General features: G+C 44.0%; 2 protein-coding genes across 3 annotated transcripts in view; one reads left to right on the top strand and one right to left on the bottom strand.

The window, feature by feature from the left end:
* Positions 1-1,325: 1,325 nt before the first annotated feature.
* On the bottom strand, positions 1,326-51,246 carry fbxo9 (F-box protein 9). Of its 2 annotated transcripts, XM_060925401.1 has the most exons (13): positions 51,058-51,246; positions 44,026-44,103; positions 34,330-34,452; positions 31,806-31,863; positions 30,359-30,458; positions 30,106-30,236; positions 29,874-29,988; positions 27,331-27,449; positions 27,086-27,176; positions 20,309-20,404; positions 14,766-14,859; positions 6,733-6,887; positions 1,326-2,653 (listed from the first exon to the last, which is right to left on the bottom strand). In XM_060925401.1, exons 1-13 carry the CDS (start codon positions 51,100-51,102, stop codon positions 2,545-2,547), a joined length of 1,314 nt encoding a protein of 437 aa, XP_060781384.1. In that variant the 5' UTR covers positions 51,103-51,246; the 3' UTR covers positions 1,326-2,544. The 2 variants fall into 2 exon arrangements, with proteins under 2 accessions (XP_060781384.1, XP_060781385.1); XM_060925402.1 differs by lacking the exon at positions 34,330-34,452.
* Positions 51,247-98,138: 46,892 nt separating this feature from the next.
* The window catches only part of arfgef3 (ARFGEF family member 3), a 93,100-nt gene continuing 69,342 nt past the window's right edge, over positions 98,139-121,896 (top strand). The window contains exons 1-13 of the mRNA XM_060924602.1: positions 98,139-98,303; positions 100,912-100,963; positions 103,782-103,863; positions 104,763-104,894; positions 107,490-107,558; positions 113,143-113,265; positions 115,722-115,767; positions 116,252-116,336; positions 116,582-116,686; positions 117,069-117,396; positions 117,568-117,680; positions 117,779-118,677; positions 120,046-120,212. Of these exons, the coding sequence (XP_060780585.1) occupies positions 98,219-98,303; positions 100,912-100,963; positions 103,782-103,863; positions 104,763-104,894; positions 107,490-107,558; positions 113,143-113,265; positions 115,722-115,767; positions 116,252-116,336; positions 116,582-116,686; positions 117,069-117,396; positions 117,568-117,680; positions 117,779-118,677; positions 120,046-120,212 (2,286 nt within the window). The 5' untranslated portion in view covers positions 98,139-98,218. The remainder of the gene's footprint in view (positions 98,304-100,911; positions 100,964-103,781; positions 103,864-104,762; positions 104,895-107,489; positions 107,559-113,142; positions 113,266-115,721; positions 115,768-116,251; positions 116,337-116,581; positions 116,687-117,068; positions 117,397-117,567; positions 117,681-117,778; positions 118,678-120,045; positions 120,213-121,896) is intronic.

Raw genomic sequence — 121,896 nt, 5'->3', positions numbered from 1 at the left:
TTTGCTAAAGATCACATGGACAAGCCAGAAGGCTATTGGAAAAATGTTTTGTGGACGGCTGAGGCCAAAATAGAACAATTTGGTTTAAATGAGAAGCGTTAAGTTTGGAGAAAGGAAAACACTGCATTCCAGCATAACAACCTTATCCCATCTGTGAAACATGGTGGTGGTAGTATCGTGTTTTGGGCCTGTTTTGCTGCATCTGGGCCAGGACGGCTTGCCATCATTGATGGAGCAATGAATTCTGAATTATACCAGCGAATTCTAAAGGAAAATGTCAGGACATCTGTCCACGAACTGAATTTCAAGAGAAGGTGGGTCATGCAGCAAGACAAAGACCCTAAGCACACAAGTTGTTCTACCAAAGAATGGTTAAAGAAGAATAAAGTTAATGTTTTGGAATGGCCAAGTCAAAGTCCTGACCTTAATCCAATCGAAATGTTGTGGAAGGACCTGAAGCGAGCAGTTCATGTGAGGAAACCCACCAACATCCCAGAGTTGAAGCTGTTCTGTATGGAGGAACGGGCTAAAATTCCTCCAAGCCGGTGTGCAGGACTGATCAACAGATACCGGAAACATTTACTTGCAGTTATTGCTGCACAAGGGGGTTCACATCAGATACTGAAAGCAAAGGTTCACATACTTTTGCCACTCACAGATATGTAATATTGGATCATTTTCCTCAATAAATAAATGACCAAGTATAATATTTTTGTCTCATTTGTTTAACTGGGTTCTGTTTATCTACTTTTAGGACTTGTGTGAAAATCTGATGTTTTGGGTCATATTTTTGCAGAAATATAGAAAATTCTAAAGGGTTCACAAACTTTTAAGCACCACTGTAAAGCTCCACAGTTATGGAACAGCTTTCCAAGCAGTGTTCAGGACTCAGACACAGCCTCAGTTCCCTCATGTCTGTGTTACCTTCTGTCTCTCCCCTTTTAGTTATGCTGTTGTAGTTAGTTTTGCCGGAGTCCCCACATACGCTCAGCACAATAATGTGTCCTGTTCTTACTCATCAGGTGACATTTGGGCATACCTAACAACCTGTGTTCCCCCCGTCTGTCCCTTTGAGTTACATGTCGATCCTGAGATCAAGATGCTGACCTCTTCTGCTCCTCGGACTCGCCTGATCCATCCTGATGCACTGTGTCTGGCTGGAGTCTCATCACATCGCTCCTGTGGAGGACGGCCCCATATGGACAGTTGAAAGATGCACTTGGAACATGGCTCTGGACACTTACAGTAATACATTTATGTCTGAGGACTTCATTGAACTTGCTAACTTTAGGACTACAGTTGTCATGAACAGTTTTGCACTCAAGTTTCCATCAATGAACAGTTTATAACTTCAACAAAACAGACTTCATGTTAAAACTATAATGATTTTCCTGGTTACACAGTTACACTTTGTGACTATATAGGACACAGTTATAGAAGCAAGTTATTTATAAATCACATTGTCTGTTATCACCCAGATGAGGATGGGTTCCCTTTTGAGTCTGGTTCCTTTCGAGGTTTCTTCATGTCATCTGAGGGAGTTTTGAGGGCGGCACGGTGGTGTAGTGGTTAGCACTGGCGCCTCACAGCAAGAAGGTTCCGGGTTCGAACCCAGCGGCCGGCGAGGGCCTTTCTGTGTGGAGTTTGCATGTTCTCCCCGTGTCCGCATGGGTTTCCCCCACAGTCTAAAGACATGCAGTTAGGTTAACGTGGGGCGGCCTTGGGCTGAGGTGCCCTTGAGCGAGGTACCGAACCCCTGACTGCTCCCCGGGCGCTCTGGTGTGGCTGTCCACTGCTTCAGATGGGTTAAATGCAGAGGATGAATTTCACTGTACTTGAAGTGTGCATGTGACGAATAAAGGTTTCTTCTTCTTCTTCCTTGCCACCATCGCCACAGGCTTGCTCATTGGGGATAGATTAGGGATAAAATTAGCTCATGTTTAAAGTCTTTAAATTTCTGTAAAGCTTCTTTGGGACGTCTATTGTTCAAAGCGCTATACAAATAAACTTGACTTGAAACTTAAAATCTAAAAAATGTAAATCTGTGAAAGAAACAAACAAACAAATAAAATCTGAGTTCCTTGCAATTGACTGCATTTACTTTGACAGCTGAAAACAGATGACTGAAAACAAGAAGGACAGGAAAAAAAAACCCACAAGAAATCAAACAGAACAACCTTCAGCTTGTTTATTTGGTTGTTCCAGTCGTCAGTAGACACCCACCAAAATATCTACGTGAAAACATTCAGCATTGGTGAAAAGTAAGGAGAAAACAGCTGCTTTTATGCTTTAAATCTAAGGTAAAACTACAGTTACACCAGGAAGCCAGTGATCAATTCAAATAGACAGTAAACAGTAAACCTCGAAGGTAACGCTTCTACACCGCGATAAGGAATTTTTAGAAATCCTCACGCAACCTTTTTTTTCTTTACATTCATGTAGCTTCATGCTCAAAGCGAGGAGGATTTGGGGTGATATGTTTGTTGGGGATTGAAAAGCGTAAACTGTTACTCATGATGTTCTACATGCAGTTCTGGTGCGGCCCTACAGGGGGCGCTCTGAGAACGCAGTGTAGCTCTTCACTCGCGCAAAATACAGCGGCGTGTACATCTTGTCAAGGTCGAATGCTGTGATGACCGTTTCTCCAGTTGATCTAGAAGAACAAAGGGAATAAAAAATTTTTAAAAAGTCGAAACAAATCTTTGCGATGTACAAAACCAGGTGCATGTTATATAATTCTTCTGGGTGTGAGGAAAAGAAAGTAGCTCATAACACTAAATTTCACACAAGACAACCTATCCATAGATAAAACCTGTCCAGCTTCAGGATAATCACCTGCCCAGCACATCTATCACCACATTATAGATTGTGTAATCCCTTACACTTTAACATTACGGATATAGCTACTTGGAAAAACACTCCCTGGCCACTTTAATAGGAACTTGTTCTTGATTCTAAGATTCCTGTTCTTGGCTGCAGGAGTGGAACCCAATGTGGTCTTCTGCTGTTACATGCTGAGATGCTTTTCTGCTCACCACAGTTGTAAAGAGTTGCTATGAGTTCCTATATCCTGCTCGAACCAATCTGGCTATTTTCCTCTGACCTCTCTCATCAACAAGGCGTTTGTTTCCACCCACAGAACTGTCGCTCACTCACTTAATGTTTTTGTTTTTCGCACCATTCTGTGTAAACTCTAGAGACCATTGTGTGTGAAAACCCCAGGAGATCAGCAGTTTCTGAAATACTCAAACCAGTCCATCTGGCTCAAACCAACACCCATGGCACAAAGTCACACTTTGGCTACGTTCACACTGCAGGCTGAAGTGACTCAAATCCGATCTTTTCGCCCATATGTGACCTGTATCCGATCTTTTATTGACAATATGAACGACACAGATCCGATTTTTTCAAATCTGACCCAGGCCGTTTGGATATGTGGTCCTAATTCCGATTCCTATCCGATCTTTTCATATGTGACTTCAGTCTGAACCGCCAGGTTGCATTCATCCGACTTACACGTCATCAACAAGCCACAAACGTCACTATTCTGCGCTGAAGTAGGCGGCGGGTCTCTCAAAAAAAGTTACAACAACATGGCGCATAATCACGGGCGCAGATAGAGGGGGGGACGGGCGGGATTCGTCCCACCCAGATTTAAATTCACCTCGTTCGGTTCCCCCCACTTATAGGGAGGAAAAACCGTCTATGCTGTCTTTCTTTGCATAAGGCAAACCTCACGGAAAAATCAAAAGACTAATTACCATTCGGTTTATTGAGGTGCACGGCAGTGTATACATAGTTGCAACAACTCACATAAAACAAAGACTGATATTCGGTTGGTTGAGCTGCGCAGACTGCACAGGTTGCGAGCTCGAGCTTGGTTGCTATGGTTACTAACAACAAGTTTGACAGGCATATCGGGGTTGGGGTTGGTTTGCTGGCAGCTTTGTCCCCCCCAGTTCAAAAAACGTATCTGCGCCCCTGCGCATGACATCAATGTGAGGGACGCTTCGGGCTGTGAAGGTTCTGAATCTTCTCAATGGAAGGACACAGAGGTTAGGGAGCTGATTTCCATTTGGGGGGATGCAGCTATTCAAGCTAGATTGGATGGGTCATACCGCAACCGGGCGGTTTTACTTCCGTAAACACTGGCCATGCTCACTGCGTGTGACGTCGTCGTATCCTGCAATGCACATGCGGAACACTTTTAGGTCGCTTTTCGTTCATACTGAGGATCACATACAGGTCGCATATACTTGTTAATGTGAACGACCTCACAAAAAGATCGGATTTCACAAAAAATTCGGAATTGAGCATTAAGCCTTGCAGTGTGAACGTAGCGTTTGAGATCACAATCTTTCCCATTCTGATGTTTGAAGTGAACATTAACTGACGCTCTTGATCTGTCTCTGCATGATTTTATGCATCGTGCTGCTGTCAAGGGACTGGCTGATTAGATAATTGCATAAAACAGCAGGTGTAGGGGTGTCCCTAATAAAGTGGCCGGTGAGTGTATAAAAACTAAAGATTTGTGAGCCTGATTTGGAGTTCTAAATTTGAGTTCAGGCGGCACGGTGGTGTAGTGGTTAGCGCTGTCGCCTCACAGCAAGAAGGTCCGGGTTCGAGCCCCGGGGCCGGCGAGGGCCTTTCTGTGCGGAGTTTGGATGTTCTCCCCGTGTCCGCGTGGGTTTCCTCCGGGTGCTCCGGTTTCCCCCACAGTCCAAAGACATGCAGGTTAGGTTAACTGGCGACTCTAAATTGACCGTAGGTGTGAATGGGAGTGTGAATGGTTGTCTGTGTCTATGTGTCAGCCCTGTGATGACCTGGCGACTTGTCCAGGGTGTACCCCGCCTTTCACCCGTAGTCAGCTGGGATAGGCTCCAGCTTGCCTGCGACCCTGTAGAACAGGATAAAGCGGCTACAGATAATGAGATGAGATGAAAGAAATTTGAGTTCAAATATTATATTAAATAAGACCAATCCAGAAACTTGTGTCCTGACAATCCAAATTAAAACTCAGTGGATGAGGGAATGTGTATAATACAGTAGAGAGAAAACTTTCAGGCTATCAGCTCCAAGATTTCATGACACGGCAAATGAAGTGCGGTATCATTCTGGATCATTCTTCTCAAATAGCATTTGTTTTTGTTTCCAGGGCAACATTAAGTTGTAAAATTAGGAATGTCTGACTTGTACTCAAGTGTATCCCTAATATATGTATCACTTTTCCTGCACCCATTCTTTTGGTTACTTAAAGCTATACAGCCTTTCGATTTTACAAAATCGGTGAAATTTAGTTCTCTCTGAAATGTGGTCATTGTGATACATGTTTATTTCTGTAATATCTCACAAAATATCAGGCCATTCTGTGGCTGGGAAGTTATTTAATTTGAGGGGATTCCAGAGCAAATAATGTGCATGAAATCACTCGCTTTGCGCAGTCAAGCAGACAGAGGAAGTCCGTGTGCGCATGCGCAGGTTTACCACCTTCTTCTTTTGGGTTTTATGGCAGCTGGCATCCACAGTGTTGCATTACTGCCATCTACAGGTTTACCTTGACTGTGCACTGACGGTTACATCATTCTGTCGCTAAAACAAACAGCTGATCACACCGAGGTGCTCGCTGATCGCCGATATTTATTAGTTTGGTCCTGCGTTTCCTTTCCTTCGCAACGTAACATCTTTTCTTCTCTCTTTCCATTACTGTACTTGGTCTTTCACGTTTCATTCGCGTCCTCCATCGTTCTCTCCTGTTTCAAATTTGTATCCCACAATGCTTTGGGCAAACAGGGAAAGCCCACTACGTGATGCATGGCGTAGTATCTTGTATTGGGTCATGGTGAAGCAGGAAGAAATAGCGGAGTATTTAGGGCCATGTGGCCTTAAATTCATTAATTGTTCTATTAGAAAAAAAAAACCCTAATAAAATTAGAAATCTGTCATTCAAATTCATTAGCTTTCAGTCCACTAAACAAAAATGATTGGATGTCAGGGAAAATTCTTTTTATGACCTACACTTGAAAAATCTGAAAGGCAGTACAGCTTTAAAATACAATTCTGCATTGTTTTATTCCTGTACATAAAGTACTGAGGCACGTTTGCACTTGCCATTCTGAAACATAAATGGACCTACTGCCAACGTGCGTTTTATACTCATACTGTTGTTAAATCCATTATGTTAATGGTAGAACATTTATTAGATAATGCGCTCTTAAATAATTTCACCAGTTTCTGTGGCCTGGTTGTGGCATACTAATAACAAAAGGAAGTGCATTATGTTTTATGGATCTATAATAATAATGATAATAATAATAAGTAGCTATTATTAATTTAAATGAATGTACGCAATGTTTTCTCCTACATTCTGTACCCAGTTTCCTGCAATGTAGCTTCTCGCTTTATGAATACTCATTAGGTTTCAATTTTTCTTAATTTTGTCATCTATGGAGAGTTTAATTTGAAATTCTTGCACTCCAGGGGAGATAACGGTTTGCCCTTTGCTTGCAATCTTTAACTGACATTTTGCGATTACCAACATTGTTTATTACGACGTGCATACACTGGAGTATTAATGACTACAGGCAGTATTACCCACTGACATTTTTTTCCAACAGTACTTAATGACCATTATAAATAAACATGACTATTATTTCCATTACGGAGGTTTGTTCAGGTCATTTCAGCCTATATAAATGAAAAGCATAAATATAGGCTAAAAGCAAAACTAAGTACCTGTATGTGATGTGGCAGGAGTGATGGATCCACACAAGCTTGTTGAAGCGCTGGCGCCCTCCAGAGGAAAGCTGCAGCCCCACATGGAAGGAGCGTTCTGACTCGGGGGCTGGGTACCGCCTGCAGAACCGACTCCTCTGGTACTCGGGCACCTTCTACAAGAAACGGGCCGCAAAAGATAGTCATTAAAAACAAAAATATAAAAGAGAAGCATTTCATTCAAATCTTTAACAAATAAATAATAACAGCTGACCTTTTAACAATTTTTCAAGGTAGCTTAATGAATACAATTTTAGGTGTAAACTTGTCTTGTGGGGCGGCACGGTGGTGTAGTGGTTAGCGCTGTCGCCTCACAGCAAGAAGGTCCTGGGTTCGAGCCCCGGGGCCGGCGAGGGCCTTTCTGTGTGGAGTTTGCATGTTCTCCCCGTGTCCGCGTGGGTTTCCTCCGGGTGCTCCGGTTTCCCCCACAGTCCAAAGACATGCAGGTTAGGTTAACTGGTGACTCTAAATTGACCGTAGGTGTGAATGTGAGTGTGAATGGTTGTCTGTGTCTATGTGTCAGCCCTGTGATGACCTGGCGACTTGTCCAGGGTGTACCCCGCCTTTCGCCCGTAGTCAGCTGGGATAGGCTCCAGCTTGCCTGCGACCCTGTAGAAGGATAAAGCGGCTACAGATAATGAGATGAGATGAGACTTGTCTTGTGAGTGTAGTATGTCGAATGGCCTACAATAAGCAATAAAAGTGAGCGTTTACGATGTTTACGATGATGGGAGAGATCAGGTTTCATGATGTAAAGTTCTATAAGCAGGATACATGAGGTCATTACAGTCAGGTGGATTGAAGCACAATAAACAAGCTTATAAAATACATGTGACTTCTCTAGTTTGGCACAAAAAAAAAAAAGCAACTCAAAACTAATCAGAGCATTTTCATCCTGAAAATGCTGGACGACTAAACCCTCACCCTCCTCCTGATCAGCTTAACATTTGTCAGCAGAGAAGCTTTTACCGTTGATCCTGATCTTTAAATAATTTGGCTTCCATTACAGAGTCCAATGATATGCATCTTTAAGCACTGCAGACACAGGCCAAAACTTTACCAGTATGAAATAGGGGAAGGGGTGGGGCTTCAAAAGAGGGTTCAAAACAGCAATGGAAATGTTGACTAGTTCATCTATTGTTTTTATCAGGAACAAAAGATTGGTCTTTTAGCCTATTTTGGAGTACTTCAGTGTTAAAATGTGGAGCTCTGAAATAAAACGCATAACGCTTGGTAGGTCTGATACAGTCTTTTAAACATTTATTTTTGGTATTTTTCATATCACCCTTTACCCCATGCCCCGCAGTGGCATATTTGATCTTTTTTGGGTCCATTTTTTTTTTAGCATTCTAGTTCATATTGGCTGAAATATTTTTGGTGGCATTTTTCTATCCATCCATCCATCCATTATCTATACCACTTATCCATCAGGGTCGAGTGGGCGGGTCACAGGGCTAACACAGAGACACTCCCATTCACCCCATGAGCACTTGAGAGTAGTCAGATGACCTACAGTAACCCACATCACTGGACTGCACCCAGAGGAAATCCAAGCCCACGCAGGCACTGGTAGAACACGCAAACTCCATGCAGAAAAGTCCCAGTTGGGTGCAAGGTTCGAACACAGAACATTCTTTCTATGAGGTGAAGTGGCATCCTTAAGAAATAGGGGGCAGCCATGGCCTGAAGGTTAGAGAAGCAGCCTTGGGCCCAAAAGGCTGCCAGTTCGATTCCTGGGACCAGCAGGAAAACCATGAGGGAAGTTGCGTGAATGAACAACACTCCCCTCCATCTGCATCATGGCTGAAGTGCCCTTGAGCAAGGCACTTAACCCCCAACTGCTCCCTGGGCGCTGTAGCATAGCTGCCCACTGCTCTGGGTACGTGTGTGTGCGCTCATTGCTCACTTGTGTGTTCACCGCTTCAGATGAGTTAAATGCAGAGGAGAAATTGCACTGTGCTTGAGTGTACACGTGACAAATAAAGGCTTAATCTCTTAATAAATATAATTAACTGATGCTAGCTACTGTTAGCTAAGTCAAACTTATTGACAGAACTCAAAATATCCTCCACTTACCTTGACGCAGTGTTGTAGTCGAGTCACTAAACCTCGAGTCCGAGTCCAGTCTCAAGTTCCCGGTGTTCAAAGTCCAAGTCAAGTTCAAGTCATTAAAGAAAATTTCGAGTCGAGTCCACTACTGATCTGAGTCAAGTCAGAGAATAAGGCTACGTTCACACTGCAGGCTGAAGTGACTCAAATCCGATCTTTTCGCCCATATGTGGCCTATATCCGATCTTTTATTGACAATATGAACGACACAGATCCGATTTTTTCAAATCCGACCCAGGCCGTTTGGATATGTGGTCCTAATTCCGATTCCTATCCGCTCTTTTCATATGCGACTTCAGTCTGAACCGCCAGGTCGCATTCATCCGACTTACACGTCATCAACAAGCCACAAACGTCACTATTCTGCGCTGAAGTAGGCGGCGGGTCTCTCAAAAAAAGTTACAACAACATGGCGCATAATCATGGGCGCAGATAGAGGGGGGGACGGGTGGGATTCGTCCCACCCAGATTTAAATTCACTTCGTTCGGTCCCCCCCACTTATAGGGAGGAAAAACCGTCTATGCTGTCTTTCTTTGCATAAGGCAAACCTCACGGAAAAATCAAAAGACTAATTACCATTCGGTTTATTGAGGTGCACAGCAGTGTATACATAGTTGCAACAACTCACATAAAACAAAACAAAGATTGATATTTGGTTGGTTGAGCTGCGCAGACTGCACAGGTTGCGAGCTCGAGCTTGGTTGCTATGGTAACCCACAACAAGTTTGACAGGCATATCGGGGTTGGGGTTGGTTTGCTGGCAGCTTTGTCCCCCCCCAGTGTTTTGTCCCCCCCAGTTCAAAAAACGTATCTGCGCCCCTGCGCATGACATCAATGCGAGGGACACTTCGGGCTGTGAAGGTTCTGAATCTTCTCAATGGAAGGACGCAGAGGTTAGGGAGCTGATTTCCATTTGGGGGGATGCAGCTATTCAAGCTAGATTGGATGGGTCATACCGCAACCGGGCGGTTTTACTTCCGTAAACACTGGCCATGCTCACTGCGTGTGACGTCGTCGTATCCTGCAATGCGCATGCGGAACACTTTTAGGTCGCTTTTCGTTCATACTGAGGATCACATACAAGTCGCATACATTTGTTAATGTGAACGACCTCACAAAAAAATCGGATTTCACAAAAAAATCGGAATTGAGCATTAAGCCTTGCAGTGTGAACGTAGCGCAAGACTCCAACCACACCATTTGACGGTGGCTGTTTTAGCACCATTAACACACTGCAAAAAATAAAAATCTTAGGAAGTTTATTTGTCTATTTTCAAGTCAAAACATCTGGCCACCCTTATTATAAGACATAATTGCCCAACAAGCAAAACCTCATTTAGCTAGAAAGGCTAGTTTTTAGACAGTCCATGTTGAAAATCTTGTATAGACAAAATGTCTTGAAAAAGTCTTATTTGGAGCACCTTTGAAAATAGAACAAGTTTTTTTTTAAACAAGTAAGTACATTTTGGACATTTGTCAAATGCGGTTCATCTTGTTTCAAGAAAAAAACAAAGTATGCTTGTTTTGGGAATAAATGAACTTTACTGAAATCTTTGAATCTTTCATTACAATTCAACTCCACCTTACAGATCCTAAGTTTACTGCGACTGTTTTCTCAGTCATTCAGAGTGAGCTCCTTCTAGATGCCGTACAGACTCTAGACCAGACAAGTGCCTTCAAAGAGGCTATGAGTGAGTGGAGGGCGTTTTAGTGAGGGCTTTTTGGAATGCTGGGAGTTAAGTTCAGTGGGTTTTTTTGTTTGTTTGGGGGTTTTTTTGTGCCTGATCTTGTAAACCCCTCGTACACTGCACTGTTGCTTTGGCGTTGTGTAAGCACCTGCAAGTCAAAATGCGTAGACTTTTTAAAATTTTTTTTGTTTGTTTTTGGTGCCTGAGGTCCTGGGGAAGTGGAATCTTAAGAGATGTTTTAATGTTTGAATGTTGAAATGGGGAAAAAAAATAAACTTGTTGCAATGCTACACGTGTCGTCAGCTTGATTCAAGATAGTCTCTGGTCTCATATCTAGAGTATTTTACTAATTACAGGTCACAAAAGGAGAATCTTTTAAGCTAGCAATGCTTAGTTGTAGAATTTAACAATCCTAATATTAGTATATTTATCTTAAATTCAGTTTTTACTGCTAAGACTTTGTCATGAATTGAAGTGAAATACCCTTAAAATGAAATAAATAAAAATGACTTGAATGGCTAAATCTAAGAAGTACGATCTTGTTATAAGAACTATTTTGATTATTTTGCGTTAATCAGATCTCGCATAATAAGTTCCCCAATCTTATTTTGGAATTATTTCATCTAAAAACAGGTTCGATTTTTCATCTTACTTTAAGAAATCTTACCAAGTCAAATTTGACTAGTTCCATTGGCAGATTTTTTTCACCTGATTCAAGCAAGTATGCTTTGTTTTAATCTTTTATTTCTTATTTTTGAAAGGCCATTTTTTGCAGTGCATTAGTTTGTTCCTGAACATGACGTATGAACAGGTGAATGTGCTTCTCTTTATCAGGGAGTGTGAAGTATTCCGTCAGAGATGGTTGGGAGACGGATGTAAGTGCAGAAGGTGTGTTTATTAATACAAGTGAAGACGGATAAACAACCCAGAACGGCAGGCAAAATCGTAAAACAGGCAACAGGTAAAGTGAGGCACAAGAAAGAAAGAAAGCACAACTTTATTCATCACACACTTGTGAAACTCCTCTCTGCATTTAACCCATCTGAAGCAGTGAACACACACATGCACACACGTGAGCAATGAGCGCACACACACATACCCAGAGCAGCGGGCAGCCATGCTAACAGCGCCCGGGCAGCAATTGGGAGTTAGGTGCCTCGCTCAAGGGCACCTCAGCCCAAGGCTGTCCCATATTAACCTAACCACGTCTTTGAACTGTGGGGGAGAAACCGGAGCACCCGGAGGAAACCCATGCAGACACAGGGAGAACATGCAAAGTCCGCACAGAAAGGCCCCCGCCGGCTGCTGGGCTCGAACCCAGAACCTTCTTGCTGTAAGGCGACCGTGCTAACCACTACACCACCGTGCCACCACAAACAAGCTATCATAGACTCGGCACAATCAAAGACGAGAAACAGGAAATCAGGGATCAGGAAACCAAACCATGGATTAAAGAAAAAAAAATTATTTGACGGAAAATTTATGTGGGGGGGTTATGGGTGGATTTCGATGAAATTCTGAGAATGGTTAACTTAGAACTGATAACTTTATTATCAATTAATTAATGGATTAATATATTCAATTTATTGTTGAGTGATTCTTCACCATTGTTCGGTTTTGAGATAAAAGCACAGACACGTATTTTCTGTGCACAGACACGATCAGCCATAGATGGACTGACCTCCGTTGAGGTGAGACTTGCTCCTGGTAAAGAAGAGGTATACTGAAGACCCCTTACATTGGCCTTGTGGCTGGCTTCCAGTTGATGGCGCGACAGCACTTTCTTTCCATTGCTTCCGTATATTATTTTTTTGTGGCAAACCACACAAATGCAAGCGCCTGGAATGTTTAGTTTTTTGCACCATGAACTAAATGGCTTTCCGTTTTCACCTATTTCGTACAGCCAAGCCCACCTCCACTTGTTTTTTACACCTTTATCGATGGCAGACACATCAGTGCCTTCTTTCATGGAAAGCGCATCCATGCTGCCGAAACCGAAAGCAGAATGACATGCTCCTCTGTGCTCGACGTCAATATAAAAAAAAGTTTGGATCTTCGCTTAAATTAAAATTGGGGTTTGACCTTACTTTGTGTTGAATACGACTTCAAAAACAATTCAAGATTTTATTAAGAGAAATATTGTGGCCAACACGAGTGTTAAGTTACCTAAAAGATCGCGTGAAGTTGGCTGCTATCTACTTTGCGTTCGTTCTCATTTTCCGCCATCATTTGATAGGCCAGAAACAGATGTTTTGACGTAATTTAACTTAGTAGGCTATGATTATTATTTAACCGTAGTCTTCTAGACATTTTGACTGTTTGGGGCATTGAACGCTGGTGTATGATTTTCAGGGAATAAAGTTTAGCGCATGTCGGAGCATCATTGCGCTCGCAGCCTCCTCAAACGTCCTTTAAATTGTGATATAACGTAGGCTATAAGGCACGGTTCTAACATACCTTACACACTGGCCTAACGAAAATAATAATTGTTGGGGCGTCTGCTGATTTGTTAGCTATAAATTTAGGTCTAATTACTTCTGACAGTCTGCAAGCATTGCACCGTCGGGTCTTCAAGTCTGGCTGAAGCAGAGGAGCGGGCTTTCCGGGGTTTATTTTTTCGTTTTTTTTAACATGCTCTATTTCTATATGTCTAAGTTTGAACTAAGTCATTTTGGCAAGATTTAATTTAATACAAAACAGAAATGGTCAGACACGAGCACGCCAAGCACATGGGAATGTATTTTGCCAATTTTGACAGCGCATGTTTTTTTTTAACACCGCACCGTAGACAGCGAACGTTTAAACATGATCAAACATAGGAAATGAACGACACAAAGCATGGCTCAAAAACAAAAAAGTTAAATAAACCCTGCTGATAGTTGATGGTGTTGCAACACATCAGTGTTCTAACCCAATCTCTACCCAACCACCCGTCATTTTTCTTTTTTAAAGATATTTTTTGGGCTTTTTTCACCTTTATTGGATAGGACAGTGTAGAGACAGAACAGGAAATGAGCGGGAGAGAGAGACCGGGAGGGATCGGGAAATGACCTCGGGTTGGAATCGAACCCGGGTCCCCGGATTTATGGTATGGCGCCTTAGCCACGACGCCCCCACCACCTGTCATTTTAATTCTCCTCGGATCAGCACCGACCTCACATTTGGCCTTGGGAGAGTTCAGTTGACGGAAATCCGTCACACAACGGAAAACTTTAATCCATGCCAAACAAGGAAATAAGGCTCGGTAATGTGTCAGCAATGCAGCTCAATACTTCGCAAAATAAGTGTGTTTTCACAGTTTTTATATTGGTGTGCTGATTGCGCCTTAATCCTGTGCAGGTGCAAGTTGTTTATGGCACACGCGCGAGAGTCTGCAGTCCAGAGAGTCTTATCTGATGCACGTACCAAGGTGTGCAGGTGTGACACTCTTGCACGAAATTAGTACAAAAATTAATGTAGATATAAATCTCTTATGCCAAATTATTATAGCATGTTACAAAAAATAAAGAAAAAATCTGAGTCCTCGTCTTCAATTTATTAATGCAGTTAATGCACGAGTCCAAGTCATCAGTGCTCAAGCCTAAGTCAAGTTAAGAGTCCTAAAAATTAGGGCACGAGTTGGACTCAAGTACTACAAGCCTGCCTTGACAAATAGTGAGGGCTCTGCATCAGAGCATCTTTCACAGAAGAAAACTGAGTCGAGACGAAGGATTACTAATGTGAGATGAAGGAAAGGTGGTGTCCAGGAGGTCAGTTAATAATGGAGGGTTCAAAACAAATATACACTTGTCAAGACTTATCTTTTTAAAGAGGCTTTTCATCATTAATATTTATATTTAGATAGCTTCATGAATTTATTTTATTATCATGCTTTTAAACAATTTTTGTCTATGTTTTAGGTTTTCCTTTTAAGTAATTTTGGGGTTAAATTTGTGTAATGTTGTTGTATACATAATTATTATAATGCGCATGTGAACATATTTGTATGAAACATGCGCAATATAAGTAACAATAAAAAAAAAAAAGAAACGATCTAGATTCATATGTCGACTGGCTCATCTTTTTTTACTGATTGTTTTATTGAGGGGAAAAACAAAAGACTGCTCTTTTGGAGCATTTCTCAACTCGTGTTAACATGCGCCGATGTTAAACTGCAGAGCTAACATCCAAAACGTGTGAGGTTTGGCAGGTCTTACCTCGTCTTTTCTCTTGGATACGACAACATAAACTTTGGTTTGATTGTCCGTGTCCTGGGACAGCCGGTAGTGGCCGATCATGATGGAGTCCATCCTGGGCAAAACAGAGACGCATATGTCATCCAGAAAACACAAACTCAACACACAACGGTTTTGCTAAAAGTATCTTTACAATGGTGCGGTCCAATGGCATCGGAGTTTATCTTAAACTTGAACAAAGCTGAGAATCTCAGCGCTTCTGATCATGCGTATTCATAGCGGAGCTCCAGCGGAGCACCATACCTAAGAATAAATGGTAAACCCATCGAGTCGATTTTTTGTGGTTTGTCTGTGTACATGTACCACCAGTCATACACACCGCCTAGTGGTCAGTGTTAGTAATTACCAGTCATACACACCGCCTAGTGGCCAGTGCTAGCCAGTAAAGAAATAAAATAAAAGAGACTGGCTATGATGTAAGAAAATTCTACAACCCAGAAACAGATGGGCGCTCTGCTTTTAGGCAGTGCCTAAATCTATATATTTATAGTCTTTGTGATCTGAATGCTCTCCAGGTCCAAGGCTCTTTCATGACAAGTTTGGGTGGAGAATTTAGCTGAAGAAAATTCGGTTTGAATGCAAAGGCTTAAATGTCACATTCGGTTGGAACTTTCTTTGCTCCTGTTGACATGTACAGAGATTCGCTCACTATTTGTTGCTCTTCTGAAAGGAAGTCAGGAAAGAAAATGTCTATTTAACCATGTTACAGGATTGCTGTATTGAAAAACAAATTTAATCAATGCCTTCTGTAAATTTAAGGCACTAAATAGCATTAAAGGTCTAAAATATGATCAACAAGGCAATTGATATGAAACTTTTTAGTAATTAAACCCTTACTGAACCTGTACAGAGTTGTTTTGTGTGACTAACATGAATTAAACCAGGGGTTCTCAATCTTTCCTGCTTTGAGGCCCGCCTATTCATACTTGTAACAAGTCGGGGTCCATTGAAAAAGATCCCCAATTATTTTGGCTCATCTATTCGATTAGAATCTACGTAATAATCTATTATGAAGTGTATACATGGGATGCAACATCACACCCTGTTACAGATGGGAGCCCAGGAATTAAATACAACCCCGATTCCAAAAAAGTTGGGACAAAGTACAAATTGGAAATAAAACCGGAATGCAATAATTTACTAATCTCAAAAACTGATATTGTACTCACAATAGAACATAGACAACATATCAAATGTCAAAAGTGAGACATTTTGAAATTTCATGCCCAATATTGGCTCATTTGAAATTTCATGACAGCAACACATCTCGAAAAAGTTGGGACAGGGGCAATAAGAGGCTGGAAAAGTTAAAGGTACAAAAAAGGAACAGCTGGAGGACCAAATTGCAACTCATTAGGTCAATTGGCAATAGGTCATTAACATGACTGGGTATAAAAAGAGCATCTTGGAGTGGCAGCGGCTCTCAGAAGTAAGATGGGAAGAGGATCACCAATCCCCCTAAGGTGGTGTTTACATTAGACCGTATCAGCGGATCATCAGATTAACGTTTTTAAAACGATTTGCGTGCACACAGCAACACCAATACACGATTCGCGTGCACACAGCAACGCCAATACACGATTCGCGTGCACACAGCAACGCCAATACACGGATACGCTCGGCTCCACAGGCATCCAGCGCTCCAAATCACTCCGCCCTGAACAGCGAGTGCCCTCTGGAGGGTGCGCACTCCGGCCCTGCGCAGCTCACAGAGCGCGCGAGTGAAGCGCACGAGCAGTGATTCAGGACAAATAGCAGGAAGTGAAAGTCCGCGCCGTTTTTCAGCAGTCGCGTCACATGACCAACGTGGCATGACCAACGCCAGCGAATCAGGGAGGTGGATGTCACAGTGACATTGTCCAATGACGACGTCAGCTAGAGCTCAGCACAGCGTATCCTCATTCCTCAATGTTTACACAGCACCGGATCAGATACGTAATGGATTGAATACGTGGGCCCTGGCGGATTCAAGTTGTTCCGCCTGTGGAGTCGTTTCCCGGCGTTTTAATGTGAACAGACAGTGCATCCGCGACGAAAACGAGACGGATACGGTCTAATGTAAACACCACCTAATTCTGCACCAACAAATAATGGAGCAATATCAGAAAGGAGTTCGACAGTGTAAAATTGCAAAGAGTTTGAACATATCATCATCTACAGTGCATAATATCATCAAAAGATTCAGAGAATCTGGAAGAATCTCTGTGCGTAAGGGTCAAGGCCGGAAAACCATACTGGGTGCCCGTGATCTTTGGGCCCTTAGATGGCACTGCATCACATACAGGCATGCTTCTGTATTGGAAATCACAAAATGGGCTCAGGAATATTTCCAGAGAACATTATCTGTGAACACAATTTACCGTGCCATCCGCCGTTGCCAGCTAAACTCTATAGTTCAAAGAAGACGACGTATCTAAACATGATCCAGAAGCGCAGACGTCTTCTCTGGGCCAAGGCTCATTTAAAATGGACTGTGGCAAAGTGGAAAACTGTTCTGTGGTCAGACGAATCAAAATTTGAAGTTCTTTATGGAAATCAGGGACGCCGTGTCATTCGGACTAAAGAGGAGAAGGACGACCCAAGTTGTTATCAGCGCTCAGTTCAGAAGCCTGTATCTCTGATGGTGTGGGGTTGCATTAGTGCGTGTGGCATGGGCAGCTTACACATCTGGAAAGACACCACCAATGCTGAAAGGTATATCCAGGTTCTAGAGCAACATATGCTCCCATCCAGACGACGTCTCTTTCAGGGAAGACCTTGCATTTTCCAACATGACAATGCCAAACCACATACTGCATCAAGTACAGCATCATGGCTGCGTAGAAGAAGGGTCCGGGTACTGAACCGGCCAGCCTGCAGTCCAGATCTTTCACCCATGGAAAATATTTGGCGCATCATAAAACGGAAGATATGACAAAAAAAGACCTAATACAGTTGAGCAACTAGAATCCTACATTAGACAAGAATGGGTTAACATTCCTATCCCTAAACTTGAGCAACTTGTCTCCTCAGTCCCCAGACGTTTACAGACTGTTGTAAAGAGAAAAGGGGATGTCTCACAGTGGTAAACATGGCCTTGTCCCAACTTTTTTGAGATGTGTTGTTGTCATGAAATTTAAAATAACCTAATTTTTCTCTTTAAATGATACATTTTCTCAGTTTAAACATTTGATATGTCATCTATGTTCTATTCTGAATAAAATATGGAATTTTGAAACTTCCACGTCATTGCATTCCGTTTTTATTTACAATTTGTACTTTGTCCCAACTTTTTTGGAATCGGGGTTGTAAAAATGCAATAAAACAAACTGTTTTTAATTATAGGTATTGTATTTAAAAATGTATGGATGTGCCAGAAGCCAAACCACACACGCAGGGCATTCTCAGTCAAAAGGGATTAATGATCCAAAAGTGGAGTCTGGTCCATTAACACAAGAACTTATTGCCATGTTTGTGTACAGCAAACAAGCAAGTTATTAGAACCAAGAAGTGTACTCAAAAGAAGTGGGTATAGAAACCACTCAATGGGATTAGATCCTTACACGCTAACAAAGAAGGATTTTTCCTACAAGCTGGAAAATTATCCATCTTTTGAGTTCCCTGACATCTCAAACTACCTGGTGCTGCAGACATCGTTCTATACGGACAAACAGATGAAAACCTGGAAGAGCATGGACTTTTTATATGTGGCTGGGTTAAAGATCTGGGGATCAGGACACTACATGATAGACGGGGTGAGACGAATCTAAGTGCAGGGAGAGTTTATTAGCAGGCGTGATATTTACAAAAGCAAATCATAAAGCAGAATCATAAAGCAGAGTATTTAAACAGCATTATAAACATGGCTAGAAACAAACATGACAGTGATAATGATAATACTTCGCAAAGCCTCTGTGAAAACAGCTACCGTATCTGTGTGCCAGACTCAAGCACGCAAAGGCGTGACTGGGTCCCAAACGCGTGACTGGGTCCCAAACGCACGTGCGGCCACTCGAGCAGTGCCAGACTGAAGTGCGCAAAGGCATGACAGTCAAGTCACCTACTGTGTGACCACAACTTTTAGCTCACGTGTATATCACCACCAAAATGCCTTATTTTCATCGATAACCCATCGCAAAGCATCATGAGCTGTAGTGTGACTGTAGCTTAATGAGGCGGATGTGATGTCAGATGCAACCCAGCAATTGCACCCTACTACGAGTAAAAAATTAACTTCAACTTGAAAAAAAATTCACAACCCACGAGATGGCGCTTTGCGGCCCACTAATGGGCTATGGCCCAGTGGTTGAGAAACACTGACTTAATCTCAGTAGAGACGGATATCGCCGGGCTGTGATTATATTGTACTTTCCCATACAAAATTAATTACGAGTTCACAAAATGAGGCTATGATTACATCATCTCAAAGACATCTTGCCAACTGACACAAAACTGCAGGTTTGCTTTATCAGTATTCAGAGTTTGCGAAGATGAAGTTAACCTTTCCTCTTTTTTGTCCATATTGAACTAACGTTAATCACTTTCTTGCGGTTTTCATAAACATTTCCACATCTGTGAATTTTGTACACACTTTGTATCAGCACACCTGAAGGTAGACAGATGTAGAGGCAAAAGAAGAAAATAAAAAGAATAATAATTCATGAATTAGCTATAAATGAGGTAAAAGAAAAGAAAATACAAAAGGGTTGACTATAGATATTTCTCATTCTGCCTCCTCGTTTATAGTCACACTCCAAAACATGGTCAGCTATTTTATTCAGTACACTAGTCTTTTGGCAATACTTTTATAAGCTGCACAAGAAACAGATAAGTACTTGAACTTGGTGGACTTTAACCCGTTAAAACTGCTTGACTGTTATTTTATGTCCCTTTGCTCCAATTTATGTGTGTGTGTATATTTATGTATGTGTATGTATATATACCTGTGAGTGTTTAGTCGATGTCTATTTCTTATCTAGAGTGTTTATATTGTTTATATTGTTTATTTCAGTTATTCTATTTTTATTTATTGCTTTGCTGTGTTTGGAAGGCTGATAATCCTTGCGGTTGATTCTCGCAAGCCATAGATTTCTCCTTTGTATGCCGAGTTTCTTTGTTTGCTTGCCTTCGTGCTCCCGTACAGTGGGAATTCCATAAAAGCTCCGCTTGACGTCATCATCTGACCTATTATGACAGCCGTGAATACAACAGGTGTGCACCATTGCTAGCTTTAAATAGCCTGCTTGGGTTCTTTTGAAGACTTTGTACTCGCGCGTTACAATGTGTGCTCAGTGACCCGTACGGTAAGCTTGACCCACAAGATGGCCGCCACTAGGGAATCCCCGACTCTGTGACGTCATGTGCAAACTATGTACTTGACAATAAAGTTGACTTGACTTGCTTGTTTTTGCATTGCGTCGGTTTAATGTTTACCATTTGAATCGGTTGATGTGGCACTAAAACCTGAAAGTGCTCACACAGAGCTTAGCCCATGACCTCAACTAAAGTATTCAGAGATTAGATACCTTGTGTTCTTGCTGCGAAGACGTGGAACCATGGCCAAAGGTTCCTCGGGCGTGGTCAACATAATTACTTGACCATCAGGGAAGAAGCGTAGGTACCTGGAGCACACAGACGCAGAGTTGGGAGAAAATGTGAGACTTGACATGTGTTATGAAACGATAGTTTTCTTAACATTTTTCCTGCCTGACTTAATTCATCAGATATATATTAAATAATCTGCATGTGTTTCAACTATGAACAGTGGTGTTTGAAAGTTTGTGAACCTGTTAGAATTTTCTACATTTCTGCATAAAGTAACCTAAAACAACATCATATTTTAAGTCCTAAAAGTAGATCAAGAGAACCCAATTGAACAAATGAGACAAAAGTATATTAGTATTCTTGGTCATTTATTTACTAAGGAAAAATGATCCAAATGTTGCATTTCAGTGAGTGGCAAAAGTACAGTTGTGGTCAGAAGTTTACATACAGTGACATGAATGTCATCTTGGATATGAATGTCATGGCAATATTTGGGCTTTCAGTAATTTCTCTGAACTGTTCTTTTTCTGTAGCAGAATGATTGTACAGCATACATTTTTAATTAAAAAAACACTAGGATTTGGTGCACAAGTTTTAATTTTCTTTGGGTTTTCTGAAATCAACACAGGGTCAAAATTATACATCCAGGGCTAAAATTGTACACATGCTCACTTAGATTAATTCAGAGGTGCTGAAACTTCCAAAATGTCTCTTATCTTGCCAAGGCCGAGGTCTCTTAACTTCCTGTTAGTAATCATGGTTGACTACAGCTGGTAGCTTCTCTGTGCCTTCATAAAAATGGTTTGTTTACAGCACTCATTGGATTAACCAACATACAGTAAAATGGGAAAGTCCAAGGAGCTCAGTGCAGATCTGAGAAAGAGGATTGCAGATGTACACAACTCAGGAATGTCTCTTGGAGCCATTTCTAAACAACTGCAGATCTCAAGATCAGTTCAAACAATTGTATGTACATTACTGGGAGGTTAAGTCACTTTGCCAAGCCACTTTGCTTCAAGAAAACCCAAACTGTCATCCTCGGCTGAAAGGAAATTGGTTTGGATGGTCAGGAACAACCCAGAAACCATCATGTCACAGCCCTGCCATGAACTGGAAACTGATGGAGCACTGTCTACAGTTCAGTGAGTTTTATATCACTATGGACTAAGAGGCTGCTATCCAACAAATAACCCCCTGCTCCAAAATTGACACCTTCAAGCTTAACTAAACTTTGAAGCTGACCACATGGACAAAGAAAAAGCATTCTGGAGGATAGCTGTATGGTCAGATGAGACAAAGATTGAGTTGTTTGACCACAATGTACAGAGGGACACTGCACCAGCTGGTAGTGGTGGTAGGATCATCATGTTCTGGGGCTGTTTTACTGCCCATGGAACATGGTTCAAAAGGACCCTGATGAAAGGAAAAACAGGTATCCAAGTACCCTCGCCTGGACCAGGGATACTGGAGCCCTACCCTGGAGCCAGGCCTGGGGAGGGGCTCGCCAGCGAACGCCTGGTGGCCAGGCCTATATCCGTGGGGCCCGGCTAAGCCCAGCCTGAATGAGCAACACGGAACCACTCTCCTGTGGACCCACCACCTGCAGGAGGTTCTGTAAGGGTCCGGTGCACTGTGGATCGGGTGGCAGCCAAAGGCGGAGGCCCTGGCGTACTGATCCCCGGCTGGGAAAACTGGCTTTTGGGACATGGAATGTCACCTCTCTGGTGGGAAAGGAGCCTGAGCTTGTGCGTGAGGTTGAGCGGTACTGACTAGATATAGTTGGGCTCACCTCAACGCATGGCTTGGGCTCTGGAACCAATTTCCTGGAGAGGGGTTGGACTCTCTTCGATGCTGGAGTTGCCAAGGGTGAGTGGTGGTGAGCGGCACTGGGCAGGGGTGGGGCTATTGGTAGCCCCCCAGGTCGGTGCGCTAACTTCGGAGTTCTCCCCAGTGGATGAGAGGGTCATTTCCCTGCGCCTTCGGGTCAGGGAATGGTCTCTGACTGTCATTTGCGCTTATGTGCCAAATTGTAGTTCAGAGTACCCGGCCTTCTTGGAATCCTTGAGTGGGGTGCTAGACAGTGCACCATAAGGGGACCCCATTGTTTTACTGGGGTACTTCAATGCTCACGTGGGCAATGACAGTGAGACCTGGAGGGGTGTGATTGGGAGGAACAGCCTGCCCGAACTGAACCCAAGTGGTGTTCAGTTGTTGGACTTCCGTGCCATGCACGGTTTGGCCATAACGAACACCATGTTTGAATAAAAGGGTGTCCATACCTGCACATGGCACGAGGACACCCTAGGCCATAGATCGATGATTGACTTTGTAGTCGTTTCATCTGGTCTACGACCATACATCTTGGACAGTCGGGTGAAGACGGGAGCAGAGCTGTCAACTGATCACTACCTGGTGGCAAGCTGGATCAGATGGCAGGGGAGGAGGCCGGACAGACTGGGCAGGCCCAAATGAGTAGTGAGGGTATGCTGGGAATGTCTAGCGGAGGCTCCCGTCCATCGGATCTTAATTTCCCTGAGGGAACCCGCCCAAAGGGATCAATAAAGTTTAATCTAATCTAATCTAATCTAATCTAAACTGAGGATGGGGACATTGAGTCCGAGTGGACCATGTTCCACACTTCCACTGCTGAGGCGGCCATGCAGAGCTGCGGCTGCAAGGTTGTTGGTGCCTGTCGTGGTGGTAATCCCCAAACCCAGTGGTGGACACCTGTGGTGAGGGGAGCAGTCAAGCAGAAGAAGGAGTCCTATCAGGCTTGGTTAGCCTGTGGGTCTCCAGAGGCAGCTGACAGATACCAACAGGCCAAGCGGAATGTGGCTCTGGCAGTCACTGAAGCAAAAACTTGGGTGTGGGAGAGTTCAGTGAGGCCATGGAAAGTGACTTTCGGTCGGCCTCGAAGAGATTCTGGCAAACCGTCCGGCGACTCAGGAAGGGAAAACAGTGCAATGTCCCTACTGTTGACAGCGACGATCGAGTGCTATTGACCTCAACTGGGGACATCATCCAACGGTGGAAGGAATACTTTTGAGGATGTCCTCAATCCTATCTTCATGTTGTCCGAGGAGGATGCAGAGTCTGAGGGTGCTTGGGAGGACTTACCCATCACAGGGGCTGAGGTTGCCGAGGTGGTTAAAAAGCTCCTCGGTGGCCGGGCTCTGGGGGTGGATGAGATTCATCCTGAGTTCCTGAAGGCACTGGATGTTGTTGGGCTGTCTTGGCTGACATGGCTCTTCAACATTGCATGGAGGTCAGGGACAGTGCCTCTGGATTGGCAGACTGGGGTGGTGGTCCCCCTTTATAAAAAGGGGGACTGGAGAGTGTGTTCCAACTATAGGGGGAAATATCCTGGGAAAGTCTATGGTGGGGTGCTGGAGAGGAGAGTACGGTCGATAGTTGAACCTTGGATTCAGGAGGAACAATGCGGTTTTCGTCCTGGTCGTGGAACACTGGAGCAGCTCTTTACCCTTGCAAGGGTACTGGAGGGTACATGGGAGTTTGCCCCACATATGTTTTGTGGACCTGAAGAAGGCTTACGATCGTGTCCCTCGTGGTGCCCTGTGGGGGGTGCTTCAGGAGTATGGGGTTCAGGGCCCACTACTGCGGGCCATTCGGATCCTGTATGACCGGAGCAGGAGTTTGGTTCGCATTGCCGGCAGTAAGTCGGACTTGTTCCCAGTGCATGTTGGACTCCACCAGGGCTGTCCTTTGTCACCGGTTCTCTGCTTTTTTGCGGATGATGTGGTCATATTGGCTTCATCAGTTTGTGACTTACAGCATGCGCTGGGACAGTTTGCAGCTGATTGGGAAGCGGCTGGGATGAGGATCAGCACTTCCAAGTCTGTGGCCATGGTGCTCAGCCGGAAACAGGTGGAGTGCCTACTCTGGGTCAGGGAGGAGTTGCTACCTAAAGTGGAGGAGTTTAAGTGTCTCGGGGTTTTGTTCACGAGTGAGGGTAAAGGGGAGTGGGAGTTGGACAGATGGATCGCAGCAGCGGCAGCAGTGATGCAGACGCTAAACCGGTCTGTTGTCGTAAAGAGAGAGCTGAGCCCAAAAGGCAAAGCTCTCAATTTACTGGTCCATCTACACTCCCACTCTCACCTATGGCCACGAGCTATGAGTAGTGACCAAAAGAATGAGATCGCAGATACAAGCGGTAGAAATGAGTTTTCTCTGCAGGGTGGCTGGGCTCTCCCTTAGAGACAGGGTGAGAAGCTTGGTCATTCGGGAGAGACTCAGAGTAGAACTGCTGCTCCTCCACATCGAAAGGAGTCAGTTGAGGTGGTTCGGGCACCTTGTTAGGATGCCCCCTGGATGCCTCCCAAGGGGGGCTTTCTGGGCATGCCCCACCGGGAGGAGACCCCAGGGCAGACCCAGGACACGCTGGAGAGACTACATCTCTCGGCTGGCCTGGGAATGCCTCGGTATTCCCCCGGAAGAGCTGGTGGAGGTGGCTGAGGACAGGGAAATCTGGGCTGCTCTGGTTAGGCTACTACCCCCGCGACCCGGATCCAGATAAGTGGTAGAAGATGGATGGATGGATGGAACTGGTTCATTGCACAAAGTGGATGGAATAATGAAGAAGGAGGACTACCTCAGAATTCTTCACCATAAACCATCAGAAACTTGAACACGACTTGGGACTTACAACAGGACAATGAACCCAAACATGCATCAGAGCTAGTTGTGGAGGGTAAAGCAGGCTAACATTAAGCTTAAAGCAAGTCCTGACTTCAACCCTATTGAAAATATATGGACCATGCTTATAAGTCGAGTCCATGCCAAGAAAAAAACAGCAAAAAAACAAATTTAATTGAACTCTACCAATTCTACCATGAAGAGTCATGAAATATCCAACCTGAATTCTGCCAGAAGCTTGTTCATGATCAACAAAAATGTTTAGTCAAGGTAAAGCTTGCAAAGAGACATTTTACCCAAATATTAGATGTGCTGTATGTATATTTTTGACCCTGTATGTATAATTTTGACCCTGTGTTGATTTCAGAAAACCCAAAGAAAATTAAAACTTTTGCATCAAATTCTAGTGTTTTTTTAATTAATTAAAGATATATGCTGAACATTCTGCTACAGAAAAAGAAAAGTTCAAAGAAATTACTGAAAGCCCAAATATTGCCATGACATTCATGTCACTGTATGTAAACTTCTGACCACAACTGTATGTGGCCCTCTAGGATTAGCAGTTAATTTGAAGGTGAAATTAGACTCAGGTGTTTTCAATCAATGGGATGCAAGTCAGGTGTGAGTGGGTGCCATGTTTTATTTAAAGAACAGGGATCTATCAAAGTCTGATCTTCACAACACGTTTGTGGAAGTGTATCACTGCACAAACAAAGGAGATTTCTGAGGAGCTGTTGATGCTCATCAGGCTGGAAAAAGTTACAAAACAAGCTCTACAGAGTTTGGACTCCACCAGTACACAGACAGACGGATGGAGGAAATTCAAGACCACCGTTACCCTCCTCAGGAGTGGATGACCAACAAAGATCACTCCAAAAGCAAGGTGTGTAGGCCCAAAGGGTTGCTAGTTCGCTTCCCTGGACCGGCAGGAAAAATCCATAGCAGAAGTGCCCTTGAGCAAGGCACCTAATCCCCAATTGCTCCCTAGGTGCTGGGTATGTGTGTGTGCTTGTTGTAGATCGCCCTGGATAACAGCGTCTACTACATGCTTGTAATGTAATGCGTGATAGTCCGCAAGGTCCCAAAAGAAACTGGAGTAACATCTAAGCAACTAAAGGCCTCTCTCACATTGGTGAATGCCAATGTTCATGAGTCCACCATCAGGAGAACACTAAACAACTACGGTGTGCATGGCAGGGTTACAAGGGGAAAGCTACTGCTCTCCAAAAATAACACTGCTGCCCATCTAATTTGCTAACAATCACGTGGACACACCAGAAGGCTATTGGAAACATTCTGTGGTCAGATGAGATGAAATAGAACTTTCTGGTTTAAATGGAAGCATTATATCTGGAGAAAGGAAAACACTGCATTCCTGCATAAGAACCTTCTCTCATCTGTGAAACATGGTGGTGGTAGTATCATGGTTTGGATCTGTTTTGTTGCATCTAGGAGAGGACGGCTTTACATCACTGATGGAACAATGAAATATTTCAGCGAATTCTAAAGGAACATGTCATGGCATCCGTCTGTGAACTGAATCTTCAGAAAAAGTGGGTCATTCAGCAAGACAACGATACTCAGCACACAAGTCACTCTACCAAAGACTGGTTAAAGAACAATAAAGTTAACGTTTTGGAATGAAGTCAAAATCTTGAACTTATGTTGTATAAGCACAGTTCATGTGAGGAAACCCACCAACATCCCAGAGTTGAAGCTGCTCTGTACAGAGGAATGGGCTAAAATTCCTCCAAGCCGATGTGCAGCACTGATCCCCAGTTACTGGAAATGTTTAGTTGCAGTTCTTGCTGTAGGAAGGTCACAACAGATACTGAAACCAAAGGTTCACATACTTTTGCCACTCACTGATATGTATTACTGAATCATTTTCCTCAATAAATAAATGATCAAGTATAAAAGTTTTTGTCTCATTTGTTTAACTGGGTTCTCTTTATCTACTTTTAGGACTTGTGTGAAAATCTGATGATGTTTTAGGTCACATTTATGCAGAAATACAGAAAATTCTAAAGGGTTCAAAACTTTCAGTCAATACTGTACGTTAAAGCAGGACAAACACTTCAACATTCACTACAGTTAAACTCTACCTGTAATAGTCCACCTGGTGCCATGCTCTGTAGAAGCCGTCCAGAGACTCCTCTCCCTGACGGATGTATGACGTTTTACTGATATAAACGCCTATGAATAAACAGAAAACAAATTTATTACTTCATTTAAATCTTCGAAAACACCACTCACTCACCCTTTACAGTGGTACCAAATAAACTGTCTGCAACTACTGAGGATAAACTGCTCAAAGGTATACAAAGAAAGTCACACACATACTGTTTACCATCATAGCGGACACGCGGCCGCTCTAAGAACATGTCCCTCCACGAGCTGAAGGGCAGCAATTTGGTGCAGCTCCGGCCCCATACCCTCAAACAGGCCGAGCGCCAAATCTCAGGGTCCCTGTGTGGGACACGTCAAGGTTAGAAGGAGCATGATCACAAGTTCTGAGGTCAAACCAGGAATTAAAACTTTTGTCCAGGTCTACATGTCTTCTAAATTTTTTATAATGTCACCATGAAAGATAAACATGCACTATATGGCCAAATGGTTGTGGACCCATATGTGGGCCTTTCACCAGACAGTTGCCACAAAGTTGTATATGATGTCTTTGTATGCTGTAAAATTATGATTTGCCTTCACTGGAACTATAAGGCCCAAGCATGTTCCAGCATGACAATGCCCCTGTGCATAAAGCATGGTCTGTGAAGACATGGATTGCCAAAACTGGAATGGAAGAACTCTAGTGACTTGGAAAGAGCTTTGACCTCAACCTCACTGAACACCTTTGGGATAAATGCTGACTAGTGGAAAGCCTTCCCAGAAGAGTGGGAATTATTAGAGCTGTAAACTGGGGGAACTGACTCCATATTAATGCCCATGGTTTAGGAATGGGATATTTAACAGGCACATGCGAGCTGTGATGGTCAGATGTCCACAGTACCTGCAGTGTACATACACAAAGTTGCCAGTTAATTACAACCCCAATTCCAAAAAAGTTGGGATGCTGTGTAAAACATAAATTAAAACAGAATGTGAAAATTTGCAAATCATGGAAACCCTAGATTTCACTGAAAATAGTACAAAGACAAAATATCCAATGTTGAAACTGAAGAATTTTGTTTTTTGAAAAATATATGCTCATTTTGAATTTGATGTCAGCAACAAGTTTCAGAAAAGTTGGGACAGAGGCAACAAAAGAAAAAGTTGTGTAATGCAAAAACAAACAAACAAAACAAAACTTGGTTAATTGGCAACAAGTCAGTAGCATGATTGGGTATAAAAAGAGTATCCCGGAGAAGCAGAGTCTCTCAGAAGTAAAGATGGGGAGGGGTTCACCGTTCTGTGAAAGACTGCGTGGGCAAACAGTGCAACAAATTAAGAATAACATTCCTCAATGTAAAACTGCAAAGAATTTGGGGATCACATCATCTATGGTACATAATATCATTAAAAGATCCAGAGAGTCAGGAGAAATCTCTGTAGGCAAGAGACAAGGCTGAAAACTGACACTGGATGCCTGTGATCTTCAGGCCCTCAGGCGACACTGCATTAAAAGCAGACACGTGTCTGTAGTGGAAATCACTGTATGGGCTCAGGAACACTTCAGAAAACCATCGTCTGTGAAAACAGTTCATTACTGCATCCACAAATGCAAATTAAAACCAGATATAAACAATATCCAGAAACACCGCCACCTTCTCTGGGCCCGAGCTCTTTTACGATGGACTGAGGTGAAGTGGAAAACTGTCCCGAGATCTGATGAATCAAAAGTAGAAATTCTTTTTCGAAATCATGGACACCACGTCCTCCAGGCTAAAGAGGAGAGGGACCATCCCGCTTGTTATCAGTGCACAGTTCAAAAGCCAGCATCTGTGATGGTATGACGGTGCATTAGTGCACATGATATGGGTAGCTTGTACATCTGGGAAGGCATCATTAATGCTGAATGATATATACACGTTTCAGGGCAATATGCTGCCATCCAGACAAAATCTTTTTCAGGGAAGGCCTTCCTTCTTTCAGCAAGACAATGCCAAGCCACTTTCTGCACATATGAAAACTGCATGGCTCCATAGTAAAAGAGTCTGGGTGCTAAACTGGCCTGCCTGCAGTCCAGACCTGTCTCTCACTTAAAACATTTGGCACATTATGAAGCGCAAAATACGACAAAGGAGACCCCGAACTGTTGAGCAACTGAAATTGTATATCAGGCAAGAATGGGACAACATTTCTCTTTCAAAACTACAGCAACTGGTCTCCTCAGTTCTCAAATGTCTACAGAGTGTTGTTAAATGAAGAGGTGATGCAACACAGTGGCCCTGTCCCAACTTTTTTGAAACGTGTTGCTGACACCAAATACAAAATGAGCAAATATTTTTCAAAAAACAATAACATTTCTCAGTTTCAACATGTGATATGTTGTCTTTGTACTATTTTAAATGAAATATCGGGTTTCCATGATTTGCAAATTATCAAATTCTGTTTTTATTTAGCGTTTACACAGCATCCCAACTTTTTTGGAATTGGGGTTGCAGCTACCAGAGTAGCCCAAGTATGAAAAATTGCACATTATCAAAATTTTGCAATTAATCAAAGGTTAACAAAGAAGGCTGAAGCAGCATGCAACAAATTAATATTGAAAAGCTTTTACTGTCTGTTTTTTTTTTCAAGAACAAACGACAGCCTTTACTTGCCAATGCTGTTCAGTTCAGTTTTAATGGCCTCCCACAGATGATAGACAAGCTGCCAAGAGGCTGTGTTAGACATGTTAATGCTCTGCAACACTGGCCCACATTAGCACAACGAAGATAACATGGCCTTCACCTTGCAAGGATGTAGAAACCCCTGCAGACGAGAGAAAGCTGCTCTAACGCACGCATATCCAAATCTGAGCTCACCACCCAGCGGAAGATGTACATCAGCACCTCTAGTGGCAACGCTACAGGCACACACACCAGAAGAAAAAGAAAAAAAATTTAATCAATCTTCAGCAGGAATATCATAATATTCAAACAACTTGGACGTCATATATCTGAGTGGAATTTTTTAATTTTACCTGAAATATGCACCTGCGATGTCTCCACCTCTGGCTGACAAATCTTCTGGGAGGAATGCTCGACAGTTAGCTGGTGTTGAAGGTATGCAAGGAGATCATCAATCTCGCCATCATTTTCATTCTCCTCCAGGCTGGATAGAAAGAGAACAGGGAGTCGATGTCAATCTTTGCAGCACTGTTTAAGGACAGTCAAAGCTACTCACATAGCATTCTGTACACTCAACTACAACTACACGATATATTCAACCCTTACTAGCTCCCACCAACTCGGTCTGGATCGGGGGATCTGCTGTAGTTGATCTTAAACTCAATGTCAGGGACAAGCTGCATTGCACTCTTGTAGTACTTGATGGCTGCAATGGAAAAGGAAACAGTTCCACATCCAGGATACAGTAAGGAAAAAGAGCATTCTGAGAGCACAACATCCCCTGCTGGTAACTATGCCATAACTTTGGTAAAATGCAACTGAATTGAACAAAATTGCACAATGCATATTACTGACATATAACAAAGAATCCTGCCAAGTTCCGTGAAATTCCTCCAAAAATTGTGAGAGGAGTTGATTTCAGAAGGTGAGTACCCTTCCCATGATGGACGGACGGACATCGCCACGACATAATCCCCCTTCGGGCCTTTCAGCCAGTGGGGGATAATAAAAATTGTGAGGGAAGTTGATTTCAGAAAGCAAGCACACCTTGATGAAATTGCCAAAATACAAGTTTGTTAATAATCAAGGGCATAACTCTGGTAAAATTTGCCCAAATTAAACGAAATTTCAATATGCATATAACTGTCATATAACAAAGCCTTTTGCCAAGTTTCATGAAATTCAAATTGTCAGAGGAGTTGATTTCAGAAGAACGTACACCCTCATGAAATTGTCAAAGTTATTTAATCAAGGGTCAAAACTCTGGTAAAATTTTCACAAACGAAATTAAATCGCAATATACGTATTACCGTCATATAACAAGGCCTTTTGCCAAGCTTCGAGAAATTCGTACAAAAATTGTGAGAGGAGTTGATGTCAGAAGGCAAGCACACCATGAAATTGTGAAAGTACGAGGTTGTAAATCAAGAATTTTGTTCAATTCGGTCACATTTTACCACAACTCTGGTAAAATGTGACCGAATTGAACAAAATAACAATATGCGTACTACCGACATAAAATAAGGCCTTTTACCAAGCTTCATGAAATTCCTCCAGAAATTGTAAGGAGTTGATTTCAGAAGGAAAACACACTCATGAAATTGTCAAAGTATAATTTTGTTAATCAAGGGCTGTAACTCTGGGAAAATGTGACCCTATTGAACGAAATTACAATATGCGTATTACCAACATATAACAAAGAATCCTGCCAAGTTTCATGAAATTTCTCCAAAAATTATGAGAGTTGATTTCAAAGGTGAGTAACCTTCCAGGGATGGACGGATGGACAGACATCGCCACGACATAATCCCCCTTCAAGCCTTTTGGCCAGAGGGGGATAATAAAACATAATAAAGCATGCTGTTAGAAGATAAGCAAGGAAAATAATCAAAAATTGCGTGGTGAAATTAATACATTAAATGAAGATGAATTAATCTGGTAAATTAATCCATACATTCTGACCAATCAGATTCAGGAATTCAACAGCATTGTGGGATGATGTACATTTTTTTTCTTCCTGTAATTCACATAATACTTTGCATTTAAATTGTACCTTCGTAAACAGCTCCATTTTGCTCCTCTTCGACAGCCTTCAGGAACAGCTCTCGGGCCTGTGGCAGAATTCAATCCCGGTTGATAAAACCCAAACGATTATCAGAGATTTTTACAGATTGAAAAATAGGGATGGAACAGCATGAAAATTTAATGATCATATGAATAATCATATACCTCAAGCTCATGATTTTCGGTACATCACGTTATAAGTGAAGATAAGGTGGTAAGATTCGTGGAGATAATCGATCGCTTCAACAAAGGCCCTCATTTATTAATCTTTGAGTAAAGTTGTGTGTAAAACTTGTGTGTAAAAGCCAAACCAAACAAGCTGTTCCTGCCGGATTTACAAAAGTTTTGGAACCCTGATTTTCTTCATCCTCACGCGCATATGCTAATCACCTGTAAAGTGCGAAGTATGTTCTTGATAGGATGTTATTTTGACTTACTTCTATACCAATTAAAATGTTTAATGTAATAATAATAAGCGAGTGATAGGCTAAATCTCCCATCAGCCAAGGCGTTTGTTTCCAAGTTATGTCTGTGTACAGACAGACCGGCCCAGCCTCTGTTTATACAGCAACATTTTTGTCATAATTAAATTATTAGTTTTATTTGTCTTAATTTATGCCTTTGTTTTTGGCTCATTTTCTTTTTTTCTTTATTTTTTGATTCATGCCAATAATGTAAAATGACTGGTTTTCAGAAAATTCTCACTGGGATTCTTAGTCTCTGACCTCATGAACTAGTGTGATAGAGACTCCAAAGAACTTCTGTAAGTTGCTCTGGATAAAGGAGCCTGCTAAATGCTGTAAACCAGTGTTTCTCAACCACTGGGCCAATAGGTCGCGACGCGCCATCTAGTGGGCTGCAAATTTTTTTTTCAAGTTGAAGTTAATTTTTTACTCGTAGTAGGGTGCAATGGCTGGGTTGCATCTGACGTCACACCCACCTCATTAAGCTACAGTCACACTACAGCTCGTGATGCTTTGCGATGGGTTATCGATGAAAATGAGGCATTTTGGTGGTGATATACACGTAAGCTAAAAGTCGTGGTCACACAGTAGGTGACTTGACTGTCACGCCTTTGTGCGCTTGAGTCTGGCGCAGCTTGAGCGGTTGGGCGTGCTCAAGGAGCGCGTTGTGTGCGTGCTTGAGACCCAGTCACACTTTTGTGCGCTTGAGTCTGGCGCACAGATACAGAATCAGCACGTGCAGACACGGAAGCTGTTTTCACAGAGGCTTTGCGAAGTATCATTATTATCACTGTCATGTTTGTTTCTATCCATGTTTATAACACTGTTTAAATACTCTGCTTTATGATTCTGCTTTCGGTTTTGTTTTTGTAAATATCACGTCTTCTAATAAACACTCTCCCTGCACTTAGATCCGTCTACCGCTGTCTATCTTATAGTTTCCTGATCCCTAGATCTTTAACCCAGGCACATATAAAAAGTTGTACTCCTCCATGCTCTTCCAGGTTTTCATCTGTGTGTCCGTGTAGAACAATCTCTGCAGCACCAGGTAATATGAGATGTGGGGGAATTCAATGGATGGAAAATTTTCCAACTCGTAGGAAAAATCCTTCTTTGTTGGTGTGTAAGGATCTATCCCATTGAGTGGTTTCTATACCCACTTCTTTTGAGTGTACTTCTTGGTTTTAATAACTTGCTTGTTTGCTGTACACAAATATGGCAATAAGTTCATGTGTTAATGGACCAGACTCCACTTTTGGATCATTAATCTCTTTTGACTGAGAATGCCCTGCGTGCATGGGTTTATGCTGGCTTCTGGCACATCCATACAGTTTTAAATACAATACCTACAATTAAAAACAGTTTGCTTTTATTGCATTTATTTAATTCCTGGGCTCCCATCTGTAACAGGGAGCGATGTTGCATCCCGTTAATACACTTTACAATAGATTATTAGATTCTAATAGAATAGATGAGCCAAAATAATTGGAAATCTTTTTTAATGGACCTCAACTTGTTATAAGTATGAATAGGTGGGGCTGAAAGTAGAAAATGTTGAGAACCCCTGATGTAAACATCATACAAAAATAAGTAATTTAACCTCAACAGTATATTCCATACATATAAGTGTAATAATTCATGCCAAATATTTATGATTTGAAGTCATTAAAGGGAAGGTTTTAATTAGTCTTTTTAGTCAAATTCGTCTGTCTTTTTTTAAGTTACGAATATTTTTAGAACTTCACTGGATTTTCATGAATCCCACATTTCCTGTGTAAACACTCATACAACTGATTTACACATCAATCTGGTCGTATCCAGGTCGATAAATGAGGCCCGATGTAATTATAAAAAGTAATTATAAAGTAATTATAATGAGGATTCACTGGAAATAAAGCTTTTTAGTGACTATATCATCAACATCAGGATAACACAGCTTTAACAATATAACTCTTTCAGATTTAGAGATCGGTTCCAGTCGTAATGAGTAACAGTTTCAGCTTTGAATATTAATGAGTTGTTGTGTCATAACATATCAATGCCACCTACTTTTTCCTCTCGGGCCAGTTCCTGTGTCTTCTTCAGATCAGCAGCTTTGGACAGTCCAGTTTTGATTCCAGAGCCGGGACGCAGCTCTGACATCCACTGAGCCCTAAACACACTAAGCTCCAGCTGAAACAAAAGTAGCTGGAAGATTAGCAAAGAATTTCATAAATCAATGCATCACCATCTAATCACTTAGACCAGGGATTCTCAACCTTTTCTGCTTTAAGGCCCACCTATTCATACTTGTAATGAGTCGAGGTTCATTAAAAAAGATACCCAATTATTTTGGCTCATCTATTCTATTAGAATCTAATAAATCTATTGTGAAGTGTATTAACGGAATGCAACATCACCCTGTTACAGATGGGAGCCCAGGAATTAAATAAATGCAATAAAAACACATTTTTAGATTGTAGGTATTGTATTTAAAACTGTATGGATGTGCCAGAAGCCAACATAAACCCATGCACGCAGGGCATTCTCAGTCAAAAGGGATTAATGATCCAAAAGTGGAGTCTGGTCCATTAACACAAGAACTTATTGCCATGTTTGTGTACAGCAAACAAGCAAGTTATTAAAACCAAGAAGTCCACTCAAACTGGGTATAGTAACACTCAATGGGACAGATCCTTAAACGTTAACAAAGGATTTTTCCTACGAGTTGGAAAATTATCCAACCTCTGAGTTCTTCGACATCTCAAACTATCTAGTGGTGCAGACATCGTTCTACACAGGCACACAGATGAAAACCTGGAAGAGCATGGAGGCGTACAACTTTTTATATGTATAGTTGGGTTAAAGATCAGGACACTACAAGATAAACAGCGGTAAATGGATCTAAGTGCAGGAAGTGTTTATTATTAAGTGTGATATTTACAAAAGCAAAACAGAAAGCAGAATTATAAAGGAGAGTATTTAAGCAGCATTATAAACATGGCTAGAAAAAACGTGACCGTGATGATGATAATACTTTGCAAAGCCTCTGCGAAAACAATTTCCGTATCTACACATGCTGATTGCACTCAAATCAGTATCAGGCGTTTCCCATAACGACTGGGATCCAATGCCGCTTTTCCACTACAAACGCGGCTGAGTTGGGCTGAGCCGTGCCGTGCTGAGTTGGGCTGAGTCGAGCTGAGTGGGGCTGTTGGAGTTGCATTTCGACTACAACCGCGCTGAACCGTGCTGGCTGGAAGTGGGTGGACACATTGGGTGGAGTTAGCGAAAGTGGGTGGACGTCACGTGATGTCGTTAAGCAGCGCAAACAGCGACATCAGTGAGCTTTTAAGCGGTAGTCTCACAACCCGAATAGTAAACAATAAACATGGAGGACATGGAGTCGTTAGTGTTGCTGGTCTTGGTTCTGTGGCTTGTTGTCACCGACAACGGCAACAGATACTGGCAAGAGCGTATAGATGAGGCGAGGCGCATAAGGCTTCAGAAATTCTCATAATTCGTAATTATTCTTCTTCCGGGTTTACGGTGTTTACAGATCCCAGCGTGCTCGCGGGGCGTGTGTGGGCATGTGAGGACACTCCTCCTCACCAATCAGTGCACAGGGGAGTGTCTGCTCACGCCCCCAGCCTCACTCGGCTCGCTTTGGCTCGCTTCAGCCCCACTCCAAAACTGTGCGAGTTTTGGGGGCTGAGCAGGGCTGAAGCGAGCTGAGTCGTGCTGTTCTTTGGTAGTCGAAACGCGAGCCGTGTCGGGCTGAAGTGAGCTGAAGTGAGCTGAAAAAGGGTAGTGGAAAAGGGCCACAAGTGTGTGCACGACGCGCTCTGTGAGCAAGTGCGGCCGCTCGAGTTGTGCCAGGCTCAAGAGCACAAAGGTACGACAGTCAAGTGTTCCCCCGCTATGGGACCACAACTTTTAGCTCACATGTATATTGCCAGGAATCACCACCAAAACGCCTCATTTTCATCGATAACCCATCGCAAAGCATCGCGAGCTATCATGTGACCTCAGCTTAATGAGCCAGATGTGATGTCGGATGCAGCCCAGGAATTGTACCCTATGAGTAAAAATTAGCTTCAACTTGAAAAAAAGTTCACTGCCCACTAGATGGCGCTTCATGCCCCACTAATGGGCCGTGGCCCGGTGGTTGAGAAACACTGACTTAGAAGACAGAACACAGAGCAAAGAGCAATCCCTTTGGGTGAGGAAGAAAATTACACCTAGTTTAGACAAAGGATGAAACCCGACACTGGCAACTGATATTAGATATAAATATGCATTGCTCTGGCTTCCTGTCATTTTTGCTGTATGTCTGACTTCATGTTGCACGATGATAAATCATAGTAGTGTGAGATATGAAAGTAAGATTTAAATAGATTATTTTCCTACCCCAAAGTACCTTATATATCACTTAAACCAGTGTTTCTCAACAAACCACTGGGCCACGTTCCATTAGTGGGCAGCGAAGCGCCATCGAGTGGGCTGCAAATTTTTTTTTTCAAGTTGAAGCTAATTTTTAGTAGCGTACAATTGCTGGGTTGCATCTGATGTCACACCCACCTCATTAGATATGCAAGATATAAAGTGGTGGTCAGCTCAGCTCACTGTTCTTGAAGTGTTACTATAGCTGGGGCGCCTTGCTAGTCATTAAAATGCCCTACGCTTGTGTTACTTTGGGCTGTTCAAATCAAACAAACCGTGAAACCACTTATAATGATCAAACCAACATAGATGAGTATGCCATGTCTGTGTCAGCCTACATCAATAAATGCATGGAGGACGTCAGCAACATAAAGAGCATCACCACCCAGGCCAACCAAAAGCCCTGGATGACTTATGAAGTACGCAAAATGCTAAAGGCACGGAACTTAGCCTTCAAGTCTGGTGACGAGAAGGCACAGAGAACAGCGAGAGTCAATTTGAACCATGCCATCAGATTAGCAAAGCGTGCTCATAGTCAAAAAATCCAGGACTTTTTCCATGACACCACCAACACCAGGGATATGTGGAAAGGCATATGGGCTATCACAAACTACAGGATAGCCCCTCCTAAGTGTGATGATGACATGGACTTCCTAAATAAACTCAATAACTTATTTGGGAGGTTTGAGGCACTAAATAACACTCCTGCAGTGAAAGCTGTTCCCCATCAAGATGAAAAGGCACTCTGTCTTGATACAGAGGAGGTGCGGAGGACTCTGAGGACAGTCAACACACGAAAGGCCCCGGGCCCCGATAATATTCCTGGCCGGGTGCTCAGGGAATGTGCAGACCAGCTGGCTCATGTTCTAATGGACATCTTCAACACCTCACTGAATCAAGACAAAGTCCCATCATGTTTCAAGACTGCCACCATCATCCCAGTGCCAAAAAAACCTCATATCATACCACTCAATGACTACCGGCCTGTCGCACTCACTCCCATTATGATGAAGTGCTTTGAGAGGCTGGTAAAGGAGTACATCACCTCCAGGCTCCCTCCCACATTTGACCCCTTCCAGTTTGCCTATCGGCCAAACCGCTCTACTGAAGACGCTATCTCCTCCGCTCTTCACCTGAGCCTTGCACACCTGGAGGAGAAGAACACTCATGTGCGGATGCTGTTCCTGGACTTCAGTTCAGCGTTCAATACTATCATTCCACAGCATCTGGTGAACAAACTGGGTCCCCTGGGCTTCAGCACCCCCCTATGCAACTGGCTGCTGGACCTCCTCTGTGAAAGACCACAGTCAGTACGGGTCAGACAGAACACCTCCTGTGTCATCACCCTCAGAACAGGCTCCCCTCAGGGCTGTGTCCTGAGCCCTCTGCTGTTCACTCTGATGACACACGGCTGTGTCCCCAGGGCTACCAGCAACCACATTGTGAAGTTTGCAGACGACACAACAGTGGTGGGCCTCATCAGGGACGATAATGACCTGGCCTACAGAGAGGAGGTGGAGCAGCTGGTGGGCTGGTGCAGGGAAAGCAATCTGATCCTGAACGTGGACAAAACTAAAGAGATCATTGTTAACTTCAGGAAAAACCAACCCAGCCATGCTCCACTTCTCATCAACAACATGGCCATGGAGGTGGTCAATAGCACCAAGTTCCTGGGGGTCCACATCACAGACAGCTTCACCTGGTCCGTGAACACCGTGTCACTGGTCAAGAAGGCACAGCAACGTCTGCACTTCCTGCGTAGGATGAGAAGAGCCCACCTGCCCCCGCCCATCCTCACTACATTCTACAGAAGCACCATAGAGAGCGTTCTAACCAGCTGCATCTCTGTGTGGTGTGGAGGCTGCAGTGCCTCTGACTGGAAGAATGTGAGGAGAGTGGTGAGGACAGCAGAGAAAATCATTGGGACTTCTCTTCCCTCCATTCAGGACATTACACCAAGGCGCTGCATGTCTTGAGCCAGAAACATCATCAGTGACCCCTCACACCCTCCCTATAGACTGTTCTCCCCTCTGGCCTCTGGAAAGAGGTTCCGCAGCATTAGGTGCAGGACCACCAGGTTCTGGAACAGCTTTTCCCACCCAGGTCACCAAACTGCTGAACTCCAAACCCAAACTTCTCTTTAAACTTGAACATTCCTAATTCCACAGGTCACTTTATACTATTGCCCTTTATAATATTTTTGCTGCTGTATAATTTAATTTAATACACTTCATATTTATTTCTGTGCTGAACCAAATTGCAACGAAATTTTGTTCGGTGTACACTTGTTGCATACTGAACGACAATAAAGGTTGTCTAAGATGAGCCAAAATAATTGGGGCTCTTTTTTTTTTAATGGGCCTCAATTCATTATAAGCATGAATAGGTGGACCTCAAAGCAGAAAAGGTTGAGAACCCCTGTCTTAAACCACAGCAATTTGCCAATTATTACAATTTCTAATTTATTACAAATGACAAAGGCTTTTTTAAAGCATTTATAGTTACATTTAATGCTGGGAAACATCCGAGAGACAAGTTCGTTCATGTTATCACTTATGTTATAGCAGCTATAACCATCACAAAACTTTTTTTCTCCCTCTCTTGAAGTTAAGACAAAAGCAGAGCTTAGCATGTTATCGATAAACCAGAAACTGCACATTCTATTGAAACTCTTCTGGACTCTTTTTTAGGAGAAATCTTACTGAGAGTTACAAAAACTGAACACCTGAAGCTTCTTCCATAAATGTTAAATCAACATCCATCTCCAACAGAAGAATTCACTATAGAAACTATTACACACATTTTTCTTTGTTAAACATCATATTTTTATCTATTCATTATTAGCTTTGGATTACGTAGATCACCTGCCATACAATTCCATATTATTGATATTGCCATACAATAAATTTCTATTTTATGACTTCTACATTATCGAGTCAATGCTCATTTTCCAGCGCAAAATTAAATGTTACAGAAAAAAAGTTTGCATCTGAGCAGCATATTACATAAAAGACCACTTTTCAGATTAAGAAAAACAAAAAACATAATGAAGGCTACTGGGTTTTGGTGCAAAATTAAGAAGCAAGTGTGACAGTCAAAGTGTCCAGAAGAACTGTGGCTGCTTCTGTAACTTTTTTTTTCTGCACAGCACTGTAAGTGTTGGATCATCCATATTCTGCTTGCTAACTGACCTGTGTTTGTAACACTGCCGACTAATAATACTTAAAAGTAGACTAACTTTCAGAATTTTCCCCGACACCCAATTATTTTTATTTAGTGGACCGAAAGCTACTGAATTTAAATCACAGAATTCCAATTTTATTATTAAAAAAAAAAATAGAACAATTAATGAGTTTAGGGCCAGGTGGCCCTAAATTCTCCACCATTTTTTCCTGCTTCACCATGACCCAATTCAAGATACTACGTCATGCATCACATGGTGGGCTTTCCCTGTTCGCACAAGGCATTGTGGGATACAAATTTGAAATGGGAGAAAAATGGAGGACGCGAATGAAATGTGAAAGACCAACTACAGTAACAGAAAGCAAGAAGAAAAGACGTTATGTTGCGAAGGAAAGGAAACGCAGGGCCAAACTAATAAATATCGGTGGTCAGCGAGCACCTCGGTGTGATCAGCTGTTCATGTAGTGACAGAATGACGTAATTGTCAGTGCACGGTCATACTTGCCAACTTTTCCAAATTCTCATGGGGGAGAAAAGTGCGTGAACGACATTTTCAATTGGATGAGGGTACAGTGGTGCTTGAAAGTTTGTGAACCCTTTAGAATTTTCTATATTTCTGCATAAATATGACCTAAAACATCATCAGATTTTCACACAAGTCTTAAAAGTAGATAAAGAGAACCCAGTTAAACAAATGAGACAAAAATATTATACTTGGTAATTTATTTATTGAGGAAAATGATCCAATATTACATATCTGTGTGTGGCAAAATTATGTGAACCTTTGCTTTCAGTATCTGGTGTGACCCCCTTGTGCAGCAATAACTGCAAATAAACGTTTGCGGTAACTGTTGATCAGTCCTGCACACCGGCTTGGAGGAATTTTAGCCCATTCCTCCGTACAGAACAGCTTCAACTCTGGGATGTTGGTGGGTTTCCTCACATGAACTGCTCACTTCTGGTCCTTCCACAACATTTGATTGGATTAAGGTCAGGACTTTGACTTGGCCATTCCAAAACATTAACTTTATTCTTCTTTAACCATTCTTTGGTAGAACAATTTGTGTGCTTAAGGTCGTTGTCTTGCTGCATGACCCACCTTCTCTTGAGATTCAGTTCATGGACAGATGTCCTACACTTTCCTTTATATTTCGCTGGTATATTTCAGAATTCATTGTTCCATCAATGATGGCAAGCCATCCTGGCCCAGATGCAGCAAAACAGGCCCAAACCATGATACTACCACCACCATGTTTCACAGATGGGATAACGTTATGCGGGAATGCAGTGTTTTCCTTTCTCCAAACTTAACGCTTCTCATTTAAACCAAAAAGTTCTATTTTGGTCTCATCCGTCCACAAAACATTTTTCCAATAGCCTTCTGGCTTGTCCATGTGATCTTTAGCAAACTGCAGATGAGTAGCAATGCTCTTTTTGGAGAGCAGTGGCTTTCTCCTTGCAACCATGCCATGCACACCATTGTTGTTCAGTGTTCTCCTGATGGTGGACTCATGAACATTAACATTAGCCAATGTGAGAGAGGCCTTCAGTTGCTTAGAAGTTACCCTGGGGTCCTTTGTGACCTCGCCAACTATTACATGCCTTGCTCTTGGAGTGATCTTTGTTGGTGGTCTTGACTTTCCTCTATTTGTTCACAATCTGTCTGGCTGTGGATTGGTGGAGTCCAAACTCTTTAGAGATTTTTTTTAACCTTTTCCAGCCTGATGAGCATCAACAACACTTTTTCTGAGGTCCTCAGAAATCTCCTTTGTTTGTGCCATGATACACTTCCACAAACATGTGCTGTGAAGATCAGACTTTGATAGATCCCTGTTCTTTAAATAAAACAGGGAGCCTACTCACACCTGACTGTCATCCCAGTGATTGAAACACTTGACTCTAATTTCACCTTCAAATTAACTGCTAATCCTAGAGGTTCACATACTTTTGTCACTCACAGATATGTAATATTGGATCATTTTCCTCAATAAATAAATGACCAAGTATAATATTTTTGTCTTATTTATTTAACTGGGTTCTCTTTATCTACTTTTAGGACTTGTGTGAAAATCTGATGATGTTTTAGGTCATATTTATGCAGAAATATAGAAAATTCTAAAGGGTTCACAAACTTTCAAGCACCACTGTATAATGCACGGTTGAAACGATAAAAACAGTGGATCCCAATTAATTGTAAACCATTTGAAATTTATACAATTAAAGAGTTTTTGAACTGTTGATACTGTTCTATCAATTACTATAGGTTATGGGATTCATGTATCAGGCATGAGAGAGCTCAGAGTGAAAAATCTGAAATAATACTCGTCTTGAATTTTAATATAACAACAATGAAAGGGAAGTCTTAAATCAGATTTTTAGCTGAAAAATCTCATGTGTGAATATTGTATACATACAGAGACCCACAGAAAATAACACAAGTGATGCTTTAGAAAAATGTTTATAATTTCTTAAAATAGTCACAGTGAATGAAAGTATTATTGGATTGCATCAAATGTGTTTTCTTTCTGTAAGCTCATGTAAAAATACAGAGAACTATAATATCATATATAAATTAAATTTTAATAAGATTTAACCAAAATAGTAACAACTCAATTAAATAAAATACTGCACTGTCTTAGTACTACTAAAATGCATCTCTCTCACTAAACACTTTCTAACAGAATTTTAAAAAAGCACTAGAAATACTATCAAAATCCTATCGGAATGCATCAAAGGAATTTGCTCATTTGCAAACTTTGACTGAAAGTTTTCAAACAAAATTTAAAAATGGCACTATAAATACTACCATACTATCAAAATATACTCCGCAAAGAAATTCACTCGAATGCAAAATTTTAGTCCTACCAAAATACACTCACTAGTAATCTTTCACTTAAAACCTCAAAACTCGATCAAAATCAATCACTTTCCAGATAATTCACTTGTTTTTCACTTAAAACTTTCAAACATAAATTCAAAATAGCACTAAGACACTACCACACTATTCAAATACACTCATCAAACAAATTCTCTGTCATGCAAAATTTCACTAAACACTTTAGAAGTTGTACAGTTTGTTTCTGAAACGGTACGGAAGACTAGTTTAATTTCACACTCAAATGCCCATTATATTCTGACTTAAGGTATCTTTACCTTAAAATGTGTAACTGGCTGGTCGAACACTTGCTTATCCATGGAAATTCATTCTTCCATGCAACTTGATATTTGTATTCATATTTTTGCCGTATGGTATTGGGTTTAATGGCTATGATGAATGACTGCTTGTAAAAAACGTCGGACAGCCTGGGTGAATCCTACATTACGGAAGTGACTGTCGTTCTGTTCGTTGATTGGTTAAAAATCAGTTGACATCAGCAGTGTTTCTCATACGATTCTGATTGGACATAATCGGGAGTATTTTTAACTTGGCAGTAGGGATTTCCCAAAACCGGGTGATTATCCAGTTTTTAACAAATATGATCGGGCGGCGGAAGCTAAAATCGGGAGGCTCCCGCCGAAGTCGGGAGGGTTGGCAAGTATGCACGGTTAAGGTAAACCTGTAGATGGCAGTAATGCAACACTGGATGCCAGCTGCCGTAAAACCCAAAAGAAGAAGAAGGTAAACCTGCGCATGCGCACACAGACTTCCTCTGTCTGCTTGACTATGCAAAGTGAGTGATTTCATGTACATTATTTGCTCGGGAATCCCCTCAAATTAAATGACTTCCCAGCCACAGAATGGCCTGGGTTTTTTTTTTTTTTTGAGATATTCCAGAAATAAACATGTATCACAATGACCAAATTTCAGAAGGAAATAAATTTCACCAATTGTATGAAATTGAAAGGCTGTATAGCTTTAATCTAACTCCTGTGTTTAGTTTCGTTACTCTTTGTGCATCTGTGTGGTGCTGAGTACTGAATATTAAAAAGTACTACAAGTTTGTGTTTTGTTGTTGCTTTTGTTCAGTCTACAACTACCTTGCACTTGCTTCTGACTGATTACTACTTTTTTATTTTGCAGTAACTCTCGTAGTCAGCTCCTTAAATAGCTTTATATTTGAGTTGTACTCTGCTTCATGTGTAAGTACCTCATGTCAAGTGCATAAATGAAAATCTCAGGTTCCTAATGAAACCACTGACCTGCAAATTAGAATCCTCAGAATTATCATCTTCCCCTTCTTCCACGGAACCAGCATCAGCATTTTGGTTGCTTTCAGCCTGTTTATGGATGAAATAATCATGTTATAAATAAGACATGTTAAAGGCTCGGTTTGTGTGAAACATTCTTCTCTTTTACAATGAAGCTGTACAAATAAAATACAAGTTACTGAAAATACCGAGCTTGTGTGGTTAAACACGGACAGATCTCCAGATCTCAGATTTCTTAAGCTTTTCGAAAAGAACAAGTTCACAAAGATATTATATACTGAATACCATAATGATATTTAGGTCCATTACACCTCTGTCACTGGCTCTTTCACGCTTTATAATATGGAAGACGAAAGAGGTCACAACATAATAAACAAACAAAGAAACAACTAAACAAACACAATGTGAGGAATAATTAAATTAATTCACCAATTCATGACCATCCCACTACCACTGGCTGAAAAAGACTCCTCATTCCAAAGAGGTATCTTTTTGAAATAAAAAAAATATATAATTCCTCTTCAAAGTGAAAAAAATAAACACGGTATTTTGGAGGACAGAATTTTATTATAAATCATACATGGAAAAATATAAATATTTTATTCAAGCATTTAAAAATAATCCTATTAATTTATTTCACTTCAATATTCCCTCATTTTCGGTTTTTATATGATAATTTATTTATTATATTTTGACCATCTTCATCCTCCACAGTATAGCAAATGACTACGTTAGGGTTAGGGTGAAGCTAATAATATAATAAAACACATTGACCTTATGAAAAATGGCCATTCACTGATCTTGAACCTGGGAGCAGATTGTCTTTATGTATTATAAATATTATAACGAAAAACGTGTAAATAAATAGCAACATGCCATATCCTTGTCATCTACAAAAAGCCTTAATAATAGCTGTGAGATATTAAAATTGAGTGAGTACCGTGTTACAGGACAGAGGCTCTGTTTCTTTCCAAAAATAACAATAATAAGAACCCTTTAATGAGTGATGTTCTTAACAGAGAATAATGATTCTCTTTCATTATTTGTTATGTCACTATGGCCATCAGAGTTTCTAAGCAACATTACAGTAGTGGTTTCCTGTTGCCTTCTACTAGATTATCATAGAGGTTTTCTCCACTCAACCATCCACACCTATGGGCAATTGAGAGTAGCCAGTGAACCTAACTGCATCTCTTTGGACTGTAGAGGAAACCAGAGCCCTGGAGGAAACCCACGCAGACAAGGGGAGAACATGCAAACTGCACACAGAAAGGCCCCCGTCAACCACTGGGCTCAAACCCAGAACCTTCTCACTGTGAGGCTACAGTGCTAACCATTACACCACCATGCCCCCTGAATAAGGATTACAATAAAATAATGATTCAATATGATGGCATGGCAGTTTATTGGCACATTTGCTGAGAATAAACATTGTGCTTGTTGACGCTTTCACTGTTTGACCAAACATATGTCTGTGGGAAACACTGGTGGAAATGAATGGTTCATGATACTCGGCTTGAATATATTCAGTGATGTAATTCTTGACAAAACCTATCCATCTACAGTGGTGCTTGAAAGTTTATAAACCCTTTCGAATTTTCTATATTTCTGCATAAATATGACCTAAAACATCATCAGATTTTCACACAAGTCTTAAAAGTAGATAAAGAGAACCCAGTTAAACAAATGAGACAAAAATATTATACTTGGTCATTTTTTTATTGAGGAAAATGATCCAATATTACATATCTGTGACAAAAGTATGTGAACCTTTGCTTTCAGTATCTGGTGTGACCCCCTTGTGCAGCAATAACTGCAACTAAACATTTCCGGTAACTGTTGATCAGTCCTGCACACCAGCTTGGAGGAATTTTAGCCCGTTCCTCCGTACAGAACAGCTTCAACTCTGGGATGTCGGTGGGTTTCCTCAAATGAACTGCTCGCTTCAGGTCCTTCCACAACATTTCGATTGGATTAAGGTCAGGACTTCGACTAAGCCATTCCAAAACATTAACTTTATTCTTCTTTAACCATTCTTTGGTCGAACAACGTGTGTGCTTAGGGTCGTTGTCTTGCTGCATGACCCACTTTCTCTTGAGATTCAGTTCATGGACAGATGTCCTGACATTTTCCTGACATAACACTTCTCATTTAAACCAAAAAGGTCTATTTTGGTCTCATCCGTCCACAAAACATTTTTCCAATAGCCTTCTGGCTTGTTCACGTGATCTTTAGCAAACTACAGATGAGCAGCAATGTTCTTTTTGGAGAGCAGTGGCTTTGTCCTTGCAACCCTGCCATGCACACCATTGTTGTTCAGTGTTCTCCTGATGGTAGACTCATGAACATTAACATTAGCCAAAGTGAGAGAGGCCTTCAGTTGCTTAGAAGTTACCCTGGGGTCCTTTGTGACCTCACCGACTATTACACGCCTTGCTCTCAGAGTGATCTTTGTTGGTCGACCACTCCTGGGGAGGGTAACAATGGTCTTGAATTTCCTCCATTTGTACACAATCTGTCTGACTGTGGATTGGTGGAGTCCAAACGCTTTAGAGATGGTTTTGTAACCTTTTCCAGCCTGATGAGCATCAACAATGCTTTTTCTGAGGTCCTCAGAAATCTCCTTTGCTCGTGCCATGATACACTTCCACAAACATGTGTTGTGAAGATCAGACTTTGATAGATCCCTGTTCTTTAAATAAAACAGGGTGCCCACTCACACCTGATTGTCATCCCATTGATTGAAGACACCTGACTCTAATTTCACCTTCAAATTAACTGCTAACCCTAGAGGTTCACATACTTTTGCCACTCACAGATATGTAATATTGGATAATTTTCCTCATTAAAAAAATGACCAAGTATAATATTTTTGTCTCATTTGTTTAACTGGGTTCTCTTTATCTACTTTTAAGACTTGTGTGAAAATCTGATGTTGTTTTAGGTCATATTTATGCAGAAATATAGAAAATTCTAAAGGGTTCACAAACTTTCAAGCACCACTGTAGATGGATAGGTTTTGTCAAGAATTACGTTACTGAATATATTTAAGCCAAGTATCATGAACCATTCATTTCCACCAGTGTATTAGAATTTAGAAAATTCTACAGGGTTCACAAACTTTCAAGCACCACTGTATCTGTCTGTCCAGGTATTTGCTCCACTGTTTGTAGACAATGACAAACTGTTACTTTACACCATCACTGTGAGTGCTTCCAGCTTAGTGACTCTGCCATTAGATTTGGCAACTTTTAAAATCTTAAACAACTTCTTAGTTTAGACTTAATTTTAAAAAAGGCCTAGTAACAAATCTAGCTAGTTTTTGATGTCTGTCTTATCTGTCCTGCATTCATCTCAGCTACTGGTTAAACAAGCTGAGAGAGTACATTTGGCCAACTCATCAACCAATCACTGATCACTACCGTTTCCCCATCATCCAATCACTGATCACCACCATTTCCCATCAACCAGTCCCTAATCACCACCCTTTCCCATCAACCAATAATTAATCACCACCGTTTCCCATCAGCCAATCCCTGATCACCACCGTTTCCCATCAGCCAATCCCTGATCACCACCGTTCCCCATCAGCCAATCGCTGATCACCACCGTTCCCCATCAGCCAATCCCTGATCACCACCGTTCCCCATCAGCCAATCCCTGATCACCACCGTTCCCCATCAGCCAATCCCTGATCACCACCGTTCCCCATCAGCCAATCCCTGATCACCACCGTTCCCCATCAGCCAATCCCTGATCACCACCGTTCCCCATCAGCCAATCCCTGATCACCACCGTTCCCCATCAGCCAATCCCTGATCACCACCGTTCCCCATCAGCCAATCCCTGATCACCACCGTTCCCCATCAGCCAATCCCTGATCACCACCGTTCCCCATCAGCCAATCCCTGATCACCACCGTTCCCCATCAGCCAATCCCTGATCACCACCGTTCCCCATCAGCCAATCCCTGATCACCACCGTTCCCCATCAGCCAATCCCTGATCACCACCGTTCCCCATCAGCCAATCCCTGATCACCACCGTTCCCCATCAGCCAATCCCTGATCACCACCGTTCCCCATCAGCCAATCCCTGATCACCACCGTTTCCCATCAACCAGTCCCTGATCACCACCATTTCCCATCAACCAGTCCCTGATCACCATTTCCCATCAACCAGTCCCTGACCACCACCGTTTCCCATCAACCAGTCCCTGACCACCACCGTTTCCCATCAGTCAATCACTAACCACCACCCTTTCCCATCAAACAATCACTAATCACCACCGGTTCCAATCAGCCAATCACTAGTCACCACCGTTTCCCATCAATCAATAACTAGTCACTACTGTTTCCCAATCAATCAATCAATCAATCAGTCACCACTGTTTCCCATCAAACAATCAATCACTAGTCACCACCGTTTCCGGTCAACCAATCCCTAATCACCACCATTTCCCATCAACCAGTCCCTGAACACCACCATTTCCCATCAACCAGTCACTAATCCTCACCGTTTTCCCATCGACCAGTCACGAATCACCACAATTTCCCATCAACCAGTCACTAATCACCACAATTTCACATCAACAAATCACTCATCACCACTGTTTCTGATCAACACATCACTCATCACCGCTGTTTCCCATCAACCAATCACTGAGCACCACTGTTACCCCATCAACCAATCACAACAATTTCTCATCAACCAATCACTAAATCACCACTGTTTCCTAACAACTAATCACTCATCACCACTGTTTATCCCAGATTAATTTCTTTGCTCATTCCAAACTCTCTTCTTTTACAAGTAATAAAAGCAAGTTGTTCCATCTCTAACCATTTCCTTTGCGTCTATTTACTTCCTACAGCTAATCAATTTTCTCTACATTCTTTATAGAAATAATATTTCACAAATATGTCGTTAGTTTTGTGGTGCCATGACCTCTTCCTTCTTTCTTTCTGTAAGAACTAACAGATAAAGTATTATTTTCGATTTTAATGAAATCTTCCTTCTTCATGCAGAACCATAAGTGCTAAAGAAGGCAATTGGACATGCTTGAAATTCTTGACGATGTTTCACTTCTCATCCGAAAGGCTTCTTCAGTTTGTCTGACTGGTGGGGAGTTCCAGGTATTTATCCTCTAGTGGACCAAAAGCAACCCTATGGAGAGTCGTTGCGGTCACATGGATCATTGACCCTCTCAGGCTACGTTTACATTACGTCGAATCAGCGGATCATCAGATTAACGTTCTTAAAACGATTCGCGTTGACACTAAAACCGTTAGCCGTGCACACAGCAACACCAATACGCGGATACGCTCGGCTCCGCAGGCATCCTGCGCTCCAAATCACTCCGCCCTGAACAGCGAGTGCCCTCTGGAGGGTGCGCACTCCGGCCCTGCGCAGCTCACAGAGCGCGCGAGTGAAGTGAACAAGCCACGATTCGGGACTGAGCCGCTGTGTGTGAGATCCCAGCGCATATCACTTATTACTTGCAAGTGGAAGGATGGCAAGCCTAAAGACAATCATAACTACACAATGGGCAGTATTTGCATCAGTATTTGCAGTATTTTCATACTTTTATACTCTTTAATGAAAGGTGATACAAGGCGGAAGTCTGCGCCGTTTTTCAGCAGTCGCGTCACATGACCAACGCCAGCGAATCAGGAAGGTGGATGTCACAGTGACGTTGTCCAATGAGACGCCAGCTAGAGCTCAGCACAGCGTATTCGCGTATTCTCAATGTTTACACAGCACCGGAGCTGATACGATCTAGATTGAATACGTGGACGCTGGCGGATTCCCGTTTCCCCGCTTTTTCAGGGGGGTTAATGTAAACGGACAGTGCGTCCGCGAAGAAAACGAGACAGATACGGTCTAGTGTAAACGTAGCCTCAGTCATCCTGTAGGTGTTCGGGTCCCTGGAGGCCGGGTGTGAACAGTGTTAGCAACCTAGAGGGTCGTTAGGGTGATCTGTGGGTCGTTGGCTCTCTCTGCCATCATGTGAGTAATTGAAGTCAGCTGAGTCTTGGTGTGGATGTGTATTCAGTTTTCTGGGAAGTGTGCCAAGGACTGCATTGTATGTGGCTGATAAGTGGTGTCTCAGACCACCTCCTCTGCTCAGTGATGGTTGTTCCAGGGTGATAAAGATGACTTCTTTTACTCCCCTTTCAAACCACCGTTCTTCTCTGGCTAAAATGCGTACATTGTAGTCCTGAAACAAGTGTACTTTGTTATTGAGATGAAGATAGAGTGCAGTCCTGATCTCTGAACCAGGAGAACTGGTTGTCCTGTGTTGAGCCATGCGCCTGTGAAGTGGCTGTTTCGTTTCCTCAATGTACAGGTCTGTGCATTCCTCACTGCAATCAACTGCGACTTGAAATTCTTGAAGACGTTTCACCTCTCATCCAAAAGGCTTTCAGATGAGAGGTGAAACGTCTTCCAGAATTTCAAGTAAGTCCAGTTGCCTTCTTTAGCACCTACGCTTTGCTATAACCGAGCTGACTGAGAACCTTCACAGACATACTTCACGCAAAACACTTGCAAATTAGTCCTATATGCAAATTAACCCGTGACGTCACTTGACGACTTCTAAGAACCTTTCTGAACAAGTGCTAGCTACAGTACTTTGCCCTGAAATCAGCTGCCAACTGAACTAAAATACTACGAAACTAAAATAAATACAATAAAGTCGAGCTGAGAATAAAACTCATTCCGCGGTTTAGTGAGCTCTGGTGCTGGACCTCACTGCATGCAAACAAACTCAGCTGATTACTAGCATCTGCAGACGTCTGCGTTATTTCTCCCACCCGTATTCCGATAGCGCACGGTGATTGGTTAGTGCCGCCACGCCCCTGGGTTCGGAGTGCTGATTGGACAAAGCTGTAGCCGAGACTTGCCGGAACACGGGTGGGAAAGGTAACATTACACGTCATACGAGTTGAATTAGCCACTAGCCTCGGTATAAAGCAGATTAGCGAGCTAAGTGTCCAAACTCGGGCTGTTCAAACATATTTACCATGTCGGAGAATCTCTGAGGTTTGGTTGTGGCGCGTGAAACCATGCAATATCGGCGTTTTTGTGTTTGTTTTTTTTTACAGATCACGGTCGGAGAAACGGACAACGCAGCGAGCAAATTTCCGAGCGCGCCACACGGCAGCCATCACGAGTCCGGTCGGGTGGAGACGGAGACGGAACAGGAGACGGAACGGGGCAGGGCGCTCTCAATACAGTTACAGTGCGGTGAAGCCAGCCATCATACTCACCTCCACAAACCACTGTTAGAGCACAAACACACAAAAGTCCGTAACATCCTCCTGTCACTGGGAGCACTACATAATAATAATAATAATAATAACACACAAAAGTCTCTGTAACATCCTCCTGTCACTGGGAGCACTACATAATAATAATAATAATAATAATAACACACAAAAGTCTCTGTAACATCTTCCTGTCACTCGGAGCACTACATAATAATAATAATAATAATAATAATAATAATACACAAAAGTCTCTGTAACATCCTCCTGTCACTGGGAGCACTACATAATAATAATAATAATAATACACAAAAGTCTGTAACATCCTCCTGTCACTGGGAGCACTACATAATAATAATAATAATAATAATAATAATAATAATAATAATAATAATAACACACAAAAGTCTCTGTAACATCTTCCTGTCACTGGGAGCACTACATAATAATAATAATAATAATAATAATAATAATAATACACAAAAGTCTCTGTAACATCCTCCTGTCACTGGGAGCACTACATAATAATAATAATAATAATACACAAAAGTCTGTAACATCCTCCTCTCACTGGGAGCACTACATAATAATAATAATAATAATAATAATAATAATAATACACAGGGGCGGCACGGTGGTGTAGTGGTTAGCGCTGTCGCCTCACAGCAAGAAGGTCCGGGTTCGAGCCCCGTGGCCGGCAAGGGCCTTTCTGTGTGGAGTTTGCATGTTCTCCCCGTGTCCGCGTGGGTTTCCTCCGGGTGCTCCGGTTTCCCCCACAGTCCAAAGACATGCAGGTTAGGTTAACTGGTGACTCTAAATTGACCGTAGGTGTGAATGTGAGTGTGAATGGTTGTCTGTGTCTATGTGTCAGCCCTGCGATGACCTGGCGACTTGTCCAGGGTGTACCCCGCCTTTCGCCCGTAGTCAGCTGGGATAGGCTCCAGCTTGCCTGCGACCCTGTAGAACAGGATAAAGTGGCTAGAGATAATGAGATGAGATGAGATAATAATAATAATAATAATACACAAAAGTCTGTAACATCCTCCTGTCACTGGGAGCACTACATAATAATAATAATAATAATAATAATAATACACAAAAGTCTGTAACATCCTCCTATCACTGGGAGCACTACATAATAATAATAATAATAATAATACACAAAAGTCTGTAACATCCTCCTGTCACTGGGAGCACTACATAATAATAATAATAATAATAATAATAATAATAACACACAAAAATCTGTAACATCCTCCTGTTACAGACTGGGAGCACTACATAATAATAATAATAATAATAATACACAAAAGTCTGTAACATCCTCCTCTCACTGGGAGCACTACATAATAATAATAATAATAATAATAATAATAATAATAATAACACACAAAAATCTGTAACATCCTCCTGTTACAGACTGGGAGCACTACATAATAATAATAATAATATTAATAATAATAATAATAATACACAAAAGTCTGTAACATCCTCCTCTCACTGGGAGCTCTACATCATAATAATAATAATAGGCGGCATGGTGGTGTAGTGGTTAGCGCTGTCGCCTCACAGCAAGAAGGTTCTGGGTTCGAGCCCCATGGCCAGCGAGGGCCTTTCTGTGCGGAGTTTGCATGTTCTCCCCGTGTCCACGTGGGTTTCCTCCGGGTGCTCCGGTTTCCCCCACAGTCCAAAGACATGCAGGTTAGGTTAACTGGTTACTCTAAATTGACCGTAGGTGTGATTGTGAGTGTGAATGGTTGTCTGTGTCTATGTGTCAGCCCTTTGATGACCTGACAACTTGTCCAGGGTGTACCCCGCCTTTCGCCCATAGTCAGCTGGGATAGGCTCCAGCTTGCCTGCGACCCTGTAGAACAGGATAATGCAGCTAGAGATAATGAGATGAGATAATAATAATAATACACAAAAGTCTGTAACATCCTCCTCTCACTGGGAGCACTACATAATAATAATAATAATAATAATAATAATAATAATAATAATACAGGGTTCATGGGAGTTTGCCCAACCAGTCCACATGTGCTTTGTGGATCTGGAGAAGGCATTCGACCATGTCCCTCGTGGTATCCTGTGGGGGGTGCTTCGGGAGTATGGGGTTCAGGGCTCTTTGCTAAGGGCTGTCTGGTCCCTGTACAAACGGAGCAGGAGTCTGGTTCGCATTGCCAGCAGTAAGTCAGACCTGTTCCCAGTGCATGTTGGACTCCGGCAGGGCTGCCCTTTGTCACCGGTTCTGTTCACAATTTTTATGGACAGAATTTCTAGGTGCAGCCAGGGGCCAGAGGGAATCCTGTTTGGGAACCACAGGATTTCATCTCTGCTTTTTGCGGATGATGTTGTCCTGTTGGCTTCTTCAGACCAGGACCTTCAGCATGCACTGGGGCAGTTTGCAGTTGAGTGTGAAGCGGCTGGGATGAGAATCAGCACCTCCAAGTCCGAGGCCATGGTTCTCGACCGGAAAAGGGTGGCTTGCCCTCTTCAGGTTGGTGGAGAAGTCCTGCTTGAAGTGGAGGAGTTTAAGTATCTCGGGATCTTGTTCACGAGTGAGGGAAGGATGGAGTGTGAGATCGACAGGTGGATCGGTGCAGCCTCCGCAGTGATGCGGTCGCTTTACTGGTCCATCATGGTGAAGAAGGAGCTGAGCCAAAAGAGGAAGCTCTTGATTTACTGGTCGACCTACGTTCCGACACTCACCTATGGTCATGAGCTTTGGGTAATGACCGAAAGAACAAGATCGCGGATACAAGCGGCCAAAATGAGTTTCCTTCGCAGGGTGGCTGGGCGCTCCCTTAGAGATAGGGTGAGAAGCACAGTCACTCAGGAGGAGCTCAGAGTAGAGCCGCTGCTCCTCCACATCAAGAGGAATCAGCTGAGGTGGCTCGGGCATCTCTTTCGGATGCCTCCTGGACGCCTCCCTGGGGAGGTGTTCCAGGCATGTCCCCCTGGGAGGAGGCCCCAGGGAAGACCCAGGACATGCTGGAGGGACTATGTCTCTCGGCTGGCCTGGGAACGCCTCGGTGTTCTTCCCAAGGAGCTGGCTGAGGTGTCTGGGGAGAGGGAAGTTTGGGCTTCCATGCTCAGACTGCTGCCTGCACGACCTGGCCCCAGATAAGCGGAAGAAGATGAGATGAGATGAGATGAGATGAGATGATAATAATACACAAAAGTCTGTAACATCCTCCTCTCACTGGGAGCACTACATAATAATAATAATAATAATAATAATAATACACAAAAGTCTGTAACATCCTCCTCTCACTGGGAGCTCTACATAATAATAATAATAATAATAATACACAAAAGTCTATAACATCCTCCTCTCACTCTGAGTGCTACATAATAATAATAATAATAATAATAATAATAATAATACACAAAAGTCTGTAACATCCTCTTTGCCATGCTCTGCCCTGGACTTCCACTCCGGAGATTACTTATCTCCCAGGTCAGCGCTAATCCAGATCCGGGACGGGAATTCCATCTTGCCTGCATTCACTTCCTGGTTTTCTCTGCTGTGCATATAAACGCCATTCTCAGACAGGGACTTCGCCAGAACGTCTCATCAGTTTTTCTCGCCGTTTCTGTGCCCTTTATGCCTTCATGGTTTTTTGCTCTCTAGCCTGCTTGTTTCTTGTCACGTTTTTTGCTCTAATGTTTTGTCTTTTTCAAGTTTTTTTGTGCTAACGTTTTTTTGTCCTTGCCTGCCTCATTTTTTGTCTCAAAGTTTTTGTCTGGACTATTTTTCATGTTCTTTGTGCTAGCGTTTTTTTGTCCTTGCCTGCCTCGCTTTTTGTCCCAAGTTTTGTCTGGACTATTTTTGCTATTTTTCATTTGTTAACTTTTTGCATCAATTAAATCACCTTTTTTTATTGGGATCACTTGTCAGTGTTCTGCTTTTGGATCCTATTGCACCACATCTCACCACCCTTAACAGTACGTTCTGGCCAACATGGATCCAGCAGAACTGACCCAGCTGAGAACAGCTATACAGCAGCAAGGAGCTCTCCTCGGGACCCACCAACAGGAGCTCCAACAGATTACCCAGAACTTCTCCACCCTGTCCAATTTACTCAACCTGCTAGCCATGCAACTCCAGCACTCCCAAGCCATGCCTACCCTTGCCCAGCCACTTCCTCCTTCACCTCCTGCCACCGCCACTCTCCACGAACTGAGACTCCCTTCACCTCAGCCCTACAATGGAGAACCAGGTACCTGCAGGTCTTTTCTGTTTCAATGTTCACTGATCTTGGAGCTACAACCTCTGGCCTTCCCCACAGAACGCTCCCGGATAGCCTATACCATCACGCTCCTCACCAGCAAGGCCAGGGAATGGGGAACAGCGGTCTGGGACAGTGATGCATCCTTTTGTTCCAGCTTCAAAGAATTCTCCGAGGAAATGAGGTGAACATTTGACTGTTGTCTGTCCGGCCGGGAGGCGGCTAGGGAGCTCATGGAGCTGCAGCAGGGGTCCCAATCTACCTTGGATTATGCCATCGAGTTCCGGACATTGGCGGCGTCATGCGGTTGGAACAAAAGTGCCCAGGTCGACGCGTTCCTACATGGCCTGTCCGACACCATTAAGGATGAACTAGTCTCTCAGGAACTGCCATCAGATCTCTCCAGCCTCATGGACTTTGCCAATCGCAGCGATGCTCAGATTCAACAATGGAGGAGAGAGAAGAACCGCCCCAGCTTCACCTCCTCTCCACCTTCCGCCTCGTCTGTCAAACCCATGCAGGTAGATCGGGTATGGGTGTCAGCAGAGGAACGACTGCGCCGGCGGAGCACGGGGGCCTGCTTTTACTGCGGTCAGCAAGGACACATCTGACAAGCCCACCAGTGAATCGAGGGGTCCTGGTGGGCAATGCTTGGAACCAGTTCCCTGCTGACCGACCATTGCTCCCTGCTATCACTACCCACAACAACCGGAATCACCATCTTCAGGCAGTCATCGACTCAGGGGCGGACAGGAACCCGATCTCCTCCACCACCGCCAAGGATCTCGGAATCCCATTACTTGCCCTCGAGGTCCCTCTCACCGTCCTGACACTCAGTGGCACTGGCTTGACCACCATCACTCACCTTACCACCCCACTCACCTTAAGGATTTCAGGCAATCACTCCGAAACTATTCAATTTCACGTCATGAACGACCCTCACATTCCCATCATTCTAGGACTACCTTGGCTGACACAGCACAACCCTAACTTAAATTGGACTAATAACACCATCCTAGGCTGGAGTCCTTCCTGCCTGGCCTCCTGCCCGAACTCCGCTCTGCCTCCCGCCAAACCACCACAGCCCTCAGTCAGCGAGTTTCCGGACCTCTCTCATGTGCCGCCGGAATATCTGGGCCTTAAGCTAGTTTTCAGTAAGACCCGAGCAGTGTCCCTCCCTCCTCACAGACCCTACGACTGTGGTATCGACCTCCTGCCTGGGACAGCGCCACCCAAGGGATGCCTCTACGCTCTTTCTCCTGCCTGTTACAAGCTGGTCTAGGTCAGCCAGCAACAATGGTGGTGAACAACCCCGAAAATACACAAGGCGATTTAAAGTGAAAAAGTGAGGGATTCATTATTTACAAGTGCTAACAAAATAACAATGATAAAATAGTAATTTTTGCAAAGTCCAAAGGTCTGAATATTTAAGGTTGGCAGTCCCAGAATCCAACCCTCACGAGAAGCACTGACGGACGCAAGTGGCAAGGCAGCAACGGTGTATGAGTGTGTAAAACCCCAAGCCCTCTCCTCTATCTGGCAGGTAAAACTCCAGGTTTTATATAGGCACTCCTTGATTGGCAGCAGGTGGGGGAGGAGGAGCCAATTAGCCCAGGCTGCAATACACCTGGGAAAGGGAGAGACACACGACAGGAGGAGAAAAACACACACATACAAACAGCCCTAACACTGCCGAAAGACAAGCCATGGAAAAATGCATCACCGAGTCCCTGGCAGCTGGGATCATCTGCCCTTCCTCCTCCCCAGCAGAGGCAGGTTCTTCTTCGTTGAAAAGGACATCACTCCTCCCCTGCATTGAGTATCAGGGTCTCAACGCTATCACAATCAAGAATCGTTATCCACTACCACTCATGGCCACGATCTTCGAACTACTCCAGGGAGCCAAAGTGTTTACTAAACTGGACTTACGCAATGCCTACTATCTCGTTAGGATCAGGGAAGGGGACGAGTGGAAGACAGCCTTTAACACCACCACAGGCCACTATGAGTACCTCGTGGTCCCTTTCGGCCTGACCAACGCGCCCGCGGTCTTCCAGGCACTAGTTAATGATGTCTTGAGGGACTTCCTTAACACCTTTGTCTTTGTGCACCTGGATGACATCCTGATTTTCTCTCGCTCCCTGGAGGAACATCGGGGTCACGTCCAGCAGGTCCTCCAACGCCTGCTAGAAAACAAGCTGTTCATCAAGGCAGAGAAAAGCGAGTTCCACCAAAGCTCTGTCTCATTTCTGGGGTTCATCATCTCTCTGGCAAAGATTCAGATGGACCCCCTCAGGCCGGAGGCAGTCGCTGACTGGCCCACCCCATCTTCGAGACGAGAGCTCCAGCGCTTCCTGGGGTTCACCAACTTCTACAGGTGCTTCATCCATGAGTACAGCACAGTGGCCAGACCTCTCTCAGCCCTGACCTTGACCAAGACCCAGTTCAAGTGGGGGGAGGAAGCAGAGAAAGCCTTTTCCATGCTCAAGCGCAGGTTTACCACAGCACCCATTCTCACCATACCCAATCCAACCAAGCAGTTTATCGTCGAGGTCGATGCTTCCCAGTCAGGGATTGGATCCATTCTCTCCCAGAAAGCCAGTGACAACAAGGTCCACCCATGCTCCTTCTTCTCCCACCAGCTGTCCCCAGCCGAACGTAACTATGACATTGGCGACAGAGAGCTACTGGCTGTGAAACTAGCCTTGGAGGAGTGGAGGCACTGGCTCGAGGGGTCTGATCTCCCCTTCCTAGTCTGGACCAACCATAAAAACCTGGAGTACTTCAATTCCGCCAAACGCCTCAATTCTCAACAAGCCAGATGGTCTCTTTTCTTCTCCCGGTTCAAATTCACGCTATCCTACTGCCCAGGCTCCAAGAACAGCAAACCCGACGCCCTGTCTAGGATGTTCTCTTCCCGCCAGGAGGAGTCCAAAACGCCCGTAACCATCTTCCCTCCACGCTACCTGGTGGGGGCCGCCATACTTGAGGTTGAGACACTAGTGTAGAAGGCCCTGGAGCAGGACCCCAGAGAAGGTAATTCCAACAACATTCCACGTAATCATCTGTTTGTTCCCTGTCCTGTGCGAACCCAGGTGCTGCAATGGGGTCATGGCTCCAAGCTGGCCTGTCATCCGGGAGCTGCCCGAACCCTGGCACTCATCCAGCAACGCTTCTGGTGGCCATCCATCAAGGAAGACGTTCAGGAGTTCATGGCAGCCTGCGACACATGCTCCCAGAACAAGACAGCCAATCGACCCCCTGCCGGCTTGCTAAGACCCTTCCTGACTCCCCATCGACCTTGGTCTCACATCGCCCTGGACTTCGTCACAGGACTCCCCAACTCAAGTGGTAATACATGCATCCTCACTGTTATTGACTGTTTCTCCAAGACCGTTCATTTCATCCCTCTGCCCAAGCTCCCCTCAGCCAAAGAAACTGCTGAACTACTCATCCAGCACATTTTCCGTCTACATGGACTGCCCACTGCCATCGTTTCTGACCGGGGTCCTCAGTTCACTGCGCAATTCTGGAGGGCCTTCTGCAAACTCATCGGGGCCACCTGTAGTCTCTCCTCAGGCTTCCACCCACAAACCAACGGCCAGGCAGAACAGGCGAACCAAGCTTTGGAGGTAGCACTCAGGTGCATGGCATCCAGGGATGCTAGTTCTTGGAGTAAGTACCTACCTTGGATCGAATATGCTCATAACACTCTCCCTTCCTCTGACACAGGTCTCTCTCCATTCCAGTGCTCCCTAGGTTACCAACCACCACTGTTCCCCAGCCAAGAGGAGGAGGTTGCCATACCCTCAGACCAGCTCTTTATACGTCACTGTAGGAGGATGTGGGCATTGGCCCAGAGAAGACTCATTTGCTCCGCCCTCACATCCAAGAGGCAGGCCGACAAATGCCGCTCTAAGGCACCCACCTACCGAGTAGGACAACGAGTCATGCTGTCCACGTGCCACCTGCCACTTAGAACCATCTCCCGCAAGCTAGCACCCAGGTTCCTAGGGGCCTTTTCTCATCAAGAAGGTAATCAACCCATGTTCTGTTAGACTGGCATTACCAATCACCATACGACATGTTCACCCCACCTTTCACGTATCACAGCTCAAACCCCTGGTCTCCAGTCCTTTGACAAAAGTCTGTAACATCCTCCTTGCACTGTGAGCACATAATAATAATGATAATAATAATAATAATAATAATAATAATAACACACAAAAGTCTGTAACATCCTCCTCTCACTCTGAGTGCTACATAATAATAATAATAATAATAATAATAATAATAATAATAAACACAAAAGTCTACTACTACCACCTATAATAATAATAATAATAATAATAATAATAATAATAAACACAAAAATCTACTACTCCATCCATTATCCATAACTTCTTATTCTGTGCAGGGTCATGGGCAAGCTGGAGCCTATCCCAGCTGACTATGGATGAGAGGCGGGGTACACTCTGGACAAGTCACCAGGTCATCACAGGGCTGACACAGAGGGACAAACAACCATTCACATTCACGCCTACGGTCAATTTAGAGCCACAAATTAGCCTAACCTGCATGTGTTTGGACTGTGGAGGAAACCAGAGCACCCAGAGGAAACCCATGCAGACATGAGGAGAACATGCAAACTCTACACAGAAAGGCCCCTGTTGGCCACTGGGCTCAAAACCAGAACCTTCTTGCTGTGAGGTGACAGTGCTAACCACTACACCACTGTGCCCCCAAGTCTACTACTACCACCACCAATAATAATAATAATAATAATAATAATAATAATAATCAGAAGAAGAAGAACACTATGGCAGTGGGGGCATGGCCTAGCATCAGTTTGTGAATGGAGGGTGGGGCCAGGGAAGGTGAGTGGCAAAGTCAATGCACCTGTGGTTAATTAATGTTGTGTGTCTGTGTTGTTGCAGTGACAGAGGATAGAAAAGGAGGGAGAGAGCAGAGAGAGGGAAGCTCTACCGACCAGAACACTTGTGTAACTCTGTGTGAGCAGTGAGTGAGTAAAGCTGAAAAGCAGGAAAATAAGGAAAATAAAGCGTGTGTGTGAACATCAGCTTCTGCCTGCTGTGCTTCTGTACTCCACCCTCATCAGGGACATATTACAATGGTGCCAAAACCCAGGAGTACGGAAGGGAACCCCCACATGGAGTCCTCCCCATTCAAGGAGCTCATCCATGCCCTCGCTACCGCCCTGCAGAACCAGCATCAAGCGCTGACTTCCCTCCAGAAGGAGCAAGAGCAACGCTTTAAAGCCTTGATGCTGGCCCAGCAAGAAGATTGCCAGGCGTTCCAGTATCTGCTTGTGTCGGCAGGGGCTTCGACCACCACCACAGCAGACCCTCCTCATGTCACTGTCACGAAGATGGGCCTGCATGATGAGCCGGAAGCTTTCCTTGCTCTCTTTGAGCAAGCAGCCGAAACGTGAGGGTGGTCACTCGAGCAGCGCGCGATGTGCCTCCTCCTGATCCTGACTGGCGAGGCACAGCTCACAGCGCAGCTGCCAACAGCCGGCTCATGTACACTGACCTAAAGAAAGCCATCCTGCATCGTGTTAGCCGCTCCCCGGAACAACATCGCCAGCACTTCTGGACGCTGACATTGGAGGAGGTTGGCCGGCCATTTGGATTTGGCCAACAACTCTGGGACGCCTGCCGGCAGTGGCTGAGGGCAGAAGACCGTGATGCCGATGGGATCACCAATCTGGTGGCACGGGAACAGTTCATCTCTCGAATTCCAGAAAAAACGACGGAATGGGTCCAGTGTCATCTCCCGGCATCGCTAGAATGAACCATCGAGTTGGTGGAAGACCATCTGGAGGTGATTCCGATGGCAGCCGGACGAGGCGCCTCTCCTTGTTTCCTTTCTCTCTCTCCTTTTTCCCCTCTCTCTCTTTCTTTCCCTTCCCCACCCTGTTCCCCCACTGCGGAGGCAGGGGCCGGCCCCTCCCCAGCTGGTCAATCGCACCCATGGTGTCCTCCTATCTCCCTCTTCCGTGTCTTTGCCTTCTCCCCCTCAGGTGAGTGATGCCCATAACGCCGGTGCAGAGGGAAAGCCTTGGCTGGTGTGCTGGCGCAGCGGGGAGCCAGAGCATCTCCAGAGTCAGGGCTCTGCGATGGAGGTGGGAGCTGTGATCTGGATCCCTGATGCACCAGAGACTGCCCCCGATCAGGCCGGAATGTATCACATACCGGTAAGTGTTCAAGGGGATACATATCATGCGTTGGTGGATTCCGGTTGTAATCAGACCTCAATTCACCAAAGTCTGGTGCAAGGTGAGGCACTGGGGAGAGCACAAGTGGTGAAAGTGTTGTGTGTGCACGAGGATGTTCACAACTATCCTCTAGTGTCTGTCCATATTCTATTCCTAGGCCAAAAGTATAGAATCAAGGTGGCAGTTAACCCTTGTCTCACCCACTTGCTGATTTTGGGAACTGATTGGCTGGGGTTTCAAACCTTAATGGAATATGTAGTAGGGAGTGGGTCCTGCAATAAAATGTTGCGGGGGGGAACCTGGTGTGACATTGACTGGAGAAGCTATCACAGAGCCATCCACGTCATCACCACGTCAGGACGATACGAGGAGCAGTTCACCCCTCCTCCCGCTCTCTGGGATTCCCTCGAAGATTTCCCTTTAGAGCAGTCACGAGACAAGTCTCTGTGGCATGCGTTTGACCAAGTGAAAGTAATCAATGGTCAAACTCTCCAGCCAAATGCGGCACCCGTTTTCCTGTACTTCATGATTATTAAAGATAGACTGTATTGAGTGATGCAGGACACTCAAACCGGTGAACAAATAACCCAGTTGTTAATCCCTAAGAGCCCTAGGGAACTCGTGTTCCATGCGGCTCACTTTAATCCCGTGGGCGGACACTTAGGGCAGGATAAAACACGAGCCCGAATAATGGCCTAGTTCTATTGGCCAGAGATTCGCAGGGACGTTCATCGGTGGTGTGTGGCTGCCGCGAATGCCAATTAGCAAATCCCCCGGCCACTCCAAAAGCACCTTTGCACCCTCTCCCTCTAATCGAGACCCCCTTCGAGAGAATTGGTATGGATCTCATCGGGCCATTAGATAGGTCAGCACGAGGATATCACTTTATTTTAGTTCTGGTGGACTATGTAACTCGATATCCAGAAGCGGTGCCTTTCCGCAATATCTCAGCACGCAGTATTGTGGTAGTGCTCTTCCGTATTATCACGAGTTGGGATTCTGAAAGAAATCCTGACAGACCAAGGCACTTCGTTTATGTCACGCATACTGTGCAAACTGTATGAGTTGTTGGGAATTAAATTTATCCCCACCAGTGTTTATCACCCACAAATGGATTGTTTGATAGAGAAGTTTTTTTTAAACAATATGTTTGTGGCAGCGGGGGCATGGTCAAGCGTCAGTCTGTGACCGGAGGGCGGAGTCAGGGAAGGTACGTGGCAGAATCACTGCACCTGATGTTGATTAACATGCGTTTGTGTGTCTTCCCCAGTGACTGCGCCCTATTTAAGGAGAGAGCGAGAGCAGAGGAGGAGCTCTCTCCCCAACCAGACACCTGATGTGTGTGCATGTGTCTGTGTGTGTACAAGAGTGTGCAAGAGACAACTGAAAAGTGTCAAAATAAAAAAAAGAGTTACGAAACTCAGTACTGGCCTGCCATCTTCTGTGCTCCTCCCACTCCTACAAACTGCCACAGTGGTGCCAAAACCCGGAAACTGGAGCGCAGAAGAAGAACAGCCCCATGGAGTCCTCCCCTTTCGCCGACCTGGTCCACGCCCTCGCCACGGCCCAGCAGAGCCAGCACCAGGCGCTAGTCGCCCTCCAGAAGGAGCAAGAGCAGCGGTTCGAGGCCCTGGTGTTGGCACAGCAGGAAGATCGACAGGCGTTCCGACACCTCCTCGCATCGGTGGGGTCCACCACCTCCACGGGCCCTTCCCCCCTCACCCTAACGAAGATGGGCCCGCATGATGACCCCGAGGCCTTCCTCATGCTCTTCGAGCAGGTAGCAGAGGCCTCAGGCTGACTGGTGGAACAGCGCGCGGCGCGCCTTCTCCCCCTGCTAACGGGCGAGGCGCAGCTGGCCACGCTACAGCTCCCCGCCAACCACCAGCTGGTCTACGCGGACCTCCGCCGGGCCGTCCTCCAGCGTGTGGGGTGCACCCCTGAACAGCAGCGACAGCACTTCCGCGCTCTGCGCTTGGAGGAAGTCGGTTGGCCATTCGCGTTTGGCCAACAACTCCGGGACGCCTGCTGGCGGTGGTTGAGGGCCGACAACCGCGACACAGAGGGAATCATCGATCAGGTGGTACTGGAGCAGTTCATCGCTCGCCTACCAGCAGGAACCGCAGAGTGGGTCCAGTGCCACCGCCCGGCGTCGCTGGATCAGGCCATCGAGCTGGTGGAGGACCATTTGGCGGCTGTCCTGACAGCAGGACAGCAGACAACCTCTTCTTCCCTCTCCTCTCTCTCTCTCTTTCTCTCTCCCCTCCTGTGTCTTGTCCTCGCCCCGTTCCCCCACTGCGGAGGCGGGGGCCGGTGCCACTCCAGCCGGCCTGCCACACCCGCAGTGCCCTCCCGTTTCTCCCTTCTGTGTTTGTCTCTCCCCCCCTCCTCAGGTGAGTGAGCCCCAGGGTGGCAGTGCAGAGAGGAAGCCCAGGCCGGTTTGCTGGCACTGCGGGGAGCCGGGCCACCTCCAACAGCAGTGCTCGGCAATGGAGGTGGGCACAGTGGTTTGGATCCCCGACGCGCCAGAAGCCGCCCTCGATCGGGCCGGAGCGTATTGCATACCGGTGAGTGTCCAAGGGGATACATATCAGGTGTTGGTGGACTCCGGCTGTAATCAGACCTCAATCCACCAAAGCCTGGTGCAAAACGAGGCATTGGGGGGAACATAATTGGTGAAGGTGTTGTGTGTGCACGGGAATGTTCACAACTACCCTTTAGTGTCGGTCCACATTCTTTTTTGAGGGGAAAAATTTAGAGTAAAGGTGGCGATTAATCCTCGCCTTACCCACTCGATAATTTTGGGGACTGATTGGCCAGGATTTGGGGAATTAATGAGTCATTTAGTGAAGAGTGGGTCCTGCCGTAGTTCCGTAGGGGGAGGTCCCGGTGTCGCATTGGCAGGAGCAGCTGTCACAGAGCCGTCTACGTCATCTCTGCGTCAGAGTGAGAAGCCGCAGGCTCCTCCTCCTCCTATTGGGGAATCCCTTGCGGATTTCCCATTAGAGCAGTCGCGAGACGAGACTCTGCGACATGCGTTTGGCCAAGTGAGAGTAATCGATGGTCAAACGCTCCAGCCAAACGCCACCCCGTCCTTCCTCTACTTCTCAATTATGAAGGCTAGATTATACCGAGTGACACAGGACACTCAGACTAAAGAACAAATCACGCAGCTTTTGATTCCAAAAAGCCGCTGGGAATTGGTATTCCAGGCGGCTCACTTTAATCCCATGGCTGGACACTTAGGGCAAGATAAAACAATAGCCCACATAATGGCCCAGTTCTATTGGCCAGGAATTTGTGGCGATGTCCATAAGTGGTGTATGGCGTGCCGCGAATGCCAGTTAGTAAATCCAGCGGCCATTCCAAAAGCGCCTTTGCGCCCTCTCCCATTAATCGAGACCCCGTTCGAAGGGATTGGGATGGATCTCATTAGGCCATTAGATCGGTCAACATGAGGGTATCGCTTTATATTAGTTCTAGTGGACTATGCAATGCGATACCCGGAAGCAGTGCCTCTTCGCAATATCTTAGCACGCAGTATTGCGGAAGCGCTCTTCCGCGTCATCTCCCGAGTTGGAATCCCCAAAGAGATTCTGACTGATCAAGGCACCTCGTTTATGTCACGAACACTGAACGAACTGTATGGGTTATTAGGAATTAAGCCGATCCACACCAGCGTTTATCACCCACAAACGGACGGTTTAGTCGAATGATTCAATCGCACCCTCAAAAAATATAATTAAGAAATTCGTAAGCGAGGACGCATGTAATTGGGATAAATGGGTCGAACCCTTGTTATTTGCAGTGCGAGAGGTCCCACAAGCCTCCACGGGGTTCTCCCCATTCAAATTGTTATATGGGCGTAAGCCGCGCGGCATTTTAGACGTGCTGCAAGAAAATTGGGAGGAGGGACCTTCACCAAGTAAAAATGAGATTCAATACGTTATTGACCTGCACACAAAACTCCACACACTCACCCACCTAACCCAGGAGAATTTGCGGCAGGCTCAAGAACGGCAAACCCACCTGTACGACAAGGGTACGCACCTTAGGGAGTTTGCACCAAGAGATAAAGTACTCGTATTGTTGCCCACACTGAGCTCCAAATTAATCGCCAAGTGGCAAGGACCCTTTGAGGTCACACGGCGAGTTGGGGACGTCGACTATGAGGTGAAGCGAACGGACAGGGGTGGGGCGCTACAGATTTACCACCTCAATCTACTCAAACTCTGGAACGAGGAGGTCCCCATGGCGTTGGTGTCAGTGGTTCCGGAGAAGGCGGAGCTGGGGCTGGAGGTTCAAAAGGGAACATTGGCATCGCGTACCTCTCCGGTCCCCTGTGGAGACCACCTCTCCCCAACCCAACTCGCGGAGGTTGCCCAGTTGCAGACCGAATTTTCGGACGTGTTCTCGCCCCTGCCCAGCCGCACCGACCTCATAGAAAACCACATTGAGACGCCCCCGGGGATGGTAGTGCACAGCCGCCCTTACCGGCTACCCGAACACAAGAAAAAAGTGGTTCGGGAAGAACTCGAGGCCATGCTCGAAATAGGCATCATCAAGGAGTCCCACAGTGACTGGAGCAGCCCGGTGGTCTTGGTACCCAAGGCCGACGGGTCGGTCCGGTTCTGTGTAGACTATAGAAAAGTCAACGCGGTGTCTAAATTTGACGCATACCCAATGCCTCGTATTGATGAGTTGCTTGATCGACTAGGCACGGCTCACTTTTACTCGACACTGGATTTGACAAAGGGTTATTGGCAGATCACCTTGACTCCATTATCCCGAGAAAAAACGGCCTTTTCCACACCGTTTGGCTTACACCAATTTGTCACACTTCCTTTTGGGCTGTTTGGGGCGCCCGCTACGTTCCAGTGGCTGATGGATAGGGTCCTCCACCCCTATGCCACCTACGCAGCCGCATACTTAGATGACATCATTATCTATAGTAATGACTGGCCACGGCACCTACAATATCTGAGGGCTGTCCTGAGGTCGCTGAGGCGAGCGGGTCTCACAGCCAACCCGAAGAAGTGTGCGATTGGGTGGGTGGAAGTACGGTATCTGGGCTTCCACTTAGGCAACGGGCAGGTGCGTCCCCAAATTAACTAGACAGCAGCAATTGCGGCCTGCCCGAGACCCAAGACCAAAAAGGGGGTGAGACAGTTCCTGGGGCTGGTTGGCTACTATCGTAGGTTTATACCTAATTATTCGGACGTCACCAGCCTGCTGACTGATCTCACTAAAAAGGGGGCACCAGATCTGGTCCAGTGGACGGAGCAATGCCAGCGGGCTTTCTCTGAGGTGAAGGCTGCACTGTGTGGGGGGCCACTGTTACACTCCCCTGACTTTTCTGTCCCCTTTATGTTACAGACGGATGCGTCGGACAGAGGGCTGGGGGCTGTTTTGTCCCAGGAGGTGGAGGGGGAGAACTGCCCAGTGCTGTACATCAGTAGGAAGCTGTCAGTGTGTGAGGGGCGCTACAGCACCATTGAAAAAGAGTGCCTGGCGATCAAGTGGGCGGTCCTCACCCTCCGTTACTACCTGCTGGGACGCCCTTTCACCCTCTGTTCGGACCATGCGCCCCTCCAGTGGCTCCACCGCATGAAGGATGCCAATGCGCGGATCACCCGTTGGTATCTGGCACTCCAACCCTTTAACTTCAAGGTGATCCACAGGCCGGGGGCGCAGATGGTCATGGCGGACTTCCTCTCCCATCAAGGAGAGTGTGCAAGAGACAACTGAAAAGTGTCAAAATAAAAAAAGAGTTACAAAACTCAGTACTGGCCTGCCGTCTTCTGTGCTCCTCCCACTCCTACAAACTGCCACAATGTTTATTAATTTCTTTAACAACACACAGAAAAACAAACAACCACACACAAAAATAAGAAAACACACTAAGCTAGACTACAACTCGGCTCACAGACACAAAAGAGAAAAAAAACCCGACAGATGGTCCAAAAATTATATAGATACAAAGATAAATGACAGGTAGTTAAACACCCCACACATTCCAGTCCTATGTAAATCCTCGTGTAAATATGGTTGAAATATTCAGCCCAATGTATAACATAAAAGGCTCCCATATTCTATGAAAGATGTCATCCTTATCATGCAGCATACATGTCAAGTAGTCAAGGAATATATATTCTATTTTAACATTATGCCATTGTGTTTTAGAGGGAGCTTTATCTGTTATCCAGTTTAAAAGGATACATTTTCTAGCACAGAAAGTTAACATATTGTACAATTTCTTCCCATATTTATCAACAATTAAGCCATTTGATATTCCAAGCAACATGTACAGTGGCTCACATAGCAAATTCTCAGATAAAATCTTACTTATCGGGGGCGTCGTGGCTCAGGTGGATAAGGCGCTATACCATAAATCCGGGGACCCGGGTTTGGTTCCGGCCTGAGGTCATTTCCCGATCCCTCCCCCTCTCTCGCTCATTTCCTGTCTCTACACTGTCCTATCTAATAAAGGTGAAAAAAGCCCCCCCAAAAAATCTTACTTATCTCCTGCCCCACCATGTGCCAGAACTTTTGTATTTTCCTGCAGGACCATAAGCAATGAGTTAGACTGCCTATCTCTACTTTGCATTTAGGGCATAAAGGAGAAAGATCAGCATTAAATTTGTGTCATTGGGATGAAGATGTATGAACTCTGTGTAAAATTTTCAGCTGCATTGCTTTGACTCTGTTACAAATATTCAAGGTTCTCACATTTTCCCATGCCTCGTCCCATTCGTCATCTGAAATCTCTTGATTCAGTTCCCATTCCCATGTTTCCTTTAAATGCAATGTGCCTGCAGTATTGTACTCTTTCAGCAGTCCATAGACGAAACCTATTGAATGGCCTATTCGTAGTGAGAAAAGATACTGTTCTGTGCATGAAATGCTTTGGTTAGAGAGAATTGTGGTATCTTTTTTTATGAAGTCCCTTATTTGTAGGTAACGAAAAAACTCCCGTTTATGAATACCATATTTCTCAGACAACTGACTGAAGGACATCAAAGTAGGTCCGTCCATCAAATCACATAACCTGGAAAGCCCTTTATTGGCCCAAAACTGGAAAGCAGGATCTAATGTCCCTTGCAAAAAATCAGAGTTGTCACATATTATCGTGAACATGGATGTAAATTTACTTTTACCCTCTAATTTTCTAACAATGTGCCATGCCTTAACAGTACAAACCGTAATAGGATTTTGGCATATATTCATTAAAGATTTTGGCTCTCTTATAAATAATAGGTTAACTAGAGGTAGCTTGGACATGGAGCCTTCTATGTCTAACCACAGGGATGTGGGGTCCTTGTGGACCCAGTCTGTAATGAAGCGGAGGAGTTGGTATTTTCGAATATCGGGGAGGTCAAGACCACCCTTTAGGGATGGAAGGCAAAGTGTTGCTAGCCTAATGCGGGGTTTCTTCCTAGCCCATATGAAGGAGCTGAACCAGCTATTCAAACTTTTTATGGTTTTATGTGGAAAAATAACTGGAACCATCTGATTTGGATAAAGCAGCCTGGGGAGGATATTCATTTTTAAAAGAGCCACATGGCCAAGCCAAGAAATAGGGAGGGAATTCCATCTCTCCAAATCTAATCTAATGTGCTCAAGTAATGGAACAAATTTTGTTTTATACATTCTGTTGAATTTAGGTGTGATGTGTATTCCTAGGTAGACAAATCCTGTTGGGGACTACCTAAATGGAAAAGGACAGGAGGTTTTAGGCTGGTCCTTTAAGGCACCCAGGGGCATGGCCTCAGACTTCTCATCTCATCTCATTATCTCTAGCCGCTTTATCCTTCTACAGGGTCGCAGGCAAGCTGGAGCCTATCTCAGCTGACTACGGGTAAAAGGCAGGGTACACCCTGGACAAGTCGCCAGGTCATCACAGGGCTGACACATAGACACAGACAACCATTCACACTCACGGTCAATTTAGAGTCACCAGTTAACCTAACCTGCATGTCTTTGGACTGTGGGGGAAACCGGAGCACCAGGAGGAAACCCATGCGGACACGGGGAGAACATGCAAACTCCGCACAGAAAGGCCCTCGCCGGCCACGGGGCTTGAACCCGGACCTTCTTGCTGTGAGGCGACAGCACTAACCACTATACCACCGTGCCGCCCGGCCTCATACTTATTAAAATTAATTTTATAACCTGAAAAAGCGCTAAACTTACTGATAGTATCAATAAGGTTAGCGGTGGATATCTCAGGTTTAGTCATAAAGATCAAAACATCATCAGCATACAGTGTTACTTGTGCTGTCTATGTGAAGTTACTAAGCCATGTATGTTAGGATTTGTCCTGACTGCCTCAGCTAGCGGTTCTATTGCCAAAGCAAACAAAAGAGGGGAAAGGGGGCAGCCCTGCCTTGTGCCTCTCTTGATGTAAAAATTGAAAGATCTCAGCCCATTAGTAAGTACAGAACTAAGAGGAGTACTATAAAGCAATTTAACCTAACTGATGAACTGTTGTCCAAGTCCAAACCTTGTTAAGGTGTGAAAAAGATAAGGCCATTCGACACGGTCGAATGCCTTCTCGGCATCTAATGAGATAACTAGACCATCTGTTTGCTGATGGAACATTTGTATTGTGTTCAACAATCAGAATCAGAATCAGAAACACTTTTATTGCCAGGTATGTGAACACACATGAGGAATTTGACTCCGGTACCACTTTGCTTTCATAGTACAACACAGATAAAAGCATATACACAAAACAAACAAACAAACAAACAAACAAACAAACAAAACAAAGGAATGGTGCAATAGTAGGGAATAATAGGGAATACAGAGAGAGAGTCTAACTGCAGTAATCTTCAGGGGAAGATTGTTGCTCCAGCAACGACCTTGACCAAGGCAGTGCTGGCTGAGAGAGCTGAAGATCTCATCTCATCTCATCTCATTATCTCTAGCCACTTTATCCTGTTCTACAGGGTCGCAGGCAAGCTGGAGCCTATCCCAGCTGACTACGGGTGAAAGGCGGGGTACACCCTGGACAAGTCGCCAGGTCATCACAGGGCTGACACATAGACACAGACAACCATTCACACTCACATTCACACATACGGTCAATTTAGAGTCACCAGTTAACCTAACCTGCATGTCTTTGGACTGTGGGGGAAACCGGAGCACCCGGAGGAAACCCACGCGGACACGGGGAGAACATGCAAACTCCGCACAGAAAGGCCCTCGCCGGCCACGGGGCTCGTACCCGGACCTTCTTGCTGTGAGGGGACAGCGCTAACCACTACACCACCATGCCGCCCCAGAGCTGAAGATAAGATTGGAATTTGTTTAAGCTTGAAATGGGTAGATGTGGCAGACTACCCTGCTCGTCCATTCTGGTCACTAAGATCCATTTCTCTCTGCAAAGCCATCAACTTCTCCAAGATGGAATCCACAGTGTGGCTCAAGTTCTGAATAGCCACAGTCTGAGTGCCGACAGCTCTGCCCACCGCTTCAATCATGTCGGGCAGCTTTATGGGGCTTTGAACAGCTGTCACCGTTTTCTGATTTCCTTGATACACCAATCTGCACATATTGTTGCATGAGTTATGGCCTTTAATAAAACCGGTTTGGTCCTCATTAATAAGCACAGGGAGTAAACTCTCTAGCCGTCATGCTAGTAACTTCGAGATAATTTTTAGGTCTACATTGAGAAGAGAGATTGGCCTATAGGAGGCACAATCCTCTGGGTGTTTTCCCTTTTTCAGAATCAATGAAATATTAGCCTCTCTCAAAGGCACAGGCAGGACGCCCCTTTTGAAAGAGTCATTTAGCATGTTTAATAGGGGGTCAACTAAGACCTCTTGGAACTCCTTATAAAACTCACTGCCTAGCCCATCAGGCCCAGGTGCCTTTCCAGACTGTAGCCCACTAATAGCATTCAGCACTTCTTGTCTAGATATAGGGGCATTAAGAATAAGTTTCTGTTCATCTGATAAAGAGGGAAGATCAAGGGAGGAAAAAAGGTATCCATTAATCCTGAGGTATCTTGTTGTAGTTCTGAATTATACAATTTTTCATAAAACTTTTTAAATGTGTCGTTAATAACTAGATTATCAAAAGATTACTTACCATTAATGTCTGTGATTGAAGGAATAACTTTGGAGTCAGATATTTTTTTTTTTGTTAAATAGGCTCCCTGCCTTATCATCATGTTCATATAGTCTTTGTTTGGCAAATCTAATTTTCCCTTCTGCATGTTGAGTTAATAAGGAGTCTAAAGCTGAGCACAAAGCAGATATTTCTTTAATTTTTTTTGAAGAAGGAGCTTTAATGTATTGGATTTCAGCCACTTTAAGTTTAGATTCTAGGATTTCTCTTTGTTCAGCTTGTCTGCGCCTCTTACTTGACATATAGGAAATAACAAGAGCCCTTGAAAAAGCCTTTGATGTTTCCCAAAGTAATGATGGGTCTTCTGTAGAGGCCGAGTTCATGGATAGAAAAGACTGAAATTCTTCTGTAAAATAAGAAATTTGTGATCTGCAAGAATGAAAGGGCTAAACCTCCAGTACCTAGTTTGAGGAACTGGATCTCTGAAATGATATTGGATAAAAACTGGGGCATGGTCAGATACAACCATGCTACCAATAGAACTACAAGCAATTGACTGTAACAATACTTTTGGTAAGAAAAAGTAATCTATACGTGCATAACAATTATGGACTTTTGAGAAAAAAGTATACTCCTTTTCTGCTGGGTGCTGAGCTCTCCATACATCTATGTAATCCAAGTCTTCACAGAGGGCATTAACAAATCTAGGCTGAGAAGTGGACATTTTGCTGACTGGAAACTTGTCCATATAAGGATTTAAGTGGCAGTTAAAGTCTCCTCCAATTAATGTATTTCTGACATTGAGATCAGCCAATTTAGAGAATGCGGTGGCTAGGAAGTCACTAGGATGGCCAGGGGGGTAATACACATTCATGATGCCAATTATTTCCCCACACAATTCACCTTTAATAATTAAATAACGTCCTCCCTTATCCTTAATGCAATGTAAGATTTTGAATTGTATGTTCTTCTTAAACAAAATGGCAACTCCCCTGCTTCTTGATGTAAATGAAGAAAAGAAAACCATATTAAACCCCCCTTGCTGTAATTTTAGGTGTTCTACCTCATCCAGGTGGGTCTCCTGAAGCAATGCAATATGAACTCCCTCCCTTTTAAGATAAGTCAAAACCTTCCGCCTCTTAACAGGTGTGTGAATACCATTGACATTCCAGGTGCACAGTTTTAGCATAGACAAGATCATATTAAGTCACAAGAAATATATGTCCATAATTCACATGCTGTCGATATTAGAACATTTTTAAAGTGAAAGATGAGCCGAGTACTAAATACAAAAGTAACATACAAAGAACAATAACATTCTTGTTTGTCTGTTGACATAAAGATGACAAACACTGTCCCTCTATTCAAGAAGATCAAGTGAAAGGGTTCTCTAGCGACAGAAGACAGATCTACCTGATGTGCAGAGAGGTGTCACCATAAAGTTACCTATATCACAGTTTGGTAAACTCAATATTCTTAGAACATACCATTTATCTCAAATGAAGGAGATACAGTTAGGTCCACATATATTTGGACACTGACACAAATTTTGTTTTTTTTAACCTGTTTATTGAAACATATTCAAGTTATAGTTAGATAATGGACATGGACATAAAGTCCAGACTTTCAGCTTTCATTTGAGGATATCCACATTAAAATTGGATGAAGGGTTTAGGAGTTTCAGCTCCTTAACATGTGCCACCCTGTTTTTAAAGGGACCAAAAGTAATTGGACAATTGACTCAAAGGCTATTTCATGGGCAGGTGTGGGCAATTCCTTTGTTATGTCATTCTCAATTAAGCAGATAAAAGGCCTGGAGTTGATTTGAGGTGTGGTGCTTGCATTTGGAAGATTTTGCTGTGAAGAAAACATGCGGTCAAAGGAGCTCTCCATGCAGGTGAAACAAGCCATCCTTAAGCTGTGAAAACAGAAAAAAAAACATCTGAGAAATTGCTACAATATTAGGAGTAGCAAAATCTACAGTTTGGTACATCCTGAGAAAGAAAGAAAGCACTGGTGAACTCATCAATGCAAAAAGACCTGGACACCAACAGAAGTCAACAGTGGTGGATGATCGCAGGATAATTTCCATGGTGAAGAGAAACCCCTTCACAACAGCCAACCAAGTGAACAACACTCTCCAGGAGGTAGGCGGATCAATATCCAAATCTACCAAAAAGAGAAGACTGCATGAAAGTAAATACAGAGGGTTCACTGCACGGTGCAAGCCACTCATAAGCCTCAAGAATAAAAAGGCTACATTGGACTTTGCTAAAAAACATCTAAACAAGCCAGCACAGTTCTGGAAGAACATTCTTTGGACAGATGAAACCAAGGTCAACCTCAACCAGAATGATGGAAAGAAAAAAGTATGGCGAAGGCGTGGTACAGCTCATGATCCAAAGCATACCACATCATCTGTAAAACATGGCGGAGGCAGTGTGATAGCTTGGGCATGCATGGCTGCCAGTGGCACTGGGTCACTAGTGTTTACTGATGACGTGACACAGGACAGAAGCAGCCGGATGAATTCTGAGGTATTCAGAGACATATTGTGTGCTCAAATCCAGCCAAATGCAGCCAAACTGATTGGTCAGCGTTTCATAATACAGATGGACAATGACCCAGAACACAAAGCCAAAGCAACCCAGGAGTTTATTAAAGCAAAGCAAAGAAGTGGAATATTCTTGAATGGCCAAGTCAGTCACCTGATCTCAACCCAATTGAGCATGCATTTCACTTGTTAAAGACTAAACTTCAGACAGAAAGGCCCACAAACAAACGGCAACTGAAAACCGCTGCAGTAAAGGCCCGGCAGAGCATTAAAAAGGAGGAAACACAGTGTCTGGTGATGTCCATGAGTTCAAGACTTCAGGCAGTCATTGCCAACAAAGGGTTTTCAACCAAGTATTAGAAATGAACATTTTATTTACAATTATTTAATTTGCCCAATTACTTTTGAACCCCTGAAATGAAGGGATTGTGTTTAAAAAATGCTTTAGTTCCTCACATTTTTATGCAATCATTTTGTTCAACCCATTGAATTAAAGCTGAAAGTCTGAACTTCAACTGCATCTGAATTGTTTTGTTCAAAATTCTTTGTGGTAATATACAGAACCAAAATTAGAAAAATGTTGTCTCTGTCCAAATATTTATGGACCTAACTGTATGTCCTCGACAGTAAAACAAAAGTAGAGAAAGTAATCCGCTCCAAACTTAGCTGTCATCAGGGTTGCTCCTAGAAATGACAGGAGCTTCGGAGGTCACTCCCAGGGAATCAATGTATTGCGCCACAGCAGTCGGGTCTTGGAACATCTGTGTTACGCCACGGAAGGTGACTTTAAGTGAGGCAGGGTAGACTTGCATGTATTTAGCTCCCATTAGCTTCAAGTGTTTCTTCACTCCTTCAAAACGCTTCCGCTTGAGAACAACGGCTGCTGAAAAATCTTGGAAAATCATCACAGTGGAGTTGCCATGTTTTAAAGTTTGATTCATCCTCCCCATGTTCTATGAAGCATTGATCACTCATTGTTTGTCCTGATAGTTGTGAAATCTTACTAAGATCGATCGCGGCTTCTGGGAGGGGGTGGGTGCGGGTGCTAGGGAGCGGTGTGCTCGCTCCAGTTTGATTCGACTTGTTTTGGTTTCAATGTTCAAGATTTCTGGCAGCCATGATTCAAAGAAACACGTTGGGTTGTCACCCTCGGTGCCCTCTGGAAGTCCAATTATATGTATGTTCTTCCTCCTGTCTCTGTTCTCCAGGTCGTCTATGTGTTCGGTTAAGTCAAGCACCTGTTTCTCTAATGCCCTCATTTTACTTTCCACTGGATCCACAGTATCCTCTAGAGCACATATTCGTCCCTCCGCTTCTGTAATTCGCTTCTCGTGGGTATCTAGCTCCTCACGATGACTTTGAAGTAGGTGTGATAATGGACTTAGCTTATCATCAATAATCTTGGAGATATTCGCTGTGATCTCAGAAACCACTTCTCGGAGTGCGGGTCCTAGCGAATTAGAGCTAGCGTTATCTTCCATGTCGACCTCGTTAGCCTGCTGGCTAGGTTCCTCCGCGTTTTTTGCGGCTGCTCTTCTGTTCGGCATATTGTCAGCTTGTCTCAGAAAATAGGTACTTATACTCATTATACATTAAAGAGTGGCAAGAACTCACGATGAACTGCGATTTTAGGTGTAATTATGAAGTAATAAGTGAAATGGCGCACCGGCTCAACCGAACACTACCTCAAGTCGCCATCTTGAAAACCCCCGTTTGATAGAGAAATTTAATCAAACAAAAATTTAATTCAAAAGTTTGTAAATGAAGATGCACATAGATGTTATGATCTGAGAGGAAAAGGCTTGATATACATTGGTGCTTGAAAGTTTGTGAACCCTTTAGAATTTTCTATATTTCTGCATTAATATGACCAAAAACATCATCAGAGTTTCACACAAGTCCTAAAAGTAGATCAAGAGTACCCAGTTAAACAAATGAGAAAAAATGTTATCCTTTGTCATTTATGTATTGAGGAAAATGATCCAATATTACATATCTGTGAGTGGCAAAAGTATGTGAACCTCTAGGATTAGCAGTTAATTTGAAGGTGAAATTAGAGTCAGGTGTTTACAATCAATGGGATGACAATCAGATGTGAGTAGGCACCCTGTTTTATTTAAAGAACAGGGCTCTATCAAAGTCTGATCTTCACAACACATGTTTGTGGAAGTGTATCATGGCACGAACAAAAGAGATTTCTGAGGACCTCAGAAAAAGCGTTGTTGATGCTCATCAGGCTGGAAAAGGTTACAAAACCATCTCTAAAGAGTTTGGACTTCCACCATTCCACAGTCAGACAGATTGTGTACAAATGGAGGAAATTCAAGACCATTGTTACCCTCCCCAGGAGTGGTCAACCAACAAAGATCACTCCAAGAGCAAGGCGTGTAATAGTCAGCAAGGTCACAAAGGACCCCAGGGTAACTTCTAAGCAACTGAAGGCCTCTCTCACATTGGCTAATGTTCATGAGTCCACCATCAGGAGAACACTGAACAACAATGGTGTGCATGGCAGGGTTGCAAGGACAAAGCCACTGCTCTCCAAAAAGAACATTGCTGCTCATTTGTAGTTTGCTAAAGATCATGTGGACAAGCCAGAAGGCTATTGGAAAAATGTTTTGTGGACAGATGAGACCAAAATAGAACTTTTTGGTTTAAATGAGAAGCATTATGTTTGGAGAAAGGAAAACACTGCATTCCAGCATAAGAACCTTATCCCATCTGTGAAACATGGTGGTGGTAGTATCATGGTTTGGGCCTGTTTTGCTGCATCTGGGCCAGGACGGCTTGCCATCATTGATAGAACAATAAATTCTGAATTGTACCAGCGAATTCTAAAGGAAAATGTCAGGACATCTGTCCATGTCCTTCTCAAGAGAAGGTGGGTGATGCAGCAAGACAATGACCCTAAGCACACAAGTCATTCTACCAAAGAATGGTTCAAGAAGAATAAAGTTAATGTTTTGGAATGGCCAAGTCAAAGTCCTGACCTTAATCCAATCGAAATGTCCTGAAAAGATCTGAAGTGAGCAGTTCATGTGAGGAAACCCACCAACATCCCAGAGTTGAAGCTGTTCTGTACGGAGGAATGGGCTAAAATTCCTCCAAGCCGGTGTGCAGGACTGATCAACAATTTCCGGAAACATTTAGTTGCAGTTATTGCTGCACAAGAGGGTCACACCAGATACTGAAAGCAAAGGTCCACATACTTTTGCCACTCACAGATATGTTATATTGGATCATTTTCCTCAATAAATAAATGACCAAGTATAATATTTTTGTCTCATTTGTTTAATTGGGTTATTTTTATCTACTTTTAGGACTTGTGTGAAAATCTGATGTTGTTTTAGGTCATATTTATGCAGAAATATAGAAAATTCTAAAGGGTTCACAAACTTTCAAGCACCACTGTATGTTGTGAATTTTCTGAAAGAGAAGCAACAACAGGGACAGAAAAGATTAAAAGGTACCACCTAGGGAATCTTCAATACCACCAAATCAACCTCTTCAGAAACAATTCTATAAAGAATTAGATGGCAAGATGAATGAGGCAGAAGGAACTCCTAACCCTAAAAGCTCAACTGAATTCTGGAGCAAGTTATGGTCTGAACCTACTGTACACAATAATAAGGCTGAATGATTAGGAAGAGTTAAGGAGAAACTAGGTAGGATCAGGAAGCCAGAGGACCTAACTATCGCAGAAAAAGATCTGAGAATGGCTGTGACAAAAATGGCTAATTGGAAAGCAGCAGGACCAGATCATGTGCAGGGGTTTTGGTTCAAGAAGGTAACATTTCTGCATGTAAGGTTAAGAGAACACCTACAAACGTATAAACACTGGGCATATGCCAGCATGGATGACATTAGGTCAAACAATGGTTGGAAACTATCGCCCAATTGCATGTCTACCATTAAAGCAAGATGGCCTTTCAATTTCATAAAATCTGTGAAATTTAGTTCCTTCTGAAATGATATGTTTATTTCTGTCATATCTCACAAAATATCAGGCCATTCTCTGGCTGGGAAGTTATTTAATTTGAGGGGATTCCCTAGCAAATAATGTGCATGAAATCATTTGCTTTGCACAGTCAAGCAGACAGAAGAAGTCTGTGTGTGCATGTTCAGGTTTAGCTTCTTCTTCTTTTGGGTTTTATGGCAGCTGGCATCCACAGTGTTGCATTACTGCCATCTATAGGTTTACCTTGACTGTGCACTGACAGCTATATCATTCTGTCACTAAATGAACAGGTGATGACACCGAGGTGCTCGCTGACCGCTGATAATTATTAGTTTGGTCCTGCGTTTCCTTTCCTTTGCAACATAACATCTTTTCTTCTCACTTTCCGTTACTGTAGTCAGTCTTTCACATTTCATTCGCACACTCACATCCTCCATTGTTCTCTCCTGTTTCACATTTGTATCCCACAATGCCTTGCGCAAATGGGGAAAGCCCACCATGTGATGCATGACGTACAGTAGTATCTTGAATTGGGTCATGGTGAAGCAGGAAAAAATAGCAGAGAATTTAGGGCCACCTGGTGTAACCAAAAAGTGATGCCAGATGAGCAGAAAGGCTGCAGGAAAAACTCAAGAGGCACCAAAGACCAGCTCTTAAGGGACATTCCACCGAATGGGTGCCATTTGCTTGTTGTACCACTCCCAAATTAAACTTAATTTGTTATATCTTTTCAACACTGATTATAATAACATGCATATTTAACTATTCAAAATATGTATTGGTCAACTTCAGGCTACGTTATTTATTTATTTTTTACAAGGTTTGGAAGTCAAAGATGGCTGCATACTCTTTATATAAGTAACAGGATTGAGTTTTTAGCCTAGGATTAGGTAATACATGGAATTAAGCCACATGGCGTCATCGCTAATAGCATGACCACACTTAGCACATTCTAGTGATTTACCAAATATCTGTATTTTTAAAATAAACAAATATCATCTAAGAAATAATTTAAGTAGGACAGTATGTTGACATTGACTTTATCAGTCAAAGTTAAAAAAAATCATCAAATATACAGAAAAGTAAATGAGAGAACTAACTTTTGGTCTTCCCATGGCCTTCAGAAGACACAACTGATGTAACTTCCTGTTGAGCATGTGATTTATGGAATGTTCCAAATTTGTCAGATGGGGTAATATGTTTGGGTAACAGGACTGAGTGAAAACCCAGGGACACAACTAAAATGTGTATTTTAACTAAGATATTGTGGATTTCTTATGAAAAAATATATTTAAACCATGGATAGGATATGGAGTCACACAACAGTGCAAAAGAAATACTGTTTCTGAAGGATTTTAATCATAATATTTCATAGTTAAGTATAAAGTTAGAGTGCGGGGACAGGTAACACATGCTATTTTTCAGTGTTTTAGGTAGTTTTTATTAATCCTTACAATTATATATCTTAAATTTGAAATCAGATCAATGTGCAGGACATTCTGCATAATAAGGAAATGTATTTTAAAGTACATTTTTATGTGCATTTATACATATAATTTTCTAGGGATGGAAATGGCACCGATTCAGCGGAATGGCTCTAAAACGATTCTTAAGAATTGTCAAAGAAGGCTGACTTCACTATCAATGGCCTGGATAGACTACCGCAAAGCACATGACATGGTCCCCCATTCATGGATACTAGAGTGTATCAGAATGGTGGGAGTCGCAAACATCATTACACTGATTGAAAATAGCATGGAAAACTGGCAAACTGTCCTAACTTCAAACCAAAAAGAACTGGGCATCATTACATCAGGAGAGGAATTTTTCAGGGAGATTCACTGTCACCCATACTGTTTTTCATCATAATGATTCCACTCTCATTAATTCTTAGGGATACTAAAGCTGGATACCAACTGGTGAAAGGACGTCTTTGTATCAATCATTTGTTATTCATGGATGACCTGAAACTGTATGGAAATAATAATGGACAGCTTGAGTCATTGATACTAACAGTTTGAGGCTTCTCGGCAGACACTGGGATGAAATTTGGGATAGATAAGTGCGCAGTTCTAGAATTGTTAAGGGGTAGGTTAGTAAATAGTCCTGGGTATGACTTTAAACTGCAACCAGTGGTGAGTCTCAGGTCTGGGAGGATTTGAATATTGGGGAAAGTAGAGTTATCCCTTAATCACCATTGCTCCCAGGTCCGCTCTGACCTGGAGTGGTAGCACTTGCCTGGGTTCCAGCTATGGGTTGAATAATACATCACCAATAAGGCACTTTGCAGCAGGGTGCTTTTCAGTGCAATGTGGCAGATGAATCCAGCAGGGTCAATGACACACCACCAGGTGGCATGCTGAAGAGCCACTCAAATGGCCAATGGATGACATCACTCGGCAAGTCAGTTGTCACTGCAGGGCAACTTCCATACCCATCAGATCTGTGGCACTTTTGTGCACCACTTAGCATCAGTTCTGGAGGTCCAGAGAGACAACATGATGGGGGCATGACATAATTTGTCTTACCTTACTGTGCAAGGCGCTTCGTTAGGAGAGGAGAATAGTATGTGAGAGTTCACAAGGCCAGACATTCCGTGGCAGCTCAGCTGGGCCATTTATGCTGCCACTGCGGGCAACTCTGTCACTCTGGTGAGGGCCTTGTGGCCCATCTGCATTTCTGTGCATCCTCATGAAGCAGTCATCATCGCTAGCAATGGACAGCCGATGATGACAAGGTTAGTAAAAAAGTGAAGGAATAAAATTACCTGATGGTAAGATGATGAAAGAGGTGGAAGATGAAGGCTATAAGTATCTTGGGATTGTTACAGCTAGATACTGTACTCAATAAGGAAATGAAAGATAAGATAGGAGCAGAGTATTTAAGGAGGGTGAAGAAGATCTGTAAATCAAAGCTTAATGCAAGGAATTTTGTGTCAGGATTGAACGCATGGGCAATCGGTGCTATACTGTACGTGACAGTGGTGGAATCATCGACTGGAAAATCGAAGAGATGCAAGAACTGGACCAGAAGACCAGGAAGATTATGAACATGAATGGGCGCTTGCACTTAAGGACCAGTGTCGCTAGATTGTATCTGAAATGGAAGGTGGGAGGAAGAGGCTTGATCAGCTTAGAGGATTGCATAACTGCTGAATGAAAGGGACTAAATGACTACATCAAGGAAAGTGATGAAGAAATGCTGATGAGTGTCTTCAGGGATAAAGTATTCAAGGATGGGGAGTCAAAGATGGAGTACACAAGGAGAAGAAGAGAAGAAAGAATGCACACTTGGAGGAATGGAGCATTGCAGGGAGAGTATGTGCAGCAGACAACAGATATAGCTGATGAGTGGTCCTGGAAATGGATTTCCAACAGGTTTTTGAAGAAGGAAACTGAGGGAATGCTGTTTGCTGTGCAGGAGCACACCCTGAGGGCAAATGCAATAAAAGCAAAGATTGACAAGCAGGCTGTATCACCCAAATACAGATTATGTTTCCAAACATCAGAGACAATAATGCACATAACAAACAGCTGCACGAAACTTGCCCAGACACAATACAAGAAGAGGCATGATGAGGTTGCAAAGACAGTTCACTGGGAGTTATGCAGGAAGTATGGTCTAGAATGTACAGACAAATGGTACAAATACCTACCAACAACAGTTCTTGAAAACGAACAAGTAGAACTCTACTGGGATCACACCATCAACACTGCAGAGACAGTTGCCCACAAGAAACCAGACTTAATACTTGTGGAGAAGTCGAAAAGGAGATGGACTCTGATTGACATTGCTGTTCCATGGGACTCCAGTGTGGACACGACAGAGAATATGACAGTGGGAAGATACCAAGACCTGGCTTTTCATATAAGGAAAATACACAATGTTGAGACAGAGGTAATACCTGTTGTTAGGCATCCATCCGTCCATCCATCCATCCATCCATCCATCCATCTGTAACTGCTTATCCTGTACAGGGTCGCAGGCAAGTTAGAGCCTATCTCAGCTGACTATGGACGAGAGGCAGGGTACACCCTGGACAAGTTGCCAGATCATCGCAGGGCTGACACATAGAGACAAACAACCATTCACATTCACACCTATGCTCAATTTAGAGCCACCAATTAACCTAACCTGCATGTCTTTGGACTGTGGGGGGAAACAGGAGCACCCGGAGGAAACCCACACAGACACGGGGAGAACATGCAACTCCACAAAGAAAGGCCCCCATCAGCCACTGGGCTCAAACCCAGAACCTTCTTGCTGTGAGGTGACAGTGCTAACCACTACACCACCGTGCCACCCAGGACTTTTTTTTTAAATTATTTTTAATGCTCCTCTCATAATTTTTTGGACATTTTCTAACAGATATCCATCCATCCATCCGTTATCTGTAGCCGCTTATCCTGTTCTACAGGGTTGCAGGCAAGCTGGAGCCCATCCCAGCCAACTATGGGCGAGAGATGGGGCACACCCTGGCCAAGTTGCCAGATCATCGCAGGGCTGACACATAGAGACAAACAACCATTCACATTCACACCTACGCTCAATTTAGAGCCACTAATTAACCAAACCTGCATGTCTTTGGACTGTGGGGAAAACCGGAGCACCCGGAGGAAACCCATGCAGACACGGGGAGAACATGCAACTCCACAAAGAAAGGCCCCCGTCAGCCACTGGGCTCAAACCCAGAACCTTCTTGCTGTGAGGTGACAATGCTAACCACTACACCACCATACCACCCAGGACTTTATTATTATTATTTTAATCCTCCTCTCATAATTTTTTGTACATTTTCTAACAAATGTATTCAGTTCTATTATAAACAGTATAAACATCTAGTATAAACAAATAAGTAGACAAATTAAACCCACCACAACTGACCAGGAGGCTACTAAGGATAAACCTTGTAAATGCATTATTCTGTACTGCGAGTTTGTACTGACTGTTCAGCCGCATAAAAATGTTTCAGTTTTCCCACTTTAGTTTCAGATTCCTATTCTTGTCTGACAGGAGTGGAACCCCATGTGGTTTTCTGCTATAGCAGCCCACTTGCCTCAAGGTTCAGCATGTTGTGCTTGCTGAGATGCTGCCACTATTCAAACTCTACTGTTTTGTTTTTCAAACCATCTACAACCCCGATTCCAAAAAAGTTGGGACAAAGTACAAATTGTAAATAAAAACGGAATGCAATGATGTGGAAGTTTCAAAATTCCATATTTTATTCAGAATAGAACATAGATGACATATCAAATGTTTAAACTGAGAAAATGTATCATTTAAAGAGAAAAATTAGGTGATTTTAAATTTCATGACAACAACACATCTCAAAAAAGTTGGGACAAGGCCATGTTTCCCACTGTGAGACATCCCCTTTTCTCTTTACAACAGTCTGTAAACGTCTGGGGACTGAGGAGACACGTTGCTCAAGTTTAGGGATAGGAATGTTAACCCATTCTTGTCTAATGTAGGATTCTAGTTGCTCAACTGTCTTAGGTCTTTTTTTTGTCACATCTTCCGTTTTATGATGCGCCAAATGTTTTCTATGGGTGAAAGATCTGGACTGCAGGCTGGCCAATTCAGTACCCGGACCCTTCTTCTACGCAGCCATGATGCTGTAATTGATGCAGTATGTGGTTTGGCATTGTCATGTTGGAAAATGCAAAGTCTTCCCTGAAAGAGACATCGTCTGGATGGGAGCATATGTTGCTCTAGAACCTGGATATACCTTTCAGCATTGATGATGTCTTTCCAGATGTGTAAGCTGCCCATGCCACATGCACTAATGCAACCCCATACCATCAGAGATGCAGGCTTCTGAACTGAGCGCCGATAACAACTTGGGTCGTCCTTCTCCTCTTTAGTCGGAATGACACGGCGTCCCTGATTTCCATAAAGAACTTCAAATTTTGATTCGTCTGACCACAGAACAGTTTTCCACTTTGCCACAGTCCATTTTAAATGAGCCTTGGCCCAGAGAAGACGTCTGCACTTCTAGATCGTGTTTAGATACGGCTTCTTCTTTGAACTATAGAGTTTTAGCTGGCAATGGCGGATGGCACGGTGAATTGTGTTCACAGATAATGTTCTCTGGAAATATTCCTGAGCCCATTTTGTGATTTCCAATACAGAAGCATGCCTGTATGTGATGCAGTGCCTTCTAAGGGCCCGAAGATCACGGGCACCCAGTATGGTTTTCCGGCCTTGACCCTTACACACACAGATTCTTCCAGATTCTCTGAATCTTTTGATGATATTATGCACTGTAGATGATGATATGTTCAAACTCTTTGCAATTTTACACTGTCGATCTCCTTTCTGATATTGCTCTACTATTTGTCGGCGCAGAATTAGGGGGATTGGTGATCCCCTTCCCATCTTTACTTCTGAGAGCTGCTGCCACTCTAAGATGCTCTTTTTATACCCAGTCATGTTAATGACCTATTGCCAATTGACCTAATGAGTTGCAATTTGGTCCTCCAGCTGTTCCTTTTTTGTACCTTTAACTTTTCCAGCCTCTTATTGCCCCGTCCCAACTTTTTTGAGATGTGTTGCTGTCATGAAATTTCAAATGAGCCAATATTCGGCATGAAATTTCAAAATGTCTCACTTTTGACATTTGATATGTTGTCTATGTTCTATTGTGAATACAATATCAGTTTTTGAGATTTGTAAATTATTGCATTCTGTTTTTATTTACAATTTGTACTTTGTCCCAACTTTTTTGGAATCGGGGTTGTATACATTATCAATACTGTTTATCCATTGAAGGTCATAAGAGGTAATCCCAGGTGACATTAAGCAAGACATGGGGTCCACCCTGGACAGGTCACCAGTGTATTGCAGGGCTACAGTGAGACAGTCAGCCATTCACAAGCACATTCACACCCATGGGTAATTTAGAGTCGCCAGTTAACCTAACCTGTGTATCTTTGGACTGTGGGAAACTGGAGCACCCAGAGGAATCCCACTCAGGTTGTGTCCTAGGTTGACCAGCAGGTTCAAACCCCCAACCTACTTGCTATGAGTCAACATTTCTGACCATTGCACCATCATGCCACCTAGCCTGGGCCCGCCCATCCTAAGTGTGATGCAACATGGGGGGCTGTTGCGAACTTAGTCTGGCAAGCCAAGCTATCTCCAGCTCTTCCAAGCTCCCGAAAAATCGGGAGCCAATCAACTTTGAGCATCTCCAACGGCCCTGGGTAGAGGAGTGTTCAAGGCAGTGACGTAGTAGAACTGCGACTGGAAGCCATAGATTGTTTACAGAATCTATGCCGGAAGCGCTTCATTCACTAGAAACATTACGAACATGGAGCAGCGGCAAGCCTTTGACACAGCGGTAGATGCTGTATTGAAAGCATTCAACGGGAAGTTCTCATTGAAAATAGAGTAAAGAGCAGCCCTGGAGGTATTTATTGAAAGGAAGGACGTTTTCGCCTTGCTCCCGACCGGCTTCGGTAAGAGTTTAATCTACCAGTTAGCCCCGCTGGTAGCCAAATCAATGGGGCTCAGCGAGAATCCTGTCATTGTGGTCGTCTCGCCTTTGATCGCGCTATTATCGTCCTCTTCCTCTTCAGCTCCTCCTTCTTCTTCCTGTTACTCAAGCAGTTTCCATCGCATCACATACGTCAGAGGAAAGAGTGATGTGATTGGTTTAAGCTTCGTCACAGCCTTTTCTGGCTTCGACCAGTAGCAAAATGAGGCATTTCAGGGAGGCGGGTCAACCACGCGCTTTGGGAAATGGTTGGGCTTAATATCTATGCCAGACCAATGCTCGCAGAGCTTTGAAGTTGAGTTAGCCAGACTACATGCCACCTGTTTTTCAAACCATTCTGTGTTGTGTGTGAAAATCCCAGGAAATCAGCAGTTTCTGAAATACTCAAACCACCCCATCTGGCACCAACATCCATGCAACAAAGTCACTGAGATCACATCTCTCCCATGTTCTCATGTTTGATGTGAACATTACCTCATACTCTTGTCCTTTATCTGTATATTTTATACCTTGTGCTGCGGTCACATGATTGAATAATTAACTGCTTTGAAAATTGTGTTCCTAGTAAAGTGACCAGGGAGGTATTAAAAAAAAATAGCTTATAGTGACATTAAATCTGATACTTATGCTATTAAATAATAGGGATAATATCACTATCGTAAACTAGTATCAGCCTACTGGTTTTGTCTGCCAGCTTTGTTGGAGGAGGTTATGTTTTTGCCTCCGTTTGTTTGTTTGTCTGTTCCCAATGTAACTCAAAAAGTAGTGAACAAATTTTGATGAAATTTTGAGGAAAGGTGAGCCATGGGCCACGGAACAATTGATTAAATTTTGATGCATTTCTGGATATGTATGCGGAACTAGTACTTTTTTTTTGTTCCCAACATAACTCAGAAAGTAGTGAACGGATTTTGTTGAAAGTTGGTGTGCAGTTTTAGGATTATCCTAGGTTCAAGTGATTTGATGTTGATCCAGTTCAGGATCCAGATTTTGATATAATCGGTATATAATCAATCTAAAACTGTATATTCAGTAAACCTATACATATATGGATCCTCATCCCAGAGTAGTGAACATCTGGATTTTATAATACAGTATGTGGCTTGGAGGCGGCGTACACTCTCCTGAGTGTTCTTCTAGTTGTGTTCTGGATTTATATTGGATTTTATGTGAAAGTGTGAACAGGTAATTGGCACTCCGGATTTGTGTAGTAGTGACAGGAATGTTATGGATTATCTGCAGAATTTTAGTAACACAGACTGTTTATAAACATACAGTGCTCAGCGTAAATGAGTACACCCCCTTTGAAAAGTAACATTTTAAACAATATCTCAATGAACACAAACAATTTCCAAAATGTTGAAAAGACAAAGTTTAATATAACATCTTGTAGTAATTCCTGATGAGGGTGGAGCACAGAAGCACGGCAGGCGAGAGTTAATGTTCCACAAACCACTTTATTTAGCTTTTCAGCTTTCTTTCCTTCTCACTCACTCACACACACATGCGTTGTGGTCGGGGAGAGAACTCCCTTTCCCTGCTCTCTCTCTCCTTTTATGCTCCATCCCTGTAACACACACACACACACACAAAATTGACAGCAGGTGGAATGACTTAGCCACTTACCTTCTCCGACCCCACCCTCTATTCACAGACTGCTGCTTGGCCACGCCCCTGCAGCCACATACCCCCACCGCCCGACTCAGGCCAGGAGCCTTCCGGCCTGAAGCTGACTCCCCCCCGATGGGACAGGAAGTCCGCCACCACCATCTGTGGCCCTGGCCTGTGGATCACCTTGAACTTAAATGGCTGGAGAGCGAGATACCAATGGGTGAGCTGCGCATTGGCATCCTTCATGCGGTGGAGCCACTGGAGGGGCGCGTGGTCTGAACAGAGAGTGAAAGGGCACCCCAGCTGGTAGTATCAGAGGGCAAGGACCGCCCACTTGATGGCAAGACACTCCTTTTCAATTGTGCTGTACTTGCTTTTGCGCATCGACAGCTTTCAGCTGATGTACAGCACGGGGCACTCCTCACCCTCCACCTCCTGGGACAAAACGGCCCCCAGCCCTCTGTCCGATGCATCAGTCTGCAAAATAAAAGGGAGAGAGAAGTCAGGGGAGTGTAAAAGTGGCCCCCCACACAGTGCAGCTTTTACCTCAGAGAAGGCCTGTTGGCACTGCTCCGTCCACTGGACCGGATCTGGAGCCTCCTTTTTAGTGAGATTGGTTAGCGGGCTGGTGAGATCCAAATAATTAGGTAGAAACCTACAATAATAGCCAGCCAGCCCCAAGAACCGCCTCACCTCCTTTTTGGTCTTGGGCCTCGGGCAGGCCGCAACCGCTGCAGTCTTGTTAATTTGGGGATGCACCTGCCCATGACCCAAGTGGAACCCCAGATACCATATTTCCACCTGCCCTATCGCACACTTTTTCAGGTTAGCTGTGAGACCTGCTCGCCTCAGTGACTTTAGAACAACCCTCAGGTGTTCCAAGTGCCGTGGCCAATCATGACTGTAGATTATTATGTCATCTAGACAGGTGGCCGCGTAGGCAGCTTGAGGGTGGAGGACCCTGTCCATAAGCCGCTGGAACGTAGCGGGCACCCCAAACAACCCAAAAGGGAGCATGACAAATTGGTGTAAACCAAACGGTGTGGAAAAGGCTGTTTTCTCTCGGAATAGAGGAGTCAAGGGGATCTGCCAATATCCCTTTGTTAGATCCATTGTCGAATAAAAGCGAGCAGCGCCTAACTGATCAAGCAACTCATCAATGCGAGGCATTGGGTACACGTCAAATTTAGACACCGCGTTGACCTTCCTATAGTCCACACAGAACCGGACCGACCCATCGGTCTTGGGAACCAGGACCACTGGGCTGCTCCAATCACTGTGGGACTCCTCGATTATGCCCATTTCGAGCATGGCCTTGAGTTCATCCTGAACCACCTTTTTCTTGTGTTCGGGCAAGCGGTAAGGGTGGTTATGCACTACCACCCCCGGGGGCGTTTCGATGTGGTGTTCTATGAGGTGGGTACGACCCAGAAGGGGCGAGAACACGTCGGAAAATTCCTTCAGCAACTTGGCTATCTCCGTGAGTTGGGCCGGCGAGAGGTGGTCTCCACAAGGGACCGGAGTGGTCCAAGATGTTATCTTTTTTACCTCCGGCCCCAACTCTGCCTTCTCTGGGACTACCGACGCCAACGCCACAGGGACCCCCTCATTCCAGCATTTTAAAAGGTTGAGGTGGTAGACTTGCAGTGCCCCGCCCCTATCCGTTCGCTTCACCTCATAGTTGACGTCCCTGACTCGCCGTGTGACCTCGAAGGGCCCTTGCCACTTGACGACTAATTTAGAACTCGACGTGGGCAATAATACAAGCACTTTGTCTCCTGGCATGAACTCTCTAAGGCACGTGCCCCTGTGCTTTGACATTCTTGTGCCTGCCGCAAATTCTCCTGGGTTAGGTGCATGAGGGTGTGGAGTTTTGTGCTCAGGTCAAGAATGTACTGGATTTCATTTTTACTTGGTGAAGGTCCCTCCTCCCAATTTTCCCACAGCAAATTCAGAATGCCACGCAGCTTACACCCATATAATAATTCAAAGGGAGAAAACCCTGTGGAGGCTTGCAGGACCTCTCGTACTGCAAATAACAGGGGCTCGAGCCACTTATCCCAATTACGCACATCTTCACTGACGAATTTATGGATTATGTTAATGTGTTTGGTTAAATTGCTCTACTAAGTCATCTGTTTGTGGGTGATAGACACTGGTGCGGATAGACTCAATCCCCAGTAACCCATACAGCTCACGCAGTGTGTGTGACATAAACGAGGTGCCTTGGTCTGTCAGGATTTCTTTCGGAAACCTGACCTGGGAGATAAAGTGGAAGAGCGCGTCTGCAATACTGCGTGCTGAGATATTGCGGAGAGGCACTGCTTCTGGATATCGCGTTGTATAGTCCACTAGAACCAAAATAAAATGTTATCCCCATGCTGACTGATCTAATGGCCCAACGAGATCCATCCCAATTCGCTCAAACAGGGTCTCAATTAGAGGAAGAGGGCGCAACGGTGCTTTTGGAGTGGCCGCGGGATTTACTAATTGGCATTCACGGCATGCTGCACACCACTGATGGACATCCTCGCGAATCCCTGGCCAATAGAACCAGGCCATTATTTGGGCTAGTGTTTGGTCTTGCCCCAAGTGTCCAGCCATGGGATTAAAGTGAGCCGCATGGAATACGAGTTCCCTACAGCTCTTTGGGATTAACAACTGGGTTATTCGTTCCTTAGTTTGAGTGTCCTGTGTCACTCAGTACAATTTATCTTTAATAATGGCAAAATAGGGGAAGGTTGGTGCCGCGCTTGGCTGAAGAGTTTGACCATCGATTACTCTCACTTGGTCAAATGCAGAGTCTCGTCTCACGACTGCTCTAATGGGAAATCCCCAAGGGAATCCCCGAGAGAGGGAGGAGGAGCGGGCTGCTCCTCACTCTGACACAGTGTTGACATAGACGGATCTGTGACAGCTTCTCCAGCCAATGCCACACCGGGATATTCCCGTGACCTACTAGGGCAGGACCCACTACGTGTTAAATATTCCATTAGTTTTTTAAATCCTGGCCAATCAGTACACAAAATCAATGAGTGGGAGGACTAACTGCTGCCTTTATTCTATGCATTTGGCCCCGGAATAGAATATGGACAGACACTAGAGGATAATGGTGAACATCCCTGTGCACACACAACACTTTCACCGCTTGTGCTCCCCCCAATGCCTCACCTTGCACCAGGCGTTGGTGAATTGAGGTCGGATTACAACCGGAATCCACCAAAGCGTGATATGTATCCTCTTGAATACTCACCGGTATGCGATACGTTCCGGCCCAATCGGGGGCGGTTTCTGGTGCGTCGGGGATCCGGATTACAGCACCCACCTCCCTTGCGGAGCTCTGACTCTGGAGATGCTCTGATTCCCTGCCGCGCCAGCACACAGGCCCAGGCTTTCTCTCTGCACTGGTGTTATGGGTGTCACTCACCTGAGGGGGAGACAACACAGACACAGAAGAGGGAGATGGGAGGACACCATGGGTGTGACGGGCCGGCTGGGGAGGAGCCAGCTGCCGCCTCCATGGCAGGGGAAAGGGGTGGAGAGGGGGACAAGAGACGGGAGAGAGAGAGGGAGAGAGAGAAGAGAAGCAAGGGGAGATGCCTCGTCTGCCTGCCATCGGAGCCACCTTCAGATGGTCCTCCGCCAGCTCGATGGCTCGTTCCTGCAACGCCGGGCGGTGACACTGGACCCATTCCACCGTTCCTTCTGGAAGACGAGAGATAAACTGCTCCAGGGCCACCAGATCGATGATCTCATTGGCGTCGCAGTCTTCCACCCTCAGCCACTGCTGGCAGGCGTCCTGGAGTTGCTGGCCGAATGCAAACGGCCGGCCTCCTCCAGTGCCAGTGTCCAGAAGCGCTGACGATGTTGCTCCGGGGAGCGGCCGAGCCGCTGCAGGATGGTTTTCCTTAGGTCAGCATAGACCAGTCGGCTGTCAGCAGGGAGCTGCTGCGCTGCGAGCTGCACCTCGCCAGTCAGGAGCGGGAGGATGTGCGCTGCTCCTGCGGCCACCCCCACGCCTTGGCTGTTTGCTCAAAGAGATCGAGGAATGCTTCCGGATCATCCTGCGGTCCCATCTTCGTGTGGGTGGCGGCAGCGGTGGCCGACAGCCCTGCTGACGTGAGCAGGTGCCGGAACGCCTGGCGATCTTCCTGTTGGGCCAGCATCAAGGCTTCGAAGTGTTGCTGCTGCTCCTTCCGGAGGGTGATCAGCACTTGATGCTGGTTCTGCTGGGTGGTAGCGAGGGCAAGGATGAGCTCTTCGAATGGGGAGGACTCCATGGGGTGGTCCCGGGTTTCGGCACCACTGTAGTAATTCCTGATGCGGGTGGAGCACAGAAGCACGGCAGGCAAGAGTTAATGTTCCACAAACCACTTTATTTAGCTTTTCAGCTTTCTTTCCTTCTCACTCACTCACTCACTCACTCACTCACATATGCATTGTGGTCGGGGAGAGGACTCCCTTTCTCTGCTCTCTCTCTTCTTTTATGATCCATCCCTGTAACACACACACACACACACACACACACACACAAAATTGACAGCAGGTGGAATGACTTAGCCATTTACCTTCCCCAACCCCGCCCTCCATTCACAGACTGCTGCTTGGCCACACCCCCACTGCCACACATCTGTTTAACTTATAATGTGAAAGTAAGGTTAATAATATAACTTAGATTACACATTTCAGTTTTACTCAAATTAGGGTGGTGCAAAAATGAGTATACCCCACAACAAAAACTACTACATCTAGTACTTTGTATGGCCTCCATGATTTTTAATGACAGGACCAAGTCTTCTAGGCATGGAATGAACAAGTTGGCGACATTTTGCAACATCAATCTTTTTCCATTCTTCAACAATGACCTCTTTTAGTGACTGGATGCTAGATGGAGAGTGATGCTCAACTTATCTTTTCAGAATTCCCCATAGGTGTTCGATTGGGTTGAGATCAGGAGACATACTTGGCCACTGAATCACTTTCACCCTGTTCTTCTTCAGAAATCCAACAGTGGCCTTAGATGTGTGTTTAGGATCATTGTCATTTTGGAAAAGAGCACGATGACCAAGGCCACGGAGTGATGGTAGCATCTTCTCTTTCAGTATAGAGCAATACGTCTGTGAATTCATAATGCCATCAATGAAATGCAGCTCCCCGACACCAGCAGCACTCATGCAGCCCCACATAAGGACACTGCCACCACCATGTTTCACTGTAGGCACCATGCATTTTTCTTTGTATTCCTCACCTTTGTGATGCCATACAGTTTTGAAGCCATCAGTTCCAAAAACATTTATCTTGGTCTCATCACTCCAGAGTATAGAGTCCCAGTAGTCTTCATCTTTGTCAGCATGGGCCCTGGCAAACTCTAGACAGGCTTTTTTGTGCCTGGGCTTTAGGAGAGGCTTCTTTCGTGGACAGCATCCATGCATGCCATTCCTCTGCAGTGTACGCCGTATTGTGTCATGGGAAATAGTCACCCCAGTTTGGCTTTCTACTTCTTTAGATAACTACAGTGAACTTGCATGCTCATTTTCTTCAACCCTTCTCATCAGAAGACGCTCCTGTTGAGGTGTTAACGTCCGTGGACGACCTGGACATCTCTGTGAGATGGTTGCAGTTCCATCTTTCTTAAATTTTTGTACCACTTTTGCTACAGTATTCTGACTGATAAGTAAAGCTTTGCTGATCTTCTTGTAGCCTTCACCTTTGTGGTGTAAAGAAATTATTTTCTTTGGGGAATCCTGAAGAGACAAGTTGAGCATCACTCTCCATCCAGCATCCAGTCACTAAAAGAGGTCATTGTTGAAGAATGGAAAAAGAATGATGTTGCAAAATGTTGTGAACTTGTTCATTCCATGCCTAGAAGACTTGGTGCTGTCATTAAAAATCATGGAGGCCATACAAAGTACTAGATGTAGTAGTTTTTGTTGTGGGGTGTACTCATTTTTGCACCACCCTAATTTGAGTAAAACTGAAAAATGTGTAATCTAAGTTTATATTATTAACCTTACTTTCAAGTTATAAGTTAAACAGATGTTATATTAAACTTTGTCTTTTCAACATTTTGGAAATTGTTTGTGTTCATTGAGATATTGTTTAAAATGTTACTTTTCAAAGGGGGAGTACTCATTTATGCTCAGCACTGTATGTGGTCTGATTTTTGGAGTCTAAGTGCAGTTTCCAACTGGAGAAGAAGAAGAAGAAGAAGAAGAAGGAGGAGGAGGAGAAGAAGAAAAAGGAGGAGAAAAAGAAGGAGGAGGAGGAGAAAAAGAAGGAGAAAAAGAAGGAGGAGGAGAAAAAGAAGGAGAAAAAGAAGGAGAAGGTGGAGAAAAAGGTGGAGAAAAAGGAGGAGGAGGAGAAGAAGAAGAATAATGAATGCCTCTCCAGTAGCTCTGTAGTTTTTAGCTCTTTAAACCTCTTTTTTCCACTTTTTTTTTTACTTTTTTGCTCTTCTTACAAAGACATAGTGTGTTTAACTATATAACATGGATATATTTAACTTTAACATGCAACCAGGAGGCAGTTTTCTCACTTATTCGAGAGAGGAGCTGCTGGCCCTGAAAACAATGGGACGAGCCGGGATACGACACCCCATCCCGGCTGAGCTGAGTAGGAAACCCAGGGGCTGCAAAGCTGGAGCTAAGCTAAAGGCTAGGCTAGCGGACAACCGGCGGCGCTACAAACCATCCATTCCCTCCGTTATCATGGGGAATGTGAACTCGCTGCCGAATAAAGTCGACGAGCTTTCCGCTCTGAACAACCAGAGGATTTACCGGGAGAGCAGCTTATTTATCTTTACGGAGCCATGGCTAACACACTTTGTACCGGATGCTAACGTGGACCTGTGGGGATTCACTGCTGTGAGAGCCGACAGAGACACTAACACATGCGGGAAAAGCAAAGGTGGGGAACTCATCATTTATGTTAACAATCGCTGGTGTAACCCGGGACATATCTCCGTAAAGACAGTTTTATGTTGCCCGGACTTGGAGCTGCTAGCCATTAGCCTGCAGCCATATTATCTGCCAAGGGAGTTCAGTCACGTGATCACCATCTGTGTTTACATCCCTCCGAAGGCAGATGCAGCCACTGCATGTGAGAGGATTCACTCTGTCACAGCAAGGCTGCAGACACAGCACCCTGAGGCATTTATCATCATTTCTGGGGACTTTAATCACGCTACTTTGGACCCTAATTTGGCTGCTTTTTACCAGGCTGTGGATTGTCCAACAAGGAACAACAGGACAATTGACTTGCTGTATGCTAATGTGAGGGATGCATACAGAGTCACACCCCTCCCCCCACTAGGGAAGTCTGACCACAACCTGGTTCTTCTACAGCCGAAGTACACCCCCCGGTTCAAAGGCAGCCTGCAACAACTAGCTCCATCAGGAGGTGGTCCCCTGAAATAGAAGATGCCCTCAGAGACTGCTATGACATCACGGACTGGGATGTGCTGCTTAGCCCACACTGTGAGGACATAGAGGGGCTGACACACTGTCTGACAGATTACCTCAACTTCTGTGCAGACGTGGTCTCCCCCGCTAAGACTGTACAGTGTTACCCTAATAACAAGCCATGGGTAACACAGAAAGTCAAAGCTGTCCTCAACAGGAAGAAGGCCGCCTTCAGGAGCAGGAATAGGGAGGTGATGAAAGCAGCACAGCAGGAGGTGAAACGCTGCATGAGGGAAGCTAAGGACAGCTACAGGAGAAAGGTGGAGCAGAAGCTGAAGGAGAACAGCATGAGGGAGGTCTGGGAAGGTGTGAAAACCATCACAGGCCACAATACAAAGACCAGAGTTGTTGAGGGGACACTGGAGAGGGCGAACGAGTTGAATGACTTCTTCAGTCGGTTCAACCAGCCTACGTCCCCCCCACCCTCTCCCTCACTGCAGCCATCTCTCCTTCTTCCCTCAGCACACCTCCCCCCAGTCATCACAGCAGCCCCCTCCTCCCCCTCCTCAACACAGACTCCTCTATGCATTACTGCAGACCAGGTCAGAGGTCAACTGAGGAAGCTTCACCCCAGGAAAGCAGCAGGCCCGGACAAGGTGTGTCCATGACTACTGAAGACCTGCGCTGCTGAACTGGGTGAACCACTCCACTGCATCTTCAACCTCAGCCTGGAGCTGGGGAGAGTGCCAACCCTCTGGAAGACATCATATATCGTTCCAGTTCCCAAAAAGAATCGGCCCAGCGAGCTGAACGACTTCCGACCGGTGGCGCTCACTTCACATCTGATGAAGACGGAGCAGCTCTTCCTCAGCCTCCTCAGACCCCAGGTACAACATGCCCAGGACTGTCTGCAGTTTGCGTACCGGGCAGGTGTTGGTGTGGAAGACACCATCCTCTACCTGCTACACCGAGCCCACTCACATCTGGATAAGGGAAATGGCACAGTGAGGATCCTCTTCTTGGACTTTTCGAGTGCCTTCAACACCATCCAGCCCCTACTGCTTCAGGACAAACTGAACAGGATGCGAGTGGACCCCTGCCTGGTCACCTGGATCTCCAGCTACCTCACTGACAGGCCGCAGTACGTCAGGCTAAAGGACATCACGTCTGACACTGTAATTAGCAGCACCGGAGCACCCCAGGGCATGGTGCTGGTCCCTCTTCTCTTCACCCTGTACACCACGGACTTCTGCTACAACTCAGAGCTGTGTCACATTCAGAAGTTTGCCGATGACACAGCCATCGTTGGGTGTATCAGTGACAACAGAAAGGAGGCATATAGGAGCCTGGTGAGGGACTTTGCTGTGTGGTGCAACAGGAACCATCTGCAGCTCAACACCTCGAAGACCAAGGAGCTGGTCATTGACTTTGGGAGGTCCGGACCAAGGTCACGACCAGTTCTGATCGAGGGAGTCGAGGTGGAGGCTGTGGATTCCTACAAGTACCTCAGGCTGTGGCTGGACAGCAAGCTGGACTGGACTTGTAACACCAATCACTTATACAGGAAGGGACAGAGCAGGCTATACTTCCTTAGGAGGCTGCAGTCCTTTAACATCTGCAGGAAACTCCTGTGGATGTTCTATCAGTCTGTGGTCGCTAGTGTCCTGTTTTACACCGTGGTGTGCTGGGGGGCAGCACATCCAAGAAGGACACATCCAAGCTGGACAAACTGATCAGTCGGGCCGGCTCTGTGGTCAGCATGAAGCTGGACTCTCTGGTGACGGTGGCAGAGAAGAGATCTATGGACAAACTATTGAACATCATGGATGACGCCAGTCACCCTCTGCACACTGTCATCAGCAACCAGAGGAGCCTGTTCAGTGACAGAATTCTCCTTCCCAAGTGCAGGACGAACAGACTCAAAAACTCCTTTGTCCCTCATGCCATCAGACTGTACAACTCCTCTCTGGGGGGGAGGAGGGGTAACAGGAGGACAGAGGATGGGAAGGAGCAGTAGCCTAGCCTAGCCTAACAATAAGCAATACCGGACAATGTGCAATATCTCATCTCATCTCATTATCTCTAGCCGCTTTATCCTGTTCTACAGGGTCGCAGGCAAGCTGGAGCCTATCCCAGCTGACTACGGTCGAAAGGCGGGGTACACCCTCGACAAGTCGCCAGGTCATCACAGGGCTGACACATAGACACAGACAACCATTCACACTCACATTCACACCTACAGTCAATTTAGAGTCACCAGTTAACCTAACCTGCATGTCTTTGGACTGTGGGGGAAACCGGAGCACCCGGAGGAAACCCATGCGGACATGAGGAGAAGAAAAAGGAGGAGGAGAAGAAGAAAAAGGAGGAGGGGAAAAAGGAGGAAAAGGAGGAGGAGAAGAAAAAGGAGGAGGATGAAAAGGAGGAGGGGAAGAAAAAGGAGGAGGAGAAGAAGAAAAAGGAGGAGGGGAAAAAGGAGGAAAAGGAGGAGAAGAAAAAGGAGGAGGATGAAAAGGAGGAGGGGAAGAAAAAGGAGGAGGATGAAAAGGAGGAGGAAAAGAAAAAGGAGAAAAAGAAAAAGGAGAAGAAAAAGAAGAGGTGGAGAAGAAGGTGACAGAGTAGGAGGTGGAGAAGAAGGAGGAGAAAAAGAAGAAGAAGTAGGAGGAGAAAAAGGAGGAGGAGAAAAAGGAAGAGGAGAAGGAGGAAAAGGAGGAGGAGAAAAAGAGGAGAAAAAGAAGAAGGAAGAGGTGGAGAAGAAGGAGGAGACGGAGAAGAAAAAGAAGGAGGAGGAGAAAAGGAGGAGGAGAAAAAAAGGAAGAGAAGGAAGAGGAGAAAAAGGAGGAGGAGGAGGAAAAAGGAAGAGAAGAGGAGAAAAAGGAGGAGGAGAAGGAGGAAAAAAGGAAGAGAAGGAAGAGGAGAAAAAGGAGGAGGAGGAGGAAAAAAGGAAGAGAAGGAAGAGGAGGAGCAGGAAAAAGGAGGAGGAGGAGAAAAAGAAAAAGGAGGAGAAGAAGAAAGGTGACGGAGTAGGAGGTGGAGAAGGAGGAGGAAAAGGAGACGGATTAGGAGGTAGCCGCACCTCCGACCAGAAACGAGCACAGCTGTTTATTTACGCGTTAGAGTCCACTCGATCAACACAACACGCCCGTTTCCTGTGTAATGAACGCACGCAGCCGCTCGGTTCCCGGTGCAGCGGACTCACGCCTGTTTGCTCGGCTCCATCGCTGGCTAACCGTGAATCACCCTTAGCTTAGCTAACACCAACATTACAGCCGGCATGCCTCGCGTTTAGCCGGAGGCCTGGAACTATTATTTTCGTCGTTTGAATATCAGAAAACAACATTTCTGTCTCGTAATGGAAGAAATTCTCCGAAAGCTTCAAAAAGACGCCTCTGGGAACAAATATAAAGCTCTGCGCGATGTGTGCGCCGTGGCGTGCGGTGAGTGTTTATTACACCTGTCTCACATTCCGCTGTGGGCTTCGCACACTTTGCGCATTTATTTATGTATCTGCTATTTACAGAACTCCGTCTCACTGCGCTGTACAGTCTTATTCAGCAGAAAGCCACGGTCTTTATTTGTGCAAAACCTCTTAGGAGCTTAACATGATGTCGAAGCTTTAAAAGCAGCTCGAGTGCTGGATTCATCAGTGGAACAGAACAGAACAGTGTGGAACAAACAGCGAGCCGCCTACTGCAGCCTATAATACTCTTCTCTCCTACTGTACAGTACCGTAGTGTTTATCTTCTCAAGAAGGCTCACCTTTATGCTCCTGTTTTGTTTTGTAGCCACAAAACTCCACTGTTTCATACAAGAAAGGATAAAAAATATTGTTTTTGCATCTTGTCGTTTTACCTGTATATTTTTCAGGATAGTTATATCAAGGTCATCTATAGTGTATAATATTAAAATCCAAATGTGCTCTTACAGTCCATATATTTCACAAAAAAATACAAAGTTTAAAGGTTTCCTAGGATTAAGATGGCCGTTGCTCTTCAGACAGACCGATGCATCTCCACGGCTATATCCGTCACCTTTCTCCTCCTTCTCCTCTTCCTTTTTCTCCTCCTCCTCCTTTTTCTTCTCCACCTCCTACTCTGTCACCTTCTTCTTCTCCACCTCCTACTCTGTCACCTTCTTCTTCTCCACCTCTTCCTTTCTTCTTTTTCGCCTCCTTTTTCTCCTCCTCCTCCTTTTTCTCCTCTTCCTTCTCTTCCTTTAATGTGATGTTCTCCGCTTATTTATTTCCCTAATATAAATATATTAGGGGAATAAATAAGCGGAGAACATCACATTAACAGGATCACCAGCGTCTACAGAAAGCACGTCACCTCCCTTTTCAAGCTTTGTTAAAAATCTGAACACAACAACTATACAACTAAGGCTACGTTCACACTGCAGGCTGAAGTGACTCAAATCCGATCTTTTCGCCCATATGTGACCTGTATCCGATCTTTTATTGACAATATGAACGACACAGATCCGATTTTTTCAAATCCGACCCAGGCCGTTTGGTTATGTGGTCCTAATTCCGATTCCTATCCGCTCTTTTCATATGCGACTTCAGTCTGAACCGCCAGGTCGCATTCATCCGACTTTCACGTCATCAACAAGCCACAAACGTCACTATTCTGCGCTGAAGTAGGCGGCGGGTCTCTCAAAAAAAGTTACAACAACATGGCGCATAATCACAGGCGCAGATAGAGGGTGGGACTCGTCCCACCCAGATTTAAATTCACCTCGTTCGGTCCCCCCCACTTATAGGGAGGAAAAAACGTCTATGCTGTCTTTTTTTGCATAAGGCAAACCTCACAGAAAAATCAAAAGACTAATTACCATTCGGTTTATTGAGGTGCACAGCAGTGTATACATAGTTGCAACAACTCACATAAAACAAAACAAAGACTGATATTCGGTTGGTTGAGCTGCGCAGACTGCACAGGTTGCGAGCTCGAGCTTGGTTGCTATGATAACCCACAACAAGTTTGACAGGCATGTTGGGGTTGGTTTGCTGGCAGCTTTGTCCCCCCCAGTTTTTTGTCCCCCCCAGTTCAAAAAACGTATCTGCGCCCCTGCGCATGACATCAATGCGAGGGACGCTTCGGGCTGTGAAGGTTCTGAATCTTCTCAATGGAAGGACGCAGAGGTTAGGGAGCTGATTTCCATTTGGGGGGATGCAGCTATTCAAGCTAGATTGGATGGGTCATACCGCAACCGGGCGGTTTTACTTCCGTAAACACTGGCCATGCTCACTGCGTGTGACGTCGTCGTATCCTGCAATGCGCATGCGGAACACTTTTAGGTCGCTTTTCGTTCATACTGAGGATCACATACAAGTCGCATATATTTGTTAATGTGAACGACCTCACAAAAAAATCGGATTTCAAAAAAAAATCGGAATTGAGCATTAAGCCTTGCAGTGTGAACGTAGCGTAATGCTTAAAAGGAATTCTGATTGGAGATGTTTTCATGCTGATTGATGTTACACATCCATAAAAGCTTATTAATTTTAGGTCTTAGGATCACGGTTCAACAAACCTCATGATGCTGGAAAAAAGGAGCAAACAACCAGAAATGGATTATTTGAGCTGCTGTACATTTTTGTTTTTAGAAGAACGAATATAGCCGAGGAGATGCATCGGTCTGTCTGAAGAGCAACGGCCATCTTAATCCTAGGAAACCTTTAAACTTTGTATTTTTTGTGAAAGGGAAGGAAACAAACAAACCACAGATTATGAAAAAAAACCAAAACCTCTGCAGACTGCTTTTCTGACCCACTAGTGCGAGTCCTCTCATATTTCACCTTACTAAGTGATTTATTTGTCTGCTGAGCTGCTGTTCTAATGAATAAATGATACCATGAAGAGCTTCTGATGCATGTGGTATGACTACTATAATGTCATATCAGTGTAACATGTTACCTTATTCACTGTGGGATTACTGAAAACCTCAAATGTATGCAGGATATTAATTCAGACTGAGGCGACGCCATCTCTTGAACTTTTGAGTAATGCATTTTGGGTTTTTAATTTTCTTTGCTCGTCACAGAAACCCTGGAGGCTCAAAATGGATCCATTAAGACGTCTGCATCTAAGGTCAGGTAAGCAGCGTCTTAGATTTCTATTCCTATTGGCTCACCGAATCTTCTTTGGAGTGAAAGTTCAGTGTATAGAGGCTTTGCACCGTCACGTGACCCCCATAGCAACAATAACTACGCCGCCATGACAGGAGACACGCTTGGTGTGCTTCATTCAGACGAGTTAATTGTTATTGATCGGTATGGAAAGGTTTTGCTGCGTTTTTGGGTGTGCAAATTGTTTTGAATGAAACAAAGACATCAGATTTTTTTTTTAATTTAAAAAAGTAATTCATCACCGGGGGGAAAAAAAAACTAGAGAGATTTCTAAACGTAGAAGGGACTCGGTGTCACAGATGACGGATTACGGAAATATAATAAAAAAGGATACCAAATACGGAGTGGTTAGGGATTTTAATACGGATGCTAGTAATTTATGGATTGGTCACGGACGTTTCAGTATATTACAGGTTGGTTGCGGATGATGTACTGCAGCTAAGACAAATTAAGAAGTCTAAAACAATTAAATGTTTGGATTGTTGTTCAACCAATGAGCACAGTAGTGTTTTTGGACTTAACACGCACCAAAACACCTAACTAATGAGGTTTTTCTTCTTCGAGCCCATTACTGAAATCAGATAGTGCCCTTGCAGATTTTTAGACATCGCAGATAAGTTGAGCATTCTTGTGCCGAATGCCAGAAGATTATTTTAGATTCTGGATTTAACTAGCATTTTTATGCTCACCGTTAGAAAGTTTATGGTTGATGCTGATGAGGGCGGACATCTCTGGATCTTCTTGAAGGACTAATATGGCTGAATATTTATGATTCCACATTCATTCATTGTCGGGAACTGGTTTATCCTGGTCACGGGCGTGGTGGATTCGGAGCTTATCCTGGGAATGCTGGGAGTGAGGCAGGAATACACGCCCAATAAGACACAATTTTGTCTCAGGGCATCATGCAGGAACATATTCACCCTTGTTCCTTCCTACAGGTTATTTAGTGTAACCAAGCCACTGTCTGGTGCTTTTATTTTATTTTATTTTTTGGACTTTGGAGGAAACCCAGGAAGCCACTGAAAACCCTTATAGGTTGTTCAATTTGTTTTTCAGGTTGTACTTTGTTTTGGTTCAGCAACATTTAGGGGGAATAAACAACAACCCATAACTATCCAAAACACCCTTAAGGAATTTGGTCACCTTGTTTCTTCCAGTAATAATTGTTGTAATAGACTGGTACCAAAATTCAAAAAAGTGCTTATTTAAGGAGTTAAAGGCATTTTTGAGACAAAGTCGGCAAACAGTCTTATTTTGTCAATTTGGGTGTGCCGAATTCAAATCTGCAATATGCCGAGCTCTATCTGACCTCTGTTGACCTCTAGAGGTCATTGAACTTTGGGCCTGTAAACGTCTCAGCTGAACCCAGTTTCTCAGCTTTCTAAGGAATGAAATGTACTAAAATGATTTAATGAAGTTAGCAAATGGCCTTGTTTGTTAAATGTTTGGGTGCTGAATTCATTTTTCATTTGTAAAACGACATATGACCTCTGATAACCTCAAGGTCATTAAACTTGGCCTATAATAGGCCTATGCATTTAACGGCATTTTTAAACTGACTTTACTCCCCCAAAAAGAATATGAACAGACAAAAAACAAATAGAAAGGGACAAATACAACATTAAATGCCAGTCCATGTACATGTGACTTACTTTTCACAATGAGAATGCCTAGGCGATCACCTTACATAACATTGCATTACATTTAGCGGTTATTGTTTATACAAAGCTACTGAAAAAAGGACAGATTCAGCAGCATACAAAATGTGGGGGCATACAGGGTATACAGGTTAATCAGGGTTAGTATATATGAGAGTTTTTTTCTTTGTTGTTTGTTTTTTGTAAAGGCTTTACCCCGTTTAAAACAAAACAAACAACAAAGAAAAAAACTCTCATATACTAACCCTGATTAACCTGTATACCCTGTATGCCCCCACATTTTGTATGCTGCTGAATCTGTCCTTTTTTCAGTAGCTTTGTATAAACAATAACCGCTAAATGTAATGCAATGTTATGTAAGGTGATCGCCGAGGCATTCTCATTGTGAAAAGTAAGTCACATGTACATAGACTGGCATTTAATGTTGTATTTGTTCCTTTCTATTTGTTTTTTGTCTGTTCATATTCTTTTTGGGGGAGTAAAGTCAGTTTAAAAATGCCGTTAAATGCATAGGCCTATAGGCCAAGTTTAATGACCTTGAGGTTATCAGAGGTCATATGTCGTTTTACGAATGAAAAATGAATTCAGCACCCAAACATTTAACAAACAAGGCCATTTGCTAACTTCATTAATCATTTTAGTACATTTCATTCCTTAGAAAGCTGAGAAACTGGGTTCAGCTGAGACGTTTACAGGCCCAAAGTTCAATGACCTCTAGAGGTCAACAGAGGTCAGATAGAGCTCGGCATATTGCAGATTTGAATTCGGCACACCCAAATTGACAAAATAAGACTGTTTGCCGACTTTGTCTCAAAAATGCCTTTGGGTGTCACAATTCTGGATTTTGGTACCAGTCTATAAGCAGTCCTTGTAGTTGAGGTGAACCTCAATGTACTTAATATATGTGTTTACTATCAGGAAATAGTATGTTGGTCAGGTTTTTTTTTTGTCAGTGATTTGGCACAAGTTGAGTTCTCGCTACTCCAAAAGCAAGGAAATGCACGATTCAATGTTGTTTCTTCTGCTTTTTGACTCGCATCCTTAAAAACAAGTGTTTAGTGAGATGAGATCTGGGCTGGGGAAAGCTTATCGGCTGTTAATATCTGTTGGCTCTGTGCTTTTAGGGAGAGATGCCTCTTCCCACTTAAGCTTGCACTCGAATCCAAAAACCCAAAGCTGGCCCAGACAGCTCTCACGGGAATGCAGGTGAGGCCATCATTTTGATTAAACAACCAGTTTTTAAAAAATGCAAATCAGGAACAATTTGCAGTTTAAAAATAACTTTTATTATGCACTAAAATGTGTGATTATGGAGCAAGTTCATTTCTCACTTTCAACATGTGTGTTTTATATCCTGTAAGTGAACTGGGTTAGGATTTAGAGTGGACATATTTGCCACAAAATCCTTCTCTGACAGCTTTAACAGAACATAAGTAGATTACTCATATTTATGAAATAATAATTTGGATTTATTCTATCCACATTCACTGGATATGAGCAATCGTGCACTCTGATTGGCTACTCTACTACTAGGATATCAGCTCATATACTAGTAGAGAAAAACAAAATGGCGGAGCGTGTTGCTGAACCAACCGAGGATGAAATAAAAACTCTACTCGAAAACAAAACCCCCCAAAAAATGCAAAAAAATTTAAGAGCGTATCTTTTTATATTTTTATCTTTCAAGAATTATTATTATAGCATTTTCCACGAATTGCTCCTGTCATTTTGCCAGTTTGTTTACATTCCAAGCGGAAATGATTTTGTCAGATGTTTTGTATAAAGTTTTTGTTTATCGAATTTGCAAAAAATAAAAATGCTCTTTCTCAAAATCCAGTGAATGTTGATGGAATAAAAGTTATTCCACTCAATCTCATCATACGTGGTTTACTGCTAGTTCAGTGCTATGCACCTCATCAGCTATAGTTCATGTACGACTTGATTTTGTGGAATAACTGTTAAAAATCTGATGAGCTTTAAGTAATGTGTTTTTAACTTATCAGAGTTTGCAGAATATGTAAGACAAAAATCAAATTTAGAGTAAAGGATATTCAAAGTTTGTTCTGTGTAAAAACCTCCGTCATCCCGACATGATGCTCTGGCAGAAGATCCTGTGTGACGATCGCTTTGTCGCTGTGGAACCAGAAGTGCCAGAGAAGCAGCTGTTAAGTCAAATGCTGGATGCTATCAGCGTGACCCCCATGCTTCATGAAGATCTACAGGTGGAAGTCATGAAGGTCAGTCTGTATATTTAGCTCTGCCGTAGTGCCTGAATTTTGAGCATTTATATGCTCTAATATACAGAAATATATAAAATTTGAATAGGTGGTTTTTCATTTGCATTATGTCCAATTGAACACGATACAGTTTGAGCTGTTGTTCTGGTCCTGTTGGTTCTTTATAAGCACTAACAAAGCTAACCTTAAACAAAACAAAAACGCCAACAGATTATGACCTTAGTGTTGTATGGTTCTATCTGGAGGAAGAGCCGTTTTAACAGTTCAACAAGAGCTACACTTCAAGGTTACTGCAAATTTATATAATCAAATGTTCAGATAATATAAAAAGTGGATATTTTGGAGATTGTTCCCTGTTTTCTCCCCAATTTAGTAATCTCCTGTGTCACGGGGCTCTCTGAGGAAAGTGCTATCTACCCTCTTCTGCATACGTGAGCTCACAGATGCCCAGGATTGGCTAGTGTTACTGTGATTGACAGAAGATCGAGAGTATGCCATCTCTCCCAGGGCCAATTTTGTACCTCGGCTTTACCTTCTGTTGCGCCATTTGGTAGCCCAGAAAGTGGATTTTTGACCAGTGTCTAAACACTGATAGGATCTTGTAGTTCTGTCAGCTCAAATACCATTTCATTTTTTGAAGGTTTGAGCTGACCATGTCCCAGGAAGCAGTCCGATGAAGTCAGTAACTAATAAATGGTATAACACTGCAGAGAGTGATTATTTTAATCCTGTTAAGACCATTTTATGATTATTTGCACTTGGAATACATTTTAATTTTCTGTATTTCTGTATAACTGAAGTTGTTACTGAAATATATTGATAGAAATACATATGTAAATACACACACTGCTCCAGCTTGTCTGGCAGTGTAGCTAGCACTGGTAAATTTACCAACACGCCAGATAAAATCTTAAAATACCTTAAAGTGCATATCACGGGTAAATTCAGGAGCAAGATCAATGTAATTCTCCTATTTTATATTAAACTTTGGTCAAATATCTGTAACATTCTGCATTCTCTGCAATTTTTTTTACTTTGCGCAATACCAGAAAAATTCAGTTGAAATCAAGCCATTTGAGGCGAATTGGTCCGCCTCTGAAAAAACTTGGCATTTGGATTTCCTGGCAAACATTGATTTTCGTGACGTCGCGTGTGGGACGCCTCCTGAATCCTATGTCAGCGCTGGTTTGTTTGAGAAAACAACCTGGTGGCTTTCTGCAAATTTCTTCAACGTTCTCACGTAATAATTAAAATGGTTAACAGATGTATCGTAGGAGGGTGTAGCAACACCAATCTTGATGGGATTAGTACTCATCGTTTCCCAAAAGACCGGATAACGAGAGAGAAATGGGAGCGCTTGGTCTACACAGGCTGTGCACTGAAACCGTGCAAAGCTCGCGCAGCCTGCTGGCGCTTCCGCAGGTAACGTCACGAATCTGGCTCCAGACTCCCTTGGGATTTTTCCAGACGTGTTTTGTTATTTTTTTTTTCTGCTGTAGTTAGATGGCCTTGTGCAAAATTACCCTTCTGGATGAGTGTGTAAAGGGACATTCTTTCATATAAAAAAAAAAAAAACACGAAATTGGTCCAGAATATGCACTTTAAACATTTGTAGCTCGGAAATTCTTATTAAATTGGATGCCTTCAGTAATGTGCTCTGAAACGTGCTACTAATTTTTATGCCCTGCTGGCCGAAAGGCCCAAAGGAGGATTACAGTATGTCATGGTGACGTCCGTCCGTCCCAGGAAAGGGTACTCACCTTCAGAAATCAACTCCCCTCACAGTTTTTGGAGGAATTTCACGAAACTTGACAAGAGGCATTATGTCGGTAGTACAAATTTTGTAATTTTGTTAAATTCAGTCGCATTTTACGAGAGTTACAGCCCTTGATTAACAAAATTATTATCCCCCGCTGGCCAAAAGGCCCGAAGGGGGATTATGTCGTGGTGATGTCCATCTGTCTGTCCCGGGAAGGGTACTCGCCTTCTGAAATCAACTCCTCTCACAATTTTTGAAGGAATTTCACGAAACTTGACCAGATTCTTTATGTCGGTAATACACAGTGTAATTTTGTTCAATTCAATTGCATTTTACCAGAGTTACAGCCCTTGATGACTAAACTTGTACTTTGACAATTTCATGAGGGTGTATTAAGCACTTGTAGCATAGATATAGTTGCCAGCGGGGGATATTGTGCGCTCGGAGCACTCTTGTTCATTTTTATTCTAAACCTTTTTTGCTCAGGAGAAGCAGATTCTCTTCATTTTTGTCTGCACAAAAAAAACTAAAACAACCCCCCTAAAACCAGCATTCTAATTTGAACTAGCATCCAAATTTAGGCTCAGCCTACTGCAGATTAATTTATGCAGCATCATGTGAGGTGTTAACATCAAAATGTGCTGTCTTCTTTCTAGCATGCATAATCAGTTCACGGTCACTGTGCAGTCTCTGATATTGGCTAGTCTCAGTGTGGGAGACATGGGAGGATAAATTGTTCTTCGTCTGGGTACTGAGGCCAAATTCTCTCAAGGAAATGAGATTTTTATGTCTCCTTTGGTCTAGCCTTATCTCTCCTGTGTGTTTTGTTGTCACAGGTCTTGCTTTGTATCACATACTCCTCCAGCTTTGAGTTCAATGGCAACAACATCTTGAGGATTGCTGAGGTAAGAATGTTTTATTAGAAGCTCAATCACAAACACATTGTACTTTGGTATTATTTTTCATATAAGCTGATCAGCAAAAGGACAGCTAGAGTATTAAACTGAAAAATCACGCATAAGTACACAGCCATGCAGGCTCTGTCCTCCCATAGCTCCGTGTCTGTTGTTAAGCCCGTGCCAGACGCATCCATTCGTGTCTTTCTCACGCAGCTGGAGGGATGTTGTCATCAGCAGCTCACAAATAGGAGCGCTCTCTCACTGTCTCGCTCAGTCTTTGTCGTTCTATCCCATCTGTCTCTCTCGTTCTCTGACGTGTTCATATGACTCAGTTTCTGGCCAGACAGGAACCCATAAAATACACTGCGAATGACTAACCCTTTCTCTCCTCCTCTTATTTTTATTTTTGGAAATTTTCCATGATGGGTGGTCAAACTGAATTAAATTTTTTGTTTTGTTTTGTTCCCCCAGTCCTTAACATTTTTGCCATTCTGTCGCCAAGGTAACGGAACATCCTGCTATGACACGAGATGCCGTGTCTTGGTGTAGAACAGCGTACGCAGGATATTTGTTCATTAGTGTCCTTTCCCTTTCAGAGTGTCATTTTATCTTACTCATGATGCCAAGTGAGGATGTAAGGAATTTTCCGTTTTAGGTGTTCTGGGCTGCTGCAGCAGATGGCATCCAGTTACTTTTGTTTATTCAAAGAATCGCCAGCCTGAAAGTCGAATAACGTACTTTCATAAATGCTTGGTGTTAATGAGGAACTTTAACGTTTTAGACTTCCACAGTTGATTATACTGTACTTAACCGTAAATGTAAAGGAACTAAAATGAATAACTTACCTCGCCAACAGACGACAGTTTATCACACTGGGTCCACATAAGTTCTCCATGTCCCTTATTACTTGTGGTGTCCCCCAGGGGTCTGTTCTTGGGCCCCTCCTCTTCCTTATATACATCCTGCCCCTTGGCCAAATTATTCGTAACCATGGTCTTAACTTCCATTGCTATACTGATGACAGGGATGTGATTTTTCCGCGAATTCGTGGAATTCCGCTTTTTTCACCTCAAAATTTTGAAAAAAAAATTTTTTCCGATTTTTCGCTCAAAAATCCGCGTTCGTATCCTATTCGTTCCGACTTTCAGTAATTCCGTCATTGAGATGAAACGAGGTACGTGATTGGCCCATCGCTCTGTAACAACCAATGAACGCGCTTGTTAGATAGCTGTACGTAAGCTCGCTTCAAACAGAGTTGAAAGATGGCAGCCTCCGTGATCGAGCGTAAAGATGCAAATCGAGTTAAAGAAATCGACAGAATAGTGAAAAACAAGTTCCGCTGGGAATGGTTGGAGAACGAGGTTGCTACAGACGTTGGACATAAGACTGAGACATTTGTTCAGCGATTTCGTTCTTTGGGGGGAGGGCAGAGGCATCTGGCTGTCAAGTTTGGGGATGCTGGGACCTCCCCTGCCCGAGCTACGAGCGTGCAAAGTCGGGCTGGAGCCCGGGATAGAAACGAAACCTAAGTGAGTGAACACAGTAGTTTTGAAAATCCTTAAGTGAGTGAACACTGGGGTTCTGAATATCCTTAAGTGAATGAACACTGTGGAGTTATGATTATCCTTTGGTGAGTGAACACTATAGAGTTATGTATATGAAGTTGACATTGCTAGAGTAGAAACTGCAGAAAAAAAGTGACTGATATGTTGGAACTGGACATGGATGCTAGCATCTTTTTTTCTTTGAGAGTTCCTGAAGGCTTGTGGATGAATTCTTATGTTGCATCATGTTTGTTTGAAAAGGCACATTTAGGTATGTTCAACTTCTACAGTAATTGAAAGTATACATTTTGTTTTTCCTTATACAATTTTCTATTTATTCTAATGCGGATTTAATTTAGAATGACATTTTTAGGTTTCATGTTTTGGCTTTTTGTCAGTTAAGAATCACTGAATTTACTATAGGGGCTCAGAGTTGCATGTTGACCATTAAATTGGCTTGAATTTGTTAATCATGAGAAGTTTTTTCTTGTGTGTTTGCTTGCCATTTTAGTACAATTTTTAAGTCAGAAAACCCCAGAACCCAGGAGCTTCGGGCGGCTTCGCCCCCCTTCTCCCCCCACCAGGGCACTGCCCTGGACCAGCTGGGGGCCTACGGCCCCCAGACCCCCGGCTAAAATTTTCAGATAATTTCACCAGCCCCAAATCACATCCCTGTTATGACATTCAATTATATCTCAATACATCTTCCCCCACTGACCCCCGTTCAAGTTCCCTCAACGACTGTCTATCAGACCTAAAGTTGTGGATGCGGAATACTTTTCTGAAACTTAACACAGATAAAACAGAAATCATGCTTATTGGCGGGCGGCACGGTGGTGTAGTGGTTAGCGCTGTCTCCTCACAGCAAGAAGGTCCGGGTTCGAGCCCCGTGGCTGATGAGGGCCTTTCTGTGCGGAGTTTGCACGTTCTCCCCGTGTCCGCGTGGGTTTCCTCCGGGTGCTCTGGTTTCCCCCACAGTCCAAAGACATGCAGGTTAGGCTAACTGGTGACTCTAAATTGACCGGAGGTGTGAATGTGAGTGTGAATGGTTGTCTGTGTCTGTCAGCCCTGTGATGACCTGTCGACTTGTCCAGGATGTACCCCGCCTTTTGCCTGTAGTCAGCTGGGATAGGCTCCAGCTTGCCTGCGACCCTGTAGAACAGGATAAAGCGACTAGAGATAATGAGATGAGATGCTTATTGGCCCCAAATCTTCATTGTCCAAATCCTCCAGTTTCAGTCTTAACATTGACTGTGCACTTGCTAAATCGTCACCTGTTACATGCTCCTTTTCCACCAAATCAGTTTCGGGGCCAGTACTTAGTTTGGAACCGGGCTTTCTGTTTCCACTGACAAAGAACTGGCTCTGGGGCCAGAAAAACCGGTTCCAGGCTAGCACCAGCTCTTTGCTGGGCCAGAGGAAAGAACCGCTTATGTCAGCGGGGGGCGGAGTTGTTAAGACCAGCAACAATAGCAAGACCGCGAAAGGTCTCGTCTCGTCTTCTTCCGCTTTATCCGGGACCGGGTCGCGGAGGCAGCAGTCTAAGCAGGGAAGCCCAAACTTCCCTTTCCCCAGACACCTCGGCCATCTCCTCGGGAAGAACACCGAGGCGTTCCCAGGCCAGCCAAGAGACATAGTCCCTCCAGCGTGTCCTGGGTCTTCCCCGGGGCCTCCTCCCGGGGGGACATGCCTGGAACACCTCCCCAGGGAGGCGTCCAGGAAGCATCCGAAAAAGATGCCCGAGCCACCTCAGCTGATTCCTCTCGATGTGGAGGAGCAGCGGCTCTACTCCGAGCTCCTCCCGAGTGACTGTGCTTCTCACCCTATCTCTCAGGGAGCGCCCAGCCACCCTGCGAAGGAAACTCATTTCGGCCGCTTGTATCCGCGATCTTGTTCTTTCGGTCATTACCCAAAGCTCATGACCATAGGTGAGAGTTGGAACGTAGAACGGCCGGTAAATTGAGAGCTTCACCTTTTGGCTCAGCTCCTTCCTCACCACGACGGACCGGTAAAGCGACCGCATCACTGCGGAGGCTGCACCGATCTGCCTGTCGATCTCACGCTCCATCCTTCCCTCACTCGTGAACAAGATCCCGAGATACTTAAACTCCTCCACTTGAGGCAGGACTTCTCCACCAACCTGGAGAGGACAAGCCACCCTTTTCCGGGCGAGAACCATGGCCTCGGACTTGGAGGTGCTGATTCTCATCCCAGGCGCTTCACACTCGACTGCAAACCGCCCCAGTGCGTGCTGAAGGTCCTGGTTTGAAGAAGCCAACAGGACATCATCATCCGCAAAAAGCAGAGATGAAATCCTGTGGTTCCCAAACAGGATTCCTTCCAGCCCCTGGCTGCGCCTAGAAATTCTGTCCATAAAAATTATGAAAGCACAAAAGGTCGCCATTTTTAAATAAGCGACGAGATATCATGGATGCAGTAAAGCAGCAGTCATCCGTTGTTGTTTCTGCTTCTTCTTCTCTGTGCTGTTGCTTCGATGTTCGCGCCAAGGTTTATGCAAATGCAGCGACGTAACTGACGTATACAGTGACATAATGACGTGGCTCCTTTAGCTATAATCTCCTTGCTGTTCCTCGCACTAGACACTCTACCTTGGGTGGCAGGTGCTTCAGCACCATGGCCCCCATCCATCCATTATCTGTAGCCACTTATGTATATGGTCGCAGGCAAGCTGGAGCCTATCCCAGCTGACTATGGGCAAGGGGCAGAGTACACCTTGGACAAGTCGCCAGGTCATCGCAGTACCATGGCCCCCAAGTTCTGGAATTCCCTTCCTGAGTACCTCCGTGACTGCTCTTCTCTTCCTTTCTTCAAATCTCATCTCAAAACCTTTGTTTCATGAACACTTCACCACCAGTGCATAAACTCACCACTCTTTTTAGCAACTTTTTTTTTTCTTTGACCTACGTAAAGCGACCTTGAGTTTGAGAAAGGTGCTATATAAATGTAACTTATTATAATGCGCACAAATATTTTGAATGCTGTTTTTTTCAAAATTATTGGCACTCCTACAAGCAATATTTGCTGAACTGTGGAGAGAATTAATTTCAATCAACTTTTTATTCTCAGGGTTGTACATATGAACTGCCATTTTCAATTCAACCACAGGGTTTGAATAGAGTTCAAATCCGGACACTGAGATGGCCATTGCCGAACATTACTTTAACGTTGATAGTAGGTCATATGGATGTTTCTGGGTAGTACAGATGTTTCTTTGGGTATATTGTCTTGTTTAAAAGCTCCATCTATAGTCTTAACCTTCTGGCAGAGGCAACCAGGTTTTTATAAATTTTTTCGTTGTATTAGAAATATTCTGTAACTGTGGATTCATGATTTTGGCACAAGTTGGGCACATTCTTTATAGCATAAGTCGCCGCCTTTTGTCTGCTCCCGATTAGGGGTCGCCACAGCGGATCTTTCGTCTCCATTGCTCCCTGTCTTCCGCATCCTTCTCTACCACACCTGCCACTTTCGTGTCCTCTCTCACCACATCCATGTATCTCCTCTTTGGCCTTCCTCATTTTCGTGTGCCTGGCAGCTCCATCCTCAACATTCTCCTTCCGACATGCTCTGCATCTCTTCTCAGGATGTGCCCATACCATCTCAGTCTCATCTCTGTAGCATAAAAGCCTGACAGTACTAATTTAAGGTGGACTTGGAGGAAGTGTAGACTAAAGATAACTGATTAGCTTAGTTAATATATTTCAGATATCATTCATTTATTCATTTATACATTTCCATTCCATATTCTTTTTCATGTGCACTCAAAAGGCATTTTTATATATTGTGAATTGTAGAAAATGCACACGTGAACATCTGGAAACTTGCGTGATGTCGGCTGTGGGGTAGCATTTGAATTTATTGTGTGTGTGTGTGTGTGTGTGTGTGTGTGTGTGTGTGTGTAAGAATGCAAAATGCTCTACTGCAAGGGTGTTACACTTGTGCCCCACAATAAATATTGCCCCCTGACCTGTCATGTAGCCGATGCTTGACATTGGTTGTGTGTATTAACTGTGTGTGGTCAACAGGTGTGTATCCAGACATACATATCAAGTTGTCATCAACGCAGCATCAATACAGCTGTAAGGGCCACACTTAGTCAGATCCTGGGTGACCTTACTCTTCAACTACACCACAGACAGGACAGCTTGGTGAGTCCTCTATTAATACACCCATACAGGCTCTGTCAGTACTACAATGTCTTAAAGGAAAGGAAAAACATTTTGTCAAAAATGGATTGGTATATTCTTGCTTCAGGAGCATGTGATGCAGAACAAATACTGGCCCTTGCACATACAGTTTTAACATACTTGCATTTAGCAAGCGTTAACATTAATTTTGGTCTTGATGCACTTTCGATTTTACAGATTAGAAATCAACAATACATTATATTACTGGCATTTAGCAGACGCCGTTGTCCAGAGTGATGTACAGTGTACCCAGAGCAGCCTGGGGAGCAGTTGGGGGTTAGGTACCTTGCTCAAGGGCACTTCAACCATTCCTGCTGGTCCAGGGAATTGAGCCTTGTAACCTTTTTGTCCCAAAGCTGCTTCTCTAACCATTAGGCCATGGCTTCCCCCATACAAAATACAATATACGATATTCATTTTCAAAATATTGTTCAAATCGTGGGCAGATGAATGGGCAGACTGTGGGTATTTCTCAAAGTCAAGGATGCTTTCTGGCATTTAGAGGACACATAATGGAACAGTGTAGCAAGTGTGCAGGTGGCAGATTTTCTTTTTGCAGGGTGGCCAGGAAAAACTCATGGTTATTCATGGAGAGCGGGCAGCCCAATTGGCTGGGGATGGGGAGCGGGCCGCCCGATTGTGCTGGGGAATGTCTTAATATTTCACCACATTGTATAGACTTGGGAACTCCATCTCCAGGAATGCATATATGGCAATAAGGTAAGGGTTAGGGTTAATAAATGCTGTGACTTTTAATGAGTTTTCCATCAAAGCAACACAATGAAACAGAAGTCATTCGTTGACCAATCAGGTAGCACTTTCCTCGTGAATATTTAGGAGTTTTCTCTGGCCGTCCTGTAAAACCAAAATTCTTGTGCAGGTGTGCGTCATTGCAAAGGTCCTGTCTTGTACGTGTTATTGCGAGTGCTTTATGAACGCCAAAGATGCACACGGGCATCCTTGACAATTCCCTGAACAAAGGTTCTTGGTAGAATTTGAAGGATCCTAGACATCAGACGTCCTTCGACAAGATTCAGTGACATGGCATGCTTGAAATGCAGCCAGTTAGGGAGCCTTCCCTGATGTTGGGGAACACTCAGTAATTACGTCCGCCAAGGAGGTTATGTTTTCGGTAGTGTGTGTTTGTTGGTTTGTCTGTTAGCAACATTACGGAAAAAGTTATGAACAGATTGCTCTGAAGTTTTTTTCCAGAGGTGTGACTGGGCACAAGTAACAATCCCTTAAATTTTGGCGGTGATCCGGATCACCTTCTGGATCCCAGGATTTTTTAAAGGATTCTTGGCGGAGGTCTGCGCTCTCTGAGTGCTTTTCTAGTTTCTGGGTAGTATGTGTGCGTATGAAAGTATTTTGCAGGCAAAATTCAAGTGAAAATGTTTGACATCATTAAAAAATCGTTAGGAAGGCAAGCTCATAATTCTGTTCTTCAAATAAGAGTTGCAAAATGTGCCAGACAGATCCTCTCTTATATCCGAGAAATGTATTTAGACGTGTAAGATGCAAGAAAATTGTCTGCTTTATTAAAAATATTTCCTTTGGTCTGTTGGAGAATTGGTGAAATTTATCTTGCTTGCTAATATAGCACAGCTTCACAGACTGTATGTGTTTCTGTCTAGCTATCAATCTAGCTATGCGAGTTCATTCGAACTATTTAATTGTAACTGTGTTTAGTTCCGTATTTATTGAGAAGCGATCAAGCAAATTCACATGCTCACTAGGTTGTTAGTGATGACCCATGATGAAGCAATGTCTTGATTAAACCTAGAAGAAACCATGCTTAATCATTTCCCAAAAAGAACAGGTCTTCATTTTATTTATTTATTTAAGTGCAGTATTGATATTTGCTTCTATCATAATGTAATATCAAGATAGGAAAATAGCTGGATGTTGTAACTTGGATTTTTTTTTTAAATAATTGTTCGATGTATAAACCCAGGACAAGTCAGCACAATAATATAATAATAATAATAATAATAATAATAATGGCGGCACGGTGGTGTATTGGTTAGCGCTGTCGCCTCACAGCAAGAAGATCCGGGTTCGAGCCCCGTGGCCGGCGAGGGCCTTTCTGTGCGGAGTTTGCATGTTCTCACCATGGGTTTCCTCCGGGTGCTCCGGTTTCCCCCACAGTCCAAAGACATGCAGGTTAGGTTAACTGGTGACTCTAAATTGACCGTAGGTGTGAATGTGAGTGTGAATGGTTGTCTGTGTCTATGTGTCAGCCCTGTGATGACCTGGCGACTTGTCCAGGGTGTACCCCGCCTTTCACCCGTAGTCAGCTGGGATAGGCTCCAGCTTGCCTGCGACCCTGTAGAACAGGATAAAGTGGCTAGAGATAATGAGATGAGAATGAATAATAATAATAAACAAACAAGCTGTTGTCTGTTCTGTGTTCATAGGGTGCCGATGAACGTGGCCGTACAGTGCCTACAAGCAAACGCAAAGGTATATTTAATTATGATTACCCCAGCCTGCCACAAGCTGAACAGAGTAAATTATAACTCTGTAATGTACAGGAGCCTTTATTTATCTCAGAGTTGTTTACAGGGGAAATAGACTTGTTGAGCAAACATATGCATATTCCACAGTTTCTTTATACATCAGTTTTACCTTTGAATACAGTATCTGTATGATCAAACTCCTTTCAACTGTATATATTCATATGTATTTGCACTTAATCAATAAATAGTTCTCATTAATAATTCAAGCAATTTACTAAAAAATGAACATCCCAAACGATATTCATTATAATTGTGCATGTAGTGCAGATGTGGAGCTTTTATTAGCTCATTTAGTTCTTTTAGTTGAACAGTCACCTTTATGTCCCAGAGGCACCATGAGACATTGTAGATGCCAGTGTGGCATGAATCTGACTTTTTGATTTGTCAATAATGGTGTGTGGAATTTTTTTTTTTGGTGTGTGTGTTAGACTTTTCTCCCACCACAGCAATGCTGTATGAGGACGTGGTGACTGTCCTCATTGTATTCTGCGAAAAACTGGAGTCTGTTTCAAGGTATGTGTCTGGCCCTGCTGTCTGATCTGAAAAAAAATCTGGCCTAATTCCTATTAGGCTTTGTAGCAATGCTGTTACCCTGTCCAGGTTGAATCTTTTTTTTTTTTTTAATGAAATGTGATTGGCGTTAACTGCGAGTCTGTGACAGATGTTTGCCTCCAGGCAGCGTTATCGTTCTCTCTCTCTTGCCGCTTCTGCTATGTGTGAGCTGTTCTGGAGCTGCAATTTTGTTTTCCCTTTGACAGTGAGAACCAGCTGTTGCAGCTGCTGTATCTCGAGTGCATTTTAGCCATGCTCAGCAGCTGCCCTCCCACAATGCACCTGAACCGCAACTTCACTGATCTTGTCTGGTAAAATGTCTTCTTTGAGATATAATTTAAGCTACACAAATTATATTTGTATGATAACTTGTATCATAATGTAGAAGTTGTTTTGTTTTTTATTTACTTAGCAGTAGGGATCATCAATCATTTAAGAAACACTGTTCACTCAGTATTAGTTATCACTGATGATGGCTTATCTGCCCTTAGACAAATACTTAAACGACTTGTTTTCTGTATCTGAATGTAAAATATGTCCAGGACACACACACACACTGGTGCTTCGTGTGGACTACAGACAGTAATTCTATATTAACAAAGGTGTAAATTGGTCAGTAAGTGTAGGTAAAAGGCAGGTGTACTTAATAACATGGCCACTGCTGTTTTGGACATGTTCCACCACGTTCCACAGGAAGCAGCTGTGTCCAGTTCTGGTGGTGATCACGGGCAACCCTGTCAATGATAAGACCATCACATCTGCTCACGGAGCTCCATCACAGGAGGTGGAGACTGCACTCGGGTCAGGGGTTAGTGATCAGGGCCGGGGTTCTGGCTGTTCCTCCAGTGCCCCTGCCATGATTGGACCAGTGATCCGCACCATCTGCTACATCGCGGCCGAACTTGTCCGGCTAGTGAGCTGCGTGGAATCCATGAAGCCTGTGCTGCAGTCTCTCTACCACCGCATCCTGCTCTACCCGCCTCCACAGCACAGACTGGAGGCCATCAAGATCATGAAGGAGGTGGGTTTTAATGTTGCCTTTATTAACTCTGCTGTTATATTCATTGGACCTTGGAGAAAACCGAACCGAGAAATGTTAGCGATTCTGTAAGCATTACTCATCTTTTGTGTAGATTAAAGACATCCAGTCTATTCAACAAACTCACTCCTGTGGTCTTTGGTTTGCTGCTAGATCCTCGGTAGCCCACAGCGCTTGTTTGACCTGGCTGGCCCATGTGTGATTGAGCCCGAGACCAGGAAGAGATCCTTCTCGAAGAGGAAGTCGCATCTTGACCTTCTTAAGTTGTGAGTGTCAAGGTCATATCAGTAAAGGAGCTCGAGCATTAGACATTGTGGTGTATTAGATACTTTTTTTTTTTTTTTTAAATGTTCTGCTTCTGCAGGGTGATGGATGGCATGACGGAAGCTTGTGTGAAGGGTGGCATTGAGGCTTGCTATTCCTCGGTTTCTTGTGCTTGTGCACTACTGGCTGCCCTCGACGAGCTCAGCCAGGGACGTGGCCTGCATATAGACCAGGCACAACTTTTGCTCCGTCGACTGGATGACTTGAAAGAAGGGGCGGAGTTGTCAAGAGAACCAGTGGAGCTCAATGAGGCTGACTTCCGTTGGCAGCGGCGTGTGCTGTCCTCTGAAAATGCCACCTGGGAGACTGCCATTCCTAAACGCAGCCCTGACATCAGCATCAGCGTCACCACTGACACAGGCCAGGTTACTCTGGAGGGGGATCTGGGCCGGACCACCCCAGAAGAGTGTGGAGACGATGCACGGTTACCTTCGCCTTCGTCCTGTGGAGGCGCTGCAGGGGAAAGTGGTGCCCCTCCAGATGTGGTGCAGCGCACCCATGCCCTGGTTTACCCAGACCTCACTAACTTCCTGTCAGTGGAGTCTCGCATGCGCTCACATGGCTCGCGCTACAGTGAGAGCAATTTCAGTATGGACGAGCAGGAACTTTCGCGCACAGAATTCGACTCGTGCGATCAGTACTCCACGGCTGCTGAGAAGGACTCGGGCCGCTCGGATGTTTCAGATGTTGGTTCAGACAATGGCTCATTGGGTGATGATGAGCAGACACTGCGCCATGCCCCTGCCCATCGTTCACTGCGCACTGCTGCGCTTTCACTCAAGCTGCTGAAGAACCAGGAGGCGGATCAGCAGAGTGCCCGCCTCTTTGTTCAGTCTCTGGTGGCATTGTTGCCACGCCTTCTGGCCCAGCACAGCCCTACTGATGTGGATGTCGCTCTACAAAACTTCTCCTCAACATTCTGCTTGGGTCTGCAAGTAGGTACGTTAACAAAGCTTCTGTGATGGATTCTTTTCCAAAGACAGGCGTGTTTTTGAAGAGGCATTCTTTTCCAAAAAAATTCAAATAACGATTACCTCACCCGCGACGGAGTAAGCAAGGCGAGGTATTGTAATCAGTGCGGTTTGTTTTTGTTTGTGTGTCTGTCTGTTAACAATGTAGCATCTAGACGGTTGCACCGATTAACTGACTAACCCTTAACTGATTAAATTTTGGGGGTAATCAGGTCAAGGTGAAGGTCAAGGTCACTGGAAAGATCAACCTTTCAGTCAAAATAACACATTTTCCATTAACTCAAAAACTGTTGCGGATAGACAGATGTTTACTATTATGAGCATATAGGAACTCTCTCATATGGCCTTTCATTTGGCACCATGATCTGTGACCTTGAAAGGTCAAACTCAAGGTCATGGATTTTTAGAGGGTTGTAACTTGAAAACAGTTGATGGTAGACAGATATTTACCCTTATCAACTTATAGGAAGTGCCATATGGGCTTTCATTTGGCACCATGATCTTTGACCTTGAGTCACCTTGAAAGGTCAAACTGAAGGTTATGGATTTTTATAGGACTATAAGCTGACAGCTGATGATTGAGAAGTATTACCATTCTGAACATCTCATCTCATTATCTCTAGCTGCTTTATCCTTCTACAGGGTCGCAGGCAAGCTGGAGCCTATCCCAGCTGACTACGGGCGAAAGGCGGGGTACACCCTGGACAAGTCGCCAGGTCATCACAGGGCTGACACATAGACACAGACAACCATTCACACTCACATTCACACCTACGGTCAATTTAGAGTCACCAGTTAACCTAACCTGCATGTCTTTGGACTGTGGGGGAAACCGGAGCACCCGGAGGAAACCCACGCGGACACGGGGAGAACATGCAAACTCCACACAGAAAGGCCCTCGCCGGCCACGGGGCTCGAACCCGGACCTTCTTGCTGTGAGGAGACAGCGCTAACCACTACACCACCGTGCCGCCCCATTCTGAACATGTAGGTATAAAATAAGTACTGCCGGGTAAGATTTGTTTTGTCAGGCAACACTTGTTTTACTTTGGGTTCATGGTTTAAGGTCCGTCATTGTACAGCACCACTGTAGTTGTTAAGGGTTGATGGCAAGCTTGCATCGTCATCTGAGATTTCAGCTCATAGCCTTCTGCTCATAGATCAGTAATCACTAAAAGTCAGAGTTTACTGTGCACTTATACAGCTTAAAGCATATTGTTCACTGCCATCATATATGTACTAAAAGTGAAACTAATGTAATAAAGTGTGCATTCACGAAAGGAAAGAATGTAATTCTGGGCTCACCAACGTACTTGGAGTTTCTGTTGCCTTTTAGGTGGGCTTCACTCTCCTGGCTTTGAGGGTAGTGAGAATCTGAGCTGCCAGGCTTTGATGAATGCAGATGGATTGTATTTGGTGTCCTACTACGCCTTGCTTCTCAACCTCAAACTGAGCACCTGTGGATACTATGAAAGGAAACCTGCTCCTCCCATTGTCACTCTGGTAGGACCAAACAGCTTTCTTTCACCTATGGTGGCTGCTTGGTCTCTACATTTTAGTACCAAGTCAAAAGTTTAAACCAGGGGTTCTTAACCTGGGGTCCATGGATGGGTTTCAGGGGGGTCTGTGAGGATCAGATAAAAATTAACATTAATATTCGCTATACAGCCCTTGTCCTAGTCAATGGTTTCCATTGAAAAAAATAGAAGATGCATCCTGCCACTGCTTGCAAGAAAACGTACCCAGCCACGACTTACAATGCCGACCGCTAGGCGTCTCTTGACTTGCTGTTGGGCCCGTGTTTACCATTTAAACGTGCGTCATCGTTCTCTGCACGACTGCCATCTTGTGCCACTCCATAAGAGCAAGTGATAATTCTCATTTTCCACGGTTTATCACAGCCCGATTATCTTCTCATATACTGGTGAGGATTAATTGACCACAGTTTCTTTCAAGTGTGGCTGGCTGAAAAGTGACGTGTGTGCGCGCAATGTGCGTGAGGGTGCAGTATGGAGAAATGCACGTACAAGTGTTGTGAAAAACCAATCAGACTGTGTGTCTGCCTATGAAGGTTTGTTCAGCGGTTCGTCTTTCTGGGGAAGGGGGGTCCATAGCTTTCATCAGATTCTTAAAGGGGTCCGTGACTCAAAAAAGGTTAAGCACCACTGGTTTAAACACACGTTTTAATTCACTGTATTTTTATTAATTGACACTTCATGTCTTAAAGTAACAGTGGACTGTCATTTTTCTTTACTTAGTTGAGCAGTTCTTGACATAATATGGATTACTACAGTTGTGGAATAGGGCTATTTACTGTGTTTTTTTTATTATTTACTGTTTGATCTCAAGCAAGAAATTGCACTAATTAACTTTTGATGAGGCACACCTGTTAATTGAAAAGCATTCCAGGTGACTACCTCATGAAGCTGGTTAAGATGATGCCAATAGTGTGCAAAGCTATATAATTAGCATATGACAACGTAGGTGTTTGCCACAAATGTTTTAGAGCAGGGGTTTTCAAAGTGTGGGAGAGTCAGCCCCCCCTCAGAGAGCAAATAAACAACAGCGCCCCCCCTTACAATTTTTGTTGTTGCTATACTTAATGTTCCATTCGTATTTTTAAAAAATGGTTGTTGTACACATTTTTATTTTTTTATTTTTCACATTTTAAACATCTGTGCTTTTTAAAACATCTTGTTTTACACATTTTAAACATCTCATAGCATCGTTAGCTAGCACCTCTTGGCAGACAACACACTGTGGCAGTGGAGCATCTTCAGATCCAGTCCATGAAAATCCAAACTTTAAATAATCGTGGTCATACTTCCTTCTTTTTTCAGTCCCCCCAGGATTCCGTGGGCCTTTTTTGTGATTGTTGCGGGCTAAAATGTCTGATGTTGCGGGGGTTTCCAAAAAATTGCGATGAAAGTTGCGGTGTTTTTTAGGTTTTTGTTGCAATTACATTGTGGGAGGAAGTGAAAGTTGCGAGAAATTGTTGCGATTTTCTCTTTTTGTGATTAAAATTGAGTGATATGTTAAATATTAAGTTATTACTGAAAAACTATTGATTAAAAAAACAAAGACACTGAGAAATGGTCCTATAAACAACTTTACCAATATAAAAGATTACCAGGACTACAGAAATGCAGAAAAAATAGGCTTTACTTATCCAAATGCACCTGTTGGT

The sequence above is a fragment of the Neoarius graeffei genome, chromosome 7, assembly GCF_027579695.1.
Source record: "Neoarius graeffei isolate fNeoGra1 chromosome 7, fNeoGra1.pri, whole genome shotgun sequence".
NCBI classification, from domain to species: domain Eukaryota; kingdom Metazoa; phylum Chordata; class Actinopteri; order Siluriformes; family Ariidae; genus Neoarius; species Neoarius graeffei.
Note: the sequence above shows the minus strand (reverse complement) of the source record. Positions and strands in the feature narration are given on the sequence as shown.

Excerpts from the sequence above, each read along its gene's own strand:
- fbxo9 (XM_060925401.1), bottom strand. The coding sequence starts at position 51,102 with ATGGTTTCACGCGCCACAACCAAACCTCAGAGATTCTCCGACATG. Across the intron at positions 30,237-30,358 it reads GACCGAGTTGGTGGGAGCTA|CCTGGAGGAGAATGAAAATG; the intron begins GTAAGGGTTGAA and ends CTTTCTATCCAG. Across the intron at positions 29,989-30,105 it reads ATCGCAGGTGCATATTTCAG|CGTTGCCACTAGAGGTGCTG; the intron begins GTAAAATTAAAA and ends GTGTGCCTGTAG.